The sequence below is a fragment of the Erpetoichthys calabaricus genome, chromosome 4 (genome assembly GCF_900747795.2).
Source record: "Erpetoichthys calabaricus chromosome 4, fErpCal1.3, whole genome shotgun sequence".
NCBI classification, from domain to species: Eukaryota; Metazoa; Chordata; class Cladistia; order Polypteriformes; family Polypteridae; genus Erpetoichthys; species Erpetoichthys calabaricus.
The window spans coordinates 235,398,880-235,532,010 of NC_041397.2; the positions used below are offsets into that span (position 1 = coordinate 235,398,880).

Sequence of the window (133,131 nt, forward strand, 5' to 3'; positions counted from 1 at the left end):
CCAGATTTTCATTTATGTATTGTTTAAATGTTTAATTCTAATATTCGTTTTTATGTCTCATAGTTATTTCTATTTTAGGTTTTTTTTTTTGGCATTTTTATTAGCCGAAAGAAGAAGAAGAAGACTGACCATTACGGTAACGGGCTGAACAATAGTATTCGTTCAAAATCAAGCTACTAACGTTTCGTATCGTGTTGCAGGCGTAATCTATTCAACCTCCAAAAGATAGATGGCAGTATTACGATGTAGTTGACCCGGAAAGATTTGTAGGCGTGTATTAGTTTATTTATCCGGTCGAGGGCAGCGGCAATTGGTGTTTGCTGCGGTTTATCTTTTTTATGCGAGTTCCTCTCTTGCTTGTTTGTAGAAAAGCAGCACGTTTACGGAGTGATCTATCAGTATTGTTTATTTCCCAAACTACTAGAATGGCGGACGAAGATGATGATGGAGGAGTGAGTAGGCACTAATTATTACCGAGTCGATTTGCTTTATTTTTTGTCTGTTCGATAATGCGTTGCTGATTCCGTTTTGATTGAAGAACTGTAGTTATGTCTAGCGGGCAAGTTTCAGCGAGTGTGTTTTGATCAGGCAAAAATAAACGGTTAAAAATCAAACGCTAAGAAAAAGACTATTGTCTTGAAAAGTGGAAGACTTAATACTTTTCATTTCAAACATGATGCAATCTTCTAACTAATCTCACGAATTTATGTTGAAAAATTACCGTATCATGGCTGCAGTTTTGTGTCTTGCGTCTTTTACATCCAAATGCTAGTTCTTCGGAAACCAAATGTTTCTGTTAGTTTCCAAAATGTGTTAATAGTGGGTTTAAATATTATATATGTGTGCGTCAGAAAACACACTGTACACACACGCTTTCATTTGCTAGTATGTGAGTGTGTTCAGTTATAAGCAGGTCCTAAGCTACCAAGTGAAACTCCTGTGCATAAAGTATTGGCGAAGAAAACTGATTCTGATTCACATTAGTACCATACAGGTTCTTTCTCGGCGTTAAGAAGCAAAAAAGGTGGGAATTGCTTACATCCAATAATGTTTTTTTAACATTATTATGTTGACGAAGCGGATGATGTTTAGTTTCAAAATACATAAAACATGTATCGGTATCAGTCATGGCTGTCATGCACACTACCAGTCAAAACTTTTAGAGCACCTCAGTTTTTCTTCAAATTTAAACAGTTAAAATGCGATGAATGACCAAAAATGGTGAAAAGGTAAGCAATAAACTGCCATAGGGTTAAATGTAAAGTTTAATTAAGCAAAAATGGAAAAAAGGGAATTTTAGAATATTATAAATGGAATAGCTAATGGGTTACAACCTACAAATGTTCTGCAGCAAATAAAGTAAATTAAGCCTTGCAAGTTGAAGCAGAAAATGTGCACAGGTGTCCCAACTTCTGTTGATTACTTAAAAACCCGTGTCAGGAACAGGCTGCCTTACTACACCATCTGAAGTACTACTTGGACAATATTCCAGTGATAATGGCACAAAAACGGCAGTTAACAAATTAAATGAGACAAAGCGTTATTATCCTTAGAAGTGTTGGCCTTTCATTAAGAGAAATTGCAAAAAAAAAAAAATCAAACTGTCAGTGAGTACAATATTTTACACAATCTAAATGGCAGTTGGAAACTAGAAGAAGCTGTGACAGGAAGAGATCTGGCAGATCCAAAGTCACAACCCAATCAGCAGACAAGTTTCTGAGGGTCACCAGCTTGTGTGATAGGAGCCTCGCAGCACAACAGCTTCAAGCACAGCTTAACAGTGGTCAAAAAAAACAAGTCTCAGTTTCTACTGTGCAGAGGAGACTTTGTGTGGCAAGTTTGAAAGTGTGAGTGGCAGGAAGAAAGCCATTCCTTAAAGGACAAGATAGGGTCTTGAAATACCATCTGTGGACTACTGCAGACTGGAAGAAAGTCTTATGGATCAAAATATGAAATTTTTGGTTCATCACACAGGGTGCTTGTATGCCATTGAGTTGGTGAAAGGATGGTTCCTCTGTGTGTAACACCAGCTGTCAAACATGGAGGAGGAAGTGTGATGATCTGGGGCTTCTTTGTTGGAGGCAGAGTTGGTGACTTGCACAGAGTGATTAATTCTGAATCAAAAGGGTTACCACAGTTTGACTGTTATATCAGCAAAAGGTGGCAACTTTGATGAATGAAACATTTGAATACAATTCTGCACACTTTAATATACGACATAAGGCTTCTATGTATCTGGTTATGGAGGAGCATAGGGCAAAAAAGTTATTTAAAGGGATAAACAGGAGGGAAAAAAATTGGTTTCAGAATCAGCCGATCAAGTAACATGAAATCGATGATCAGTATTTGACTTAAAAAACTAGATTGGAGCATCCCTAACACTTTTCCCTTGTCTTGCTTAGTCTTTATAATCAAGTGGATTAGATCTTGGTGTCAAAAATGTAATGCACAATTTGGTTGGAGATCGTGTAGGAAAGACTTTATTTTTTTGGTTCTTGCTATTCATATGTTCTAGATGATGTCAGATGAATAATTCAACTGTTGTAAACATTCACTTTTGTCAGTTTTGTTAAACCTGTTATACGGCTTTCACTGCATCTCTGGACCCAAAATTAACTTGAATAAAACAGAGATTACTTTTCTCAGTGAGTTGGCTTCGATGACAGACTACTCAAAATAATTGTTCACTGACTGCCTTGCAACTGTTTCAATATCAAACATTTAAAATTACAAGAAACCTTAATGATCTGTCAGAATTTAATGTTTGCAATTTGAAGGAAGCAACAAACAAAATGTTAAAACATATCCTTATCTCCCTTTAGCTAAGAAAATTATTGTAATTAGTTTTAATATTTAATTTTAATATTAAATATTTAATTTTAATATTGTCAAAATAAATAACTTTCCAAATTACCTGTTTCTTTTTCAGAGTACAGTGATCCCTCGCTATATCGCGCTTCGCCTTTCGCGGCTTCACTCCATCGCGGATTTTATATGTAAGCATATTTAAATATATATCGCGGATTTTTTGCTGGTTCGCGGATTTCTGCGGACAATGGGTCTTTTAATTTCTGGTACATGCTTCTTCAGTTGGTTTGCCCAGTTGATTTCATACAAGGGACGCTATTGGCAGATGGCTGAGAAGCTAGATTGCTTACTTTTCTCTGTCTCTCTTGCGCTGACTTTCTCTGATCCTGACGTATGGGGATTGAGCAGGGGTGCTGTTCGCACACCTAGACGATACGGACGCTCGTCTAAAAATGCTGAAAGATTATCTTCACGTTGCTATCTTTTGTGCAGCTGCTTCCTGAAACGACATGCTGCACGGTGCTTCGCATACTTAAAAGCTCGAAGGGCACGTATTGATTTTTGACTGAAAAACAAACTCTGTCTCTCTCTCTCTCTCTCTCTCTCTCTCCCTGCTCCTGACAGAGGGGGTGTGAGCTGCCGCCTTCAACAGCTTTGTGCCGCGGTGCTTCGCATACTTAAAAGCCAAACAGCCCTATTGATTTGTTTGCTAGAGATTGTTTTCTCTATCTATGTGACATTCTGTGCTCCTGACACGCACTCCTTTGAAGAGGAAGATATGTTTGCATTCTTTTAATTGTGAGACAGAACTGTCATCTCTGTCTTGTCATGGAGCACAGTTTAAACTTTTGAAAAAGAGACAAATGTTTGTTTGCAGTGTTTGAATAACGTTCCTGTCTCTCTACAACCTCCTGTGTTTCTGCGCAAATCTGTGACCCAAGCATGACAATATAAAAATAACCATATAAACATATGGTTTCTACTTCGCGGATTTTCTTATTCCGCGGGTGGCTCTGGAACGCAACCCCCGCGATGGAGGAGGGATTACTGTACTTCTTTATATACATCAACAAATACTTTTATTTATTCATTTTTTTATTTTCCTTTAAAAAATTAGGTACAATGCAATGCAGATGTATTCATCTGTAACAAAAAAGGGCCACATATTTAGTTGATAACTCTGCATAGATCTAAAACAGTCGATAATATGACATTACCCAACTTCTAGTTTTACTACTATTTTCACATTTTAAAACCCTAAAAGAATCAGAGGTCAATTAAATCACACTTGACTAGTTACCTATGGAAATTAAATGTTACACTCTTCTCTCTATGCTTTGCTGTGAACTCCAGTAATCACTATCACTAAATTAGTATTTATTAGGTGGTGCATCATTAGCTCAGGGCGGCACTGCTGCTTTGCAGTAAGGAGACAGGGGTTCATGTCCCCAGGTTTTCCCTATTTAGATTTTGCATGTTCTTGTCTTGCCTATGTAGATTTTCCTCCCTTAATCCAAAGATGTGCAGGTTAAGTGAGTTAGTTTTGCTAATTTGGCTCAGTCCAGGTGTTGTTCCTGCCTTTCTCCTTACAATTGTCAGGATAGGTCCCAGCTGTTCCATGACCCTGCCCTGGATAAACAGATTATGAAGATGAATCGATTGTTAGCTAAAAATATTGGTACTAATGTTGAAAATAGTGTAAGGCTGAGATACTATTATTTAAGGAATACTCCATCCAAAAATGATATTTTTTTATATGTTCCTTACCACATGTGGTTCTTGGTGAAGCAGAAGTTTTTAATCTCATGTTTTAACTGAGAATGGACATAACAATATTTCTGATAGAATTGTAGCCTCTGGAAACCAATACTGAATAGCAAACAATATCAAAAATGTCCATGAAAGAACTTCTGTTTACTCATGTCATACAATCCACATTTCAGGTCATCCAGTTATATGCTAACAACATGCAAAACACATATATTTGCTAAAATATTGTTAAATACTTAAGGAAAATCAGTGTACAGTGATCCCTCGCTATATCGCGCTTCGCCTTTCGCGGCTTCAGTCCATCGCGGATTTTATATGTAAGCATATTTAAATATATATCGCTGATTTTTTGCTGGTTCGCGGATTTCTGCGGACAATGGGTCTTTTAATTTCTGGTACATGCTTCCTCAGTTGGTTTGCCCAGTTGATTTCATACAAGGGACGCTATTGGCAGATGGCTGAGAAGCTAGATTGCTTACTCTTCTCTCTCTCTCTTGCGCTGACTTTCTCTGATCCTGACGTATGGGGATTGAGCAGGGGGGCTGTTCGCACACCTAGACGATACGGACGCTCGTCTGAAAATGCTGAAAGATTATCTTCACGTTGCTATCTTTTGTGCAGGTGCTTCCTGAAACGACATGCTGCACGGTGCTTCGCATACTTAAAAGCTCGAAGGGCACGTATTGATTTTTGACTGAAAAACAAACTCTGTCTCTCTCTCTCTCTCTCTCTCTCTCTCTCTCTCTCTCTCTCTCTCTCCCTCCCTCCCTGCTCCTGACGGAGGGGGTGTGAGCTGCTGCCTTCAACAGCTTTGTGCCGCGGTGCTTCGCATACTTAAAAGCCAAACAGCCCTATTGATTTGTTTGCTAGAGATTGTTTTCTCTATCTATGTGACATTCTGTGCTCCTGACACGCACTCCTTTGAAGAGGAAGATATGTTTGCATTCTTTTAATTGTGAGACAGAACTGTCATCTCTGTCTTGTCATGGAGCACAGTTTAAACTTTTGAAAAAGAGACAAATGTTTGTTTGCAGTGTTTGAATAACGTTCCTGTCTCTCTACAACCTCCTGTGTTTCTGCGCAAATCTGTGACCCAAGCATGACAATATAAAAATAACCATATAAACATATGGTTTCTACTTTGCGGATTTTCTTATTTCGCGGGTGGCTCTGGAACGCAACACCCGCGATGGAGGAGGGATTACTGTAGTACATGAACAGGAAACACGTTCTAACAGAGTTGGGCATTTGTGACAAAGTTTTATTGGTTCACTCTTGGATCCTTTATTTAATAATAGATTTCGGTTGAAGACCTGAAAATATTCAGTGTCAAATATTTGCAAAAGGAAAGGAAATCAAGAAAGGGGAATATTTTTTTTCATGTCACTGTAATAATAAAGCTTACCAGTGTTTCAGTTACATTTTGTTTTTAAGACAGTGTATTATTTGTATGATTGGTGCTTCTTTTGAAAGGAATATTGTATTTGTATTTATTTTATTTGAGTTATTGTATACGTGCATAAAAACAAAGTTATTTTTTCTACAATCTGCAGTTTGAAGAAGATATTGAAGAGGTGGGAGGTGGCATTGATGGAGGACAAGGAAAAAGAAAACGATTCTTCTCTAAAGAATGTAAGATTGTTTAGGTTGTCACTTTAGAATGAAACAATGGAACTGGGATTAAAAAATTATACAAAGTTTTTTTTTTTTTAAGTTCACTTTTTGTCATACTGCATTCACTAATTTTTAGTAAAGAATGTTATTTGTGTTTCAGGTAACAGTAGTAGTTTAAACAGACAGACTGTGAAACATTATTCACCATAATACCTTTAACCTTTTTTTTACCTGCCCATTGTATGCAGTATAAAATAATCATTGACTGTGTGTTTTTGGTTTTATACTAATCATAAAAAGATTAACAGCAACCATTAATAAAATTAGCTTTCCCTACCAGTAATTATCTCCTGCCACTCACATTCTTTTTCTATACCATAAATACTCCCTACTTATTGTCTCCAGACTCCCTACTCAAAACTTCAGTTCGCCTCACCTTCCCTTTTCTCCTAACTTCTCCTGTCACTCATCTTCTAAGAGGCCTGTCCACCCCTTACTTTCACCCAGTTCTATCACTTACACAGCATTCCACCCTTTCTGCTCCCACAAAGCGCATCACAAGCTACATCACAATATATTAACAAAATATAATACAACAGAATATAAAAAGAAAATTACAATGCAGAGTAACATTAATACAGAATAACATTACCGTCCATGGCTTCCATTTTTGATGCGGTCTCTGAACACCTCAGAATTCATTTGGCTGCTTCTGTCCTGTGTCACATCATCAATAAACACTAGTGTCCCAGTGCCACTGGCAGCCATGCACGCCCAAGCCATCACACTGCCTCCACCATATTTTACACATGATGTGGTATGCTTAGGATAATGAGCTGTTCCACGCCTTCGCCATACTTTTTTCTTGCCATCATTCTGGTGGAGGTTGATCTTGGTTTCATCTGTCCAGAGAATGTTTTTCCAGAACTGTGCTGGCTTTTTTAGATGTTCTTTAGCAAAGTCCAATCTAGCCTTTCTATTCTTGAGGCTTATGAGTGGCTTGCACCTTGCAGTGCACCCTCTGTATTTACTGTCATGCAGTCTTCTCTTTATGGTAGACTTGGATATTGATACGCCTACCCCCTGGAGAGTGTTGTTCACTTGGTTGGCTGTTGTGAAGGGGTTTCTCTTCACCATGGAAATGATTCTGCGATCATCCACCACTGTTGTCTTCCGTGGACGTCCAGGTCTTTTTGCATTGCTGAGTTCACCAGTACTTGGTTTCTTTCTCAGGATCTACCAAACTGTAGATTTTGCCACTCATAATGTTGTAGCAACTTCTCGGATGGGTTTTTTTTCTGTTTTCGCAGCTTAAGGATGGCTTCTTTCACCTGCATGGAGAGCTCCTTTGACTGCATGTTGTCTGTTCACAGCAAAATCTTCCACATGCAAGCACCACACCTCAAATCAACTCCAGGCCTTTTATCTGCTTAATTGATAATGACATAACAACGGACTTGCCCACACCTGCCCATGAAATAGCCTTTGAGTCAATTGTCCAATTACTTTTGAGCCCCTGAAATGAAGGGATTGTGTTAAAAAAATGCTTTAGTTGCCTCACATTTTTATGCAATTGTTTTGTTCACCCCACTGAATTAAAGCTGAAAGTCTGCACTTCAACTGCATCTGAGTTGTTTCATTTAAAATTCATTGTGGTAATGTACAGAACCAAAATTAGAAAAAAGTTGTCTCTGTCCAAATATGTATGGACATAACTGTACCTGGCAAAGCAGAACTTTTAACGTGGCATATCACATTTCATTATTTTTGGATTTCTTACATAAACATGTAATTTGTCCAAAGGTGTATGCATTTTCACCATTGTAGCTTTCAGAAAGACCCATTGAAGTACTGTGATTAGTTTGAAAATTGCAGAAACATTTTGATATTCTGGAGTGGTGATGTGGCAGTGTGGTCAGCTTCATTACCTCACAGGTCCAGGGGCCTCTGCTTACCTTCCAGGTTACAGTCTCTGTGAAACCTGAAAATGTTCACAATAGTCCCTGTGACATGCATGCAAGGTAAGGTAAATGGGCCTGTTATGAGTGAGTATTAGTTTGTAGGTGCAGATCAGATTTTCTCTACTCTGTCCAGTTATGTAATATTGACCTTCTGTCTATTTAGTTTCTATCATACTTATCCATTTTATGGTTATAGAGCCATTCATTCATGCCTCTCAGCTCAGTTTAAATAATGCAGGAATCAAAAATAAACCAAAAGAAAAAATCGGGTAACAAAACAATTTTCTGAAAATTGACCAGGCAAACATACTGTATATATGTTTAAGCTGAGTGACATGACTTATAATGTACAATAAATGTACCCCACTTGTAAAAATACATGTAAAATATTCATAAATTAGTGAAAAATTCTTGTTTATACTCCCTACAGTGCGGTGTATGATGTATGGTTTTGGTGATGATCAAAACCCCTACACGGAATCTGTGGATATTCTGGAGGACCTTGTAATAGAATTTATCACAGAGATGGTAAGTTTGCTTAATTGCAGCAGGTTATTGTAATGTTAACAAGTTAAGTTGTCACATTTAATTGATAAATGCCTCTTTAAGATTTCATGTCTAATGATCAGTAGATATTAAATTTTGCATTATGATACAGTGCAGAATTTGATTTACGTAGTCATTTCCAGTGTGCTTACATGTTGCTTGCTGTATGCTGTGTGTATAATATTTTCTATCATTTATTCTGATATTTTTTACCAAATGTGCATTGACTGTTCTTCCTATTTTAGATATACTGTACTTAGTTAGTTCCTTACAGCATAAGTGAAGATTTTTTAATCTGTCTAACCATTCATGTCCTGAACTGGCTTAATCCAGTTATAAGTTTTTTATAAATGGTTTGTGCTGAGAGTATTTGTTTGGTTTTGCTTTTTTTTTTTGCTAATTATATTAGAAATAATGTGTAAAAGCAAAAGAACAGGTGGAGGATTGCTCAATAATAAGATAGATAGATAGATAGATCTTTATTGTCATTGTCACTTTTACAAAGGAACAACGAAATTGAAGAAATTGCGTGTCAAAATGGTATATCCTGGCTTCTTCAAAAATACATTAGAGAATCTGATCCATATTACTAAACGAGACTGGAAAACTGGATATGGACGCAGGGACCTGCCCGTGGACGCAGGAGACATAGTGCGCAGGCGCCACACAAAGCCCCCCTCCCCAGAGTGAAACGGGAGAGACTACGAACCGTCTGACATGCCGCAAGCAGGATAAAGTGAGGTCAGAAATAAAAGACAGAGTAGGAAACAAAGTAAAACGTCATTAAGAGGTTAAAGAACGGGGCCAAACACATGGAGAGCAGGTTACAAATGATGAAAACTGGAATGCAACTGCTTCAAAAAAACCTAGGCACGAAACACATGCACAGCGAGGGACAGAATATAAAGGCGGAAATGACGACAGTTAAACGTCCACACCACACAGCGGAGGAAGACCCGGAAGGTGCAGGCGCCTACATCGCGCGTCGGAAGGCGCGGGAAAGTACGAAAGGCAAAGGCGCCTACATAGCATGGTGAAACCCGACATAATACGGAAGGCGCAGGCGTTGCCGCCATATTGTGAGTGGCACTAATGCGTAGTGAGGGCGCAGGCGTCACCGCCATATTGTGCGTGGCTCTACTGCTGAGTGAAGTTAGGAATAATGTGCTGCTTGGTGTGCCACACAAACCCCCCCACAGACTACGGAGTCCATGGAGACTACGAATGACATAACCACACAAACAACAGGAGTCAGCACCTAACCCCAGAGTAAAACGGGACAGAATACTGAGTCGAGAAAGGTTCACAAATCAAACCCGACATAATACGCCACCCCAGAGTAAAACGGGACAGACTACAAAGTCCAGAAAGGGTCACAAATCAATTGGAGTACGGAAAGCGCAAGATAGTATGCAAACACACTACACAGCTTGATCCACGCACCTCTAATGACCCGCAAGCAATAACACGATATACTACAGAAACCCAACAAATACGGACTCTACAACATATTTGAATCACATTACAGTGATACAATCACACAAACAATGGGAGTCAACGCCCCACCCCAGAGTAGAACGGGACAGAATACGCAGTCGAGAAAGGTTCACAAATCAAACCCGACATGATACGCCACCCCAGAGTAAAACGGGACAGACTACGGAGTCCAGAAAGGGTCACAAATCAATTGGAGTACGGAAAGCGCCAGATAGTATGCAAACACACTACACAGCTTGATCCACGCACCTCTAATAACCTGCAAGCAAAAACACGATATAGTACAGAAACCCCACAAATACGGACTCCACAACATATTTGAATCACATTACAGTGATACAATATTAACAGTGCAACCACACAAGACACAGGCACAACACCTGATAGGTAATAAGAATAAACGGACACTCCGTATTAAAGGTTCGTCATCCTCACACGTGAAGACTATACAGCATAAGTGAATCATCACATTACAGTCATACATTATTAACAATTCAACCACAGAAAACGCTACGTATTAACAGTAAGTGCAATCCATTATCCATATTACTAACGCTAAACAAGGAAGAACTAATAGAGTTGTGCTCACGGCTCCAAAACAATAGACCAGATACCACTGTTAACGCGACGGGCTATATTATGTCCAAAGAATATTGATGTTGATCACATAAATAACCAAGTCATTGCATTACTTCCTGGAGAAAGCCGCCTCTTTCTAAGTACTGACAAAGTTGATTCTGAAGACAAGATTGAACATCTTAACTTCCCCTTACAATATCTGAACACTGTTAACCCAGGTGGATTACCACAACACAATCTTAACCTTAAAATCGGAACAATTGTCATGCTATTAGGAAACCTTAATACTAAACAGGATTTATGCAACGGTACACGTTTAGTCATCAACGCCATGACAAACAATGTTATTGAAGCAAAAATACTAACAGGATCACATACTGACAATACTGTTTTAATTCCTAGAATTGACCTTACAAGTTCTGCCCTTCAATTGCCATTTACACTTGGGCGACGCCAATTTCCCAGTAAACCTGCATTTGCCTTGACAATCAACAAATCCCAAGCACAGGCCATGGACAAAGTTGGCATATACCTCTCTGAGCGCGTATTTGGACATGGACAACTTTATGTAGCCTTCTCATGAGTTCGGCGTTCATCTGACATTAAAGTTACAGTTATAAATACTCCAATACCAAGGAAAACTCATTCAAGGACAACAAACCATCTTTACTACAAATATTGTATATAAAGAGATATTCCAATAAATCTTTGTGATTTACCATACAATATGTTCTTTATTTCCTATCCACCGTCTGAAACTGCGGAGGCAAAGCAGGCACGGGTTCAAACCGAACGAGCTCAACTGACGGTTATACGCCTACAATGCGCGTCTCAAACCGCAGAAGCAGGGCAAGCATGGGTTCAAAACAACGCAAGCTCCTACAACGCGCGTCTGAAACTACGGCTGCCCAGCGGGCACGGGTTCAAAACGCCGGGGGTAGGCGAGCGAAGCGAGCAGGGGGCGGAGCCCCCTTGTGATCTATAAAGGAGCCTATATAACTGGATTTTGTTTTTCACTGAATGTTTTCAGGTCTTCCAACAGTTTATATATAGTGTTTTATGTAATTAATTGAATGAACCATTATAAAATACCTGCTTAAAAATCGAATTACCTCTTAAACTTTAGTAAATTGTGTATTACCTTTAGTGTTAATGACTGCAACCAAATGCTTTCCTTAATTCAGTTGTAGGCTTTTCACATTGTTGTAATGAAATTGTGATTTAAGTCAGGGGTATTGGAAGATTTTTTGAGCATGAACAGCTGATTTTGGTTCCAGCCATAACCTGTAATTGGGATTAGGTTCTGGACTTTAATTTTTCATCTTTTTAGTCATTCTGATGTGATTTTTTTTGGGGGGGTCATTATCTTACTTCATGACCCCACTGTGCTTTAGCTTCAGCTCATTCCCGATTAATGGATATTTTCCTTAAGAATTTTCTGATACAGAGCAAACTTCAAGATCCCTTCAATTATGACAAGTCACCTAGGCAGCAAAATATCCTCATACCATCACATTACCATCACCTTCTTTTACTACTGCTGTATGCCATTCCTGCTGTGGAAAGTATTTGCTTCATGCTGGACACAGTAGGACAAAAAAGTTCCATTTGTATCTATTCTGTCTATAGAAAAACTCATAAAAGACTTGAGAATGGTCCAGGTGCTTCCTGGCAAATGAACGATGAGAATTAGTTCTTTTTGGTTATCAGTGGTTCTTCTGCCATGATATTCTCCAATAGTGTTGATCTGTGAAATTTGCCAAATGCATCTTTCACAGCAAATGTGCTATGTTTAACTATGCTCTTACTTGCTGAATATTTTCCTGGAAATTCTCCTTGGGGTCAGGTTAGACAAATTACTTTTTTCCCCTAGCACCACATGATACTCTGTGAGGCCAGTGTGACAGTACAGAGCTGTAGCAATTTAAATGGGACAGCACCCCACTGATTATATAACACCCCTGAAAATAAAAGGAAAATTTTCAAATTCATTTAAACACAAATTGTGCATGCAAAATGAAAACTGGAAATGGGTTGGCATATTTGTGTCTTAAAGGTAATGTCTTTTTGTAGGGACTTGTATGTGATATGTGTAATACTGAGCCTACCCATTTAATAGTATTATCTAGAGTGCTGTATAGTTGATACAGACATGAAGAAGTGAAAAATCCACTTATTTGTTGTGCATTTGATACCAGTAGCAGTGAATGAGCAAAAGCTTCAGGAGGTAAAAAAAAAAAAACAAAACTTTTTCAGTTTGAGAGTGGTGAGTACCTGCTATCAAATCTGTGGTGGACAAGCCTTAGTGAATTAATGCTTTGTGTCTGCAAGTAATTTTACTGTTCTAACATTTATTTCTATTCATTTTATCTCAGGGAGGCAAGGTGGAGAGCACTGCTGCTTCTCAGCTCAGGTCACATTTTTGGCCACAAAGATGGGCCCAGCATAGTTTGCAGATGTTTCCCCAGCCATCTGGGACACTTAAAAAGACAATTCCAAAGTTATCCACTCAAAAACAAGTTTAGTTTATACTTCGCCAATTACTTCAATACATTTCGCTGTGTTCGGCAAAATTCCCGAACATTTCCATGATTTCGACAAACTTGAGATTAGGCAAATTCAGCAGGTTTTGCTCATTACTACTCTCCAATGAAGTTTATTCTTGCCCATTGTCTCGCTTGTTGTGTAGTCATGAACACGGTCTGTTACTGAGGCAAGTGAAGCCTACAATTTTTAAAACTTTTTTGTTTTTTTGGATGATGAATGATTTTTGCTTCTCCCCTGCAATAACTTGGGCAGGCCAGCCAATATGAAGATGTTGTTTCAAGTGTTTTCCATTTAGAGATTATGGCTGTACTTGTGGTTCACTGGAGTCCCAGAGTATTACAAATAGCCTCTGTCAGATTGATAGATATTAACCACTTCTTTATGATATTTTCAGAAATTTCCTTTGATGGGTAGCATTCTGTGATGAAGCTACACACTTCAGAGGTAATCTGCAAAACTGGATCTCAAGTTGGTTAACTGGCAAGAGACAAAGAGAAGAGATAAGAGGAGAATGGTCCATGTGGAATGAGATCATCAGTGGAGGGCGCCAGGGTTCTGTCCTTGAACCATTACTTTTTCTGATTTATATTAATGACATAACTTGTGAAATTTGCAGAGACACTAAAACTGAAGGAATGGCAGACACTGAAGGAGCAGCAAAAATAATTCAAAATGAACTAACTGGCCAAGCTTTAAAACTGGGTGAACACTTTAAAAATTCAGTCTAATGTAGAAAAAAGCAAAGTACTATATGTGGGCAACAGGTATGTCAAGTATAAATATCAGAATATAGACACTGTTGTAAATTAATCAAGCTCTGAAACGGATTTGTGTCTAATTTAACCCATTTTCATTATCTAACCAATGTGTAGAAGCAATTAAAAGGGCAAATAAAATGCCAGGTTATATCATAAAATCTGCTGTGCAAAAAAAAGATATATATAGCAGCACTTAAAGCTGTGCAGAGAAGAGCAATCAGGTTAAAGTCTAGCATTTTAGGATATGTTGTACTCTGACAGACTTGGAGAATTAAACCTGTTTATTCTTGAGCAGATAAGGGTGGGGACCTAATCTAGGTCTTCAAAATTCTCAAAGGCATTGTAGATCCAGCAGAATTCTTGCAGCTTAAGGAAGAATCATATACTCGATGTGCATTTAAGACTGAAGCCAGGAAACACTCCGTTGCCCAAAGAGTTGTTGGACTCTTTAACAAACGGCTGAGACGTGTAGTTAAGGTAGAAACCTTGACAACCTTTAAGAAGAATTTGGACGAGATACTGGGACAGCTTAGCTATTAGCTGAAAAAATGAGCTTGATGGACTGTATGGTCTCCTCTCACTTGTCAATTTTTTATGTTCTTATGCTTGTTGAATCTTTGTGCTTGCAAATTGGTGCTGATTGTAAGAGCCAAAATATGTTATGATTTATATTGTGCAGTGCTAGCTGCATGGCTGTAATGAAGTCGGTCTGTTTTCACTCAGTTGACCTGTAAATTGGGGTGACTTAAATAGGTCCAATTGCATTTTCACACCGTCCTAGTTGTTTATTTGATAAATTCATTAGAAAATATTAATAATTTTAGTCCTACTTCTGTCCCACAAACAAATTATAGAAAAACTAATAGAAATAAAATAAGACTGTTTATCTATATATATAATTCACTAAGCCGACAGGGCAAGCAAGACAACCATGGGATATGCACGACATAGCCATGCCCACCAACGCTAAGACCATGAGATACAATGACAACTCGCAGAGCCACGCCCACCAACTCTAAGAATTCACTAAGTCCATGGCAAGCAAGACGCACGCAAGACAGAGCCCCGCCCACCAACACTTCGAGCGAAAGCATTTGCCAAGAATGTTTTCATTAATCAAAAACGAAAGTCGAAGGTTCGAAGATGATCACATATCGTAGTACCGACCATAAACGATGACTGGCAATCCGGCGGCGTTATTCACATGACCCGCCGGGCAGCCGACCGGGTAACCAAAGTCTTTGGGTTCCGGGGGGTGAATGGTTGCAAAGCTGAAACTTAAAGGAATTGACGTAAGGGCACCACCAGGCGTGGAGCTTTTCGCTTCATTTGCCTTCTCCATTCTGTGGATGGTGGTGCATGGCCGTTCTTAGTTGGTGGAGCAATATGTCTGGTTAATTCCGATAATGAACAAAACTCCCTCTTGCTAAATAGTTATGCGAACCCCCGAGCAGTCGGCGTCCCAACTTCTTAGAGGGACAAGTGGCGAGGAATTCCCAGGAAGTGCAGGTCATACGCTTGCACTGATTAAGTCCCTGCCCTTTGTACACACACCCTCCGTCGCTACTACCATGGTCGGGTGACTTGGTCGATTTATATATAGAAACACAGCCGGAACCGCAAAGAACACTGAAACGTCAACGTGGCTCAGAGGTGCATGTGGACTGTAGCAGAGACGAAAGCAACTGAGGCGGTGTTTGGAAAATGAAACGTCAACGTGACTCACTGGTGCATGTGGACTGTACACAGACGAAAGTGACTCAGGAGAGGAGTTGGGGGCGGGCACATGAGCATGCAGTGCGTACTGAACAATGACTAAGAAATCAGCAGACTAGAATGGCGGAGGGGGCGGAATGGACGTCCTTACCCTCTCCCCCCATTCCGCCTGAGCGCCATCCTGCCCTGTCCCTCGCTCTGGGAGGTGGAGGCGCAACGGCAGTCCTCCAGTTTTCAGTCACGGACAATTGTATGTTGCCCTCTCCAGAGTTCCATCTTTTCATTCACCTACAGTCGTATCCTCAAACCCACCCCATTTGGACAACTGTGTCATTCAGGAAGTGTTCACCCATCAATACATAATTATGCGGCGTATGCTACGCCGCGAGTTGGCTAGTATGAAAATAAAATACTAAGTAGCAGTCATCGTGGGTTCCGAAGAGGAAGATCTTAGCAAATCAGCTTGTTAAACTTTTCATTTGGGAACTTCAATTAGTTGACAAAAGCAAAGCATAGGACATCATTTACCCAAAGTTTCACAAAATCTTTCAAACAGTACACCACCAAAAATCATTTTGAAACTAGAAGTGTTGAGATCAGTACTAAAGTAGATGTTGGTTGGGTATGACAGTGATTCTGATATAGTTAGTAAACTTAGGAAATTGAAGTAAAATGAAATTGGAGGAATATCAGATCTTGATAAGACAGCAGTTGAACAACTGAAAAGACATGGACAATCTTCAAAATTGGGTAAACACTGCTTTATTAGGTAAACAAAATTTAGCTTAATGTAGAAAAACACAATGTTTTTTGACATTGACTTCAGTTTCTCATTATGAAGGCAGTTAGCAGAGTCAATTAAAAACAAATATAATGTTAGATTATATTGTTAAAACTGTTGAATGTAAATCAAGCAATGTTATAGTTGGACTTTATGCAGTTCTGGTTACCACATTACAAAAGGGACATGGTAGCACTTGAAGTTTTACAGAGAAGAGCAACCTGAAACAACCAGAGGATGTATCCTGGAATTAAATAATGTGTCCTATTATGGGTTAAAGGAGTTAAATTTCTTCAGTCTTGACCAGTGAGAGGTTTTTGGCAACCTAATTCCAGGTCTTCATAATCTTCAATGGCATTGATAAAGTTGACTCCGCAGTATTCTTTTCATTAAATAGTAAATCACATACTCCGGTTGAAACTAAGGGGAAGTACATGTAAGAGTGAAGCTGGAAAGCGCTTTTTTTTTTTTTTTTTTTTTACACAAACAGGCATGCAGTCATAGAGCAAACTGCCGTGCCATGTTGTTGATTTGGAAACCTAGACTATTTTTTTTAAAAGTATATTGGAACAACTTAGCCTTGTTTTGTCTTGATAGGGTCTTAGGTAACCTTATTTTCCCCTTTATACTCTTTATTGGGTAGACCTTAACAAAATGTCTTAAATCCCAAACTGTTACCACTTTTGTCAGGTACTGCAGTTTAGCATTTTTTCCCCCTTCCCTTCCATATCTATAACTTCAGGCAATTAGACAGAGTGAAAGAACAGGCAGAAGATGGGGCTACACATTTAATTATATATTTTAGATTATACAGTATGTCCAAATTGTAAGTGAAGTAACATGAGTGTGACAAAAATAGCATTCTAGCCAAAGTAGCAGTGCATCTGTAGATAGCTCTCAGTCTTCTGACTGACTTGCTTTTTGCTAGCACATGGCCTTTAAATGGAGTACTGAAACAAAAAGCTTGCCTGTCTTGATAAACTTTTCTTCATCATGGAGAAATGGCAAAAGGAGAGAGGTGGTCTTCTCTTCATGGCAAAAGAGTGAGCCAAGGTGACCAACTTATACCATTCCTATCACAAAATGATAGACCAATGGGTGCAGGCAACTCCCTTGGTTCCTTCAATCATGTTTCAGCATGAGTGGACCAATGGGGTACAGAATGACCAATTATAAACAGTCATATTTCAGTTCTCCAGAACCTGTTTCATATGGTGTTCCTGCTGAGGATGGCGTATAGGCTTATGTAATGTCTGAACAGAGTCACCCTTGCCAAACCTTTTCGATGCAAGCTGTCATCCCCCCTGTCATAAATTTCACATCCTGAGTTAATACTTAACACTTCCTCCTAAAGACTTGTGGGTACCTTAGGTAAGAAACAAAGCACAGCTGTTCTTATCAATAAAGCAAAACATGCCTTCTGAAACAATATCTAATACAAACTTAAACCTATTCTTATAAGACATAATAATATATACAATAACAATGCAAGATATCACAAATACATAACAACAAAAGAATATTAAAAAGTGCATTTTGTGCAGTCCTTAAATCAGTTTGTTTATGTTCAGTTTATATTAATTTCTGAGCATTTCTAATCCCTATTACAGCTATCAACCAACCAACCATGAGCTTCTTCTGTTTTTAAGTGAATGCAATCAACATTCTGTTCTTGTGCATCTAGTAAAACAGTGGGTAGAGTTAAATATTCATAGAGGTAAAAAATTTCACAGAACCAGCAATGTTGATAAGCAAATCTGCTGTCAGTTGCATCCATTAGCAGACAATATGATTATGTGTAAGTGCATATACAAAAAATTAATTCCTATTTGTTCCTGCTGACTCTACACTAATCAGGGTGTAATTAAAGTATGGATTTCAAAACATCCAAATGTGTAAATTGTAAAGTAGCTGTGAAAAGTAAAACAATGTAAAATTACTAATCAAGTCTTTTTTTTTTTTTCTTTTTTGACAGACTCACAAAGCAATGTCAATTGGACGACAGGGACGTGTCCAAGTTGAAGACATAGTGTTTCTAATCAGAAAAGACCCTAGAAAGTTTGCTAGAGTTAAGGATCTTTTAACCATGAATGAAGAACTGAAAAGGGCACGTAAAGCTTTTGATGAAGCCAATTATGGATCTTAGTATTCAAACTACCCTATTGATTATTCTCATGTATAAAACTGAAACCTATTTTACAATTTCAAATCAGTTTTTTAAATCCTGGCAATCGTGATCTTTTTTGCATGTTTTTCATTTATTTTGTGTTGTAAATATGCCATGCTGAATTTTCTTTTGACATTTTGAAATATGAAATTAAAATAGATTTACAAAACATGTTCTACTTTATTTTTTTCCCATATATTATTTTTATTGTCACCATTTGAGTATCAGAATAGACTTGTAAACTAACTCTTTACCTGGAGATATTCTTTACGTACAGGTGTGGTAAATGTAATAAAAATGCACTATAGATATAAATAGAGTGATATGACCACTTTTGCATAGCTCAAACCCCCATCCAACTGGCACTGTCAAATTCAACAGAAGTCTGTTTTATGGGTTTAGCGGTTTCTGTATTAAGGTAGCTAGTACAGTATGTATAGTGGAGGATGCACTAACTGCAGCATCACAGAAAAGTAATTGCAGTGTAAATTATTTTGTGAAGCCAAGCATTACTGGGAGAACAAGGACATGCTGATGATGCTAACTGAGCAGTTAATTTTACTCTGCAGGAAGAAGTGGTGATGTTTTTAGTAGACAAGATTGAGATGTACCCCATGGAAGAGAACATTTAAAAACAGAGGCCTTATTCAAGAAAATTTTTTCAGGAGATTGTGAGACTGACCAGTGCAGTGATGTTGTATAGGTGTTATACTTGGCTATGGTTGTGCATCCTGAACTAAAAGGGACTAAATCCCGGAACAGACTCATTTGTCATTTGGTGTACATCCTCATCATCTATTCTCATGACCTGTGTGTAATGATTGGAAAGGTCGGCAAAAGAGATCTTACTGCTGCTTTGGATTGACAGGAGCAGATTGAGCTGATTTAAGCATCTAAAGTGAGGTTGCCAATGGTTCCAACTATATAGGGTGCATCATGTATCACCCACTTGGACATCGTGGTGGGATTATATGTCTGAGGTAATTTATGGGGAAAATATTCTGGTGGAGATAAAGGAGGTCTAGTCAGACCTGTTTACTGTGATGTCATACAAACATTTCCAGTTCAAATGAATTGAAAATAAGATGAAGTTTGCAAGCAGCTTTGACTATTTTAAATATACCATTTTTATTGCAGAAAACTGTGTTGGTAGAATTTTACCTAAAAACATAATAAACATTGAGTTAAGCAATATATTTTAAATATTTTTATTTACACAGTTCTATTAGAAAAGGCATATGTTGAAGTACAATTTTTGTATGATTTTTTTTATTGTGTAGGTAATAATGTATAATTTGTATACATTAGAATGTGTTCTAATTTTTTTCTAGTTCTTATAAAAAGGCAAAGAGTATTAGCCTACTGCAGTCATGAGCATGTTGATTCCTCCCCAGGATGAGAGCAAACACTGCCAGTAACTTCCCCTACTTTCCATCCACTGTTTTGAGAGGTAAAGTAAGGATGACATGTTCCACTACTTTTACCCTGTTTCAGGGACTCCACCCTTCCAGGAAAGGTCCTATAAATTCTGGCCACTCACAGGAAGTGGCATTCAGTTTTGAACCTTCAGCCAATGGAAACAGAACTCCAGTGATGTATCCAAAAGACATGGCACCAATATAACCATGGCAAAGGCCATTTATTTATGTTCTCTTATTTTTTTTTTCTTGTTCTATATTAAAATAGATCACCAAGGAGGTACCACAACTCTTGAATCTTCATTGCTCTCATCATTTCCAATGTTCATACAGTAAAAATTTACTAAGCTTTAAAATTAGTTAAACTTTATACAATGTTTTCATAAAGCACCATAATTAGTCGTAAAAATTATGAACAGAATCAGTGACAAAGGGCAGCACTGCTGGAGCCCCATACCCACTAGGAACAAGTCTGACTTAGTGCTGATAATGAGGACTAAGCTTTCACTCTGGTTCTACAGGGACTGAATAGCCCGAAACAGCAGAACTGTTACTCAAGCGATGCAGTCATGTACCTTTTCCATGTCCACAAAACATTTGCAGGCTGATTGGGCGTACTCCCATGAACCTTGCAGAATTCTTCAGAGGGTAAAAAACTGGTCCAGTGTTCCACGAATGGGGTGAATCTACATTGTTCCTCCTGAATTTAAGGCTTAATCAACAGCTGGATCCTCCTTTCAAGAACCTTAGCATTGGCTTTCCCAGAGAGGCTGAGGAATGTGATCCTCCTAAAGTTGGAACACACCCTCTGATCCCTTAAAAACGGCAACCAACATCCTAGTTTGCCAGTTCAGAGGCACTGTCCCCAACATCCATGAAATGTTGAATAGATATGCTGGCAGTGTGGTGTGGTGTATTGGTTAAAGCTTTGGACTTCAAAACCTGACAATGAGCGTTCAAATCTTGCTGCTGACACTGTGTGATCGTGACCAAGTCACTTCATCAGCCTGTGCTCAAATTGGAAAAACAAAAAAATGTAACCAATTGCATTGCAAATGTTGTAGATTGCCCTAGATAAAGGTGTCTGACATATAAATGTGTCAGCCAAGACAACCCAACAACATCCAGAGCCTTTAAGAACCTGAGACAAATATCAACCACCAAGTAGTTTTTTTAACTACTTAAGCTCTAGAAACGGGTGAGTCATCCTTCGAGTATGCTTCCTAAAGTGAAGGTGTATTGGTCAGATGTGATGGCCTCAGGATTGCATCTCTGCTTTTTGAAGATGATGTGGTCATGCTGGCTGCATCGCATTGTGACCTTAACATGCACTGGGGTAGTTTGCAACCAAGTGTGAAATGGCCTTGATTAGGATTACGACCTCCAAGTCTGAGGTCATGGTTCTAAGCCGGAAAAGGGTGTATTACTCTCTCCAGGTTGGGGATGAGGTGCTGCCTCAAGTAGAGGAATTTGGGTATTTTGGGGTCTTGTTCACAAGTGAATGAAGAACAGAGTGGGAGATAGACAGGTGGAGCAGGGCAACATCCACAGTCATGCCATGCGGATATCGTACTGGCCAGTCATGCTGAAGAGGGAGCTGAGCCAAAAGGTGAAGCTCCCAATTTACAGGTCGATCTGCATTCCTACCTCACCTATAGTTCCAAGCTTTGAATAGCTACTACAACAACTAGACTGTGAATATTAGTGGCAGCAGCAATTTTCCTTCGCAGGGTGTCTGGGCTCAGCCTTGAGAGAAAGGGTGCAGAGGTCATAAATTCAGATGGAGCAAATAGTACTACTGCTCCTATGCATCGAAAAAGGACCCTGTTGAAGTGGTTTGGCATCTGATTAGGATGTCTGCTAGACACTTCCCTGGGGAGGTGTTTTGGAAATGTCCATCTGGGAGGACACCTCGGGGCATACCCAGAACAGGCTGGAGAGATGCCTAGTAACGCCTTTGTATTACAATGGAGAAGTTGGAGGAAGTGGTGGAGAAAAGGGACATCTGGGTATTATTATTTAGACAATCGTGGTAGAAAATGGATGGATGGGATAGGACTTGAATTCATTTCAGTTATTTATGTCTGCAGCATCCTGACTCACCAGTACAAGAAAACCGTCACATATGGTATACCATTCAACTGGTCTTGATGTCTAGTTATGCGAAACATTCAAGCGTTTTTGAGTTCCTCCTATTTTTGGCATTCTAGACCTGAAAAACCTTTATTCTTAGGCCATTTTTGGAAATACTTTGTACAGGAAATTACGTCCTCATTATAAACAGTAAACCAGTAGGTGTCTTCAGCAAATATGATCAGAGGTTTCTTCAAGAAGATTTGAAGTTGTGTATATGTACATCAACCGACCTGAGGGGTTCACCCCTAATGGGATATGAACGGTCAAACTTAATTCATTTCATAATACTATTAAAAATGTGGATCAGTAATACAGGCATGTGGAGGGCCATTTATTATAATACATTTTATTTATATAGTGCCTGTCCCATGTTCAAGGTGTTTTAAGATAAATATTTTATGCATAGAACAATAAACAAATGAAGGATATACAAAGCATTAAATAGAAGAAAGAATAAACCAGAGTATAATACTAAATTCAAAACTAAATTAAATGCCTGAACAGCTCACATAATTTGTGAAATAACACACACACAAATTATGCTGAGCATCTGGACAGAGACAGCATCCCTGAACGGCTGAAGAAGAAGTCCTACAGGACCCTTTTGTCCTGTGGGACTCTGGAGGCAGCCGATAGGTACCGGCAGGCCAAGCGGAATTCGGCTTTGGTGGTTGCCGAGGCAAAAACTCGGGGGTGGGAGGAGTTTGGGGAGGCCATGGAGAACGACTTTCGGACGGCTTCGAGAAGATTCTGGTCCACCATCCAGCGTCTCAGGAGGAGGAAGCAGTGCAGTGTCAACACTGTATATGGTGGGGATGGTGCGCTGCTGACCTCGACTCGGGACGTTGTGGGTCGGTGGGGGGAGTACTTCGAAGACCTCCTCAATCCCACTAACATGCCTTCTGTGGAAGAAAGAATTGTTGACCCGTAAAATGGAAGGAGTCAGAGTCTCACACCAGAAGAAATGTTCATAAGCTTTCTTTTATTGTTGCATACCTAGACTGGAGTGTCAGTAGCATTTCCATTCCACACTTCCAATGAGGATGCAGAGCCTGGGGACTTGGAGGTGGGCTCCCCCATCTCTGGGACTGAGGTCACCGTGGTGGTCAAAAAACTCCTTGGTGGCAGGGCCCCGGGGGTGGATGAGATACGCCCGGAGTTCCTCAAGGCTCTGGATGTTGTAGGACTGTCTTGGTTGACACGCCTCTGCAACATCGCATGGACATCAGGGACAGTGCCTCTGGATTGGCAGATCAGGGTGGTGGTCCCCCTCTTTAAGAAAGGGGACCGGAGGGTGTGTTCCAACTAGAGGGATCACACTCCTCAACCTCCCTGGAAAAGTCTATTCAGGGGTCCTGGAGAGGAGGGTCCTTCGGATAGTCGAACCTCGGATTCAGGAGGAATAGGGTGGTTTTCATCCTGGTCGCAGAACAGTGGACCAGCTCTACACCTTTAGCAAGGTCCTGGAGGGTGCATGGGAGTTTGCCCAATCAGTCTACATGTGTTTTGTGGACTTGGAAAAGGCATTCGACCGTGTCCCTCGGGGAATCCTGTGGGGGGTACTCCGAGAGTATGGGGTACTGGACCCCCTGATAAGGGCTGTTCGTTCCCTGTATGATCGGTGTCAGAGCTTGGTCCGCATTGCTGGCAGTAAGTCGAACCCGTTTCCAGAGAAAGTTGGACTCCGCCAGGGCTGCCCTTAGTCACCGATTCTGTTCATAACTTTTATGGACAGAATTTCTAGGCGCAGCCAGGACGTTAAGGGGGTCTGGTTTGGTGGACTCAGGATTGGGTCACTGCTTTTTGCAGATGATGTTGTCCTGTTTGCTTCATCAGGCCGTAATCTTCAGCTCTCTCTGAATCGGTTCGCAGCCGAGTGTAAAGCGGCTGGGATGGGATTCAGCACCTCCAAATCCGAGACCATGGTCCTCAGCCGGAAAAGGGTGGAGTGCCCTCTCAGGGTTCGCAGCGAGATCCTGCCCCAAGTGGAAGAGTTCAAGTATCTTGGGATCTTGTTCACGAGTGAGGGAAGAATGGAGCGCAAGATTGACAGGCGGATCGGTGCGGCATTCGCAGTGATGCAGGCTCTGCATCGATCTGTCGTGGTGAAAAAGGAGCTGAGCCACAAGGCAAAGCTCTCAGTTTACCAGTCGATCTATGTTCCTACCCTCACCTATGGTCATGAGCTATGGGTAGTGACCGAAAGAACGAGATTGCGAATACAAGCGGCTGAAATGAGTTTCCTCCGCAGGGTGTGAAGCTCAGTCATCCGGGAAGGGCTCAGAATAGAGCCACTGCTCCTCCGCATCGAGAGGAGTAAGATGAGGTGGCTCGGGCATCTGATCAGGATGCCTCCTGGACGCCTCCCTGGTGAGGTGTTCCAGGCACTTCTAACTGGAAGGAGGCCCCGGGGAAGACCCAGGACATGCTGGAGGGACTATGTCTCTCAGCTGGCCTGGGAACACCTTGGGATTCCCCCGGAAGAGCTAGAAGAAGTGGCCGGGGAGAGGGAAGTCTGGGTATCTCTGCTCAAGCTGCTGCCCCCGCGACCCGACCTTGGATATGCTGCCCCCGCAACCCGACCAAGGATAAGCGGAAGAGGATGGATGGATGGATGGATCTGGACAGAGAGGTTACCTGAAAAAATGGGTAGAATGTTAGGTTAAGTTAAAAGCCTTCCTGAACAGATGAGTTTTAAGCTGTATTTTTTTAAGGAATAGTCAGCTGATCTAATTAATTATGGGAGGTCATTCCAAAGTCTGGGCCCTATACAGCTGAAGGTACATAGAGTGTAGGTTAGTGTGGGGCACAACATCAGAATCAGAGGACCTTAGCGGGCAAACAATATTGCTACTTTGAGGTTGCTGATCACGAATATAACAATACAGTGTACTTGTGATATTTGACCCATTACCGTGGGTCTTCGCCATATAAGAGCCACTCTCAGAAGGTTTAAAATGTCACATTTCAGACATAAACACGTATCGTTTTAAACTATCATTTCAAGGTCAAGGTTTTTCTATTACAATCGAGATTATTTTAACTTTAAACATATGCATTAAATAATATGTTTTAATATTTCAAATATCTGAATCAACTATTCTTGTTTATTATGTACTTCTACCCCATTAAATAGATAGATAGATAGATAGATAGATAGATAGATAGATAGATAGATAGATACTTTATTAATCCCAATGGGAAATTAATAATTAATAATTAAAAATTAATAATTCACAAATAATAAATAAATAAATCATCATGGTTCCTATGAACATCCCAATTTAGGGTGGGTTACTCTAATTCAGATTTTTTTTTTTTTTTGCTGTAGTATACATGTATATCTAATTTTAAATATCTACACCTAAATGAACGAGATGTGCACTAACATGAATACAAATTAATGTGTCTGTGTGGATGTCCTCTTTTAAACTCCGGTTTTTCATGTCCTCCCAAAAGATATGCAGTTTAAGCTAACTTGCGACTCCAAATTGACCCTGTATGTGCGATTGATGACAGGGATGGTTCATGTTTTGCCGCCAGTGCTTGCAAGGCTGGCTCAGCCCCCCACAAGCCGTTAATTTAAAGGGCAGAGCCAGAAAGTGAATGAATGTATCGACAGAATTAAATTTGCTTTAAGAAACAGGTTTGCTATATACTGTACACAGATGTAAAATGACCCCTCAAAAAAAATAAAAAACGTCTCTGCCTGATAATTAATTTTGTCCTGTATGTCTTAATGATAGTCCATCATACTACAGAGTAAAAATGTGAATAGAACGTGAAAATATTTTTATTAGCAACGTACTTTAAATATCAGCATACTTGAAAAATGTGTGGCGCAGTTAACCTGAAACAGACTACAAGTAACGGACACGCACAGTCGTATTTCCCCCACAAAGCTTACCAACGTTAAGTAAATACTGCCTGAACAAAGAAACCGAGCAAGCAGGCTCGATATGAGAAGAATCTTGAATTGCGTAAACTGCTGTCCAGCCCAATGGCCGTGCAGTGGCGCTCTGACCCGCGATAGCGATGACAGCGCATGACTAAACGCGGCTTCGCTTTCATTTCCAATCTTGAGGTGTCCCGCTCGTGTACGGCTGCAGACTTCCGCTTCACGCGCTCGAGCTTACAGCGCCACAGATGCGCGCTCCTCTTTTTTTCTGCGCGCTGCCCGAGCGACTACGTATAGAGCATGCGCCATAGAGCACCGCCAGCGGTCACCGGCCCGAAAACGCAATAGGAAACAAAACGCAATTAAACAAACAGGTCAGCACTGAAATATATTCATTTTCTTGTAACCGATATGTGAGCCACCGTCAGCTGAGGGTGGTAATCGTACCCTGTTAACAATACCGAAACGGGCAGTGTGTGGAGAAACGTTTGGACGGTGTAGGTCCGGCGGCACGGCGTACCTCGCTGTTCAGAGTAGGGGCTGCGAGGGTAGGTCGCGAATGAAGAGTAGGAAGGAACTGGAAAGGACGCCCAGCGGACTCCCGGTTAAAGTTCCGTTGTCCCAGATTCTCCCTTGCGACTGGACCGTCTCGTATCGTACTGTCACGCGGGTCCAAGAGCACATTATTCACACGAGTCCAGTTCGAAAACGTTTTTTGGAAGGAGGCGGGTGCGCATGGATAGCGTCCGCGGGGTGGGGGCGGGATGGTGAGCCCACAAACCGGGTTCAAATCGGTGCGGCCAGGTGTGCTTTACGTTAACCGTGTGCTTCAACTTCCTGTTAGGAAGAGAAACGTGTACTTGGAGAAAATCGCCTGCAAATCAGTGATGTGTGTTTAGATTGTACCATGTGAAGGCAGATGTGGGTGGGGCTGGCTTATAATGATAGGTGAAGACCTGTGGCATCTACAATGTGTCGGTAAAAATGGAACCTACACTTATCCTGTAGGTTTAAATATATTCATATTACATCAGACTAATTATATGAATTAATTAACGATTGGTGCCAAATTAAACTCATAGTTTAAGAGCGTTAGCTTTAAGCTTTTGTAAGTTCTGAAATACGAAAGGTGTTAAATACTGTACTATCCTGTACTGTACTGTACTATCCTCCCCTCCCCCCTTTTATTAGAATGATCAGTGTAGCCTCAGTCACTTTGTGGCTCTTGGGCATGGAGGAAACACAATGCAAAACTGCCTTTCAACCAAGGTTGTTCCACCTTCTGTTATTGTTATTGTTATATTTAGCTTACGCCCTTACTTAAGGCAGTCTATGTGATTAGGATACATTACAGTAGTTTACATAATATATTTTTATAATCGGGCTCACAAGCAGATATGGCTTGCTCAGTTTAACACAGTCAGAGGCAGGGATTAAACAAGCTGTCTTGTGGTTTCATTCATCAAGTTGTTTGAATTGCTGACACATTTTAAAAATATTTTTGATGAACAGCAGTTAATTTGGTGTTTATTGATTCATAATTTAAAAAGTTTGCATTTTCAGAATATTGAGATACTTTTGAAGTAAATAACAGTATGGCTACATTAAAAAACATGCTTTTGTGTACCTTACACTCTTACCATTTAATGTAACTATATTATGTGTTTTGGAAACCTTAAAGTTCTTTGCTAGAGTAGAGTGCTCTGTAGAGTAGCAGATTGTTATGTGTTATAAAGTTTATGCCATAAATCGCCAGTAATAAATGCATATAATTGTTCAAATACCTGGTCCCAGATGAACACTGTTCTTCCAGTTTTTCATTTCATCCCATTCCTTACTCATGGAATAATTCGTCCCATTAAAATGTGACATGGTGTGATGGAGACATTGACTATTTTTTATTATGCACTCATTAGTTGCATGTGAGGTGCTAGATATGCTTGGGAGTTTCACCTTAATAGTACTGTGGAATTGGTGGGCAGAGGTATATGAAGATATGGGTATATTATTAACATTGTGGTGCATTTCATTTGACTTTAGACCAGCTCCAACTCCTGCTTGTCCCCAACGTTTTGCTGAGGTTTTTTTTTTTTTTTTGGCATATAGTTCAGTAATAAAACTGCATCTTCCTGTACAAATACCTGTTATCACAAGCAAATAGTACTTTTTATTTTGACCTATGCTTCATCATCAGATGTTTGTGATTTTATTTTTCCCATGGTGAGTGCTCATACCGACCACAATTAAGTCCACAGTCAGTCTCCTTCGGTTTCATGCTTTTATCTGTAATTGCAGATGACCAACTAGTTAAAGATAACTGCAGCACTGATTATAGTCTTTGCCATTATGTCTTTCTAGGTGCGTAAATCAATGTGACTGGTATGACCTAATTTATTCCTTTGCAAGAAATTGTTTTTTTTTGTTTTCTTACTATAAATTATCAAAAATGTGTTAACTCTACATATACTCTTTATTTCCTAGTCACAATTAGTTTCCCATTTATTCTTTTTCTAAATGCACTTAATTGAGATTGAAAGTGCGGAGAGCAAGAGTCTCTCTCTGGGTAAGGCAGATGTCACATTATGTGACTTATAGTCATTGGGTATGCCAGACTTGCTGACCGAGTTGCCCATCTTGTTGCCGGACCAAGTCAGTTTACATGACTGAAACTCACTGGGTGTGACAGCTTTAGCGACTGCGTGCTGACCTTCTGGCACAGTTGTACTCGCCCCCTTTTATGACAGCCAATAACATGCTGCCTGACAGAGCAGGTGCTGTATGAAGGGTTAACTGGTATGGTGAGTTCAGCTGCAATTGTGGCCCAGTTTTTCTTTAAAACGCAAGACCTCAAGACAGAAAAGCTTATTCCTTGTTTGGTGCATTATATGCATTATACTTCTGGATGAGCATTCATGCACACAGAGCCCACCCCTACGATTAAAGACGTAGTCAAACTTGTCTGATTTTATAAGGACAAGTCGTGGACTAGTTAGAGCAAGTCACTGGGCATGTTGCATTGTGCTACAGGCAGCCACAGGAGCATGCCACCGACTGTCTCCAACTAACTAAGACAATTTAATTGAATACTACGACTAAAAATATCTCAAAACATTGTTTAATATGGAATGGCCTTTACACTGGACAGAAAGCAGGAGCCAAACTGGTATGATTACGAATCTATTACAGTCAATATGCAGTCCTTAATTTGTTTATATAGGGCCGTTTTAGAGTTACCAGTTAACCTATTACCCCTGTCTTTGGGATTTAGGAAGAAAACCCAAATAGCCATGGGAAAACGTGAAAAATGCACACAACGACACATGCACCAGTGTTAGAAATTAACCCCCTTGAGATGTGAAATATCAGCACAGATCACAGTCATATAGAGCATTCTCTAAATGTTTATATATGATTGCAGACTAAAGAAATGGTTTATAGTGAAACTGGTTGTTTATAGAGAATTCCTAATGTTCCTAATTTTAATAGTTGAGAAAGTTAAGAAAGTTAAGTATTTTGTGCTGATAACAACAAGCAGTTGTCCAATTCTGTTAATAGTTGTTACAGGTTGATTCTAATTTACAAAGTAATTCAGGCAGTAATCATGAGTTGGTAGTATGGCTTCTCAACACTGAGATTGAGAACTGTTGTTGTTCCCTACCTGGGTCTTTGAGCACCACCACTGTTGGGAATATTGTGAATGTCTTGTGCCAGCGTTAACATACAAAATGTCTGGCCAAGACAAGATTATGGTGGTTATCTGGCAGGCTGTAGGTTGCCAGGGACAAAGACACCAGCAGGACAGAGAGAGAGAGAGAGGAAGAAATTAAACTGACAGTGTGGAAGCAGTACAGCACATTGTTAAGAACAGAGTTGTTTGGATGGAAGACTGATGCTGAAGAAGCAAAATCTTCAGGTGAGACAGACAAAAAAATGGAGAGATTGCAGCTTGGGGTTAATCTAGTAGTGTAAGGGAACCAAGTCCCCTACCCTCAGGAAGGTGGCAGGAAGATGATAACAAAATTATTTAACTAGAAGGATCAAGAGAGTGTTGGTCTTGTATATTAGACAATTTATTCATATTGCCAGATTCAGTATGTGAATTTTATATTGATGGGGAGAGGGAGTCTTTGTGTAAAAACTGGTTGTGAGATGTGGGGAATATTAGGTTATGTGGTTTAGAAAAAAAGATGTATGATGCTGTTTTTTTTTCTGAACATGTGCATATGCTGGAATGTTGCATGAGTTGTTATATTAGTATTAAAGTAGTCTGCCTTGTGTGTCCATTTTAAAACCGCATTAAGAGCTGAGCCACGCAGCTGTATGGCTAGGATGAACATTTTGAAACAGTGATTTGTAAATTTTATTTTGAGATGAACATGTTATATATAGAGCAGCTCATTTCATCACAAATGCAGGCTAGCCACCTGTACAAATACAGCCATTTAGTTGGAAATTTGTCTTGATTCTTTTCTTGCCAAAACAATGAAACAGTTTTATTCAGAATGTGAATGGAAACACTCTGTCTCCATATTTAAGATATACATTGTAATTGGATAGAATTTTAAAAAATGATGACCTTTTATTTTAAAATGTTCTATCTAAAAGAGCAGCAGGATTTTCCCAACTATCAAGTTAAACTTTAACAGAATTTTTATTTTAAAGTGTGCATTGAAATTCAACCCAGAGATTCTTGGGAATACTGTATATTTATTTCTTTGCGTATATGTTTACCGTTTCATACTTTGGGGGGGTGTTCTTGGTAAACCTAACTGAAAAACAGAAAAGATTAATTTTTGGCTAAATATTTAAGATAAACGTTAGACTTTGCACAATAATGTTGTGTATAAAAACACTACTAATAATGAGAACAGCTTAATTTTAGTCAAAACTATTTACTTACGTTTCATACATTGCACATCTTTCTAGCTTATATCTATCTATTATAAAAAGAAATCCTGTCCTGGAAAGCAAAAGTGGCAATAAGTGATCTTCTCGGAAGACATTTAAAAGACCCGCGAGACGAAAGAGACTTGCCATGGTGCGTCTCACGGGAACATAGACCGAGAGTCTTGCAAGACACGACCTACTTACAAGAAATATCAACAAATAGGGCCACAGACAAAAAAAACACATCAGTAGTGTAAATGTAGTCATGCAGTACACACAGCTCCAGGGCTTTCAGTGCATATAAAGAGTATAAGGTCAATACAGTAGAAATGAATAGGGTAGAAATGAAATGTCGACGACTAAACGAAGAAGAAAGAAAAGCATGGAGAAAAGAGACTCAAATGCGGTGGAGAGAAAAAAATGCTAAAAAGAAAAACAATAATCTAGGTGCAAATTTAGAAAATAAGGAAAGTGATAATCAGCCCGGAACAAGTGGAATTGAAAACAAAGCACATCCAATAGGGCTCAGAATTAAAAGATTAGAACTTCATAAACAGGAGCAGAGTTATACGTCCTGCAAGAAAGAGATTTAACCACGCTGGGCCGGAAATAAAGGACAATTATTGTTTTTACAACGTCACGCGAGATAAGTCAGTGAGCCATCATTTAAAACAAGTCCACAGACATCTAACTAAGCAGGTGTTGGATTGCTTTTGGCAGACACGCATCATGTGCTCCCAGCTCTTAAAACAACGACATGCGACAAGCAGAACAGGCAGCTCACCAGCAGGTTGAAGCCTTTTTTGTTTTAAGTCACTGATAGGTCCGATTGAGGGGGGCGGAGTACAGACGGAAGACTGATAGCGGGGTACTGATTGATGCGGTAAGGGGAAGGCGAGACCCGGGGGAGGAGGGGTTGGAGAGGGTGCTAGACAGTTGTGTTTGGGGTTACGAAGTTGGCGATTGTTAAGTAAAACTTTTGTGACACTTTATTATGTCAGTCGCTACAGTATCAAAAAAAATAAAGATAGTAAAGATCTCATTAGCGCAAACAAAAGGTAATTAATCATCAGAGCCAGATGTAATTGAAAAAATAGCAGGACAAAGCAAGGTCGTCCCACAACAGTTAAAGCAACGACAAGTTTAATTTCAAAGAATACACAATTCGGTCAGGTGTATATTTATGATGACGGAGATGCGATGCAAATTTTAACAGGCGACAAGAAAAGTGATGTATATATTCCGCGAATAACATTAGACACCAAAGGAGATCTTGACATGCCATTCGTATTAAAATGTTTACAGTTTACCGTGAGAATAGCTTTTGCTATGACAATTAACAAATCACAGGGACAACTATTAGAAAACGTCAGATTATTTATTAGAGAAACAGAAACAATATTCACTCACGTGCGATTATACGTTGCATTGTCACAATGAATGTCCAAAAACGGATTCAAAATTCTATGCGATCTTGAAGAAAAGGTAACTCCAAATATTGTTTTTAATAAACTTTTAAAGTAAAAAGTGCAACTAATGAAACTGAAACAATTCCAAAGAAAAAAAAAGCTTTTAAAATTGTATATCCAATTAACCAAACAGCGACACAGTGGCGCAGTGGGTAGCGTTGCTGTCTCGCAGTTAGGAGACCTGGGTTCGCTTCCCTGGTCCTCCCTGCTTGGAGTGTGCATGTTCTCCCCATGTCTGCGTGTCTTTCCTCTGGGTGCTTCTTCCCACATTCCAAAGACATGCAGGTTGGGTGGATTGACGATTCTAAATTGTCCCCAATGTGTGCTTGGTGTGTGTGTGCGAGCCCTGCGATGGGCTAGCGCCCTGCCCGGGGTTTGTTTCCTGCCTTGCGCCTTGTGTTGGCTGGGATTGGCTCCAACAGACCTCAGTGACCCTGTAGTTAGGATATAACAGGTTGGATGATGGATGGATGGATTAACCAAACACAGGGGTTGGCGAGTGAAGCGCCCTAGTTAGTTTATATTATCAAGAAAACAGGCAATCCAGAGTTTCAATAAAGGTTAATTTACACAATTTGTTTCATCTTTTTTTTTTTGTGAACTTTAGGGGTACAACTTTGTTCTACTAGTCTTTGCTCCTAACAGTTTTCATGCTTGCTTTAAATAGGCATCAAAGAACGTTCAGAATAGAAGAGAATCAAGAAAAGTTTTTGTATTTTGCTTACTCCAGATTACAGAATTTTGCCTTTGAAACTAGTGAGTGGTCGGCCCAGTAATCCTTATGTGAAAGCATCCAACCTTGAAGTGAATAAACTTATATTAAATCACAGTGAATTTTCAAAGGGATACACTACACCCAATTTGGTTGTGTCATTTCTTTGTTTATTTTTGTGTGATGCTCCTGTTCATATTATGCCATTCATTGCTTTGATTAGTTGCCAACATATCCCTCCCCTTGCGCTACTTGCAATACTGACTTGGAGTCTGTGGGAAAGTTAAATAGTCTTTTCATTTGTCATGCACTGCAATTCACTTAAGGTGGCAGCTCATGTGACACAGGAGTGATGTGATTTTAGCAACTACTGGCCTTCTATGTGACATGTCTAAAACTTGTTGGAAGTTGTTCAGTACAGCTAAAACAGTAGCTTGAGCACCCACCCCGCCAAGCAAGCAAAACCCAAGGTAGTGTTGAGCAAACATTAAGTTTCACTGCTGGGACAAAGCACAATGCAAATACTTGTGTCATATGAATCATCCAAAACATCACCATGCGGTTATCACATAAAGTGTACTTTGCTGCAGAGTCGTTGATAGTTCCTTGTCTTAAGTCTTATACATTTGAGCATGTTAAAATGATATCTGTTGAAATTATATGATTGCACATGTTGTGAATAGAACATTTTAATATCCATGTAAATGCCTAATTTACATTTTGAAATATTTGAAAAAGTAATACATGCAATTGCAGCATTATGAAATATTTGTAAAAGTAATGCATACAATTGCAGTCATTACTATTAGTAATTGTGACTTCTAAGATATGATTGTATGATTATTAAAAAAAAATCAGTGATCACTAAGAGAGTAAGCTGTGAAAACTTGAACTGAGATGAAGAGAGAGGAACAAAGAGAATGGATAAGGTGCAGTGAACTAGGAGGTATGCAAAGAATGCAATATTTGTAAGATGCATATAAAAGAAAATCTTATGGTGCTGACGATAGAATAATTAAATAAAATACTCAGTTCAGAGGTCTGTGTCTGAGTAAGAAATGGTGATGAAGTGAAAAAAAGTGTTGTCTTAGGCTGCTTGATGAATTATGATTCAAACTTATTGCACTATTATAGATGACAAAATGTGTAAAACTTTTTTGTTCTTGGCTCTAGTGAGTCAGTCACAATAGGACTAAATCTGGTGATATTAATGTATTTCTATTTACAGCTTTTTCTGGATCCTGGGAAGTTAACCTACAAAGATGAGCTCAGGAAAAGACAACTTGCGGCTAAAGAGCTATAAAAACAAGTCTCTAAATGCAGATGAGATGCGGCGTAGAAGAGAAGAGGAAGGCCTGCAACTACGAAAACAAAAAAGAGAAGAGCAGGTATTATTTGAAGTGAAATTTGTGTGTAAACTTTTTCAGAACCTTTAGCACAATCTTCTTAATTGGGCACATTTGTTATTTGTTTGTGTTTATGTTAGAAGCACTGCCAGTGAAACAGCAAAGCATACCCTATGACATTTTTTAACTTGACGCAAACCCAGCTCCCCATGAATACATTTTCATTGATGAGCTAGGACTTAACTAAGTCGAGGAGACATGGAAGGAACATCATTAGTTAATATACTTTGCTAAAAGCCTCTAAGTAGTGTGAGGGAATAACACCACTGCACAGCCTTTAGCCACCAGGGAGTCCTCTGTTGCCATGCTATCACAGGTGACTGTAACACAGAACACATAATAGTATTACTTAATACACTGTAGGCTGCTCTAAGATGTCTAGATAAAGGAGAATATGATAGACCAGAGGCACCTATATATAAGGGAGGACCCAAAAATAACCGGAATTTTGTTGTTGTTAGGTTGGTACTTGTAGTACATGGTTGGGCCGCTAGGGCGATCTAGTTACACTCCTCACAAGTCAGTCTGCCAAGTGCCATCAGTCTGGAAGGTTGTGCTTGTGTTCAGTGAATTTTTTTGTAAAAGTAGTTTTGTGCAAGCGTCGTTTTTTTTCGATGGCCGATTATCGTGAGTAACGCGCGGCATTGAAGTTTTGTTTTCTTCTTGAAAAAAGTGTTACAGAAACTATTGTTATTGAAACGGTATGACAACCCTGAACCGCCCACCCTACTCACCGGATTTAGCTCCGTGTGATTTCTTTTTATTCCCTCGGATGAAAAAAGACTTGAAAGGAAGGCATTTTGCTGACGTCGAAGAGGTAAAACAAGAAACGATCAGAGCATTAATAGGCATTACTTCAGACGAATTTAAAAAATGTTTCGAACAATGGAACAAACGGTTAGATAGGTGTATTTCCGCCAATGGAGAGTACTTTGAAGGAGACTAATTGTAGTTTGTACAGAAAATTAAATTAAACACGTTTTAAAAATATTTCCGGTTATTTTTGGGTCCCCCCTCGTATGTCCTCATCAATGTGCTAAATTTCAGTAGCAACTGCTTTGACTGAAAGTATCGTTCTATATCTTTGCGTCTCCCTCCATATTTCCCATTCTTAATGTTAACATGAGATATAACACAGCAATGTTAGATTTACCATACTTCTGGATGCTGATTTGCAGCATTTTTCATTCTTTTTGTTTTCATTTACTGCATGTGTAAAACATTATTAGAAACTACTGTTTAAATAGTGAGGAACAAGTTAATTCATAGCTAATCAAAGTGTTTAATTTTGCAGCAAAGTGATGTTTTGGTGAGGATCTGTATGATGTTGAATACAATCTATCATTTTAAGCAAGATTACTTCAGTTGTAGTGAAATAGTGAACTGTTTTTAGATTTGTGCTGAAAGATCTGAGAAGACAAGGCATAATTTCAGACAATCTGTGTAAATATTTAAGAAAAACTTTATTAATGAAATTTGTATTTGTGGAAGAGAGAGTTGTAGTGTATACCACTTTTGACTCTAATTGTCTCACTATTTGTCTGGACTTTCACTTGTAAAGATGACAAAGGGGCCAAAATACAAAAACTGCATTTTTATTATCAAAATAAAGTACACTGGGTAAGTTAAAACGAGGGAGATCAGAAAGTGCCAAATATATAAAACAACAAACCAACTGTTCCTGTAGGCCTGCTTATTCTGATCTTGAACTCTCCTTACTAGATCTTGTGGTTTGCAAAGTTGCCCAACTCAATAGTACACCAAAGCAAGCCTCTTTCATATCTCACATTTTTCTCCCTTTTCTTCTGATTTAGAGTCCCTCTTCTTCCTGACATTTAAGCTTTTACCCCCAAAAATCCTTCCACTTCCAGGCTTAAATTGGTTTTGACTATGAGGTAGTTTTAGACTCTATTCCAAGGTCACTTGGTCACATGGTAGCTCTGTTTTTACTCCAGGACACCAGGCAAGAGCTACCTCTAATGGCACCTGATGTTCCTGCTAAATTATGCTTTCAGCTATCTTTAAATGGCTAAGTCTTCCTTCTACCCATTCTGTATACTTTCTTAAAGGCACTGCAGAATCCCTTGATTTCCCCACAGGACCGTGTGCCTTCTGGTAGTCAGGATGTCTTACAACCTCTTGCCTTTTCTTGTACCCTTTAGCCTTTCCTCCCTACCCTGACACACTAAGGAGCGGGTTAAGCGACACCAGCACTGGTTGAGATTGTTTCGCTGTAACATCCTGGAGGGAACAGTATGCGAATTTCTGATGAGGCAGCATCACTCCTTCACTTGTGCTCATGCCCCGTGCTATTCCTCAGGGATTTTGGTCCATATTGACATGCGAGCATCACACAGTTACAAATTTGTTGGCTGCACATCCATGATGCGAATCTCCCGTTCTACCACATTCCAAACGTGCTCTATTGGATTTAGATCTGATTACTGTGGAGGCCTTTAGAGTACAGTGAACTCATTGTCTTGTGTATATGAGCTTTGTGCCATGGTTCGTTATCCTGCTGGACGTAGCCATCAGAAGATGGGTACATTGCAGTCATAAAGGGATGGATGTGGTCAGCAACAGTAAACTGTGGCGTTTAAATAATGCTAGGTAATAATTGGTATTAAGAGACCCAAAGTGTGACAAGAAAATATCCACCACACAATTACACCACCACCACCAGTCTGAACCATTGATATAAGGCAGGATGGATCCATGCTTTCTTATTGTTGATGCCAAATTCTGACCTTACCATCCAAATGTCACAGCAGGAATTGAGACTAATCAGATCAGGCAATGTTTATACAATCTTCTGTTGTCCAGTTTTGGTGACCCCATTCAAATTGTAGCCCCAGTGCTGACAAGAGTGGCACCCAGTGTGGTCTACTCCTGCTGCAGCCCATCTGCTTCAGTGTTTCTAACATGTTGTGTATTCAGAAAGGCTCTTATGCATACCTCAGTTATAACGAGTGGTTATTTGAGTTAGTGTTACCTTTGTATCAGCTTGAACCAGTCTGCCCATTCTCCTCTGACCTCTTGCAATCAAAAAAACATTTTCACCCAGAAACTTCCACTAACTGGATATTTTCCCTTTTTCAGACCATTCTCGGTAAACTTTAGAGATGGATTAGATGATTAGATATTTGCATTAGCAAGTAGTTGAACAGGTGTATCTAATAAAGTAGCCGGTAAGTGTAGTAATTGGTGGTGTAGGTAGGGTGTGCGGCTTTGAATCTGCTCACTTACATTTCAGAATAGTTAAATGCATTTGATGCTACATGTCCTTCAATAAGCATTGCTGGCGAAAATATCAAATGCTCACTCGAGTTTTTGCCAGACTATCTCCAAAAGGTAGCATACAATGCTATTTATTATATTGTCACTTAAATGTTTACTCCCGAAAATGTTTTGAGTAATGCACTTCTACTACGCTGGTTTTAGAGCTGCAACAACTAATCGACAATAATTGATTATTAAAAACGCTGGCAACAATCACCTTCATTGAGTAGTTGATTACATCATTAGGCTTAATGCGTTGTGGCTTGTAATTGCATCACTACTCTCAACTGTGAATGCATTTGAAAAAAGGCAAATGGTAAGCAGGTGGCGGAATATGACTTTCAAGGTTTGGGAACACTTTAATCTGAATGCAGAAAAAAAGGTTGTGAGTTGCAAAATGTATAGGTCTGACTTTGTATGACATGAGAGCACATCACAGGTGCACAAACATTTGAACAGAAAACATACTGTTACAGGCTCTGAGGAGGAGTAAGACTTGCCATCATCCCAGTAACTTGAATGTCACTTCAGTATTATGTGATGCAGTTATGTGAACACAATGTTTGTTAGGCTAAGCATAGTGACATGACTTTCAATTTGAAATGAGTAATAATTTGACTCCTGTTCTCTACAAGCACATGCAAAAGAGTTTTATGATGGGTGACTAAAAAGTATGTGCCATTAGCCTCTAACTAGTACATGTTCAGATTTTCACTTGCCATATTTTCTGAATTATGTTGCTGCATTACAAGCTTGCATTCACATACAACATTAGTGTATGTGTGCTTACAAAAAATGGGCGTGATGAAACTTACGTACCAGTCCAAGCAGAAAACTTTTTTTTTCAGTGTCATATGCAAAGGAAATCAAAAACTCGGCAACTGTGCAGCAGTGAATCCAACAGCACATCAACTGCTACTGAAAGGCGTATCTCTCATTCCATGTGAAAAGGTAGGAGAGGGGTGTAAAAGAGAAAGTTCCAGACTAGTTGGCTATCAGATCATCTGGCTTTTATACAGTCTGGAGGAAGACTTGATAATGTGCAAGTGCTGCTGCAGTAAACCCAACTTAGCCGGTAAAACAGATTTTGTGGCAGGATCACACAGTTTCAAAAGTGAAAATTTAACAGCACACTCCTGATAGCAAATGATACGCATGCAACAGGCTGCGACAGTGTGTTGGCTGAAAGCAAATGTGCCAAAGAATCTTCTGTGGTAAAAGGTTATCAGGCACAAAAACAACGAATGGTGATGCAAAAAGAAATGAACTTTCAGATAAAATGAACTTAGCATATTATGTAGCTAATTTCAAAAATTACTGCAGATTTAAAAAAAAAATAATAATTTAGTCATGATGGTGCAAAACATTCTTCAGTGGTGGTCGGATATTTAAATAATGTTATTCCAGTAAAACTTCTCTATCACAGAAACTGAAAAGAAAAAAAAATTAATAACTTAAATTACATGTTTAATTTTGAAGTGTGTGTTTAGTGTGATTCTGAATTCATAAGCCGAATTGTGAGTTTAGTTAATTTATTGAAAACTGTTGTGTTTTATGGAATGTGTGTGTGTGTGTGTGCATGTGTGCACATTGCACAACCAGAGCCAGGAGTGCTACTAAGTGTTTTATTTCTATTTATTACTGTTTATTTTCAATGTGTTATTATTTAAATGTTGTATAAAAAACTATATTTTGTTTAAAATACCTACAGGTAGGCCATTTTTAAAAAATACATTTCTGAAAATTTTATACAAATCTGTTTATTTGATGAAAAGTTCCATTTCATGATCTTTGTGTTTAATTTCAAATGAATTTTTTAAAAACAATTCAGCTAATCGATTGATTACTCAACAAAATAATCACCAGATTATTGATTATCAAAATAATTATTACTTGCAGCCCTAGTTGGTTTCATTAAAAGTTTGTCACATGGTCAGTGATTTATAAATTTGAAAGTTAAAAAAAAATGGTAAGAATTGCACATACCACAGTAATTGGTTTTATAAGCAGATATAAGGCAGGGGTGATTGAACATATGAAATACAGTGCATCCGGAAAGTATTCACAGCGCATCACTTTTTCCACATTTTGTTATGTTACAGCCTTATTCCACAATGAATTAAATTCATTTTTTTCCTCAGAATTCTACACACAACACCCCATAAGGACAATGTGAAAAAAGTTTACTTGAGGTTTTTGCAAATTTATTAAAAATAAAAAAACTGAGAAATCACATGTACATAAGTATTCAAAGCCTTTGCTCAAGACTTTGTCGATGCACCTTTGGCAGCAATTACAGCCTCAAGTCTTTTTGAATATGATGCCACAAGCTTGGCACACCTATCCTTGGCCAGTTTCACCCATTCCTCTTTGCAGCACCTCTCAAGCTCCATCAGGTTGGATAGGAAGCATCGGTGCACAGCCATTTTAAGATCTGTCCAGAGATGTTCAATCGGATTCAAGGCTGGGCCACTCAAGGACATTCACAGAGTTGTCCTGAAGCCACTCCTTTGATATCTTGGCTGTGTGCTTAGGGTCGTTGTCCTGCTGAAAGATGAACCGTCGCCCCAGTCTGAGGTCAAGAGTGCTCTGGAGCAGGTTTTCATCCAGGATGTCTCTGTAGTTTGCTGCAGTCATCTTTCCCTTTATCCAGACTAGTCTCCCAGTCCCTGCCGCTGAAAAACACCCCCACAGCATGATGCTGCCACCACCATGCTTCACTGTGGGGATGATATTGGCCTGGTGATGAGCGGTGCCTGGTTTCCTCCAAACGTGACACCTGGCATTCACACCAAAGAGTTCAATCTTTGTCTCATCAGACCAGAGAATTTTCTTTCTCATGGTTTGAGAGTCCTTCAGGTGCCTTTTGGCAAACTCCAGGCGGGCTGCCATGTGCCTTTTACTAAGGAATGGCTTCCGTCTGGCCACTCTACCATACAGGCCTGATTGGTGGATTGCTGCAGAGATGGTTGTCCTTCTGGAAGGTTCTCCTCTCTCCACAGAGGACCTCTGGAGCTCTGACAAGAGTGACCATTGGGTTCTTGGTCACCTTCCTGACTAAGGCCCTTCTCCCCCGATCGCTCAGTTTAGATGGCCGGCCAGCTCTAGGAAGAGTCCTGGTGGTTTCGAACTTCTTCCACTTACGGATGATGGAGGCCACTGTGCTCATTGGGACCTTCAAAGCAGCAGAAATTTTTCTGTAACCTTCCCCAGATTTGTGCCTTGAGACAATCCTGTCTCGGAGGTCTACAAACAATTCTTTGACTTCATGCTTGGTTTGTGCTCTGACATGAACTGTCAGCTGTGGGACCTTATATAGACAGGTGTGTGCCTTTCCAAATCATGTCCAATCAACTGAATTTACCACAGGTGGACTCCAATTAAGCTGCAGAAACATCTCAAAGATGATCAGGGGAAACAGGATGCACCTGAGCTCAATTTTGAGCTTCATGGCAAAGGCTGTGAATACTTATGTACATGTGCTTTCTCAAGTTTATTTTTAATAAATTTGCAAAAACTTCAAGTAACTTCACGTTGTCATTATGGGGTGTTGTGTGTAGAATTCTGAGGAAAAAAATGAATTGAATCCATTTTGGAATAAGGCTGTAACATAACAAAATGTGGAAAAAGTGAAGCGCTGTGAATACTTTCCGGATCCACTGTATGTTAAATTTCATAAATGATCATAATTTATAAAATGCTTAGGTGATTTTTCAGTAAAGAAGCCTGATGCATTAGCTAGTGTAGTACTAATTAGGGTTATGACTTCTTTTAATTGTACAGAGACTTTAACTCATAGCTACCATTCACTTTTTGGGATTTGGTTTACTTATTCTTGTGCAGCTTGTGTTGTTTTGGTACCTTTGACAGCTTATAAACTTATAATTCTGACAATCTTCCCACTTTGTGACTTTTTTCTTAGAATTTATAATTTTAAAACTTGTTGAATACCAAAACATCTGAATTCCTCTAAATCATTGAAGATTTTTTAAGGCAAACATAAATTTGAATAAACATTGAGATCCTTTTGCAAGAAAAATTGAGTATCAACAATCTGTACTAAAATTTGCTTCTCAGGACCATTTCTTGTGCTGTATAAGCTGTCAGTTATTTATTTCACCGTGGATGGGCTGAGAATGGAAAGGTCATAGGTTTGCATCCTTATCCTTCTGGCTGGTGCAGGCTGTATTACCTAAATTTGCAGAAATTGTGTACTTTAAAGGAATACTGCACTCACAAATTATAAATTTTGTATTTGATTCTCATGCCGTGTTGTTTGTAAAAAAATATTTTAATCTCACATTTTCATGGAAAACACAGAGATAGCAAAGCTCTTGCTTAAAATAAAAAGTTGAAAGGAGACTGATTAAACAATAGCAATTTTTATACTTCTCGTACTACATAAATTTAAATGTCAGATATCCATTCATATGCTCACAATATTCCAGACATGTGTATTTTTGCCAAAACATTGTTAAACAAACCCATTTCCAAAAAAATCGCCTTATTTAAAACAGGGCTGAGGAATCAATACACAAAACATTCAACTCCAATCCTCAATTTATGGTACTACCAACTTTGACTCCATGCATTGTACCGGTCAAAAGTTTGAGGTCAATCAGAAATTTTCATGTTTTTGATAGAAATTGTTGCCTTTTTTATCAAGATACCATTAAATTAATTTTAAAATAAAGACAAGGCCTTACAAGTGTGCATAATGGCTATTTCTGCATGAAATGACTGATTTTTAGTTTATGGTTGCCAGGCCCCATTTTCAGCAACGATTTTGTCATTGTCCTAATAGTAGACTCCTATAGCTAATCCTTAATTAGTCAAGTGGTTATCCTGATTGGTTATTAGAGAAACCTTTCTAACTATTTTAGCACTACTGAAACTTGTTATCATGTTTGTGTTACAAGATACTTATATTCCTAAAGTTCAGTTCTATGTGTTTATTGTGTATTTACTATTTTATCACTACCAACATGAATCATCAGGCTACTATTTAGCACACTAACCTGTTAAAGTCTGGGTCTAAAGGCTGTAGCAATGCCGATGTAGCTTTTTTATATAATTTACTAAAGTAGTTACAAACATTGAGTAACATTAAACAAAATACAAAACTTAGAAAATTAAAAGAAGTTTACATTTTTACAAAAAGCTAAAAGAAAAAAGTTTTATTTGTAATAGTATATGCAGATTGGAAATTTTAACACGTACAATTTACACGTAGTAGGAGTCGGTACATTTTTACCGACCCCAACTCCAGTAATTCAATAATTGCTTATGACTCTAGCCCTGTGCATCATAGTAAAGCCCACAGAAGTTGTGGAAATGAAGCCCCACTTCTCCCTCATTCATTGATCAGGAGCCCTGATTACTCATTGGTGACCCAGGCACTTCACATGTTTTTTTTGGTTTGAATATTCCTCTGAAGTATAGCAGCCAATGCTAAAAATCTTAAGATGGGTCCTCTGCTCCTTCAAAGGACAGTTGTAATTCATCTATGGAAAATTGAACAACAGGACAGTTTTGCTTTTATATGATTCTCATGAGGCGGCACGGTGGCGCAGTGGGTAGTGCTGCTGCCTCGCAGTTGGGAGACCTCGGGACCTGGGTTCGCTTCCCGGGTCCTCCCTGCGTGGAATTTGCATGTTCTCCCCGTGTCTGCGTGGGTTTCCTCCGGGTGCTACGGTTTCCTCCCACAGACCAAAGACATGCAGGTTAGGTGGATTGGTGATTCTAAATTGGCCCTAGTGTGTGCTTGGTGTGTGGGTGTGTTTGTGTGTGTGCTGCGGTGGGTTGGCACCCTGCCCAGGATTGTTTCCTGCCTTGTGCCCTGTGTTGGCTGGGATTGGCTCCAGCAGACCCCCGTGACCCTGTGTTCGGATTCAGCGGGTTGGAAAATGGATGGATGGATGGATGATTCTCATGACTAATATGGTTAACATGTAGTATACATTTACTTAAGCAGAAAGAGATGCCCCTAAGTGTTAAATTTTGCTGACAATGTTATCATCTTGGTGAGATTTTCCAAAAATCTGATAAGACCAGCGTGTCAGTGCTTCTAACAAAACTTGTGCTAATGAAAAGTGGAATTTAGCTTAATACTGTAACAGATTTGGTTATGAAACTACTACACATATGTACCTTCTGTAGTTTTATGTGTTTTATCATGAAAGGTGTATAATCTATTTTTGTTGGTATATTAATTTCACCAAAAGCACCAAATAGTATTAACTATTTATTTAAAACTAGTTTATTAAAATCACATATGTGACATTTACTTGATAATCACAATTTTAACAATAGACACTGCCCCAATTTCATCATGTACTAATATGTCCTGGGGCTCTGTGAAGTGTAAGTAGTCTTAGTCAGATATACTGTAAGTAGCTATGGTTGCATTGTAAGTAGGCACTGTAAAGTGAAATATCTCGGACAATTATTAGCTGAATAATTTCATGTAATTTTAGAAAAAAATGTTTCATGGTCTTACAGTTTTTTTTTCTTATTTCAGCTGTTTAAAAGGCGAAACGTTGCTACTGCAGGAGTTTCTGGTGTTGGAGATGAAGAAATGTCAGATATGGGCTCCCAGGATGTTCAGATCAATAACTTGGATATGACCTCTGTAAGCTGCATAAATCACAGTACATCATTGTTTTTTAACTGCAGAATTAATTTTATTCTCTGAAAAAAGACATACAGTTTGTATTGTACATTTTACAGTAATTGGACATGATTATCTATCTGTAGTCATGGGATAAAGAAAGTACACTCTTCTTCAATTCTGTGAATTTGTTACTCTGTGTGTAAATCACAATTCTATCATCATCGTTAACTTATATGGTATAAATGGAGAAATCTAACCTCTGGTGACTGGATATAAGAGTACAAGGTATTTTTTTTTTCCTTACAGTTTCAGTAGTACCGAGAAAGTCTGTACTGCACTCATGCGTGATTGCAAGTTGACAAACTACTCTGGAAAGCACAATAATTACATGACAAAAACTGATCAAAATTGCATTTAAAAATGGTTAACTCTGGTGATGATACAGCACAGCATAAACTCATGTTCAAAAGGGAAAGCAGCAGAGGTCAAGTCTGAAAGTGCTTTTGTCTTCACCCAGTGGAATTTCAGCCGGAGAGTGCAGGAATTGTACTTGTTATTTTTTTAAAAAAAAAAAAAGCAAAACACACACACAAAATCTTGCGTTATTACCACTTTTATCCCATTATAGAGTTATTTCAAAATCAAATTTCTGCATGCTTTGTCAGCAAAATTACTTTATCGATCAAAAGACATGTAACTGTTTAACTTGTATTGTCATGCATTTGTAACAGGTGATGAAAAGATAAATGGATTAAGCACTTTTAAATAGTATCCCAAGCATCTGTCTGTTTTTAATTGGTGTATACAGTTCAGTGTCAGGCTGGAGTGCAACTTAGATGCATTCACGTTTGTGGGAAGACTGGCAGCAAAAACAACAGTTGTAGCAAGTTAACATCACCACAAGATTCAAACAAGGTGGCTGTTTGGCTTGTTTGCACCGGCAATAACATGAGTTGCTCCATTTGATAGTACCAAAATACAATACAGTGTTTCAGTGCTTAAAAGGGAAAGGCACATCCCCCTGTTAATAGAGCATGTACTGTATTAACAGAGATGCATAATTGCTAAAACATGCAGTTAGCAGAATAATCTAAACCGCATACTGTATGTCATTGCTAAATATGAATCTGCAAACATTCAATATGTGTCATTAGTTTGGCTTTTGAAGACAAACCAGTATTCATTACTATAATACATAAGGAAAATCACATGTCATATATTTGAGTGGTACATTGAAGAATGTAATACTGTCTCATAGTTACAAACTTAATTGAGTACAGGTAATGGCAGCCAAAGAAATTTTCTAATTCTGGATTTGTAAACAGGCTTAAGAAATAACAAAGTTTGGATAAGGCTGCTTAACAGTTCTGAAATAAAGGATTTATGTAAAACTGACAAGTTTGATTTCACACAGGAAGTTTTAAAGATGGGACAAATGTAGAAAGAAGGGACACATTTCAAAAAAATTACAGAAATAGGCAAAGTATTGTTAACATCAATAAATAAGGATACTTTAATAAAAAGCCATTGAATGAGATTTCTGTTTTTGCTATGGTATAGAAAGATGTCAAGTATCCTAAAATTTCACTGTTATTGTTATCAAATACAAAAATTCTGGTATTGTGACATCCCTACAGGTGACAGAGGAAACATTACAGATTTCAGCAGGGCTGTGGAGTCGGAGACAATTTTGGGTACCTGGAGTTGGGGTCAGAGTCAGCAAAAATGTACCAACTCCTAATAAATTTAAATTGTAATAGAAAAAAAATACAGCAAGTTGAAATGTCCCATTTCACAAACAATAGTCATAATTAAGTACTGCTCTGATGTAAGAATAAAGCCCAGTGCATAGTTGTGTTACTACTAGTGTGAAGTTCAGATGAGCTATTATACAACCTAACATTCACATATTGTAATCTGGATTATGATACATTACAAAAAGTGTTTTCATTTTATTTTAGATACAGTGGTGTGAAAAACTATTTGCCCCCTTCCTGATTTCTTATTCTTTTGCATGTTTGTCACACAAAATGTTTCTGATCATCAAACACATTTAACCATTAGTCAAATATAACACAAGTAAACACAAAATGCAGTTTTTAAATGATGGTTTTTATTATTTAGGGAGAAAAAAAATCCAAACCTACATGGCCCTGTGTGAAAAAGTAATTGCCCCCTTGTTAAAAAATAACCTAACTGTGGTGTATCACACCTGAGTTCAATTTCCGTAGCCACCCCCAGGCCTGATTACTGCCACACCTGTTTCAATCAAGAAATCACTTAAATAGGAGCTGCCTGACACAGAGAAGTAGACCAAAAGCACCTCAAAAGCTAGACATCATGCCAAGATCCAAAGAAATTCAGGAACAAATGAGAACAGAAGTAATTGAGATCTATCAGTCTGGTAAAGGTTATAAAGCCATTTCTAAAGCTTTGGGACTCCAGCGAACCACAGTGAGAGCCATTATCCACAAATGGCAAAAACATGGAACAGTGGTGAACCTTCCCAGGAGTGGCCGGCCGACCAAAATTACCCCAAGAGCGCAGAGACGACTCATCCGAGAGGTCACAAAAGACCCCAGGACAACGGCTAAAGAACTGCAGGCCTCACTTGCCTCAATTAAGGTCAGTGTTCACGACTCCACCATAAGAAAGAGACTGGGCAAAAACGGCCTGCATGGCAGATGTCCAAGACGCAAACCACTGTTAAGCAAAAAGAACATTAGGGCTCGTCTCAATTTTGCTAAGAAACATCTCAATGATTGCCAAGACTTTTGGGAAAATACCTTGTGGACTGATGAGACAAAAGTTGAACTTTTTGGAAGGCAAATGTCCCGTTACATCTGGCGTAAAAGGAACACAGCATTTCAGAAAAAGAACATCATACCAACAGTAAAATATGGTGGTGGTAGTGTGATGGTCTGGGGTTGTTTTGCTGCTTCAGGACCTGGAAGGCTTGCTGTGATAGATGGAACCATGAATTCTACTGTCTACCAAAAAATCCTGAAGGAGAATGTCCGGCCATCTGTTCGTCAACTCAAGCTGAAGCGATCTTGGGTGCTGCAACAGGACAATGACCCAAAACACACCAGCAAATCCACCTCTGAATGGCTGAAGAAAAACAAAATGAAGACTTTGGAGTGGCCTAGTCAAAGTCCTGACCTGAATCCAATTGAGATGCTATGGCATGACCTTAAAAAGGCGGTTCATGCTAGAAAACCCTCAAATAAAGCTGAATTACAACAATTTTGCAAAGATGAGTGGGCCAAAATTCCTCCAGAGCGCTGTAAAAGACTCATTGCAAGTTATCGCAAACGCTTGATTGCAGTTATTGCTGCTAAGGGTGGCCCAACCAGTTATTAGGTTCAGGGGGCAATTACTTTTTCACACAGGGCCATGTAGGTTTGGATTTTTTTTTCTCCCTAAATAATCAAAACCACCATTTACAAACTGCATTTTGTGTTTACTTGTGTTATATTTGACTAATGGTTAAATGTGTTTGATGATCAGAAACATTTTGTGTGACAAACATGCAAAAGAATAAGAAATCAGGAAGGGGGCAAATAGTTTTTCACACCACTGTATAATGTGTTTAACAAGTTAATTTGAGTGTAAGCAAGTGTAATGATGTAGGTGTAGGTGTGTGCTATTGCCTGATGTTTGTTCAGGGGTTCTTGTCTTTTGTTTAAAGTGGCCAATAAGGTAGAGAGTCAGCTTCCTAGCCAGCAGTTCTGTGATTAAATTATGTGAATGTTACCTTCCTTTAATCAACATGGAAAATACAATAGCATATTAAATACAGAGGAGTCAGAGTCGGGGAGTCGGAGTCAGAAGTACCAGAAACTAAGGAGTCGGAGTCGAAGGATTTATCTATCGACTCCACAGCCCTGGATTTCAGTATGTGGTAATTTTTCAAAAATGATGTAAGATACTGATAAATTCCTACAGTCAAATGTTTATTTCAAAATATTGCTACCAAAGTTCATTATAAATTATAAAATGTACTTATTTTTTCCACATGGTTTCTGAATGTTTGCTTTACTTTTGGAAAAAATAACAACATATTGAAATCTGTTTTATTTGCCACCTGAAGTTATACATCTGTTTGTATAGAAGTTAGTGATGAAAACACAATTGTGATTCAGACTCTGATTATTAAAATAACAGAACTGAAGGTGGATGTGCTTTTTTCTTACTTTAAATTAACATCCATCCATCTAACCCTTCCTTGCCTATAAGACAGGTTGGAAAAAATCTGCAGTGCTACAATCTATATAACTGAGTACTCGTTTGTATTCTTAGGCAGGTATCATCACACTTGAAATGACACAAATGATTTTCTCTGATGATCCAGAGCAACAGTTACGTGGCACTCAGAAATTCAGAAAACTACTTTCTAAAGGTAAGAATATACTTTGTTTTCTGTCTGTTTTGGTTGCATGGTAGGTATCATTAACATCAGTTTTCTTTTTTCTGTATACACTGCTTTAAACAAATGATATGTTCTTTTAATGGAATGGTAACTGTGGTGTGATAAACTTACAGAAAGAATGATGGTTGGCATTAAGTATTATAAAAGTTCTGGGACATTTTATAAATTAATGTATTTGTTCCAGTGTTAATAATAAATCATTTTCGAAAATATTTCAAAATATTCTGTCTATAACGTATTAGAGGTGAAGACATTTCTTAAGTTACAGCTTGCTTTCTACAAAGTATTGTCTTCAGAAGCACATTATATTAATAAATCTAGTGTTTGTATTTTAAGAAAGCAGTGTGAAAATGTACAGTTGTAATTGCACTCTGTAGTAATGACAACATTTTTACAACTGTGTAATAGCATATACATCTCACTATATCTGTATTTACTGTGTTTGCAGCATTTTTAATATAATTGTATTTTTATAGAGCCTAATCCTCCTATCGATGAGGTTATTTCTGCTCCGGGTGTTGTTGACAGATTTGTAGAGTTCCTTAGAAGGAGAGAGAACTGCACCCTTCAGGTACTTTTGCATTTCTACCACTGTTTTCTCAAAGTAACTCAATGAACTTGTTAAAGAAAATTATTAAAGCATTGTCAAAACTGTATCTTTTGTTTGAATTAGATAAAATATAATAATGTAATGTGGGAGGACTAGATTTAGTATTTTCCTTCAACTTTAGAAGATACTGTAGTTTTGTCAAGAAGAACAGCGTTGTTCCACATGGGTTAAAATTACAGTCAATATGATTTAACAATGTTATCTTCCTGAAAGGTGAAATGGGTCATGCATTTTCAATCTTAAATTAACACTTTCCAAGACTCCAAATACAGTGTTTCCCCGAAAATAAGATGGTCTTATATTAATTTTTGCTCCAAAAGATGCACTAGGGCTTATTTTCAAGAGATGTCTTATATTTATTCATATACAACAATATATATTTATCCAAATACAGTCATGTCATATCATCATAACTCTCCACATTCAAACCTTGAATTCCAGCCTGATTTTCTTGCTACTCCAGCCGCTTTTAGGATCCTCCAGGATCGATGTGTGTGCTTCGATGTTTGATAAATGGTTCGATGTGGTGAAGCAAAATGCCAACATACAAATGCATTTGTGGTGCTTTTATATTCAAGCGTCGCATATTCCCAATCATAATGACACGATACATTTTAAAAGTCTCACATGCCATCTTCTGTGCAGTCTTTTTTTTACCTTCACAATAGCATCAGAATGTACAGTGGCGTATTTGAGCCACAGAGAAAAAAAGTTAAGGACATGGTGAAATTGTCTGTTTTGTGATTAAAGTGGAAAGTTCCGCTTTAACCTCGAAATGTCCACTTTAACCTCGTAGTTTTTATTTTATCATTAAAGCAGACCGTCATAAATGTCCTCTTAAAACCAACCCAGTTGTTAAACACTATGTGTTTCTGGGGCTTCCTCCTAAGCTGACAGCAGCAATCGCCACACAGAACACATTATATTTCTGATATTCCAACACTCTGTACATTTAGAATCCTTAGATTTATACTTGATACCACTTTCATGACGAAATGCATTAAATTTATATATGTTACATTTTACAGATAAATCGTTAACCTTGTTTAAATAATGAATACTGTTAATAGTTAGACATGTGGGGACGACATGGTGGCAGAGCGGTAGCGCTGCTGTCTCGCAGGGAGTCACGTTCTTATGGAGTTTGCATGTTTCCCTGGTGGGTTTCCACAGTGTGCTCCATTTTCCATCCAAAGACATGAAGGTTTGGGGATTTGGTGACGCTAAAATGACATTAGTATGTGTGAGTGCTTGTATTCACCTTGCGATGAGCTGATGCCCCATCAAGGGATTGTTTCTGTCTCGCGCCCACTGCTGCTGGAATGGACATATCCCTGGATTGATGGATGTAATCATTAAACATCCTTTTCAGAAATATTGTGGCAAGGTGTCCTCAGAATTTAATTGATGTTTCGGGCATGCGTGTTATATTGCGTGAAGTATCAACCCAGCCTTAGGCGCCTTGCTTTTCAGCTGACGATCTTGACTAGGGCTTATTTTTGGGGTAGGGCTTATATTACAGAGCAGCCTGAAAATCATACTAGGGCTAATTTTCGGAGTAGGTCTTATATTTTGGGGAAACACGGTAATAATGGTGCTGAGCTTCTTAAATTTTAATGTAAAGTCAGAGAGACTTGCATTTCGTTTGCTTTCAACCTGATTTTGTAATAGGTAGCAATTTTTTTAAAAGTTAGTGTGAGAGGATACATATTAATTTGTAAATGAAGGTATTTAACAAATGTATTTTTTTCCCTCTATGCAGGTCTCTATATGATATATTCTTTTTGTCTATTTCCAGTTTGAAGCTGCTTGGGTCCTCACTAATATCGCCTCTGGTAACTCTCACCAGACAAAAGTTGTCATTCAGACAGGGGCTGTACCAATATTCATTGAGCTGCTGTCCTCAGAGTTTGAGGATGTACAGGAGCAGGTAAGAGGCACCTTCTGAGGTGATAATTTTGGCTTATTGCAGAGACATATAGGCTGAAGGTGAAGTTTTATAAACCTGAAATAATTTGCATGATTTGTTGTTTGCTGCTTTGTTTAATCCAACATGACATAAAATACCTGAAACTGAAGTGCTATTACTAAATACCTTAACTAGTTTAAAATATTTTTTGTCAGTGTTAAACATGGGTGTTACATATGTCCAGTCATTTTTGAAGAGAATAAATCCATTTTTTTGTGTCTGAGAGGTGGGGTCTGTCCTGGTAGCAACGTGAGAGAGATGGGAGCCAGACCACAGGTCACTTGCATGCATACTGACAAAATCCCCATATTACGTACCAATTACATTGTGTTTATAGGAGGTAATAGTAGACATTAATTATATGTGCATTTAGAGTCATGTCATTGTAAAACCTATCATGGTGAATTAGGAAATTCAAATAAAAAAGTATATGTGTAATGATAGCTAGGTTTGTTGAGGAACAGTCAGCTTTTATTGCTGGTTCGGACTAGATGTACAAGGTATGTGTAGAATAGAATGAATTGTGTGGAGGAATGAGACATTATTCGATAAATTAATTGAACTACACTTACCATGAATTTTAGAAACATAAATGAGAGGCAGACTACACTTTGTCATTTCAAAGATGCTGGCTATACATTTGCTGCCCATTTAATCCATTACAGCCACATTTTCTGATGTGGTAAGCACTTTCATTTGTACATGGGTTTGCATTGTGAGTCTTCTCTGCTTGTAAGCAATTTGAATAGTGAGAAAAGCACTATATACATATAAAGAATTTATTATTATTATTATTAGGTGCTGTTCCCACTTCCAAGCCTCATTAAAGAGGTGCACACCCACAATATCCAGTGCTTTTATCATTTTGTGTTGGATTTCCTCTATTCATTCAGCCTTGCCACTACAGATTTTTTTTTTATCACAAGGATCCTGAAACCCAGAGGTGTTCTTTAGTGTGTGCCTAGTGACTGGGTGACCCACAGCCTAGTAACTGGGTGACCCACAGAGTTAAGTTGGGCTGAGCCCAGAAAGGCTATTTGTAGCTGCTATATGATCTCCCTACAGACAAGGCAAAATAATGAGAGTCAGGTGCACTACCATTCAGCTGGTACAGGCACAGACATACAACTTCTTTTTTTCAAGAAGATCTCTTGCTCTCTCCTATTTTGAAGTTTCTGTGCAGGAAAGGGCTGCCAGACAGGTGTTGTATTAACCACAATCTCCCACCTCAATGTTATACAATTGGTGCTTGTTCCAGTGGACACGAGGGTTGCCACAATTAGATTTTAGGTTGCAGAGAGGACTCTCTGACTGTTGTTTGCATGTATTCCTGAGAAGGCATTCAGAATATTAGGATTGTTTTTAGAGACATTGGATTTGGTGCTTGAATCTACTGACCTTTAATGATAAACAGGGAACTGCAAGAGATACCTAGAGAGATATGGTTGGGAGGAATAGCCTGCCTGATGTGAATTGGTGCAGAGACTTATTAACTGGGTTTCTGAGTATGAATTGCCAATAATGAACATGTTCAAACACAAGGTTCCAGAATATTTTTGACGAAAGGTCTATGACCGATCTCATTTGAAACTGGGTATTCTGGACACTTGCGTGAAAAGAGTTTCTGAGATGTTAAATCATCACCACTTGGTGTCAAACTGGCTCAGACAGATGGAATACCTGCTGGACAGACATGGAAGGCCCAAATGAGTAGGGAGAGTGTGCTAGGAACAATTAGCTATTGTCTCTATTTAGAACAAGTTTTCCTTTAACGTCCAGAAGAGCGTCTCCTAAATCATTTGAGAAATTGGGGATATAGAGTCCAAGTGGAACCTATTCAAGGCCTTAATAGTGGAAGAAGAGGATGGAGCTGTTGCCAATAGGTTGTCAGTACCCATCATGGCAGCAATCCCAGGAACTGTTGGTCGACGCCAACAGTAAGGAAATCTGTTAAACTGAAGTAAGTGGCCTTCCTTGCAGTGTTAGCAGGATGATCTCCCTGATGGTGCTCTAAGCGCTCAAATAATTCTCAAATGAAATGACAATTGCAGTATTCATACAATGAGCTACAGTAAATCATTGCATCCTTTGGGCTGAATTTGCTACAGAGGGAGAAAGGCAATGAGGAGAAGAGTACAGCTGGACTTCTATGGAAGTGGCGGAATCTCACAATTTTTTCTATTTCTATAAACAATTTGAATATGCAGTAGTGAATCACAGCTGAGTAAATCTAATTTTATAAAAGATCAGACAACATTCAGTAGTGAGAAAAGTTCCATATAAATGTAAAGAATTATTATTGTTATACATCAAGTCTCAAACGGTGAAAAGCTCATTACCATTAGATAGCTGAGATTCAGAGTATTCTAATGATGTATAGTTGTCTATGATTGGTTATTTATACTACATATTACAGCTGTGAACAAAAAGCAAAAAAAAAAAAAAAATGGGTGTACAACAGCTCATCTTTACACCGTGTTACACACAAGCCTTCATGAAAGTGCATGGGGATTGTTTGGTTGACGTGTGATAAGACTTGAAGTTCATCCTAGGGAAATATAGTTGAGGAAGTCCTAGAAAAGTTACAAAATGTTAATTTGTAGGGAATATGACGACCTTGAGTCACATTCTGATCATAGTTTTGACTGTATTGAGAATGACACATTTGCTGAAGGATTCAATGTTCCATTTGATTTGTAAGTACTGCTTATATCATACATTTGAAGTTATACAGTTCAGGCATCAAGGGTTCAATTACCATACCTGAACGCTGTCTGCTTCATATTCTCCCTGTGTTAGTTTTCTGAGCAGTGCTCTTTCAATTTCAACTTACAGTACAGGCAACATTTCTCCACATAATGAGTACTGTTAACACTGTGTCCATGCTGCTTGAAGTTTCACGTGAAAACAACGTACCTCCCACCCACAGGAGAATGTCATTAAGTCATGAGCACATGAGAGGAGAGAAAAAAAATTCAACTCATGTCTTGTTCATGATATAAACCGCCCCCACCAACCCAGAGTGCTGTGGTATTTTTTTATCCTGTTTCTAAATGTGCTGGCTTCACCTCCCCCCTACTTTCCCCACCTTTCTTCAGTTGAATACTAATGTAACACCATAGAAATAGAGCCAGCAGTAATGCGGCTCTACTTCAAGAATTGTTTCTAAGTATGCCAGTTTTGTTCCTGCATGCCAAACATGTGCTGTTTAGTTTGATTGGACACTCTATTGGCCCCAGTGTGAATGGTTTAGGTCATTTACTCACATCCTTTATGGTCTTGAGACCTGCTTTACCTAGTAAAGCTCACTGGTGACCCACATACAGGAACAAGTGTGATTATAAACCAGGAATACAGTTGTATGAATTCTTTGGATTTTTGTTTATCATTGACTGAGCTTTCAAAGAAGCAACTTCCTTTTAATGTATGACATGCCTTATGGCAGGGCTATTCAATTACAAATTCAGTTGGGCCAGATTGTCAAACCAAGAAGGTTAGCTGGGCCAGTCATTTTAGTGGCAAAGCAGCTCGTAATGACAAATTTTAAAACCAACACAAACAAATGTATTGAAAAACATAAGGTTTATTCGTTGTTTCTCTTTTAACTTTGGTCAGTTTGCAGAGCAAAAGGTGCATACAAAAAGAGCTGAATTAACAGAATCTGAGGTAGCCCCTATTTTTTCCACTTACAAAAGAAAAAAAACTGACCTAGGCTACATATCTGACCTATCTGATCACAAAGTGCATAAAACAAAATAGTGCACAGTAGTAGGCTATTAGAAATAACATTGTTTCCTTTTGAAACAAAATAAACAACTTGCACACATTTGACCCAGGAACATCTCAAAGTGCATAAAATAAAAAGTGCACAGTATTCACAACTATAACAACACTGAGGGAACATATTTTAAATCACCATGTGTGATTAGGCATGCCTCTGTTACGCATCCCACATTACATTGATGTATTGTAGGCTACAGTTACCCTGCTGACTTAGTGGGAGAAGTGACATTTTTTGTTTTGAACGAGAGCAGTGACTTTAGGCTCGTAAGTTGTCAATGCAATTCGAAGGCATTGTGAAAAACTTGACTCACATGTATATGTTGATCCAAACATACTGAGCATGACGATCGCTACTTTCTTAATGTTAGGGAACTGATGTGCGTTGACATCAGTCCAAAACATTGCAGGCCCGTTAGTGGAAAGCTCCTGTGCCATGGTTACAGATGACTGCATGTGAACAAGTTCGAGTGTGAATTTCCCCTCGTCAATAGAAGGGACCAGTTTCTTAGCATCTCCCGGATAAGTCCCCTTCTATTGCAACAGTGAACGGGTCTCTGACAAAAACGGCCAACTCTGTGGGCAGATCAAGTCCACCCAATCGACCAGCAAAGTTATTTTTCAACATCGCAATGAAATCTGTCATCACATCTGTGATTTGTGCGGAGGATGAAATGCATTTGCGGAGTGTCGGAAAATGCAGCACTCGGCCTGTACTCAAATCATTTGCGAAAAGGTCCAGTTTAACTTGGAATGCGCGCATCTGTTCCACAAGGTCGATGACAGTTTTGTCTCTGCCTTGTAGTCCCAAATTGAGATCGTTCAGGTGTTTGAATATGTCGCTCAGAAAGCAGGCATCGGCCATGAAGTTGTCATCCAGTATGCGACTTAAGTGCGTTTCTGCCTTTTTTTGCTTGCTGCCGCGGAGGAAAGTTATGATCTCTTCTCTGAGACCGCAGAAACGCTCCAGTGCTTTGCCTTTGGACAGCCACCTCACATCATTATGCAAAAGAAGGTCGTGGTGCTCAGCAGACATTTCTGACAGCAGCATGCGGTATAAGCGTTGTTGGAGGCTTGATGTGGGGCGAATAAAATTAATTATAGCCATAACGCTGTCCATTGTCGTTTTGAGCGCCCCGCTTAGTTTTGCGCACAACACCGCCTGATGCACAATGCAGTGTAAGGAGATCAACTGAGGTGCAACAGCGGACCAACGTGCTGCCAAACCATTCACTTTCCCTGTCATGGACGGAGCCCCATCTGTCACAAGCATGCACACACGCTTCATATCCAGACCACTGTCTTTAAAAAAGGCGGAAATTTTCCCAAAGACTATATCGCCAGTTGTGTGTCCTTCTAACGGCAGTAGGCCGAGCAGCTCCTCTTGGAAGCATTTGCCATCAAAAAAACGGACATATATGCACAACTGAGCAGTATCAGTTTTGTCTGTGGACTCATCTACTGCTATAGACATAGTATCAGCTTTCATCAGCTCTCCTAACAGCGTTTCATACACATCTGCAGCAAGAATTTCAACCCTACGAATGTTTGAAGTATCTGACAGGGGTACGTTTTTTATAGCAGATACCACGCTCATTTTAATTTTATCGTCATTTATCACCTCATCCACGACAGCCAGCATACAGTCCTTCACGGTTTCAGAGTCTGTGAATGGCCTTTTCTTTTTTGCCAGTATCCAGGAAACACGAAGGGATGCTGCAGTAGCTCTCTCTTGGGCTGTGAATGACCGCACCATGGTAGTACTGCTCCGGTTGTAAGATGCAATCAAACTCTGCACTTTTGCAGCCCTCTCTTGAGATCCCTCTGGAAAATTGGTGCGAAAAGTGTGGTGTTTCTCAACATGATGCCTCCGCACATTGTAATCTTTAAATACTCCAACGCACTCATTACAAATTAAACACATCGGTTTGGCGTTTGGATGTGGCAGTAAAATAAACAAGTATTTGTCAGTCCAGGCAGGGTTAAACTTACGGTTTTCATTGGCAATTTTACGTTTCAGTGTTGAGAAAGACATATTGATAGTAATCTAAGCTACTACCGGCACGCTCTGCATTGTTTGCGCGTTGCAGGCTACGTAATTTATGTAGGAATGCGCGTTTTTGGCGGGACCATAGACATAATAAATACTTTATATTTATATTAATATACTATATATATTTATATTAATATAATATATATCCATCCATCCATTTTCCAACCCGCTGAATCCGAACACAGGGTCACGGGGGTCTGCTGGAGCCAATCCCAGCCAACACAGGGCACAAGGCAGGAACCAATCCCGGGCAGGGTGCCAACCCACCGCAATATAATATATATATATATATATATATATATATATATATATATATATATATTTATATTAAATAACAATTTATGAATAATATATATTAATTTATTATCTATGGGCGGAACCACGGGCTGGGCCACTCGGAGGTTGATTCTGGGCCGCATGTGGCCCGCGGGCCGCCAATTGAATAGCCCTGCCTTATGGAAACAGTAGTATTTCAGCAGTGACATTAAGTTTATTGGATTAACAGAAAATATGCAATGCATCATAACAAAACTAGACAGGTGCATAAATTTGGGCACCCCAACAGAGATATGACATCAATATTTAGTTGAGCCTCCTTTTGCAAATGTAACAGCCTCTAGACGCCTCCTATAGCCTTTGATGAGTGTCTGGATTCTGGATGGAGGTATTTTTGACCATTCTTCTATACAAAATCTCTGCAGTTCAGTTAAATTTGATGGTTGCTTAGCATGGACAGCCTGCTTCAAATCATCCCATAGATTTTCGATGATATTCAAGTCAGGGGACTGTGACGGCCATTCTAGAATATTGTACTTCTCCATCTGCATGAATGCCTTTGTAAATTTCGAACTGTGTTTTTGGTCATTGTCTTGCTGGAATATCCAACCCCTGCGTAACTTCAACTTTGTGACTGATGCTTGAACATTACCCTGAAGAATTTTTTGATATTGGGCTGAATTCATCTGACCCTCGACTTTAACAAGGGCCCCAGTCCCTGAACTAGCCACACAGCCCCACAGCATGATGGAACCTCCACCGAATTTGACAGTAGGTAGCAGGCGTTTTTCTTAGAATGCAGTGTTCTTCTTCCGCCATGCAAAGCGCTTTTTGCTATGACCAAATAACTCAATTTTTGTCTCATCAGTCCAAAGCACTTTGTTCCAAAATGAATCTGGCTTGTCTAAATGAGCATTTGCATACAACAAGTGATTCTGTTTGTGGCGTGAGTCCAGAAAGGGCTTCTTTCTCATCACCCTGCCATACAGATGTTCTTTGCGCAAATTGTGCTGAATTGTAGAACGATGTACAGATACACCATCTGCAGCAAGATGTTCTTGCAGGTCTTTGGAGGTGATCTGTGGGTTGTCTGTAACCTCATAATCCTGCACATATGCCGCTCCTGTATTTTTCTTGACTTGCCAGACCTGGGTTTAACAGCAACTGTGCAAGTGGCCTTCCATTTCCTGATTACATTCCTTACAGTTGAAACTGACAGTATAAACCTCTGAGATAGCTTTTTGTAGCCTTCTCCTAAACCATGATACTGAACAATCTTTGTTTTCAGATCTTTTGAGAGATGCTTTGAGGTAGTGATGGGCCGCTCGATACTGAGGTTTCGACACTGTGTCGAGCTTTCGAAGCACTGGAGCTCGAAGCGCCGCTTCGAGGCTTGTTTCAAATGTGCCCGTCACATGATTTTGAGGCACGCTAGCATAATGACGTCATTGATATCTGCACAGTCAGCAGTCGATTTGGTCATTCACTAGTCTGCTAAAGTGCTTTGGCTCAAAGCGTAAAAGCAGTTGTCCGTGCTACAGCGATAAGGTGCGCTAACCTGAGTTCAGATCCTAATTGGGGCTCGCATATGTTGAAATAAGGATTTTGTATAAAACAGTTAAGTAGTACTTGTCTGTAAGTTAACAAATACTGTATATTTTGGAGACATTATGAACGATTTACATGGGGCACCTTTTTCCTTGGTGTGGAATCGTGTCCACCTAGAATGTGTAACAAATTAAGGAGCATATTTTGCGTAAGGTAGCACGTATTATAACAATCCAGAATCTATTCTACCCCATGTCGATCATATCAGAGAGGCTAAGAAACGCTTCACTAAAGCCGACGTGGTCATTACACCAGTATATGCGTAAGACACTCCTCATTAAACGTTTTTACTATTCAGTGATTCCCACATCTGTAGCTGATTTGTATTATTGATTTCCAAAAAGCAATGTGAGTAAAAGCGTGTGCTGCATAACAAATCACAACTGTCTTTAAAACAGAATCAGCCCCATCAACAGTGTCTTCTGCAATTTTAGGAAAGCCTCAGGATTTCTGCGTTAATGAGACAAAAAAGTGTAAAGAAACTTTGTGAATTCATCCAGAGGTGAACATAAAGATCACTCAAGTACTGACAAGAAGGAGCAGCTGGATAAGCACATCTGGAGCCAAACTTTCAAAAAAGCACCTGACTTTGTCAGCAACATCCTTTCCTTCTGAATGCATCTTATCAAAGGCTGCGCTGGGGGGTAAATAAGTAATCTTCTGAACTGCAGCACAACAGAGTAAATCATTGATGTAAATAGAATTATTGAAAGACTAAGCTTTTGTCGTTTCTGTATTCTTAAACCATCTTCCAGTTACACAATCCCCCGCAGTCACTGTCACATTTAACGTTCCCTGCTCCTTAACCTGTCTTGTTACCCAGAGCATCAACACTCAGTTTCATTCAGGGCTTTACCATCCTACCTTTCATAGACATAAAATAAGACACACATTTCCTCTGCATACGTGTCCAATAATAATAGTAAACTTGCAAAAACGAGAAAAAGCACAAGGTGGGAATATTCATTACAAGAGCCTCAGCATCAGGGTGAGAACGTACCTTGTCACCCATTACGTGAGCTCGTCTGCCACCCTTCAGTTGCACTGGCACACATTACACTCTGGGGCAAATGCAATGGAGAATACCGACAATGTACACCTTCAGAAGTGTTAATAAATCGACTTTATAAGTAGAACATTTCAGATAAACTATCCATCCATCCATTGTCCGACCTGCTGAATCCGAACACAGGGTCACGGGGGTCTGCTGGAGCCAATCCCAGCCAACACAGGGCACAAGGCAGGAACCAATCCCGGGCAGGGTGCCAACCCACCGCAGGATACACAAACACACCCACACACCAAGCACACACTAGGGCCAATTTAGAATCGCCAATCCACCTAACCAGCATGTCTTTGGACTGTGGGAGGAAACCGGAGCGCTCGGAGGAAACCCACACAGACACGGGGAGAACATGCAAACTCCACGCAGGGATGACCCGGGAAGCGAATCCAGGTCCCCAGGTCTCCCAACTGCGAGGCAGCAGCGCTACCCACTGCGCCACCGTGCCGCCCAGATAAACTACGAATTTTGTTAATCATAAACAATGCAACATAACTATTATGTGTTGTTACTTTTTATTTATTCTCACCAAACGTTACATACAGTGCATCCGGAAAGTATTCACAGTGCATCACTTTTTCCACATTTTGTTATGTTACAGCCTTATTCCAAAATGGATTAAATTCATTTTTTTCCTCAGAATTCTACACACAACACCCCATAATGACAACGTAAAAAAAGTTTACTTGAGGTTTTTGCAAATTTATTAAAAATAAAAAAACTGAGAAATCACATGTAAATAAGTATTCACAGCCTTTGCTCAATACTTTGTCGATGCACCTTTGGCAGCAATTACAGCCTCAAGTCTTTTTGAATATGATGCCACAAGCTTGGCACACCTATCCTGGGTCAGTTTTGCCCATTCCTCTTTGCAGCACCTCTCAAGCTCCATCAGGTTGGATGGGAAGTGTTGGTGCACAGCCATTTTAAGATCTCTCCAGAGATGTTCAATCGGCTTCAAGTCTGGGCTCTGGCTGGGCCACTCAAGGACATTCACAGAGTTGTCCCGAAGCCACTCCTTTGATATCTTGGCTGTGTGCTTAGGGTCGTTGTCCTGCTGAAAGATGAACCGTCGCCCCAGTCTGAGGTCAAGAGCGCTCTGGAGCAGGTTTTCATCCAGGATGTCTCGGTACATTGCTGCAGTCATCTTTCCCTTTATCCTGACTAGTCTCCCAGTACCTGCCGCTGAAAAACATCCCCACAGCATGATGCTTCCACCACCATGCTTCACTGTAGGGATGGTATTGGCCTGGTGATGAGCGGTGCCTGGTTCCCTCCAAACGTGAAGCCTGGCATTCACACCAAAGAGTTCAATCTTTGTCTCATCAAACCAGAGAATTTTCTTTCTCATGGTCTGAGAGTCCTTCAGGTGCCTTTTGGCAAACTCCAGGCGGGCTGCCATGTGCCTTTTACTAAGGAGTGGCTTCCGTCTGGCCACTCTACCATACAGGCCTGATTGGTGGATTGCTGCAGATATGGTTGTCCTTCTGGAAGGTTCTCCTCTCTCCACAGAGGACCTCTGGAGCTCTGACAGAGTGACCATCGGGTTCTTGGTCACCTCCCTGACTTAGGCCCTTCTCCCCCGATCGCTCAGTTTAGATGGCCGGCCAGCTCTAGGAAGAGTCCTGGTGGTTTCGAACTTCTTCCACTTACGGATGATGGAGGCCACTGTGCTCATTGGGACCTTCAAAGCAGGAGAAATTTTTCTGTAACCTTCCCCAGATTTTTGCCTCGAGACAATCCTGTCTCGGATGTCTGCAGACAATTCCTTTGACTTCATGCTTGGTTTGTGCTCTGACATGAACTGTCAACTGTGGGACCTTATATAGACATATCATGTCCAATCAACCGAATTTACCACAGGTGGACTCCAATTAAGCTGCAGAAATATCTCAAGGATGATCAGGGGAAACAGGATGCACCTGAGCTCAATTTTGAGCTTCAAGGCAAAGGCTGTGAATACTTATGTACATGTGCTTTCTCAATTTTTTTATTTTTAACTAGCTGTACCAGGCCACGCGTTGCTGTGGCTTAGTCTGGTTAAATGGAAAAGAAAGAAAAGAGAAAGCACACGTTTCTAATATGTTTAATTTCACAATGCTTGTGGGTATAGAATATTTTTTGTTGTTCCATTGTCTGTGCAGATATAGAGATTGTCTGGTTTGCCGACTCTAGAACACGCAACATATAATTGTCCATGTGAGAAGCAATCCGTGCTTAGATCTAAACCGCACAGTTGTATAGGATTGGCCCTGAGCTTTGTTGATGGTGATTGCAAACCAAATCGAATTGCAATCTCTTAAATTGAAATGGCATATCCGTTGGAATCATAGGAATGCGAGGAATGAGGACATCTTCAGCTTTGAAAGGTCCTGTCAAGATTGTTGCTTCTACGACGTTGCTCATTAATTTTTTTACTGCAAGCCATGTGCCGTTGCAAAGCTTTGGCTGGTTGATATTTCGCAACATGATAATTGGCACGCCGATTTTTAATTGCAGTACGTGCGGTGGCATCCCTGGCAGATCGAGTGAATTCAAAAATTCTGTTAGATAATTAACCGCTTCATCTGCTTCCACAACAGTGTCGATGGACTTGTATGTGACTGCCTCACTTTGAATGTTAGACTGAATAATATTGTTAAGTTTATAGACATCTTTGTTCTTGGCCGCAAGAATTGCTCGTTCACTCAGCCAATCGTGATTCTTATAATTGGTTTGAATATTGGGAAATACATTTTCAACCAATTCTTCTTTTGACGTCACTAAATTGCAGAAGTTATGAGGCATTGAAATTCGTCCTGAGGTCAGATCAACTGGCACCTTTCCATTCCCAATTTCCAGCAATTGATGTGAGAATATCTCAGCTGATCGATCGTTTTGCAGCTGGACACGCATATTTGTAGTTAATTTTAACGTCTTTACGTGTCAGGCAAGCATTTATTTCGTCCGCTGGTGTCGATCGAGGAATTACAGGTAATGTTTGCCTGAAATCTCCTGCAAGCAATATTAATGCGCTCCCAAATGGTCTGATGTTTCCACGCAAATCTTGCAATGATCAATCAAGAGCCTCGAGCGATTTTTTTTGTGCGCCATTGTACATTCATCCCAAACAATAAGTTTGCATTTCTGCAATACTTTTCCTATGCCGGATGCTTTGGAAATGTTGCACATGGGAGTTTCAATGAATTGCATGTTCAATGGTAATTTCAAAGCTGAATGAGCAGTTCTTCCACCTGGTAGCAATGTCGCAGCTATTCTGGACGATGCAAGAGCTAAGACTATGTCATTTTGGGATCGAATTGCTGCCAGAATCAATCTGATTAGGAACGTTTTACCAGTTCCTCCTGGCGCATCTAAGAAGAAGATTTCTCCAACCCCGTTATTGACAGTTTGCATTATTTGATCGTAAATGTCTTTTTGCTCAAGCGTTAGCTTAGGAATAATTGATTGCACATATGACAAAAGATCACCCGTGTTGTAATTTTGTTCACGACGCAATTCTACATCGAACGAAACAGCAGCAGATCAATTCGGTGATGGCATTCCCAGTTGATTGAGAACTTTGTTCGCGATATCTAAGCACAAATCTTCAATCATTATCAACGCTTTGTTGTAGATTTCTGCTGTGAAATCCATATTCATATTTGAATTTTCCTTGCGTATTAGACGGAAAATATCTTCAGCCATGTGCGATTTATATTTCTCCCATAACTGTGTTGGTGATGAAGGAGAGCAGGCGGTCAGTATGATTGCAAACAATGCATGAATTTGATTTGGATGTGACGTGTTGCACGCGTCATTAATGCATACATCCCAGTGTCGGTCATTCTGTAATAAATTCAGAGCTTGACATGCACTGCGGAAAGTGGCATGTGTAACGCAGTTGACAATTCTCAATTGCTGTAAAGACGTTGGACTGGGCACATTTACCAACAGCATGTGAAGAAAGAAGCATTCATCTTGATTGGGATGCACGGTGTACAGTCTGCCTATCGTAGTTTCTTTGAATATGCCAGGTTGTCTGTCAACTCGCTGTCCTCGTTTGCGTCGTTCAAATGATTTTCTACTTGCATTCCATGTGTAATACGTAGGCACTTCCGAATACAGCAGTGTTTTCGCAAACGCGTCATTCTGACATATCGTGAAGAAAGCAGTTAACGTTGTAGCCGGTGGATTCCGGGCTATTTGTTGCAAATTTGCAGCTGTGAAATAAACTCGTTGTCCATTTTCTAGATGTATTGCTAAGTGAACAACAGCTGGACTTCGTTCATGTATGGGAAATGAAAGAATTCGCCATTCAGCTTCATTGCTGCTTATGTATCTTCCAGCCTGATACTATGCGATTTCATCGATATGTATGACTGCATTCCTATCACTTCTTTTAATATTTAGTATAGCATGTGTTGCTTTTACATCCAACAGATGGTGCTGTTTTTCAAAAAAAGCATGTTTTTACCAGTCACAGGTGTGACATCTATATAATATAGGTATATAAAAACACGCGCGGATTCGAATGCAACGTTGTGTCAAAATTTCAAAGCAATCGGTGAAGAACTTTCGGAGATTTAAGATTTTGAACAAACGAACATTTACATTTTTATTTATATAGATAAATTTGCAAAAATCTCAAACTTTTTTCATGTTGTCATTATGGGGTGTTATGTGTAGAATTCTGAGGAAAAAAATGAATTTAATCCATTTTGGAATAAGGCTGTAACATAACAAAATGTTGAAAACGTGATGCGCTGTGAATACTTTCCAGATGCACTGTATCTACATGGGAAATGAACATGGGTAATATGTTTATAATCATTCTCACTAAAATACACTGTCAAAATATATTAATGAGCAAACTGAGACACATTGGCCTTTAGGAAATATCAAAAAGCATGTGCGCTGTCATTTAGGACAGAATGCATTGTTAACATGACGCACTCTCTACTGACGCGATGTCACGAAAAAAAAGAAACGGCACAGTCCATGCAAACTCATATCCTCCTTGATTTTTGACCTAATGATTAATTGTCAATATCAAATCAATAGTCATTTTAAGAAGATGACAAGTCTGCTATAGTCAGTTCAATTAATACTTCTTTTTAAAAATTTGCTTATACAGAATATAAAACAGAATTTCAATGATACGGGACTCGCGAGTAGTAACAAATAATATGTGACACTGACAAATTATAATTTCTAATGTGACACTGAGAAATTATAATTTCTAATAACGGGAACAAGTGAAAACTACGACTTCCTAAAACGGACACTGTAAATGTAGGCATTTCAATAAATAATTTAGGAGACTTGTGTGTGCATTTCAATATCAATTTAAGAACTACGTAGGCTATCTGTTGTACTATAAACGGTAGCTCAAGCAGCACTTAACAGTAAATAGTCTAACAGGACAATGACTGACTGAAACGAAGATGCTGCGCTGCTACAATAAAGGTTCACACTGTCATTCTGCATGTTTAGAAGGCGCTGATCGGCTAAAACTGTTTATAGCGAATTGTCCCAAGTTGGAAGTGCTGTATAGCAATCAGAAACGAAAAGACACATTTAGGCATGCTGCACAGTAGTTTGTTTTTCTACAGTACAAATTCAGTACGACACCAGGGTCTCCAAACACACAAATATGATATGAAGCTTATTACATTTTACAGTGAAACTCTTTACATACACAATATAATTAGGGACGTGTGCCCCCTGCCCGACTACGGCGGCCCAACCTTCCCTCAATAGCTCGATTCGCTCGCTATCCGTCCAAGCTGAAAATATTGTTAAATGGAGGAATTGAAAAAAAAACCTTTCTTAATAGGAGGATCAACGATGCGAACCCCTGGTGTTTTTACTGAGAGACAGTTGTAATACCATTGAGCCACCTAATCGGGATAATTAACGAGCTCCGCACAACTGAACTACTACTACTGTTCTTACTGTGGCAGATGTAGAAATATGTTGTTTGACATATACACGTTAAATTGGTTTAATTGACACAAGAGTATCATTGTTGTATTCTCCTAATGAAGATGAAAAAATTATATTTATTAGTGTATAATATATGATGTATGGTTTTGAACAAAATTAAGCGTTCCATAAAAAGGTTGCACGATTTACCTAATCTTTTTTTATATATATATGTGTGTGTGTATATATATATATATATATATATATATATATATATGTATATGTATATGTGTATATGTATATGTGTATATGTGTATATGTATATGTATATATGTATATATGTATATGTATATATGTATATGTATATATATATATATGTATATATGTATGTATATATATATATATATGTATATATATATATATATATGTATATATATATATATATATATATATATATATATATATATATATATATATATATAATATAAGTTGATATATGACAATATATCTTTGACACTATGTATCAGACAAAGGAAATCACAGCAATCCACAAGAACAATAATTCATTCTCAACAACTACCTGAATTGTAGTTTAACTATATCAATTGAAGTATGTAATGTCAATACGAATTACAAAATATAACTAGAGAGTTAAGTGTCAGATAGACTCTCAAAATATAGAGGTCAATGCCTTTGAGTGTGCTGAGGCTTCACAAAGATTTAGTAACCAGTGACCATGTCTGCTCAAGACTTCGAAGCCCTGTCATGATCCAATCTCAGTACTACGCATGTCTGAGGCTTCAGAGCCCTGTCATGATCTCAGTACTACGCAGGTCTGAGGCTTCGGAGCCCCGTCATGATCTCAGTACTACGCAGGTCTGAGGCTTCGAAGCCCCGTTCGACACCCGTCATGATGCAATATCAGTACTATGCATGTCTGAGGCTTCAGAGCCCCGTCATGATCTCAGTACTACGCATGTCTGAGGCTTCGAAGCCCCGTCATGACGCAATCTCAGTACTATGCATATCTGCTCGAGGCTTCAAAGCTTCTGTTAACCCAGTGCGCATGTTCGAGGCTTCGAATCTGCTCGAGGCTTCGAAGCCTCAGTTAACCCAGTGCGCATGTCCGAGGCTTCAAAGCCTCTGTTAACCCAGTGCGCATGTTCAAGCTTCGAAGCCCCGTCATGATGCAATCTCAGTACTACGCATGTCTGCTCGAGGCTTCAAAGCCCTGTCATGATGCAATCTCAGTACGCATGTCTGCTCAGTGCTTCTAACCAAGCTTGACGATTCCGGTGTGCATGTCTGCTTAGTGCTTCGAATCATTATTCATGGAGCTCCTGTTTGAAGTACATATGGCAGTTCAAAAACTCGACAGAATTCCCATTGAAATGAATGTTTGTGGATGATCCATACATGTTAAATGATTGTGCCCGATAATACTTTGTGGCAAAAAGTAAAATTATACATCATACAAATGCCGACTTGTAGAATACATAATGCTGCAAAGAAGAGCTTTAGTAATACGGGTGACAACACATCTCTCACTATAATACTCTCATAAATATCCATTCTTCGCCTCATTCAACGTTTTCATGCAACACTGGACGTATGTCATATAGTATACATCTATATATAATTGTTTTCGTCTTCATTACATACATAAAAAACATACATTATATACATCCACCCTGCTGAAAACAGTAGTGGTGCAGCGGTAGCGTTGCCGCTCCATAATAAGGCTTGGTGGGTTCGGGTTCCACGTCCACCCATTGTGAATTGTGACCCAAAAGAGTCTGTTTTTCTTATTTATTTTTTTTTTCATTTAACAGCAAATTCCACCGTGAACCGAGAGCGAGCAAGGCGAGAACATTAGTAAAGATATATCAAATGGAAATGGGCATCTTGTTTTATGTCTATAACAAAAAAAAATATTTGAGTGACGATTTCAACTGTTACTGTAGTTGTTGATGGCGGGTTTAGTGGTTTAAATTTTTAAATATTAAATTAATAAGGTGGAAAGTGTTCTTACTTTGAGTGTTGGGTGTGGGGAGGGAGAGCTACGCGGTAAATGTGTTAGTAACTGGGATTGCGCCTCTATAACTGGAAGATTGCTTAGGAATGATACAGACTGGATAACTATATGTTTTAGGAAAAACATAGGAAATGTTTTATTATTGCACTGTGCTGTGACTAAGACAACTTTTTACTGATCTCCTGTCCGGACCTTGAAGATGTGTTCACAAGGGAGGGATGCTGCTGTTAAAAGCAAATGCTTTTTCGACAGCAGGTCCAGATGTGTTTATCCCGCTGCTTTTTGTTGCCTCAGCACTCAAGAGGATCTTTAATGCCGACCTTGATACATGCAATGCTCACCTTGGAGTGTCCCATGTGTGTCGGTGTGCCGGTGACTGATCTGCACCGTGTATCTCACCCTCTCTGATGTGCTCCGGATTGACACCTTTGAATGTTTGGTGCAGCAGAGCAAATTCAACCTGATCTGCCACAGTGGTTTTGCTATCATCTTATTCAATGGAGGGGTTCATGGACGTCAAATGGCAATGAATAGAAGATGAATTAATGTAAATACGTGAGCTGCCTTACGCAATTGGTCATCGCATTTTGATGGCGATTCTAAGTGGGGATGATTCCCGAACAGATCTCTTATGCAGTCCTTCCACAGTAGGTCTCAAAATTATTTAGTTCAAATTGGTAATAAAGATTTCACTCCAGATTATTTTTTTAAGTATTATTAATTATGATGAGTCATTAATTCAGATCGAACTCGGGCTAGCACTACGCTCACAATGTGAAAAGCAACCACCTTAGTTAGTTGAGCCACTGATGGCGTCTTTGCTTCGTACCGAACTCGTTCCTTTTGTGCTCCACAAAATATTGTAAAGTATTAATAAATGAAATATTTCAATACTTGATTGAATAATAACATCTGTGATTTAAGGATTTCACCCTTTCTTTCTCAAATGTGCTTACCTATATCATGGCAAAGTACAGGGATAAACCTTTATTTTCTGTCTACTCCGTTTTAATTAAGTCAGACCAAAGAAAACATTTAAGGCTATTAAATGTGATCTCAAGAAAAGATGAGGGTTAATTATAATACTGATAACAGGAGCAATTATAATGATACAGTGCAAAATGAGCCGGGGATCCATGAGTGACGCGTCTTATTTTGTTTAACTCTTGCTATCGTATAGTGCATTCTGTCTGTCGGCGTTAGTTATATATATTTACATTTTTTAGACATCAGACACTAGAAGCTGCTGATGAACCCTTCTCTTCGTTGTCAGTCTGTAGCAGTGAAAAAATAAAAGCAATAAGAGTTGTAACCGACGTCATTGAAGTGGATCATGAGTTTGTGTAACATTAATGAAAATGGCCAGGAGGTGTCACTAGAGAGGTGAGTGTCAAATGCGTCGAAGCTTCGATACGATTTCCGACACAATTGCTTCAAACGTTTTGATGCTTTGTGAGGCTTCACTCCGCCCATCACTACTTTGAGGATCCCATGCGGTCACTCTTCAGAGAAGAGTCAAATGGAAGCACAACTTGCAATTGACCACCTTAAATACTTTTTCTCATGATTGGACACACCTGTCTATGAAGTTCAAGGCTTAACGAGCTAATCCAACCAATTTGGTGTTGCAAGTAATCAGTATTGAGCAGTTACATGCATTCAAATCGGCAAAATTACAAGGGGACCCAAATTTTTGCACAGCCAGTTTTTCACATTTGATTTAATTTTATACAACTAAATACTGCTTCACTAAAAATCGTTGTTTGGAAAACACCCCAGTACTCAGATGTTCCTAGGAAATGAAAGACATACCACTGTTATATTTTGTGTTGAAAGTAGAGTAAATTATTATGCAGGCTGTAAAATTGAAGAGTGGCCTTGGTGGGTGAGTGAGGGTGAAGCGAGGTATGATACAAACACAATAAAAATCTTTTTCAGCATTGTTGATCCTTTTTCATTTTTATATTGTGATCAAGTCTAATGGGCTTGCGACCCAGTGACGGCCACCTGCAACCCAAAAGTGCCAAACAGTATAACTTTACAGTGGTATGGGATATGACATCTGAACTTGGCACAATTATAGTTGACAGATTGGGGCACAAAAAAAAAGATTCCAGAGGTGTGCATCGTACAATGTATTGGATATGCACTGTAAAATGCAGTTTTCATAGAAATCCATAAAGCACTATTTTTTGTGTTTTATTTAGTTGATATTGGTGTAAACAAATGTTTTTAATCATATAAATACTTTCTTTTAAAGATCTGAAGTTTATACTCGCTAATCTTCAGCTATATACAGCTCCTTTATGACATAAGCAGAATAATAGCCCTTCATTCTTGGGTATGCAAATGTGTATAAGAGGTTAAACTGCAAGAACAGCCAGAGAGTTTTTAAAAGTTTACAAAAAATGCTTTACTTAAGAACACAATTTTCCATGGCAAATTAGTGAATACTATGATTGTGTAAAAATAATTGCACAAAATTATTAAACATGCCAGCAGCATAAGCAGAAAACTGGGATGGAAACATTTTTTAAACCTGTAACCATATATCTGTTTTGTTTTCTGGTGGTTTATTTGACGTACAGGTGCTGTGTGAAATCTGTTGTGTTGTTTCACATAGGGTGAATTTATATGGTAAACCATCTAAATTGCAGCAGGGAGAATGTGTTAGAACTTCCCATTTGAAAGTTATACAAGTACAAATGGGCATATTTACTTAGAATTGGGAGGAATGTGGATAATGTCTTTTGGAATATAATGAAAAAATATTTTTTAGACAGTCCTTTAAACTATACATTTCCTTCTATAACAATTTACATGGATGAATGAAGATGGTAATGCTAGTTTCTGTAATTACACATGATGTTTATTTCCATATTTTATAATGCAGGCAGTTTGGGCTTTAGGCAACATTGCAGGAGACAGCACTGTGTGCAGAGACTATGTCTTGGAGTGCAACATCCTCTCACCTTTATTACAGTAAGTACCAGTGGAGAACAAACACTTGACTTGTAGCTTTTAAGTGAGATGAGCAGTTGCCTCTCTGAAGACTACCAAATAGAATTTTCATCTTTTTATGATATGGCTGAAAATATTAACAAAGTTGCAACAATACATTTAAAAACAAAAATAATAATGATAAGGTTATCCTCAAAGTACACCATTAAACTCTTAACAGATTGTTAAATACCTCTAAGAATGCTACAATTGATCATACTGTTTAGTTGTTTTAAAGCTGCTTTTGCTTATCTTTTGTCAGGCTACTGTCAAAACAAAGCCGCTTAACGATGATGAGGAATGCTGTATGGGCTCTTTCCAATCTGTGCCGAGGTAAAAGCCCACCACCTGACTTCTCCAAGGTAAAATGCTTCAAAATTCTTTGTCTTTTTACTAAAATATAAGAGGCAACCTTTCAGAAGTTTCTTCCATGAGATCTAGTTTCCTGTTACAGTCCAAAGACATATTGTCAGATTTGATGGACATCAACTTGGTAAATGTAAGACTGTGTGCATTTCATAGCATTGAATTGTGATCAATTGTCAATCCATCCTTCTATTTTCTGGATGTGCATTGTTCATTATTGGGTTGTAGATGCCTATCCTGACAGTTCTGAGTACAAGACTAGAAGAAACAGTAGACTGGATGCAAGTTAATCATTGTGTACACTTGCACATTTCAGCCTAATTAAGAGTTACCGGTTAACCTCAATTGCACATTTCTGGCATGTGAAAAAATTGGAGTACTTGAGAAATGTCTGTAGACACAAGGAGAATGTACAGTTCCACTAAGAGTGCATTGGAAATTGACCCCAGGTTCTTAGAGCTATGAGGCAACAGTTTTAATCACTGTGCTGCCCCAATAAAGTGTTTATTCATGGGAGCAAATGCTTCTCAAGACAGCATTGACCTTAAGACAAGAACCCCCTCTGGATGGAACCCTAGTCCTTTGTTTGGCACACCCACACTTACTCATATGGGGCCAATCTAGAGTCAACAGTCAGTCTATTGTGCACATTTATGAGATGTATATGGAAACCAGTGTAACTGGAGAAAATGAAAGCCAACACTTCAAACACATACTCACCAAGCTGGGAATCTTACCTAGGTCTTTGCGAAGTAGCAGCTAAAACCACTCTACTGCCCCCTTGATTATACATATTTGACTAGAAAAATGTTTCTTGGACATACGAAAAGTCAGCTTTACGATTTTGAGATTGAGTAATATTAGAAATTGGTGAGACATTTTAAGTAAGAATCTATATTCGTAGATACCTTTTTCAAAGTGCAGATCCTAAGTAGAAAAAACACAAATGCTAAAGAGCAGCTATATTTATTCTTTGTATCAGTTTTTCTTTATATTTTAATAGTATTGCTTTAAGCAAGCACTAGCTGAAAGTGTACTATTTAACAATAAAGACATTTCAGGTTAAAGCAAATAGGTTTCAAATACATTCCTATAAATTATGGCAGGAAAAACAAGGGGAAAGTATGTTAAAAGGATGTCCATAGAAAAATTGGAGGTGATTGGACTCCAGTTGTAGAATCACAAATATTAGTTGACAAGGTGGTTCTTCAGCCTGCCTTTAAAATGTTGAGAACAAAGAAGGTTAATAGATTTGATGCTGAAGAAGGGTTCTAGAACAAGGGAACATGTAAAGTTAAAGAACATTATGGTAAAGAAGCATGGGGTTGGTTCTACAATTGTAAGAAACTTAGCCAGAATTACAAGTAAATTTCTATGAGGCAGTAATCACCTCTTGCATTGAATGTTATCATATACAAATACTGTGTACAAATAATAGGTCCTGCTGAAATAGCCTTTGTTACTATTTGTACCACATTTAAGCTGTAGTAACCACTACCTCCCTGTAAGTGTTACTCAGCCTCTCATTTCATTATCTCATTCCTGTACTGAAAACAGCAACATTAAAGAATTTCCTAACATGGGATTTCTTCATTCAGGTCCTGCCACAAGTTTTTTATGGGTTGTAGCCAATGACGTTTACTCGAATATTCCACACAATTTAATTAATTAATCTTGTAGATTTTTGTTTTTATTTAACTGCATGACTAATTTATCTTTCACCCTCTGCTTATGCAGGTGTGTGTCAAAGTTCTCCTTTAATATTTCTTGATCCATGGATGGAAAGTCATTCTGATTCATACTTACACAATACCACTGTCACTATCATGCTAAATAATGTCTTTTTTCCATAAACATCACTAGGATTATGTTGCCTTAAAAGTTCAATTTCTGATATAGAAAATTTTTCCAAAAGCAAAAAACAACCACAAGCTTTGCATTGAGCATCAGGTTACTAATGATATCTGTCATCTTGTTACTCTTCAATGGTTACATTTTTATAGTGTCCCTTGTCGTCGTCCCCCCATCCACTTTCATACTGGAGATTTACCTGAGGTGAGAAAGTCCAACGCTGCTTTCGATTTTTTTTAATACATTTATGCATCCGTCTTATTTGTGATTTTTGGCAGAACTACAACGTTTGGGTGATTTCACAAACAGCCCAAAATTTCTACATTTCAGGACTTATCTCCAATCTGCAGATCATGACGCATCTCTAGAATTTCTGGAGAAAAATGCACAGGAATGATAAAATCTGAGGACACTTAATGAATATAATGTATTGCTGGCTCACATAAGTCCTGATAACTAAGTCTAGCTATATTAAGCTGGATAGACCAATTAAGGTTGTGCAGCTCAGTTCAAAAGAGATCAATACTTACACTGTGTTTATTACACTGGGATTTGAATGTTTATCAGATAACTGAAATATCAGAATTTGGTGTTCTTCAGATAAGTAAGTAGTCATTGTCTTTTTTATTAGCATTTTGGTGCAGTTGTAGTAACATTCAATGCCAGAAACATGCATACAAAATTCAGTGTCTAATTTTGGAGTGTTCCAATGGGATCTTGAGGACCAGGGAGAAATTGCATTTTAACACTCTGAAGAACTATACATGCATGTGTTTGATATAGTAGCAAGCTTTTGTATAAGGTTTATTCATAAATATTCTTTAGAAAAGTAACTAGAAAAGAGAATAGCATGAATCCAATACGGATTCTTCTAAAATGTAGAGGAAGACCAGACTCTGGGGAATTATTTCATACAGTAAATTCGTTTGGAGAAGTTGATAGTGATTTGTTAAATTTTATTAGAGACAATGGAGTTATATAAAGTAAAGGAAGTTGCATTGTCTAAACAGGAATATATAGCAGAATGCAGCTGGAAGACAGCAGGATAAGAAGAAAAAACACTTTATTGACATAACTGTATTTTTCTGTTATTTGTTTTGCAGGTTTCTCCATGTCTTGGCGTTTTGTCCTGGCTATTGTTTGTTAATGATACAGATGTCCTTGCTGATGCTTGCTGGGCTTTGTCATACTTGTCGGATGGACCCAATGACAAGATCCAGACAGTGATTGATGCTGGTGTGTGTCGGAGATTAGTGGAACTTCTTATGTAAGTAGTTTAATCAATTATTAGGGATTTATTAAAGCCAAAGCAATAATAAAGGAATAAAATACAGTGAGCAATAGCAGCTAAAAATATAAATCGCTCTGATGTTCTTTTGTGCCCCTTAGGTCCCTTTCTACTTAATACAGGTCAAATCTTGTTAAATTTTACTTTTACAAGAATACTTTTTGTTGGCCTGAACAAATATTCATACAATATCATGTTAAACGAATTGTGTTTAAATGAATTGTAAATTTCAGTATAATTAACCTTTTTTTTCCCGACCAAAAATGGCCACCGAAGATAATAATGTGATGCAAAAAAATGCTTAATGCCATGCCTACATTTTTTGCCAAGTCTCGTTAACCCTACAACAGGCTGTCTCTCTCTTGTTAGACCAAAATAAAGTGACAATCTGTTGCAAAATTTCTGGTATTGGGGAGGCTTGGCGAGAGTGTAGGTGCAACATCAGTTTCGAATTCTGAGGCAGTGCGCCATCTAGCATCTGCGTGGGTAGTTGTGTCGTGTGTGAATACTGCACTGTTCGAGTTTCATAGCAGTTCTTAAAGTTTCTTTGAGATAAAAAAAACAAGTGAGAAACTGCATCAGTTTATGATGAAAGAAGAATTAACAATCCTGGAGAAACTTGATTCCAGAATGAAGAAAAATTACGTGGTGAAAGGATTCAGAATCACACTTTCATCTTTATCTAACGTTTCGTTTTCATTCTGTGTTCATACCTGTATTTCTAGCTACAAAAGTTACATCTAACGTCTCATTTTTATTCTGTATTCATAGTTGTATTTCTATTAAAAATGTTACTTCTAAACATCTAATGTCTTATTTTCAAATAAAACATTTTTTGCAGTTTAAGAAGCATTTTTTTATACAGGTATTGTTGTGCTTGGGTCAAAGAGTTGCATGAGAGATGGGAAGGTGAGTCTGGGTTTTCAAGGAAAATCCAGGTACTTTATTACTATATAGAGAAGGCAGATACAGTCTCAAGACTTAGTTCAAAATAGGAGCGCTCAAGCACATGAAATGTGAGCTGCGACATAGCCAAGCATCCTGCTTTAGCTCCCATCTTCAAATTAAAAGAGCACTAGCAGCTCGGAATCACCTCTGTGGCAAATGTGGTCTGGAGACGAGAAATCAGGAAAGTGTAAGGAAGAGCAGAACAAAGTCTGGTATTAAATGTTCTAAACAGTATGTGACAAGCATGTTACTCAGTAAGCTTGATCTGCAGACAACAACCAATTACTTTGCCCTTGGTTTACTGTTTACCAGACACAGTACAGTAGCTACGGAGCTGTCCTTGCACCACTGCCATTAGAGATAGCGAATTGCCGGCAACCCCGGTCACAATAGTATATGTATTTTTCACAAATTCATTATAACAAAATATTAGTTTTTTTACAACAGAGTTCCACCTGTATTGGTCTGTTTTTAAAATTGTTACAATTACTTTTTTTTAAGTGTTGTCTATATGTATGTTTATACATGTGTAAATAGATATTTATTTCTAAACTGTATTTGTAAAGTTTTGCTTGATAATGTGTATATCAGTCTTCAATAGCTCAGTATGTTTTATTTCTAATAGCACAATTACAGACACAATCTCAGCAGTGTGGAGTTTATAGAGGGTAGAAGTTATTGCTGTAAATTAATTTGTTTGTTTGTTTTCTAAACTTGCTTAAAACTTGCACCATGACAGGGAGCTGGAAGCAATTTCAGTAGCTTAATATGAAAAGGAGGAACAGTTACTATCTTATATATGGCCAAATGAAGCTTCAAATAAATTTAATATTTGTCTTTTGGATTTGGGAAAATTCCATACTTTACAGAAAAGTGCACTAGCATGGAAAGAACGTGAATAGCTACATACACAAGTGCTCAGGGTGCTGCTGGAGCTGTGAGGCAGCATTGGTAAAGAATATGCTGCTATGTCATCTTTGCTATACTTTGTATAAAAGATTATGCTGAAAATTGTATCAGACCTATCAAAAATATAAAATAAGTTCATCTTTGCATTGTGATTAAGAAACATACTGTATGCTGTTTTATTGATAATGTATATTTAGTGCTGTTCCTGATCAATATATCTGCCCAATGCAAGTATATTTTTAAAATATACTTTCTTCCCAAACCAGAACATTCTACATTCTGTCTGAAGTGACTACTGTTTCTGTTGTTTGTTACTCAAAATTAAATTTTCCCATTTGTATCAACAGGCACAATGACTATAAAGTGGTTTCCCCTGCATTAAGAGCTGTAGGAAACATTGTGACAGGAGATGATATTCAGACACAGGTAAATCTTTGCTGTACTAATCTCACAGTTTACACAAGATATTAAGTGCTAAATTAGATTTTCTGCATTAAAAAGAAAATTTTTAATGTCTCTCTTTGTAATGTGAATTCAAATAATTTTCAAATTTGTAACATTTTCTGTGGTTTAGTTTAAAACGTGGTATTTTTTTAAAGAAGTTTAATATAATGTAATATCTCTAAATATTACATTACATTTAAAATGGTACATGCTTAAACCTGGAGTGATAGTCTTATTATATATGTAAAAGAGTATGTTTATTTTAGGACTGTCAGATAGAATGTCACCATTTTAATATAATTGATATAAGTTTTTTAACATCTAATTTGAGAGTAAAAACTGAAATTAGGGTAATAAAGAACATGTCTCTGTTTTACCTTGATTAGCTTGTGTCTTGTGGTTGGGAATCCCAGGCATAGCAAAATGGTGTGAATCCTTCAAATGCTCCACAAAATGCTTCACTGGCTTTTCAGGCCAAAAAGAGATTTTAGCATCAAAAATAAATGTAATTTTTTAAAAACAGTCCAAGAGCCCCATAGGAATAAGAATGACCCTAAGACTTCAGCTTGTATGAAAAAGGCAAAACAAAGAATCTCTATAAATAAATTATATTTTTCAAAAATAGAAAGGTACAAGGCAAATCTCTTCAGAACAAAAGAGACACACAAGCAGTTGCCTAAAAGGCAATCCTAAGCAAACAGGTCTCATTGCAGAGGCCAAAAGATTTTCTAACTCGCTTAGTCCTGAATGGGGGTCACATGTGCTGAAATCTAGTAACAGAGCAGAAAAAATACAAAATGCAGAGAAAAAGCAATACTTACTACAATAAGACTCAAAACAACTATGATACATGACTTTTGGGTTTCACTTCTGACTGGAATAAATAATTAGTTTTTCTCTAAAAGGTCAATTTATATTAAATATAATTTGTAGACACTGTTCTGTTCACATTGCAGAATCAGCTTTTTAAACATAATTTTTTGAAAATGTTTGTTACTAGTTGCCCTAAATTTAAAGTTGGTGAAAAATTGGTCTAAAGTAAAATATAAAAAGATGTAGTGTGAGGGCCAGATGGACATTTCATTGAACAATTGCCTTCCAAGTTTTTTTGACCACAGGCTGACATCCAGTCTCTTCCAGCCTGGTTTTGTTTTGGAACATTTCTTGTTTTTAGTTGGGTCCATTTTTTTTAAATCATCACATTTCTGTTATTTTAATTACTTTTCCCTAAAGTATAAAGTATTGTAAAGCATTGTACAAAATAATATCCATCCATCCATCCATTTTCCAACCCGCTGAATCCGAACACAGGGTCACGGGGGTCTGCTGGAGCCAATCCCAGCCAACACAGGGCACAAGGCAGGGAACCAATCCCGGGCAGGGTGCCAACCCACCGCAGGACACACACAAACACACCCACACACCAAGCATTCATTATTGTAAAAAAATATAAATTTTTTTAATTTAAATATAAGTATTGCATTTCTCAGTTTAGTAAATAAACTTTTAAATTAAAGCAAATTTGTACCACATACAGTATACCTAAAATGAATTTAAAAGAGATGATTAAAAATTATCAAAACTGTCAGCTTTGTTTTGTTTGTTAATTGAATGTTTCTATCTTGACAGGTTATTCTAAATTGCTCAGCCCTGCAGAATTTATTACATTTACTTAGCAGCCCAAAAGAGTCCATCAAGAAAGAGGCCTGCTGGACCCTATCAAACATAACTGCTGGGAACAGAGCTCAGATTCAGGTAGGTTTCATGACGCACATCAGTGCAATATTTATGTGTTCTCCAAGGAAACAATCAGTTTTAAAATGATTTATCCCAGAGAACACTACAAAAACATAACTGCTCCAAAATGATGTAGAACATAACACTGACTTTGAAGAAGGACATGTAATCTAGTAATGGATCAACATGAAATTAGCTACTTTCACAGAACCAGATGTCTAATACACATCAGAAGAAAACCATGAGTGAATTTGGCTTAAATGTGAGTGGGAACAATTAGACTGTTCACTAATGTGACATTTCTAAACCAATCCAGTGCCTCATGAAGGGGGAGCTCAAAATAGGGATGGTGAACTTGTTAATGTCACTTGACTGCCAGTAAACCTGTTGGCTATGATGCATAAACCTTCTATTGCTGAAAACTCTCCTAAAATGATCCATACAAACTTATGTTCTCTACACACACTATATACATTAATATGTTAAAAATACACATAACCTGTTGCAAGGGAAAAAACCTTTTTCCGCATGCAAAGACATCACTGGACTAGTGAATGATTCAGTGCCATCTACCATATGTAGTCTCAGTCTCTTATGATGCTTTGGAGACGGTATAGATTCAAAGATTTGACAGCTTATGTTTGTGAAAATATGAACAGTAAAGTATGTGTTTGAATTAAATGTTGTGCCATCCCTCCCAGTTTACTGAACTCGCATTAAGATTGGCATAGGAGATGCAGATATTGGTACTCGGTATGCCCAAAAGAGTAAATCTGCCTAATGACTGACACCATTCCAGCAGAATTATATACCACAATTGAGACTGCGCAGCATCCATCATTTGTCAATATGTCTAAATGAATAACTTAAAAAGTAAATTGAAATTACTATCTAGTTAAAAATTTTAAAAATGCCATACTAAAATATATTTGCAGCGTTTTAAAACATAGTATATTATATAGACCACCACATTCTCTATAATATTTACTGTTTATATGCCATATAGTGATATAAAAGTCAAAGTAACAGCAATATACATTGGCTTACAAAAGTTTGGGCACCCTTACTTAAAATGTCTGTTACTGTGAATAATTAAGTGAGCAGAATATGAACTGATCACCAAAAGGCTTAAAGTTAAGGATGACACATTTCTTTTAATATTTTAAGCTAGATTACATTTTTATTTCCATCATCCACAGGTACAGGATACTAAAAAAAATGAAAAGGGCCTAAAGCAAAAGTTTGGGCACCTGACATGGTCAGTACTTATTAACACCCTCTTTGGCAAGTATCACAGCTTATATAAACTTTTTGTTCTCAGTTAAGAATCTTTCAGTTCTTACTTGAAGTATTTTCATCCATTCGTGACCTAATTCTTTTCACCAAATTCTGCAAGAATCTTGGGCTGTCTTGCATGCACTGCTCTTTTAATATCTATCCACAGATTTTCAATGATGTTTAGGTTGGGGGACTGTGAGGGCCATAGCAGAACTGACAGCTTGCACATCATAAGGTATTCCATTGTAATTTTTGAGGTGTGTTTCACATTAATATTTTGTTGTAGGATCCTTCCTCTTTTTAACTTCAACTTTTTTGCAGATGGTGTGATGTTTGCTTCTAGAATTTGCTGGAATTTATTTGCATCCATTCTTCCTTCTACCAATGATATGTTCCCCGTGCCATTGGGTATAACACAAACCTGAAGCATGATTGATCCACCCCCACAGTTAATAGTTGGAGAGGTGTTCATTTTCCTGGAATTTGACTCTCTTTTTCTCCAAACAATACTGTACCTTTGGACATTGCGGCCAAAAAATTATATTCTGACTTTATCAGTCCATAAGACTTGCCTCCAAAATAAATCAGGTTTGTTTAGAATGAGCTGAATTTTGTGGCTAGGATGCATGAAAGGTTTTTTCTGCTGACTCTACCATGAAAGTCACATTTGTTCGCTACACAGTAGAAAAGTGCACCACCACTCCACAGTCTGCAAAATCTTCCTGAAGGTCTTTTGCAGTCAAACAGGGTTTTTTTTTTACTTTCTAGCAATGCAACAAGCCGTTCTTTCAGAAAGTTTTCTTGGTCTTCCAGACTTCAACTTGACTTCCACCGTTCCTGTTAACTGCCATTGCTTAATAACATTATAAACTGAGTAAAGAGATACAGTCATATGAAAAAGTTTGGGAACCCCTCTCAGCCTGCATAATAATTTACTCTACTTTCAACAAAAAAATGTAACAGTGGTATGTCTTTCATTTCCTAGGAACATCTGAGTACTGGGGTGTTTTCCGAGCAAAAATGTTTAGGGAAGCAGTATTTAGTTATATGAAATTAAATCAAATGTGAAAAAACTGGCTGTGCAAAAATTTGGGTCCCCTTGTAATTTTGCTGATTTGAATGCATGTAACTGCTCAATACTGATTACTTGCAACACCAAATTGGTTGGATTAGCTCGTTAAGCCTTGAACTTCATAGACCAGTGTGTCCAGTCATGAGAAAAGATTTTTAAGGTGGTCAATTGCAAGTTGTGCTTCCCTTTGACTCTCCTCTGAAGAGTGACAGCATGGGAACCTCAAAGCAACTCTCAAAAGATCTGAAAACAAAGATTGTTCAGTATCATGGTTTAGGGGAAACTGTTAGTTTCAACTGTAAGGAGTGTAATCAGGAAATTGAAGGCCACGGGCACAGTTGCTGTTAAACCCAGGTCTGGCAGGCCAAGAAAAATACAGGAGCAGCATATGCGCAGCATTGTGAGAATGGTTACAGACAACCCACATATCACCTCCAAAGACCTGCAAGAACATCTTGCTGCAGATGGTGTATCTGTACATCGTTCTACAATTCAGCGCAATTTGCACAAAGAACATCTGTATGGCAGGATGAAGCCCTTTCTGCACTCACGCCACAAGCAGAGTCGCTTGTTGTATGCAAATGCTCATTTAGACAAGCCAGATTCATTTTGGAACAAAGTGCTTTGGACTGATGAGACAAAAATTGAGTTATTTGGTCATAATAAAAAGCACTTTGCATGGCGGAAGAACACCGCATTCCAAGAAAAACACCTGCTACCTACTGTCAAATTTGGTGGAGGTTCCATCATGCTGTGTGGCTAGTTCAGGGACTGGGGCCCTTGTTAAAGTCGAGGGTCAGATGAATTCAACCCAATATCAACAAATTCTTCAGGATAATGTTCAAGCATCAGTCACAAAGTTGAAGTTACGCAGGGGTTGGATATTCCAACAAGACAATGACCCAAAACACAGTTTGAAATCTACAAAGGTAGTCATGCAGAGGGAGAAGTACAATGTTCTGGAATGGCCGTCACAGTCCCCTGACTTGAATATCATCGAAAATCTATGGGATGATTTGAAGCAGGCTGTCCATGCTCGGCAGTCATCAAATTTAACTGAACTGCAGAGATTTTGTATGGAAGAATGGTCAAAAATACCTCTATCCAGAATCCAGACACTCATCAAAGGCTATAGGAGGCGTCTAGAGGCTGTTACATTTGCAAAAGGAGGCTCAACTAAGTATTGATGTAATATCTCTGTTGGGGTGCCCAAAGTTATGCACCTGTCTAATTTTGTTATGATGCATATTGCATATTTTCTGTTAATCCAATAAACTTAATGTCACTGCTGAAATACTACTGTTTCCATAAGGCATGTCATATGTTACAAGGAAATTGCTACTTTGAAAGCTCAGCCAGTGATAAACAAAAATCCAAAGAATTATGAGGGGTTCCCAAACTTTATCATATGACTGTACCTGAAAACACTTGCTATTTTCTTGTAGCCTTCTCCTGCTTTGTAAGCAACAATTATTTTATTTATCAGAGTGCTAGGCAGCTGATTAGAAGAGCCCTTTGCTGCTGATTGTTGGGACAAGTTTTGAGGAGTCAGAGAATTTATACAGCTTTGCAATTTGCATCACCTGGGGTTTCCTAACTGTTAACAAGCCATAGCCCTAACGTGATAGTTCTGATACCTTGGTAAAAGTAATCTGAGACATCAAATATATTGGGGTGGCCACATTTTTGCATAATGCTCCTTTCCTTTTTTCACTGCACAATAGTACAAAACGACAATGCAGTAATCTTGCATAAAATTCTGAAAAGAAATGTGTCATCTTTAACTGTATGCCTTTTGGTGTTCAATTTATCTTCTGCTCTCTTAACTATTCATATTAACAAATATTTTAAGCAAGGGTACCCAAATTTTTGCATGCCAGTGTGTGTGTATGTATTTATATGTATATATTTATTTATTTATCTCAATCATGCTTTTTTCAGTTACACTGTGCCACCGAGTTCTTAATTGGATAACAGCAATTTCAGCTTTTAATTTTCTCTCAGGATTAAGTGTTGTTTAGTTTCTTTTGCTCTTTCTCTGTTCTACATTTCCATAATATATGCGTTGATATTGGACACTGTTACTCTTGTTGTATAAACTGCACAAACTAAAGGAAATTGGGGGCTGATTCTTAGGAAGAAACGCTGTGAGTATAGCATTTCAGTGGCAGATTTCACCGCTATTCACTACAAATTGTTTAGAGAGTTATCCCAAGGCATCTATCTCATCCAGAGAATCACATCTGACTCTGCAAGACTAGGGATTAGCAAGGTTCTCGTCTCATGAAAGGAACAGTAAAAATATTGGGAATGTAGTCATACTTCTTTATGAAATTAAATTTGTTTTGTAGGATGAAAAGGTAATAGTAAGAAATTGTTTGCACAGGTACTCCAGGGTAAGTGTTGAGTTTAATCAAGGGTAGAATTAGGATCTTTATACCTTGGAAACACTACATTTATAATTTCTGTATATAAAGAATTATAAGGGGTGTAAACTGAACCTAAGTTACAATGGTATAATATGTGGTTTGCAATTTAAATTCCAGATCTAGTGATTCCCCTCAGTTAATGTGGAAATTATTCTTAAAAAGCCAAGACTGTTCCCAGAAACATTGCACACACTTATATAGACTATGCTATTCATTTCAGTTTGGGGCTTTGTAGTATTTGGATGAATTCAGCCCTTCATAGGCTAACACCTTTACATAATCTTGGTAAGAGGCAAAACAATTTTAAATTCTCAAGTTTTCTTTTAGTTTGACCTTCTCAAGTATAGAATTACAAGTTACAAGTTTTTTTTCAGCACCAACTAATGTGCAGCATTACATTACTCTGGATTCATATTGGTGACTTGATGCTGCAAATCTAAATTTTGATGTCTTCTTTCCCCTTCTGTCTGTAACCCAGTTGGTATTACAAGAATAAGAGGTGCCCCGAGGCAGAATCAGATGTTTCTGAATGATCTAAGACCAGTTGAATTTACAGTGTGTCCTCAAGCTGTTGTGGACCTGTCTTATCCTACAGTTTGCCTATCTTTTTTTAACCGGCTATAAATTAACTAAGGAATTTTTTGAATGAAGCACTATCTGTAGAAGAAGCTAATCTGAACATACTGCTGGAAGTACAAATAGAAATCAGGGAAGGACTACATAAAGTGCATGTTGTTTTCAACCTGGAATAAGTACACTTTAGTACAGTTACATGACACTGAAATAAATGTGGATTTTATAACAACTGAATGTGAAATATGGGAGTCACAAAGCTGCATGATACCTCTCCCTCAGGAATCTGTTTCATGGCACAATTTTTATGTTTTCATTTAGAAATTAGAATTTGTTTTAGTTTAAATATTCTATCTACATTAGAGTTTTCACATCATGTATGAAAGTGTGTCCACCACCACTAAAACAACCAAAAATGCATATGACACAGACATTTCTCTGCACTGGCCATGTGTGCATCAGCTGAAAAATCCTTGAGGGGATGGTCATGGCCACAAGAGTTATCGCAAAACTGTAGCAACCAGTAAATTATTTGTGTTTTACAAATGTATCCAATATTCAAACTGCACAAAATGCAATTCAGATGCATACAGGAAAACAATACAATAAGCGCCATTTAAAGCAACTGTTCTCTGCCGGCTGTGCTAGAATATGGTTTTCTCCTTTGAAGGGTGACCAGTCAAGGAATGAGACGTTGTAATGAGCAGGATACAATCAAGAAAGAGCTATGTAACAAGAACAAACAACTCAGAGCATGATTAGCATCTGCGGTTTCAATATTCTGTCCTTACCCAACTGCATTGCAACACCGAGCTGGAGTTTTACAGAAGTATCAGGCTCTGGAAAGTGTTTTCAAAAGTCTTTGTTTTCAGGGGTTAAAATACAGTGTTGTTGTGGATGAAAGGCAAAACTGGAGACTAATTTTTTCTTGTTTAAAAGAATGAAAGGAGTGTGGATGTTGTTTTAGACACTTAGCTTTGAGGTGCTCTTCTTTCCAGTGCTTATGGAAAATTCAGGATGCTACAATGAGCTGAAATAGAGTGTAATCACATGTGTTGTGAAGGATCTCTATACCTTAAACAGCTAAGCCAGTGAATTACTGTTAAAAGCATACAACATAATGCATCTTTCAGTTTAATGTAAACATAATTCTAATGTATATGAATCCTAATTAAAAACAGCATTGCTGCAAAACTGATTATGATGTTATGTTCTGCTGATGTTGATTCAAATTTCAGTATTTCAAAGTGCAGTACAGTAATCCCTCGCTATATCGCTCTTCGACTTTCGCGGCTTCACTCTATCGCGGATTTTATATGTAAGCATATTCGCAGATTTCTGCGGACAATGGGTCTTTTAATTTCTGGTACAAGCTTCCTCAGTTGGTTTGCCCAGTTGATTTCATACAAGGGACGCTATTGGCAGATGGCTGAGAAGCTACCCAACCACAGCGGTATTATGTATTAAATAAAACTCCTCAAATATATTGTGAGCACAGGGGCTGTTCGCACCCCTAGAGGACACGGCTGCTCCTCAAAAAACGCTGAAAGATTACCTTCATAGTGCTCCCTTCTTTGCTGGGCTTACATGTGGCTGTTTTGCAAGCGATATGCTTCTCACACGGTGCTTCGCATACTTAAAAGATCAAACAGCACGTATTGATTTTTGATTGTTTGCTCGTGCTCTCTCTCTCTCTCTCTCTCTCTCTCTCTCTCTCTCTCTCTCTCTCTCTCTCTCTGCTCCTGACAGAGGGGGTGTGAGCAGAGGGGCTGTTCGCATACTGGCCTAGAGGATACGGACGCTCTTCTAAAAAATGCTTGCTCCCTTCCTTGCAGCTACTTTGCTCGACGAACAGCCCTATTGATTTTTGACTGTTTGCTTTTTTTTTTCTCTCTCTCTCTCTCTGATGCGCACTCCTTTGAAGAGGAAGATATGTTTGCATTCTTTTAATTGTGAGACGGAACTGTCATCTCTGTCTTGTCATGGAGCACAGTTTAAACTTTTGAAAAAGAGACAAATGTTTGTTTACAGTGTTTGAATAAAGTTCCTGTCTCTCTACAACCTCCTGTGTTTCTGTGACCCAAGCATGACAATATAAAAATAACCATATAAACATATGGTTTCTACTTCGTGGATTTTCACCTTTCGCGGGGGGGGTCTGGAACGCAACCCCTGCGATGGAGGAGGGATTACTGTACTTAATTTTAGTTAAGTAATTATTGCAGAAACTTTGTACCCCTTGAAATAAGGAGTCATTTTTCCATTTACATGAGGGCCACGTAAACAACACTACATTTGCAGAGTAGTCTGATTCACAGTTTTCTGTGGAAAGCTTATTAAATCAAATACATTATCAAAGAAAAGGGTTTTTTCATTAAATATATTTTTTACAAGTCTTTAAAATGTATTCTTTTTCTATTCAAATTTGAAGACCTTTGTTAAACTGACCTTCTAGCTGTGTAAGTAGTTAAACCAGAACATAACTATAACATTGGCCAGAAATGTTAAAATATGATTTGTAATTTGTCCTTTTACAGAAAATAACTTCTATTTTTCCACTTTTAATTTATAAAAAGAGAAGTCCTGGGCACTGAACTATATTTTTTAAACTGTATTTTTCAGGCTGTAATTGATGCAAATATTTTCCCATCCCTCATACACATTCTGCAATCTGCAGAATTTAGAACAAGGAAAGAGGCTGCATGGGCTATCACGAATGCCACATCAGGTGGCTCATCAGAGCAAATGAGGTGAGTGCCAGTTGTAAGAGAAGAAGGGCATATCTGTTAACATTTTTCAGAGCTTATAGAGCACCACTTCCTGACATTTTTCTCCTGCCTCAATATGATCTGGAAATGCTTTTGTAATTGTTTTCCTATCACGTTTGATTTACGACCAGGTTGCTTTATCTCTAGTTTCATAACTGTTTTGTAAAGTTCATCTGTAAATTGATTTTAATGAAAATTAAACCATTTTAATCAGTGTATAACTAGTTTGGAAAGTAGATGGCTAGATAGATTTTGTAGTTTCAAACGAGTGTACAAGTATTATATTTCATGAAACAACCAAAGCATTGAAAAGCAGATATACAGTGGTTTTAATGTAACATTTAGTTTGTGCCACTAATAAGTATGATTTGTGTTCTGTCTAAAGATATCTGGTGGAGTTGGGTTGTATCAAACCCCTTTGCGATCTACTAACCCTCATGGATTCCAAGATTGTGCAAGTCGCTTTGAATGGCTTGGAGAACATCCTGCGGTTTGGGGAGCAAGAGGCTAAGAGAAGTGGAAGCGGCATTAATCCCTATTGTGCACTCATAGAAGAAGCATATGGTGAGTCACATAGGTAATAAAATTGTAATGATCATATAAATATTTGAAATGACATGTATGAGGAGATGAAATGTCCTTCAGACCAACCCGACTAGAAATACAAGTTCTGAGGGCTTTTGCAGTTTTGTTGAGCACATATAGAGTCAACTACCCTAAAATACTTTTGTTCCTTTGACGTTTTTGGTGATCGTTTATGTTGAATAATAGTCACAAATATTCCCGCGACAAGGCACCACTTTTTTATAACATCTACACAACTTCAGAAATATTCAGTTGTCAAACCTCTTAGTTCCTTTTAACATTTCTTGTTGACTGTAAGTGAAATTGTAACTGTCAAATGCTCTCTAAAACCATATCCTTAAGGCTTATTCCATCCTGTAATATTGATTTGCAGTACCTTATGCAGGATACACAATATTATGGAATTTCAGTGGGTTACATAGTGAAATATAGCGGAGCCCTGTCTGTCTTCATTTTTGTGACTTTCTGTGTGCTATTTAAATATTCACTGCTTGAGTGTATTAGAGCATCATCAACTGTTACAGTTTAATGTGTCTGAAGAGTTTTATAAATCCTTAGTGTGATCCATCTGCAGAAGTGTCTATCTTGACTGACTTTTATTTTATTTAAAAAAAAATCAGCTTAGTGTATATTTCTTCATACTAGAATGTCTAAATGTCTTTATCCTGGAAGCAATTGGCACAGGCTAAGAACCAACCAGGACAGAGCACCATTCAGTCAAACATGTTCAAATGACAACTTATGTTCAAATGGCAATGTGTTTTCAAATAGTGACGTTTTTACGTATGTATGTGTGTGCGTGCGCGAGAGAGGCAGAGACAGATTCAATCTAATTCAAGTGGTTACTGGAATATAAAGGTAAAGTGAAACAAGTGTGCTTTTATTCAAGAATAACACTGAATAACAAAAAAATCAAGTGACAACAAGATACCAAGAAGACATGATTCACCAGCATGTGTGTGCAATATCTTTTACAGGTAGCAAAACTTTACACCAGCTGTTACAGGCTGAAATAAAAGGCTTCTTTGTTTTTGGACACATCTACCATCAGCACGGCACTGCCAGATCTAAATACTAGTGTGGTGAATTGCTCATGTACTGAAGTGACTTTAGCTGTAGGTGGAAGTCCCATTTTATTTATAGTGCCAAGCAGGGTTGTGACACGGTGCAGCAGTCCTTTAGCCAGCAAAATTGCTGTGAAGAAGCTGTCTGTTGTTACGGTTCTGCCTTTGTCCAGAAATGACTCCATAAGCTTTATGACCACAGACTCGGAAAGTCTTTGCCCTGAGTTGTAACTCACAGTGCATCCAGAAAGTTTTCACAGCGCATCACTTTTTCCACATTTTGTTATGTTACAGCCTTATTCCTAAATGGATTAAATTCATTTTTTTCCTCAGAATTCTGCACACAACACCCCATAATGACAAGTGAAAAAAGTTTACTTGAGGTTTTTGCAAATTTATTAAAAATAAAAAAACTGAGAAATCACATATACATAAGTATTCACAGCCTTTGCTCAATACTTTGTCGATGCACCTTTGGCACCAATTACAGCCTCAAGTCTTTTTGAATATGATGCCACAAGCTTGGCACACCTATCCTTGGCCAGTTTCGCCCATTCCTCTTTGCAGCACCTCTCAAGCTCCATCAGGTTGGATGGGAAGCGTCGATGCACAGCCATTTTAAGATCTCTCCAGAGATGTTCAATCGGATTCAAGTCTGGGCTTTGGCTGGGCCACTCAAGGACATTCACAGAGTTGTCCTGAAGCCACTCCTTTGATATCTTGGCTGTGTGCTTAGGGTCGTTGTCCTGCTGAAAGATGAACCGTCGCCCCAGTCTGAGGTCAAGAGCGCTCTGGAGCAGGTTTTCATCCAGGATGTCTCTGTACATTGCTGCAGTCCTCTTTCCCTTTATCCTGACTAGTCTCCCAGTTCCTGCCGCTGAAAAACATCCCCACAGCATGATGCTGCCACCACCATGCTTCACTGTAGGGATGGTATTGGCCTGATGATGAGCGGTGCCTGGTTTCCTCCAAACGTGACGCCTGGCATTCACACCAAAGAGTTCAATCTTTGTCTCATCAGACCAGAGAATTTTCTTTCTCATGGTCTGAGAGTCCTTCAGGTGCCTTTTGGCAAACTCCAGGCGGGCTGCCATGTGCCTTTTACTAAGGAGTGGCTTCCGTCTGGCCACTCTACCATACAGGCCTGATTGGTGGATTGCTGCAGAGATGGTTATCTTTCTGGAAGGTTCTCCTCTCTCCACAGAGGACCTCTGGAGCTCTGACAGAGTGACCATCGGGTTCTTGGTCACCTCCCTGACTTAGGCCCTTCTCCCCCGATCGCTCAGTTTAGATGGCCGGCCAGCTCTAGGAAGAGTCCTGGTGGTTTCGAACTTCTTCCACTTACGGATGATGGAGGCCACTGTGCTCATTGGGACCTTTAAAGCAGGAGAAAGTTTTCTGTAACCTTCCCCAGATTTGTGCCTCAAGACAATCCTGTCTCGGAGGTCTACAGACAATTCCTTTGACTTCATGCTTGGTTTGTGCTCTGACATGAACTGTCAACTGTGGGACCTTATATAGACAGGTGTGTGCCTTTCAAAATCATGTCCAACCAACTGAATTTACCACAGGTGGACTCCAATTAAGCTGCAGACACATCTCAAGGATGATCAGGGGAAACAGGATGCACCTGAGCTCAATTTCGAGCTTCATGGCAAAGGCTGTGAATACTTATGTACAAGTGCTTTCTCAATTTTTTTATTTTGAATAAATTTGCAAAAATCTCAAGTAAACTTTTTTCACGTTGTCATTATGGGATGTTGTGTGTAGAATTCTGAGGAAAAGAATGAATTTAATCCATTTTGGAATAAGGCTGTAACATAACAAAATGTGGAAAAAGTGATGTGCTGTGAATACTTTCCGGATGCACTGTAGTTCTCAAGAAAATGTTGCCAGATGTCCCGAGATTGCAGCAAATCCGTCATTTTTCACTTGTTCTACACAGGTGTCTTTGATGTCAAACTGCAAATGCCGCATAGTAGTTTGATAGCGGTCACGGGACATTGTATCTTTGATTACCGGTACAACAAATAGTTCTGAGCAGGCTTCAAGCACAGCTCCGACTATGGTCATTGCTGTTTTTCTAAAAAAAAAATGGGGATAAATGCCATCAACTCAGAGAGGGATAGGCAAGTTCGTTGTACCATGTAAACGTTATTGACAGAATAAAACTGAATAATTAAAAAACAAGCGCTAACTTTTACAAGTAGCCAAAATTTACACCGGGTGTTACAGACTCAAATCAAATGAATGTTTTTATTATAGTAATAATAATAGCAGCTCACTACTCAAATGGCAGAATCACCGTCCTCAAACACGTAACTTTTGGGTTATATGGCAGGAATTATCACCTCTATGCCATTCAATAATACAAATCAACTTCCTGTCAATTGATATTTGAGCTTGAGTTTTTAACTCATTGACAGCAACAGGGAAATTTAATGATTTTTTTTTCTTTGGTTACATTCTTGAATAAAAGCACACGTTTATTTGATATTTGGACTAAAGTCTTCACTTCACGTCATTATTAATAACATGGAAAACGTTTCTTCTTTAGCTATGTGTTCAGCAGTTCCTGCCATCCTACACTTGTACAGATCGTTGTAGACATGGACTGCACCTGAAATGTGTGTATTCCAAATAACGATACATTATTTACCCTATACAACTCCAGGCACCTCACTGCCAGATAAAGAGACCTGAGCTCTGAGAATTTTGCGATGGACTCAGCTTCGGCGGTGGGGGGGATAGGATAGCAGGCTGCTTTCTGCTTGTGCTGATCAACACATTTACAGAACAAAAGATGCTGATGGAGAGGTGTGAAGTAATTTAGGATGGCCCGGGATTACGACTTTTTTCGTAGGCTTCAGGGATTCTAGTGTTAATTGGGTTACTGTTAAGGATTTGTAGTTGGCGTAGGTCCATTGCACTCTATCAGTCTGCACATGTGTTTGTTTCAAACACACTTTTACTGGGTGTAAAGCAAGAAGCACACATTCCGGGTTCTTAACAGGGCTAAATCTCAGAGCCAAGCAAAAAAGAGTGTGTTGTGTGCTATCCTTTAACTGAAATCTATAAATAAAGCATCAATTTAACTAAACATATTTATAAAACAGATGAAAATGATAACAGGTGTCATGCTTATTTTCATATTCTCTATGCTCAATGATGACCTTTAACTACATTTTCCGCACTTTAATGACGTTGGAGATCTCCAGAAGATTACTTGCCCATGTGGATTTTTAAGAAACCAGGTTTCTGCCTCCACTGGGTTATTCATCTTAGCCCAGATATGTGTGTGAATGTAAATGCACTGACTATAAAGCCACTTTATTAACTTTTTGTATCTTTGTGTTTGGCTCCAGGAATGTTGTTGTATTTTGTTTTATGTTTTTTGTAAAAAACATATTGGTAATTTTCGAGATGTTTTGTATTTTGGTATTGAATAAAGCACACATTTTGGCTTCGTAACCATCTTTGGTTTCTGCCTTGCACCTGATATTCTTAGGATAGACTCGGATTATGCAGATGCCTAAACCTGGATTAAGAGTGGTCAGTGAAAGGAATATTACATCCTTTTGCAACCCCAAGTATTTAAGAACATCTACATTGAAAAATGCACAAAACAATAAAAAAACATCCATCATGCAGCTGAAATTCCACCAAACAGAAGTGAAATTCAATTGAATGTAACATTTTAAAATACTACTTTTTAAAAGTAATAACTTCTGTGTTGGAGTTTTTGTTTGAAAATCACTGCTAGTTACTTATTTTTATTTATTTATTTATTTTTCCCTTTTCTTTTTTCTCTTTTTAAGGCCTTGATAAAATTGAATTCCTACAAGGTCACGAGAATCAGGAAATTTACCAGAAGGCTTTTGACCTTATTGAGCATTACTTTAGCACAGAGGATGAAGATGCCAGCAGTGTACCACAGGTGGACCTTGCGCAACAGCAGTACATCTTCCAGCAGTGTGAAGCTCCCATGGATGGCTTCCAGCTATAAGGACAGGCATTAACTTCTACCATCAATTAACATATCCAGTGCTAATTTTCAGTTTCTAATTTCCTGAAGGACACCTTGTTCTTGAGCATTGTTCTAGTGCTTCTCCAAAGAAACTATTTTTCTAAAGTCTTGACTGAAGGAGCAGATGTTGGCCACATCTCCCATTTGTGTGCACTTATATTATAACCGCAAATCACTGCAAAGTTTTGAAACTGCGGAACGTCAGGATGTCCACTTTTACAAATACCTGAAATTTTGTTTGACACCAATGCCAAACAGGTTTCTGATACTTTGACGCTCCAAATTTCATATCCTACTGAATGATTAAACGAACTGCTTATTCGTCAGAGCCAATTAACATGCATCCATGCAGTGCGTCTTCTTAGGGTGGTGGCCTGTCCTTGTCTGTAAGTTGATTTGCTGTGTTTCCCTTAAGTGAACATTGGAACTGCAACAATTCAAGCAGGGGAATGGATCCTAATTTTATTTTACTGTTTGAGAGAACCAGGCGAGATGAAGAAACAAACTCATGCTCTGAAAAAGTTTGATCTGAATGTTTATTTTGGTTTTAAAAAGTTCTATGTGGAGACTCTGTGATGTCTAGTTTTATTTTAGCTGTCTTCCCTTGATGGCTAATATAATGACACAGTAACCCTTGTTCTATGTATGCCATTGAGGCTCTAAATTTAAGGCATTTTGGCCTTGGACACTTATTGGACACAAACCTGATATATTTGTGGTATGTCTGAAATGAAGAAAAAAAGTCTTTCCTTCCATGATGGAATCATTCTAATTGTAGTTGTCATTGAAACAGAAATATTCCTTTTGAGGGTTGAAAAACAAAAAAGGGTTCAAAGAGTAGATTATCTGGGGGTTCTTGTAAATTGTACAGATGGTCATAAAGTAGTATGCATTGTTGTATTTTATTTTTTATTGGGTGGTTAATCAGGCTTTATACTGATCTTTTTGTTTGGTTTTCAATGTTCTGTTTATTGAAGAAAGGTTCTCTGTAAGTGGCAGTATCTGAATTGTAAGAATAATTTCAGTGGATACTCGGATATCTCTGTGCTTCCTGGGGCAGGAGCATTAGTGTAAACGTAGGTAAAAATCAACAAGATAATGACAATTTACCTAGTTAGCAAATTCATTTTGAACTGTCTGGTCACTACACGTAAGTCTGTATTCCATCTGAACTGACCAGTCACTACAAGTATGGCTGTATTCCATCTGATTTTACCTGTGACTGCTGGTACTGTCTGAATTCTTGCTAACCAGACGTGCCAGTGCTGTCACAGCCAAACAAGTAAAATGACTGAAACCTCCCTGTGTGTGTTTTGTTTAAAAATCTTTGTCCTATGCTTAAGAATCTTTTTCCTCTGTAAATTTTTCTTCTTATGCGTTATGAAATGGGCACAATTAATGTTAAATCTTTTTGACCTGCAGCCTACTAATTAGAGCTGCACCCATCATGATTGATTTTTAAAACCATTGCTTTGTCAATATGAATTTGCTTGCCAGAAATTTCCAGAAACACCATACTCTATTCTAAATGACTTTTTACATCTTTGAATCATATTTTAGGTGTAGAAATTAAGACATCGTACAGCATTAGATGGCTTCTCACCTGTTTGGCAGAGCATCATTGCACAACGGCTGCTCATCTGAGGCAAGAAATGCATTCCTACTGTGATGTATTCAACACAAGGGGTTCTGCATCTAAAGGGCGAAAGATCATGCAAGGGACCCTGCACTCCTACGATGCAAATGCACATTTCTGTATAAAGAACTTTCTGTAGTAACTACCAAGCATTACAGCAGACTGGTAGTGCTCTGTGCTAACTTTACACTAGCTGAGCTATTCATGGGAAGGCCTCAGTGGTCTTAACTTACTCCCCACTTAACCAGTCCGTCCATTAAAGCCAATGATTACTTTGAAGATGTGATCAAACTGTCCAATCCATTCTCCATGCTGTGCCAAGGATTGTTTCCTGACCACCTGCATACCATTGTGCATCTTTTAATGGTCATCAGACAGGGAACTTGAGAATTCTTTTTTTCACAAAACATGATGGTATTCAAAAAATAGTACATGCAAGATTAACATAAAATCAGCAAGAAACTGGACAGCTGTGCATTAAAAATGAAAACTGAATTAAAAAAGGTCTCATTTTCAGAATAACACCCAAATACTACTATACTATACTTAGCCATATAAAAATTGACGTTGCACCAGTCAAATAGACGGCAATCAGAATTGGACAATTTTCACTTTTAATGCAAAGTCAGCCAATTTGTGTATTAGTGGCTGAAAGTCTGTTGATTTTACATATGTAAGCACAATTAGAATGTTGTCTTGGCAAAAACAATCTCATTTAACTCCATAATACTTCCTGAAGAAAGATCTGGCAGTTCTATTCACAGTCGGTGTCCCAGGAGCTGCAAGGTGATAATCATGTCTGCAAAGGAACGCTTAGCAGAGTAAGAACTGCAGGATTGTGGGTAATGCTTCAGTCCCTAAACGTGGCGTAGATAATAGCAATGCAGAATGTCCCCTGACATAGGCAGGCAACTTTAGAAAATGGGTGAAAATAACCCCAGACCCTTCAGCTTCATTTATGATGCCAATTACATAAAACGGGGGTACAAAGATGATGAAACTGGACTCACACACCAACCCACAAACCACTTTTATCATGCTTTATTCATAAATTTAGATCTATATAATTTTTTTCTGGTCAGACTCTAGTGTTTGCAAAGGGAAAGAGCAAAGGTCATGAATGCATTCATCATTATTGTGGATAATGTGCAGAACACCCACCTGTTACACAACATTGGCTTGCAAGTACCTCACGTATTCCATACACTAGCCAAGCAGTTTCTGTAGCCACCCATACTTTCAGCCTCTCATTGGGATTAATATAATGCTTGGGAGATGAATGTTATACAGTACTAATATATTTTATTTTACTACTATTTAACAAATCCTGCTTATTTAACTGAGAGAAGAGAACACAACAGATGTTTTGTCTATTATGCTTGAATTCTTCTTTTGTTTGGGGGGTTTTGAGCAGTAGTCTCATGCCACTGTAATGCCCAGCCAACACAAGCTACCTAGTTTCTCTACGTCTGCTCCCATGCTCCATCCTGCCTGCACACTCTGAAAGCATATTTCATGGTTTGACTCTCTTCCAACAATGGGCCTTGCAATCAAGTATTCCCTGCATCACTGCTTACTCATGTGCTCTCCTGGTTGCAACCTCGATGACGATGATGATGATGATTCTGTGACTTCAATGTTTACGACAGGCGTATCTAGGATGTAGATAAACAACTGCTCCTCAGACTCCTCTGTCTGTGCAAGCTGTTTAAATGCCTGAATTCCTACTTCGTTCCAATTCCACTACCACCGAGATGCATCATCACACCTAAAACTTTGTAAACTCAAGGGAAATTGTGGACCTGATAATGCCATATAAACCATATGCTTGAAAACAGATGGCTTCCAGTGTGTTGGGTAAAGGCCAATTTAAGAACTTGATCAATGCAACAAAGTTCACAATCCTCGGTCTATAAAATATCCTAACATAGTCCATCACTTCGAGCTACATCACTCCAAAAGGTAACCCTAATAGTAGCCCAAGAAGAACGTAAACCAAAAAAAAACCCAGGAGATGAAGTCATCCTAATAGTTTTGTCATTTGTTTCTTAACTGATAGTCAGGATGTGTGGTTTTATCAAAGGTTTTAGCGACTAAAACCAATCTGGTGTCATGAAAACCTGTAATTTTTGGGCCAGAAAATGGTTGGGATGATGCGGAGAGGACAGATTACACTGTGATTGCCCTAAAGGTGATGTTCTACATTAAATAAACATTGATCCCAGATGGGTATTGTGGAAGAGAGTGCAGGCAGGGGCGAGTGTCAGGAGTGATTTGTGACAGACGGATATCAGCAAGAGTGAAAGGAAAGGTCTACAGGACGGTAGTGAGACCAGCTATGTTATATGGGTTGGAGACGGTGGCACTAAGCAGAAAGCGGGAGACAGAGCTGGAGGTAGCAGAGTTAAAGATGTTAAGAACTGCATTGGGTGTGATGAGGATGGATAGGATTAGAAATGAGTACATTAGGAGGGTCAGCTCAAGTTGGACAGTTCGAAGACAAAGTCAGAGAGGCGAGATTGTGTTGGTTTGGACAAGGGCAGAGGAGAGATACTGGGTATATTCAGAGAAGGATGCTAAGGATAGAGCTGCCAGGCAAGAGGAAGGCCTAAGAGAAGGTTTATGGATGTGGTGAGAGAGGACATGCTGGTGATCGGTGTAACAGAACAAGATGCAGAGGACAGAAAGATATGGAAGAAGATGATCAGCTGTGGCAACCCCTAACGGAAGAAGCCAAAAGAAGAAGACCCCACAGCTGCCAAGAAAGCAAGTACATATCTTGCATTTTTCAGGACTTCTTGCATCATGTCCTGGAGACGATTATAATCATCTGGCAGCAAATCTTACTTTGGAGTAGCTTGGTTTCTTTGGAGCAGCTGCATTTTGGCATTCTTTGCATTGACCGACTCGCACGTCACCTTACCAGTTTTCCCTACCCGGCTCCAGATGTTCAGCTTTAAAGGGGTGAACCTGACAAAGACCCCTTCTCATCCAAATGAGTGAGTGAACTGTGCTCAGACCCATTTCAACGAACAGTTTTACCATTCTGTGTCATTGTCCCCCGACTGCGCTCGAGATTCGCACTTGTGTGTCTTAAGAAACCTGAGAGACGGAGGGTTTTCAAAAAGCAAGGCACAGAACTGCTGCTTTATTTGTGAACAGTACAACAGCATTCTGTTTACATCACTTACACACCACTCTCCATCTTTCTTAACCTGCCAACATCTTGAAAAAAAGGCACTTCAACGTTACATTAAAAATGCTTGGTGAAATAGCCAGGAATGATCCACAGTAGAAAATGGCGGCCTTCTCCAGCCACAGGCTCCCATATCAATCAGGCCGTGTGTCTTCATTTCTACTGCCTGTACGATTTCATGTCAGTGCCCCCATCACTCTCTACATTTTCTCATGATTATGCTCACCATTCGTTTCACTGAAACATTGGAATGGTGCATTTAATCTATTCTAGCAGAAAGAGTTCTAAATAATGTAAAGAAAATAAAGGTGAAGAAAGCAGGGACTGGCATCAAAACCCAATCTGAGACCCTAATACTGGATACTACCATTTCTCTGACAATCTATGACCACTAGGTTTAGTAAATGAAACCATACACTGGCTTTTTTACAATAATTTATAAAGAATAAATTAAGAGATTATTCACAACTGGCTGATGTATCTCTTTAAAAAATACTGAAAATGTTTACCTCTGTTGCCTCGGGGTGATTATCTTATCTTCCTGTGCGTAGTTTCTTTTAAAATTCTAAATACTCTATTAAACAATCTGAAATGAACACATTTTGACTGATTTCAGCTTTAGTGGGTTTTACTAACTGCAGGAGAGTCTTGCGGTTTCTCTGCCTCTTCTCTCCAGCGGGCCTTTTTTCCCATGTTCAGAGCAGACAAGGATTCATGTCTATCAACAGCCTTAGAACAAAAAAATATATATATAATCATTATTCAGCAGATGTCTTTAACCAAGATGTACAAGGTATAAAAAAGTAATCAAATAAATAGTATTAAAAGTGCAGCTATTAAAAAGCCACTGATGAGCAAAAAACCCCATTGACTGCTTGGTCTCAGGATCTCAATAGGGTTGAGGTCAAGGGATGATGGTGGCCACACCATAGCAAACAAGGAGTCGATGGTGTTTTTTGCAGCATGGGATGGTGCGCTGTCTTGCACTGAAAATAATTTAGTTGCAGAAGGCATGGTTCTTCTTTTTATAGAATGGCAGGAAACGGTTGGTTAGGAACACCACAATGAACCCATCAGGGACCCTAAAAGGAGCTACCATCTTACTTCCCAATATTCCAGCCCAAAACATCACTCTGCCACCTCCTTGCTGATATCACAGTCATGTTGGAACAGGGTGGTCATTCACCAACCATCCAGAACTCCGTCCATCGGGACCAGCCAGTATTCACCAGTGGATAAAACTGAAGTTTGGTCTCCGTGTGTTTCTGAGCCTACAGCAAATGTTTCTCTTTGGGAGTGTTGGTTAGGGGTGACCGAAGTGCAGCTTTATGCACAACTTGAAAGCCTTGGAAGGATCCTGCATTGAGAGGTTCTTGGGACTCCAGAGACACCAGCAGCTTGAAATACCTGTGGCTTTTTTAATAGCTGCTCTTTAAATCCGATTTAATTGCCCGAGAGAAACTTTCCTTTATCTGACCAAATTTGTCTGCGCTATGAAGCACACACTAATGTTTCCACAGTTTGATGATCTTTCTTTCTCCTCATATTGCAAGAGAACTCTGACTTGCTTAATAATTTGGAACAACCTCCTTAAGTAGGTTTCCCTTTAATTAAGATGGCAAACTAATTTTCGAACCTGTCTGAGATTGATCCCAGTTACCTAAAAAGACACGAGACACAAAACATGCAAAAACTTTCATTGAAAAACTAAAAATGGTTATTTAACTGAAATCTTACCGTTATGTCACTTGCCTAATACAGTAAAACCTTGGATTGCGAGTAACTTGGTCTGCAAGTGTTTTGCAAGACGAGCAATAATTTTTAATAAATTTTAACTTGATAAACGAGCGAAGTCTTGCAATGCGTATTGTGAACACGGCCCCAAGGGGACCCTCTTAAACAGTGAAACACAGCTTTTCATCTCCTATTTGCGGGATCAGCTGCTAGCCTACCGTTTGCTACCGTGTCGCATGATCTGCATCTCACGCGGGGCTTCAAACATTTAAAAGACCGCACCGCGACTGTCCTAGTGTCTCACTGCCTTGTCTCTCTTCACCCAGACATCCTCCCGAGCCACCGCACCCCTTTGAGGAGGAAGATTTTGTGTTCTTCTAATCAAGAGGCAGAGCTGTGGTGACCACTTTTGACAGTGCACCCAGATCGCTCCTGAAAGAGACTTGTGTTTGTTCCGCCTGTATTCGAATAAAGTTTCTGTCTCTTAAAAACCCTGAGTGAACTTGTGCAACTTTATGACCCAAGCGTGACAGTATACGTTCTGTCTGCCGAGCGTTACGTGATCACAACCGAGCACAACTTCTTCTCTCTCGCTGCAGGATTGTGGGTAATCGTCTCCTATGCTTGGCCTCAGTCGGCATGCCTCACTCATATAGTCAACATCTGTACGAGTGTACAGTAATCCCTCCTCCATCGCGGGGGTTGCGTTCCAGAGCCACCCGCAAAATAGGAAAATCCGCGAAGTAGAAACCATATGTTTATATGGTTATTTTTATATTGTCATGCTTGGGTCACAGATTTGCGCAGAAACACAGGAGGTTGTAGAGAGACAGGAACGTTATTCAAACACTGCAAACAAACATTTGTCTCTTTTTCAAAAGTTTAAACTGTGCTCCATGACAAGACAGAGATGACAGTTCTGTCTCACAATTAAAAGAATGCAAACATATCTTCCTTTTCAAAGGAGTGCAAAGCAAGCAGTCAAAAAAAAATCAATAGGGTTTTTTGGCTTTTACGTATGCGAAGCACCGCCGGTACAAAGCTGTTGAAGGCGGCAGCTCACACCCCCTCTGTCAGGAGCAGGAAGAGAGAGACAGATAAAAAAAATCAATACGTGCCCTTTGAGCTTTTAAGTATGCGAAGCACCGTGCAGCATGTCCTTCAGGAAGCAGCTGCACACAGCCCCCCTGCTCACACCCCCCTACGTCAGCGCAAGAGAGAGAGAGAGAGAGAGAGAGAAAGTAAGCTGGATAGCTTCTCAGCCATCTGCCAATAGCGTCCCTTGTATGAAATCAACTGGGCAAACCAACTGAGGAAGCATGCACCAGAAATTAAAAGACCTATTGTCCGCAGAAACCCGCGAAGCAGCGAAAAATCCGCGATATATATTTAAATATGCTTACATATAAAATCCGCGATGGAGTGAAGCCGCGAAAGGCGAAGCGCGATATAGCGAGGGATCACTGTATACTGTACCTGTATACTAAAGCATTGTGACCATGTGCGTGTGTGTAACGATTCTTTTCAAAGGTAAAGTGCAGGTTAATTTGCTTTATGTATTTTTACTTTATATTTTTTATTAATCGTTTTTATATGAATATTTTTTGGGTTGTGGATCAAATCATCTGAGTGTCCATTATTTCTTATGGGGAAATTCGCTTTGATATACGAGTGCTTTGAATTACAAGCACATTTCCGAAACTAATTACGCTCGCAAACCAAGGCACCACTGTAATTTGGAACGCAGTGTAGCTGTGCTACCCATTTAAGCCAGGCTTTAGGTGTACTCACAATAGGCACATTTGTTCCGTATTGTCCCCCGCTCCCTTATGAAGCCGCTGGCCTGCACTCACACTGCGCTTAACGTTCTGGGCCCGGACACACTTTTGTCATGACCATGAGACTTCACGTGAACAAGATCTGAACACAGAATGACTGTATTCAATACAAAAAGTTTGTTTCTATGTTTGGTTGTGACATGTTTGTCATTTGGGACAACTGCATAAAAAGCTCTGGCAATTGCCCTGAAAGTTTGAGGCTCAACTCCAGACGGATGGATGATGTTGTCGTCGTCACCGCCTGTTTCACAGAGTGCCTTCCACATTACCAAATTTGATGACCTCCACCTCTTGGTTTCCCCCTCCAAGACCAGGCGTTGTCAACAGCTTCATTCGAATAATTATTTGCAGTGTAAGCTAACATTAAACAAGGTTAACTGTATTTATCTTACACGACTTATTTAGCATCACCGCTGTATCACTAGGGAGGGGTATCGTCATTTATGTTATAGCTGCACAGATTTGAGGTAAGTAACATGCCACAATCACTAACTAAACTCCTTCCCAGGAAGCAAGCGCACACTGCTGGAGACATTATATGGCTCTGCAGTTGGATGCTTCTTGAAAGCAGAGAGAGACAGAGAGAGAGGTTGGGAGCATGCACTGATACAGTGCATTGCCGCACACACCACACGACAAACCACCTCACGATTCCAATTTTGGAACCAAGCATAGAAATATTTTTTTTGGCAGCATGATCTTCTTTCTTCCACTAGATGGCAGCAGAATACTGTCCCGAGAGTTATTCGGGCTTAACACTGTAAAGTGGATCATTACACATCACCACGGGTCTGACTCGGGTTTCACCATAACTGCACAGAATTCCAAACCCGACTCATGCCTGTGGAGTACCAAGGAGGTTAAAGCTTTCACAGTTCAGATACAGATCAGGTTATAGTCTAAATGCCAACCTTTCTGATTCGGAGGGGTTTAATATTGTAGCATTTGAGCTTGACTAACAGCACATGATCAAAATGAACAATCGGCCAATAGGAGTACTCACCTGCTTTCCTAATATGGTCATTCCTATACACGACATAATCGTCAGGAAGATCATGATATAGCAGCCCTTTATCCTTACACGATTTCTTGCTGCATTTATCATTTCGAAGCTAAAAATGGAAAAAAAAAACAAAAAAAACAAACAAACCAAACACTTCAGTACATTTGATTAAATGGACATGCTTGAAATGGCTAACTAAATAAAGATACCCTTCTCAAATAATGCTAGCAACTAATAAAGCAAATATTCCACTTCTTGAGGATAATGACCTGTAAAATGAATGTATTATGAAGGTAATGAGGAGGAGAAAGCTGGCATGGATGCCAACACGAGGAAATACATCCATTCTACTTTCTTTTTTTTTGAGTAACTATTTCACACAACACTTTTTTTAATAAATAAATGAATGTGTTCTGTACAGCCTCAGGCTTGTACTGCCATATCTCGTCAATTCTATACAAGATATAACAAGATCACTTACACTATTTCAACAAGTGAAAATATTTTTTTTTATTTTATTTTAAGGCCCTTACTTAAAAAAAATAATCCAATATATAATCCTCTTATAATGCAAGACCTACAGTAAACAAAATACTCACGAAATCATCTCAGGAACATCTGATTTGCTTTTGAATCGGCCAGCCCACACCAAGATTCTTTTGTCCATTTCTGTAGGTTTATGCCCAGGCACCTTAAATAACGACTGATCTGATGATATAAAATAAACACGTTGCTTGTAAAACCTCAAGTTTTTTTTTTGTTTACCCTTTTAGGCCCACGTGCTTTTCAAACTCTGTCAGCAGTTTTCTACCATTACAGATCTTTAGATATATCAGAGTATGGGGAAGGGGGGTAGATAACAACCAAGATTTGTGCCTTAACATTCATTATGGGTCTCTTATAAATCAATTCAGTGTCCAAAATCCCTCATCACCCCTAGAATGTTTCATTCGCCGGGTACTTTTACAACATGTCATATTATAACCCCTAACCAGTGTAGTTAGGATGTTGTCATCACTGCCAATAGAATATCAACTATTATTAAACAGCACAGATATTATTTTATAGTCTTTTTTGGCCAACACATAATACAAATATATTAGGGTTTTTGGCTTTATTCACATTTATCTAACATGGACCCAATACAGGTAGTCGTCAACTTATAATATATTTATCTTACATTCGACTTACGACTGCTACCACGTCTCACGGGCAAACAACAGTGTTCGCCATGCTATTCCGTATGTCGCGACTCATTCATTTCGATCTTGGTTTAATTACCTGCAGTGGTTTCGACTACATTCAGTCACATGTGTCTTAAATAACAGGAAAAAAAGGCAATTGATCTCAACATAAAAATGAAGGTGATCATGCAGTATTGAAGGAGGAAAGAAAGCGAATGTGATCGCATGTGACTTTAAGTTATCCCGTTGTAACCAGTGTTCACCGCACGTGTTGTACTGCTACTCTCTGGCTTTGAATCCAGTTAATTGCCAAAGCTTCTGTGTTGTGACTCACAATGTGCCGCTTTGTACGAACTGCCACAAAGGGGTAATGAAACCACACTGAACTTCTTTATCTGTTAACGTTTACTATTAACAGGCTGACACATTAAAACAGAAGACATATGAATGCTCAAACTCTGCTGGTACAATTACTCCTCTCACAGTTAATGCTGTGAACACTGGGAGAGGCTCACACTGATGACGTAACATAACCCAGACAAAAAAAGGATTCGTGAAGCTGTTAAAGGTGCAGCACCCATGCAAGCAACAGTAATAACGTAACAAAATAATAAAATAAAAGAATAATTTACAAAAACAAATGATAGAAAATCTACACAATTGCTAAGAATGATGATAAAAAAAGGATATAAAACAATACGACTTAAGAGACTTATTATACCGTACTATACATACGGTCAGGTTTTAATACATTTACCAATCCGTCTTACATCCAAAATGACATACAACGGTCTGTCGGAACTCAACGACTACTTGCATATTTAAAAATTGTCACTTAAAGTATACAGCATATAGTATGAGTTGCATCTTACAAAGCCACTTTGGAGATCAAAGCACCAAAGCAACCAATCAAAAGTGTAAATCCTAACAAAGCATTTATTTCCAAGTTATGAAACTGTCAATTCACTTATTCCACTTTGGTTGATCCCTGAAATATGGCCAAAAAATACCTTCCAAAAAACCTGGGAGGGCTGCCAAGCTCAAAATAGAACTTCAATATTCCACTTTGGTGCAGTGGTAGCACTGTTATCTTGCAGTAAGGAGAACATGGGTTCGCATCCCGGGTCCTCTCTGCGTGGAGTCGGCAAAAAGCTTTGAGTATTGAGAAAAACAACGTGTAAAGATTTATTATTATTAATAATCTTGTCGCTTGCAAAAATGGCTACTGGGACTGCAAGAGCCTGACTAATGTAGGCTAAAGTCACTCATATAACCCTCCATAGGAGAAAACCCAATACTGGCAGTGACAGAACATCAGATGGGAAAGCTTCAGAGGTACCATTTTAAGAGAGAACATTGCACCCCGGGTGGAAACATGCAGTGCTCTCCCACACAGATGGAGGAATCCAACCCAGCAGATTCCTGGCAAGCTTAATCCTCTGCTAAAAGAAAAGCTAGCAAAAAGGCTGTAAGATCTCCTCGTCAACTGCGGTGGGTTGGCACCCTGCCCGGGATTGGTTCCTGCCTTGTGCCCTGTGTTGGCTGGGATTGGCTCCAGCGGACCCCCGTGACCCTGTGTTCGGATTCAGCGGGTTGGAAAATGGATGGATGGATGGATCTCCTCGTCAAACAATTGGCAAAACATGGTCCATAGCCAGTGAAGCTGTCTTTTTAAGAGTGAGACCACAGGGAGGACTGTCACAGGTGAAATAAACTTCTTAAATACAGCTGCAAGCACCCAATTCTGACTCGGATGAGTGGCAGTAAGTAGTGCTTTTAAAATACAGGGAGCTGCTTTAACAACCAAAATGTACTAATCTACTGAGGGGTCTGGGGAATGGAAAACGTGGAACACGGCCTACAAGCCTGGCATCCTTGTGGGCAAGGCAGGGCAGAATATTACCTTAGATGTTACATCTAAAACTGGGTTTACAATAGCCTCGTACAAGAAGAACTGTGCCTAAGTTTCTGATCTGAAAATGAGTTGGGGTGAAGTCACATGCACCACCATCATGAAAGAAACTGGGAAGGAAAGAAAGAGGGAATATAATTTTAGAGTTACCAGAGTAGTAAGCAAGTAATCAAAATCCTCTTTCCAGCAAACAGAGGCTCAAAACCTTTGGTAGCCAGGCCTACTAGGCCAGCTAGGGTTTGGCTTTACTTTACTGGCGTTAAAATATATAAACTCTTGGCATTATTCCGGAATGCCAGGAAGAAGCTATGCTCGTCAATTAAATTGGATTTTCTTAATTAGATAATTTCACATTTTACCACAACTCTTGTTCGGAGACCTCATAAAACACATCTATCAACTTGTTTTTTAGCAAACCCGATATATTATAACACTACTTTCTTGCCCTCAGCATTAAGCAAAGTATTTCCTTTGAACTACAGGTGAGCATTCCACTCTTACCAGTGCAGGTGCAAACCCTCAGTGCTGCTTTACCTGAAGACTGCATCTCTTATTGAAAACCTGGTCTGGGGACACTGAGATGGGGGTTGTATTTAAATTACACCAAACTTCCAAAGAGCTGAACATAAAAAAGACTAACTATGTAAATAAATTCAAACTGTAACTACACATTCTTCCATTTCGAGACAATTCAATCGGAAACTTTTTTCTCCCTTTCAGAAGTGGCCCCATCCCTTTTCTTTCACTAATATACGATTTAAAACTAAATCTGAACTTCAAGCATTCGACATCTCTGCAACTCAGGTCAGGGTGGGAGTTGATTTTTTTATGAAATAATGGAAGGAGTAAACTTATAGTAGCAATAAAAAAAACTTTCACTCCTCTTCCCATCCACAGGAATTTATGATAATGTATTATGTTACAGAATTGAACCATGATGCCTTTTATTGAAACAAAGTAATCTAAAATGGCAAACTAAAAAAAATACAAAATTTACTGTCAACACTATCGAGCGTGCAGAAACAGAAATACCACATCTGCTAAAAAAACAAATAATTCCACTTGAATAATAAAAGAGCAAGGAAGAGAGATCCATGTGTCTTAAAGGAATACTCCACCCAAATATTTCCACCTTAATAAAAGGATAAGTGTCTGTGTGTCTATCTGTGCATCCATCTGGTTGCTATGTCTCTTTTATTCTAATAGATGGTGCATTACATACATTAACATTGCTTTTACAGATCTCATAACAAATGTCATAACAGAAACATATGCAGTGCATTTTTCATTCCAACAGATGGTGCATTGCAAACATATGCAAGAATGAAATGCATTGCAAATGTCATTCCAACACTGTTATGCACCACAACTTGCATTGTAGTGCATCCAAAAACATTACCATTGCTTTTCATGTTCCATACCAAATGGCATATAACAGACATATCAGTAATAAAATGAAATACCACAAATGTTTGTGATGCACCATCTGTTGGAATGACAGATGCAATACATTTTAATACTGCAAACATTACAAAATACTTTCCAATAGATGGTGCACTGCAAAGTTTAATGCTGCAGTCTATATTGATTACTTAGATTTTAACCTCTCTTAGATGGGTAGCACAACTTTTTTTTTTTTTTTTTTAAACTAGGGAGCTTCGCTCACCAGCCACTTTGCATCTGCCGCTCGCATATAAGGATTTCACTTTCACCAAACAACAAATCTGTTAATTCTCGCGGATACGCCTCTTCATGGAGAAGACACACTACTTTCCCTGATGGCAACACAAATTAGACGATCTACAAGTCTCCGACTTAAAGTTTAAATCCGAACAATATACTCAATCTCTTTTCACTGTTCCATTGTTTCACCAAATAATAATTTCCTTTTTGTTTGCGCTAATACCGTCTCTACTATAATTTTTTTTTTAAATTTCGAATTTTCGTACCTTCATTACCTCTAACCTGCTCTGCATGTGCATCGCGCCAACATTTTTGAATTCTTTACGACGTTCTACTTTGTCATCTACTCTTTGTCTTTTATTTCCAGCCCCGGACGTGTTTAAATCTCTTGGCACAAAGTCTCGTCTCGCAGGACGTGAAAGTGTCTCTCTGAAAAAGTCACGTCTCGTCCCAGGATTTTTTTATTATAACAGAGAGATATGTTACTTACCCCATGTAGTTTGTAGTGGCAGCCTAAAAGAAAATAAATGTCATGTTTTCGTGTAGGATAGAGAGAAAGAAATTTGAGATAACAGAAGGAAATAGTGCCCAATGTTGTTTAACAGTAAACAACATGAAAAATATTCATGGAAAAAGAAAAAAAAAAAAACATCACACTACCCGTGACACTTAATCCAAATATCAGTCATCCAGTCATATGCTCAAACTGTGCAAAATGCATGGTTTTTTTTTCTAAAACATTGGTAAACAGATACTTCCAGAACAATCATAACCTACAATAACAAAAAACAAAAGGCCAATCCCACGAAGCTTTAGATTCCTGTCATGATAAGTGATGATTATTCTGGAAGTATCTGTTTAACAATGTGTTACTGACAAAGCACACAACTGGATAATGGACATATGGACTATTGGATACGAGTAACACAAGATGTTTTTCACAACGTGTGCTGTTGTAGAGCACTGGTCACTACTGGCTTATATTATTTCACACAGTTTTTTCTCCTTTCTGCATGAAAACATTAGATCAAAAGTTTTTCCCTACCATCACTACAAAATACATGGGGTAAGTAAAATATAAAAAGAAATGTTTTGGAGTGGGGAATTCCTTTAAACAAGTATATATTTTACAGCTGAAGTACACTTTAAACTGCTAAAGTACAATAAATGTAGTTCAATTCAATATATTAAAAGGTTTTTCTCTCAGTATCACACTTTTTAAAACGTGCAAACTCAGCAGTTATTCACTCCTAATTCATTTAAGGCTTGCGTGGAGCTGAAGCCTAACCCCTGCGGTGGGTTGGCACCCTGCCCAGGATTGTTTCCTGCCTTGTGCCCTGTGTTGGCTGGGATTGGCTCCAGCAGACCCCCGTGACCCTGTGTTCGGATTCAGCGGGTTGGAAAATGAATGGATGGATGAAGCCTAACCCGGCAGCATTGGGCACAATTCAAGAAGCAAAGCATTAGTCCATCACTGAGCAGACTCACAGACACACACACACACACCAATTTAGAATCACATATTAATGTAAGTTTCAGGTTCTTGAGATGCGAGGAAAAAAAAAAAAAAAACACAAAACACACACATACCCGAAAACATGCAAACTCCACACAGAGAATGACCAGATGAGGGATATGAAAACAGGACGCTGGATCTGTAAGGCAGCACTCTATTTTAAACATGTGTCATTACAAACAACATACACAATTCAAACAGATACACGGCATATTTACACGCCATTACCGAAAACCAAAACAATTACACCAGTGTCAGAGGCCCCTATACAAGTTCTTTAACACATCTGAACAGATGAAAACAGGCCATACAGACCAACAGAACTTGCCAGTCCTATCCAGTGAATTCTTCCAAAGTAACGTCAAGTTAAATTTTGAAGGTCCCTAAAGTTTTATTGTCTACCACACCTCTTGTCAAATTATTCCACGTGTCTATGGTTCTCTGTGTGAAGAAAAGCCTCCTAATGTTTGTGCCAAATTTACCCTTAACAAGTTTCCAACTGTGTCCACGTGTTTTTGATGAACTCAGTTTAAAAAATAACAGCCTCGATCCACTGTACTAATTCCCTTCATAACCTTAAACACTTCAATCATGTCTCCTCTTAATCTTCTTTTGCTTAAACTAAAAAGCTCCACTCTTTTAATCTTTCCTCATAACTCATCCACTGTAGCCCTGGAATCAGCCTATTCGCTATTCTTCTTTGCTGGCTAATTCTAACATAACGGGAAACATGCATTTGATTTTTTTTATTGGATGCTGTCGTTTAAAATTAGAGTCTTTACTTTATGAGGCTTAAAAAAAAAGATAATTATATGGAAAAAAGTCAGGCTAATTAATATGAGTTTCTAACTATTAATCATACAGTGTTAAAGAGAAGTAGGGCATAACAATCATATCAAATATTCAAACATACAACATTACTGGACCAGGTCCAGAATTTTATTAACAGATTTCCTTTCCATGATGAGCAGTATCACGAAATGCTTTACAATGCAACTGTTGTTACAGCCCTTCCCAAGAAGACAAACAAAAGAAAATGCCCAGAAAGGAACAAGCACAACCTGCATGGTAATGCTTTCAAACATTATGGGATTTTCTTTTTTTCTTCCCCCCAAAGGTTCAACAAGGTGCTACATTTACATTTTACCATCTGTCATCCCGATTGTTTCTATACATGCATCAACAGTGTTACCACAGGAGAATTAGTCAGACACCGCTTTAAACAACAATCATCAAGCAGAGCTCGAGTCAGTCTGGTTTTGTAATAAATTAAATCAGCCTGCCAGACCAATTACTCCTGAGCCCCACTTAAACTTCACAGTTCACTTGAAACCACCACAGTAAACAGCATGGCGCCATGCACACAAGAACTCAAAACAAGTCCTCTTAACACACAATCTCTGATTACCTACCTAAAATCCCATGGCCATTCTTCACAGTCTGAGACTTGGGTTTATGTCCCAAGTTTGGATCGTCTGCCTTAGAACAAAATCCCTTCTGAAAAGAATGTTTAGAAGCACCACTTCTAAATGTTACAGTGTGATATGGATTCAAATGGCCTGAAAGAAAACACAGATTAAATAAAGTGGCATAAGAACATTCATTTTGGATTTCTGAATGACACTGAGAAAAAAAAAAAGAAGTATTATTAAATTAGTCAAGTGTATTATCAAGATGAATCTGAAATGTTTTCATTTCATTCTGGGAAGAGATAACCTGAAGGAGAATAACTGATGCCTGAAAAAAGATTTGGATGAAGCACAATGAGTGTGCACAAAAACCAAAGGAATCTGTCAGTGCCAATACTGAAACGAAAGACCAAAACTTAAACCACACAATCACCAACTGCAAAGCTTGGAGAACCGCCTGCTAGTCAACAAATAACAAATTGATAAACGCCACTCATATCAACACCCAAATATACTGTAGCAGAGCAACCTTGTGAACTAATGTATTTGACACGTATGTGTTTTTTTTTTTTACTTTAAGATAAGTACCATCATGTGAAAAAACTTAAGGCCAAGTGTCATTTTTTATTTTATATAGTGCCTTTATTAAGAGCACACTGGCAGACTGTATACTAATATGCAATTCTAAAGTTTAGACTGCAGTGGCTATTTCCTGGCTTGACAACTTGCAAAAGTTATCTAACAAGGTAGACACTTTTTAATGGAGAGGCATACAAACTAGTAAAATGTACTCTTTGTTATAGTAATGTAGTGATGATAAAAAGGTCCACATTTCGAAATGTAGCAATCGTCATTATATTTGCAGTATTTGTAATAAGAAAGTTTAAATCTTGACACTTTTTTGACAAGGCAATACGTAGTGACAAGTTTGATGTGACCTTCTCAGCAAGCAATACTGCAAATCAAAGCACACGTAACAAATCGGTCCTGCTGGTTTTAATGTAGTTCGGAAGGAATCAGAGATCAAATACTGGGACAATGAATAAATAAAAATCACAGTGTCAGAAAAGAATGTCGCAGCCGAGCTCCACAATGACAACCAGGACAAACACGCGAGACGTACACGAGGACTTCGTGGCTTGAATCTTTAGACTCCATCAAGTTACCATGCCACATGTTGTCAACGTTTTAACACTGCTGATTTGCAAAGAAAACAACATTTCACATGCAGCAATAGAGCCGTTCTTCGAATTTCAGTAAATCGGCCTTTTTGCATTTCTGACGTACCCCAATGAGAAAACGCATTGAGCTTCTTCCTCAAGTAGCCCAGCATTCTGGTGATATTCCCCGAAGATCTGGAATTCCCGTGATGACAAGAGACGATTTCAGCAACACACACACACACGTACGTACGTAAGCACGCGCGCGCACCGCTTTTCACTTATGCTTAATGTTTGTCTGCTGAAATTGTCCAGCCTAGGTTTTTTTTCCCCCACACAAATTCCCCGCCCCCTCAACGGAGACCTGCAAGGTACATTCGCTAATCCTGGTCCAACCCACATTCGGAAATGGGGCGGCTTGTGGGCGTGACGCATGCAAATAAGGACCTATCAAAGAAGCAGAGCGTGCCGAAATTCTTTATGTACTTCACTATGAGTTCAACAAAAACACAAAAGTGTTGTTTACATGTATCTTTTATTTTATACTTTTTTCTTACATTATGTGTATATTTTTAGAAGGTTGTTTATATTATTAAGACTGATTTCATTTTAATATGCATGCCTACATGTGTTTAGTTCTTTTTAAAATAATTTTAATAAATCTTGCTTCCTGATAATCCACTTGTGAGTGACGGCGAAATGAAGTGGCAATGTCAGTGTCGGTGAGTTTATGGTTCAATTTTATTTCAATACCTACATTCAGCATTTTTAGTTACCATAGGCAGTGCTTAATAGTTTGCCAGTAACCAGGTCCATCAAGATAAGAGAGCAAAGAGGTAGATTTTGCATTTTGTATTGCACACATTTCATTTTACAGTATGATTCCACCATGAAAGTGTGATCTTACACTATAAGACATTCATATGGAGACACCTCAAGTTAAATCTGTTTTGTTAGGTAAAAGATTTCTATGTGAAGTATGAGAGTGCAAGGCCAGTCTGTGCTTTGTATGCGAGTAAAACAGTTTCAAAATCTATTGTAAAAAATACTGGTAGCCAATGAAATTCACGCAAAAGTGGTGATCTGATTTTTTTTTTTTAACTTTTATATATGCTCTAGCCCAGCATTTTATTCATGTACTGTACTGTATTTGGCACCCTCATGCCATACTAATCTTTTAACTATTTATACTCCTCCTCGTTCTCTAAGATCCCTCGATTCTAAGGCTCTGCACATACACAAAGGTAACAAGAAACAGGGTGTCAGGGGGCAGCATTTAGTCAGCTGTCAAGTCAAGTCAAGTCAAGTCAAGTCAACTTTATTTATAAAGCACTTTACATACAACAGCCGCTGACCAAAGTGCTGAACATAGGCTAAAATAAATTTTAAACAAAAACAAAATAATAAATAAGTAAAATAAAATACAATAAATGAAACTAATTAAAACATAGTAAACACAACTAAACAGAGTTAAAACAGAGTAAAATCAACTGCTCACACAGGATCAAACACCAAACCAAAGAGGTAAGTCTTAAGAGCAGACTTAAAAATGGGCAGTGAGGAGGCCTGTTTAATGTTGTGCACCAAAACTAAGGAATATGCTACTAGTAACAATTAGAGACGCCAGGTCAGGTCCTTGTTTTGAAAAGCTTTTTGGATATTTTTTTACTATTGCTTTATCTGAGTCTCTCTTAGTTTATTTTACATAAATGCCTTTTAACTGTATCTCTTATTGCCTACTGTGTATGCTGCAGTTTTCTTTCTTTTTTGATTTTATTCTATTTATAAAGTACTTTGAGCTGCTTTTCATATATGAAAGGTACTTTATTAAAGAAGAAGTTTATCTTGAAAGTTAAGAAGAAACTGTCTTGACCCCTTGATAAAACAGAACAGCAGCCGCTATTCAAATTGACAAGGACATTTCGGGAAAAGGGCAGGGACACATTCCAAGCCATATCAGCTACCTATATCTAAATATCAACAGGGGATGAGACTTGAAGAACAGTGGCCTTCCCAGTTGATGAGGAGCACAAGGAGTCCAAGTAATTCCTCGGTTTTCTATTTCAATAAAATGGGATAGTCTGTGGGCCCTGCCTGATAATTGTTACTGTATTACAAGTGAAATGATCATCAGAACAATGACCAATTAAAGGGGGCAAGAATGTAGGATGGGTAAATTATCCGCCTTAACAAAAGGATACATGTCTGTCCATCTGATTGCTATATCTCTGTCATTCCAAAAGATGCGCATCACAAACATTTTTACTAATAAATTGTGTTGCATTTGTCATTCCAACAGATGGCACATTGCACACATTAACACTGCTTTTACAAATCTCATACCAAATGACACATAATTGAGACACATGCATTGCACGGTGCACTGCAAATGTTAACACTGAAGTCATGTGGTATAGCAAGTAACTTTCATGGCATTGCACAATTTAAAATACATAAATAAAGCAGTGCTCTGGCATCAGAAGGTTGTAGTTATACGTGGCAAAGCAGCTCCAGAGTGTTAATGGCATAATCGACTGGTTGCACATTTACGTGCAGACATGTGCAGTTTTGTCGATTGTCTCGTTAGTGCTCTGGGGTATGTAATCAGCGGCAGCACCTCTACACCCCAAATAGTATAAAAGGAGTGTATGCAGAAAATAGGTAAGAACAGAGATTGGGGAAAAAATGAAGAGAAGCATGGAGATGGAGATGGACATGGACATGAAGTAATGGAAGCAGGTGATCAGGAACAGCCCTGAGGGGAGCACGTGCCTGGCACTTGAGGGACACATGTCCGTCCTGCTGAGCATACCAGGGAGCAGGAGCAACATAGCATTTGGGACATCTCTCTGCTGAAGGCTGAAGATTGGTGCCATGAGATGGGAGCAAGGCTGAGCACAGTGCTTCACTGACACAGGGCCTCAAGCTAGGATTAAAGTGTAAACTGCACCTGCTGGCAGATATTTCCTTGTTTTGAAGAGACCTCACTGGGTAAGCAGGGGAGGTCTTGATTTTTAGATGGAGGCACTATGGCTTAGGATTGTTTTTAAAGGACACATTCTGCCTGTGGGAGTTTAACCTCCTTTTATTGGATCTAGGTATAGTTTTAAACCTCCATCTACCACCTTTTTTATTGGTGAATTTCTTTGTACAGCTGGCACTATGTTCCTTTTGCTTTAAAATAAAAGCACCGAAGCACTTTTGCACCAACTCTTGCCTGTAAGTCACGGGTGTTGAATTCCGGTCATGGAGGGCCGCAGTGTCTGCATGTTTTCATTCTAACCATCTTCTTTATTAGTGATCAGTTTTTTCTGCTAATTAACTTTTGATTAACTTGACTCAGGTCCCTTAGTTGTTTCTTTTTCCTTAATTGGCAGCTAAACAATAATGAGACACAAAACAAGCCGCCACATGACCAGCTCACCTGTGCCCATCACACAATATCTGAAAATAAAGAAAGGTGATGGTCTTGGTAAGGTTCATCTCTCAGGTCATCAAAACATTTTGATGATGTTCTTAGAAAAAACAGAAAAATCAACAGTTTTGGAAATGTCTGCTGTGGCAGAATGAGAGCAGCAACAAGCCATAGAATTAAATAACGGGGTTAATTAACAGCAAGAATCGGCTTCTCATTAAGAGACTGGTTGGAGTTTGAAATGCCAATTTAGCTGGTCATCTGTTGGCTCGTTTCACATCTCATTTCTGTTTGACTGTCATTTAATGAAGAAAAGAATAAATTCAGAGGACTGAATCCTTAAAAACAAGGCTATTAAAATGAAGGGAAAAGAAATGAATTAGCGATGAAAACTGGTCACTGATTAGGAAAAGGGTTAGAATGAAAACCTGTAGCCACTGCGGCCCTCCAGGCTGGAGTTAGGCACCCTTGCTTTAAGTCCTCATTGTCCAGTTCAAGAATGTTGTGGCAGCTGAAGCCAACCCGGGTCGTCTTCGTTGATTGCTTAGATTTCAACCCATCTTGGAAGGGTAGTACAGCTGGTAATGAGACAAACGGTTAATCAGAGACAAAGCCTTGCTCTTTGTGGGACTGATGTATAGACCATCGTCATGTGGCCTAAGAAAGATCTGTAGCCAGTTGCATTGTGGAAATTGGACTAACGGCAGTGAGTGTCTGCAGGTCAGTGAGGACATCCATCAGTTTCAAGATAAGAGTCTTAGCTTCAATTATATGGTAGGGTTTATTTATTTTTATCTTTTTAAAATGTCAATTTTTTATGTTTTTAATGTCTATTTTTAAAAGGTTTTGACATTTGGGGTATTTGTTGATTGTAAATTTTTCATTTGTGACATTTTTCTTTTGCTTCTATCACTAAGTCTGTTTTTTCTTGATTTGTCCATGTATGTTGATTCACAGTTATGTCTGGTGTGTATTTATTTTGTTTCACAAGTTGTTTTACCATGACTTCACTGTTTTTATTTGGTGTATTTCTGATACAGGTTATGTGTAAAGCAAACTAACTTGATGACTTAGAGCTTTAAAATTTGCATTTTATGTTGAATATAATAAATGATTGTGTGACTCATTTAAAGACATGAATATTTTAAACTACATGCCATCTGCTACTTATGCAAACTTTAAGAGGTAGTTAATTTGCTACATCCATAATGAGGATCCTTTCATAGTAAACCCTAAGAAAAGGTACAATTCATTTAAGGTAAAGTGACCCCTTTGCCATTTTACATTTGTAGCAGTAGAAGTATTTATCGACCTCTTGAACCCTCAGGTACCACGCCAAACACCCGGTAACTGTACAATTATTATTTATTGTATAATAATAATGTACACTAAGCACCCTCCACTCCACACTACTCATATAATCAATAAACACTCTACAAATACCAATCCTCCTCTCCCAGACACTTCGCCACCCTACCTCCCAGCTCAGCTCAGTGTCTGGGCTTTCCCAGAGTCCTTTTATACCCCCTGACCCGGAGGTGTTCCTGCCCAACAGTCCACAAGTCCTTATTACTTCCGGGTCAGGGTAAAAGTCCTTTTCTTCAACCTGGAAATACGTCATTTCTCCTGTTCATGTGACCAGGACATACTTCCAGGTTATAGGGCACATAAGAGTCCATGAGCCTCCCTACAGCGACTCCCGGTGGTCCCCAAGGTATCCAGCAGGGCTGTGCATAAAAACTACAAAGTCCATGAGGCCCTGCTGGAATTCGGGGCACGTCCATGCTGTCAGGAGAGCTCCTCCTGGCGGCCTGGGGGTGAGGACCGGAATAGGTAGCCGGCCATCCATCACAATTTCCCCCCCTTAGCGAAGACGACTGGGGCGGAGCGTCCAGCCCCGCGAGGGACGTCCTCCTCCAGGAGGACGCGTCAGTCAGGCCTCGGCCATGTTGTCTAGGCCCCCCAGAGAACCTAGGGGGAATGGTGTATCAGCTGTTCCTCCGTTCCCCTGTCCTCCGAGGACAACTTCGCCAAACGTGGCCCGGCTGATGACAGTTGTGACAAAGTCGTTGTCCTCCCGGTTGTCTTTCTTCCCGAGACCGGAAACATCTTGGGAATTCTGTCAATTCTGCCCTTTCTTCCGCTAAGGAAGGTTCTACGGCCGCTTTGCTGCTCTCAGCCCGTTTCTCCATCTTGTCAGGAGACCCGCGTTTTATTTTGGGGATCTCCTGCTTACTCTGGGGCTTGTGCACAGCTGGGGACTCTCTACTGGAAAAAGAGAGCCCCTTTGCTGTCTGCATGCCTGTTGTCCTACACTTCTTAGGAGGCGGCGTCATCAGTACCGCATCGCTCCGGGTAACAGCACTTTTCAGCTGCACCGGTTTGATCGGCGCTTCCCCCACCATCCAAATTACCGGCGACAATTCCTTCATAACGCGGGTCGGGGTCTTGAGGTCCGCATCACTCCGGGAAGCCGTCTCGTACCGCTGTCCCGGTTCGATCGGTCCTTCCCCCGACCACTCAGTTACCATTCCACGCTCTACTGTCAGGCACACAGTGCTTTGGCACCCGCTACTTATTAACCGCGGGGCCGGCTCACACTGTGTCCCTTTATAATGTACAATACAGTTCGGACTCACCTGTATTCCCGCATCGATCATCTCCGGAGCTTCTCGACCCAGTCGCCGTAGGAATTCTATTAGGCCTTTCAGCGGCGCCTCGGCCGTTGCTCCCAGCTCTTCCACTTGGTTCTTTAGCTCCTTTAAGCCCTGAAAGAAACTGTATACGGGCTCGAGGTACTTCTCGAGATCCCGCATGTCCACAAAGTTATTTAATTTGGCCGGAGGTAAGTTTGCTTCCGCTTTCTCCTTACCTGCCGGCCGGGAGCCAATAAGCACGTCCTCTCCGGGCATGTGTTCTGCTGGGTCGCGAAAAGGCTCCTGGGACTTGGAGTCTTCCGAGGGTCGGATGGCTACTATGAGCCGACTGTGATCTGCCTTTTTTACTTTAACGGCAGACCATTCAGTCACATCCCGCCCCTCTTTGTCTTTATTTATGTTCGGCGTTGCTTTGCTCGCCTCCCCCTTCCCTTTCTGGAAGCTCGGATCCGTCGGGAACATTCGACCTCACCGAAGGACCCAAAGTGACCTTCTCCGTCCCGGCATCCATCGCGCAAGGTCACGTGGTTGTTTTCCTCGTATGGGCTTCTCCGCTGCAGACTCCTAGACCGGTCCGATTTCTCTGTATTGCGGCAATCTTGCCTAGGTATGAGGCAGGTGTCCGATTCCTCGTCTGCTTTGTGTAGACAGGCCTCTGCAAAACATGAGTAAAATGTCCCCGGCGCTTCGGGCGTTTTTTCAGCATATACCTCGGAACGTAAACAATCCAGTTTCAGTTCATTATAGTAATCTTTTGGAGTCACCATCTTACAGCGTTCTGGTTGCCGCCCTGCTTGGGTTTGCTCGACTTTAAACCGCACCCGGTCTTCCTCACTGCCTGTTAGGTAAGTCCATACCTTCTCGGCCTCCATTAGGGCCTGAACTTTTTGGGTATGCCCATTCTTTTTCGCTGATTTCTTCCCATTCGTGGTCCAAAGTAGAATAAGGCTCACAGTCACAGCGTTCTTTGTAGAGGGTAGCGTTTTCACCTCCGTGCGTTCGAGCGGGACCTTCTTAGGGTCGTCTGCATACACAATATTTGTTTAAAATGCAGGTCCCCTGCCAACAGATGGCCAGAGAATCCTGCCGGCTACGTCAGTGTAGCAGTAGAGGTATTTATCGACCTCTTGAACTCTCAGGTACCACACCAAACACCCGGTAACTGTACAATTATTAGTTATTGTATAATAATAATGTGCACTAAGCACCCTCCACTCCACACTACTCATACAATCAATACACTCTTTACAAATACCAATCCTCCTCTCCCAGACACTTCGCCACCCTATCTCCCAGCTCAGCTCAGTGTCTGGGCTTTCCCAGAGTCCTTTTATACCCCCTGACCCAGAGGTGTTCCTGCCCAACAGTCCACAAGTCCTTATTACTTCCGGGTCAGGGTAAAAGTCCTTTTCTTCAACCTGGAGGTACGTCATTTCTCCTGTTCACGTGACCAGGACGTACTTCCAGGTTATAGGGCACATAAGAGTCCATGAGCCTCCCTACAGTGACTCCCAGTGGTCCCCAAGGTATCCAGCAGGGCTGTACATAAAAACTACAAAGTCCATGAGGCCCTGCTGGAATTCGGGGCACGTCCATGCTGTCGGGAGAGCTCCTCCTGGCGGCCTGGGGGTGAGGACCAGAATATGTAGCCGGACATTCATCACACATTGTTGAAATTAATACTGACATCCATTCTTTTGGCAGGAGCTTCTATTCTAAGCCACTTACCGTACATATGAAAAACACCAATAAGCTAATGACCTTTAAGTCCGGGGCTCCCAAGTTCTGTCTTGGAGAACTTTTGTTGCTGCAGGATTTCATACAGAAGTTTACTTTTAATTGAACTAACATAATCAGACAAAACAGGATTTCTGCATTTTTATTAATCATTTATGTATATTATATGGGGATGCTTTGGGTTTTTCTCTTTTATTTTTAAGATTTTCATCATCCTTATTTTCATTCCAGTTTCCAAGGGGCCTGGCTGTTACGTCTGATACTTAAGTAGCTGCAGCCTTTCACCATACTTTGTTGTCTGTCCCGGTGTCTACTGTCATTTAATTTCGTGTCATTATTAGAATGTCATTAAGGGAGAAATAGGTAAATTAAAAGTAAAATGAAAAAAGAGAGAAGTGTTAGGTCAAATATTCAAATGTTTCTAAAAACATTATAAATGTAAATCTCGTACTACTGTGATTTTTTTTTTCAATGCACAATAAATAAAAATAGAAAGACTAGTGTGGAAGAAATTAATTTTGGACAAACATTTAAAGAAATTTGTCATCAATTAGGACCTCTTTAAGTATTTAAATACTAAGCAGACCAAAGAACCAGGCCAGGGGAAGCTTGTCCATTGCGTCATCAATTATCTCTTCATGAAGAGGGAGCATTCTGTACAGCAATCTACTAAGGCAGTGTTTCCCAAACTCAGTCCTGGGGACCCTCTGTGGCTGTAGGCTTTTGCTTCAACCAACTTCTGTTTTTAATTGGACTCCTAGCCCAACTAATTATGCTGTTATTTCTGTGTTTTAGAGACAATGGGGAAATAACAAAACTAACCCTAACCCTACCCCTAACTTTTTACTAATTTTCAGCCTGATTTTCATTCTGCTTTTCCAGTGTTCTGATTGTTTAATTTATTATCTAATAATCAGTGGGTCTGATGCTAAAGTTATTGCAGCCTTTTATCGTTCAGTGTTGTTTTCCTGGCTGTCAGTTCTGTTTGCTTTAATTATCATTATTAGGATGCAATGAAGGGTGCAAACTAAACAAAAAATAGCAGAACAACAACAAAAGAGAGGCAATCATTTAAAGCATCTTGCCTGAAGAAGAGGCCTGAGTTGCCTCGAAAGCTTGCATATTGTAATCTTTTTAGTTAGCCAATAAAAGGTGTCATTTTACTTGGCTTTTCTCTACAAAGCAAAAACTAGAAATATTTCTAAATGTCTTATAAATGTAAAAATCATACTGCTGTGCTTTTCTAAAGGCAGAATTAGAGAAGGGGAAAAAAGAAAATCTTAATAGATGAGATCAATTATTATCACTAATTGTGAGTTTAGCTGGAATAAAAACCTGCAGCCACAGTGGATCCTCAGGACCGAGTTTGGGAACCACTGTACTAAGGGATGGGTGCTGAGCAGAGGTTGCCACAGAATGCTCAAAGAATAAGAGCAGAAGTCTATCTGTATAATAAATTTAATTTACATAATCGTGCTCAACACATCACCTGACATTTTACTCAGATTGGTTCATTGGCTTACACACCCATCATCTGATTGTTTCATTAGCTTACGTATCAAAATAAAATATCTAAATAAAAGTCTCATTTCTACTAAATTCTTGGTCCTTACAATACTTTTGAGTACTTCTTGAGTTCCTGTATGTGTGATATCTGTCAAGTCTTACTGGGCACATGATTGTCAGCCAACTACTTGAACCATTACACCGGACCTTTTTGTTCTTTATTGCTCACTTGGACTTGATCTGGTTTCCTGAATCTGCTTGAACAAGTTTCTAAAATTTATTAACCCTTTCACACTACTTCTAAGATAGATTCTATATTTAATGTGGAGAGCATTACAAAAAAAAATATGCAGAATAACTATATTACCCCTAAATGACTATGTGACCCATAAGTCTCCATTTTTCTTCCACACTTATTTAATTTAATCTTGTTTCCTGGTAAAATAACTGTCTGATTGTAAAACTGGTAGGGACAGAACCTGCAGCCCCAGTGGTTCTTCGGGACTGAAATTAGGAACCACTGCTTTAAGTAACCAAACTCTGGCTACACTTAATGGCTCAGAATCCAGTAGCTGACCAGATACAGCGCAACTGTAAAATTCTTGAGAAAAGAAAAATCCAGAAATAGTATGGAATGAGAAGTTTCAAAAGCAGTCTTGTGTCAGACGGTATTTACGATCATGGATTATAACCACTATAGTTCTATAGTAAATTGGTAATCTGTACTAGAATTAATAAATAAAACACAGATGTAAAGTCAACAAATAAGATTAGATAATCAAACAACTCCCAGTAACTTCAACATATCCACTATTTTATCTTTTTTACAGGCACTGATGAATATAAACAAGTGAAAATATGCTTAGACAGATCTCATAAGTAGATAAAACAGCCTAAAAACACAAAAAGTAATACCCAGCCGCAATCATCCATTAATGAAGCGTTAAATACTTTAATGCTACAATTCTCCTCTGTTATCTTATTTACAGGCACTGAAGGATGCAAACAAGTAAAAGGATTCCATTAAAAAGACTTAATGAATAGATTTAACAGCCTAATTACATAAAAAGGAATTGCCTGCAATTCTCTGTTAATGAAGTATTCAAAATGTGAATGCTACTGCATTAAATTAAAATTTAAGGTTCATTAACAAAGTAATTTGACTTGTTGCCTTCTATATAAAACAATAAACAATAATGAAAAAAAAACAGTCTTTAAAAGTATTGTCTATTTGAAATGGTTAGGAATAACACTACCCTCCTATATTCCATCTCATCACCATACCTGATACTTCCCACTATTTCACAGTCATCAGTGAATTTCAGGAGATGGCAGCCCTCTGTGTTGTAGACAGAATCTGTGGTGTTCAAGGTGAAAAGCAACTATGACAAAACTGTCCCTTGTGGAGCACCAGTGCTGCACAGCAGTGACAGACACGCAGCCCTGTAGCCTTCCAGTCAGATAGTCCATGATCCACGAAACTAAGGGAGCAATCACCTGCATTGCCGATAACTAACTACCCAGTCTCGCTGGTCGGATGGTGTTAAAAGCACATGAGAAATCCAAGAACATATGACTGTAGGCATGGTGCAGCAGGTAGATGATGGCATCTTCAACCCCAATCCTCTCCTGGTAGGCAGATTGGGGAGGGAATCCAATGCAGACCTAACCAGGAGGTGAAGTAGTTCCAGGATCAGTATCTCAAAAACTTTCCTGATGTGTGCGGTGAGTGCCTGATGGGGTACTTGGATGTGCCTTCTTTGGTAAAGAATTTTTTCCACAATGCTGCCAGCTTTTGAATACTCAGGCTCATGCTGAAAATCCTTAGCAATACTCCATAGAGCTGTGAGGCGCAGCTCTTAAACACCCGTGGGCTGAGGCCATCAGGGCCCATCACCTTGGCAGAATGAAATCTACATAGTGCTCTCATGACTAGGGCTTCAATAATAGTAATGGATGGTCTGCTTGTGTCAGCATTGTTTTAGGAAGTCCTTGGGACCTTTTCTGTTTTTGTTGTTTGCTGGACTCCAAAAATCCTGTAAGCAGGGAGAAGAGAACAAGACCTGGGTCATTATGTTTTTATCTGTTCTTTTGTTCTAGTGTTTATCTTTTTATTTTTATATTTGCTTTTTTACGTACATAAAATGTGTATTTTTAATGGACTTACCAGTGTGCTTTTTCACTTCACTGAATAACTTCATCTTTTAATAAATTGATATTTTCACTTTATGAATTGTCAATTTTTTTTGTATCATCTTCTCTGTGTCTCTCTTGGACTGTACATCATAAAGAAATGCAAGTCTTTTGATGTATGCCTAGCAAGCTGCTGGAAATGTTTTACCAGTCCATAGTAAGCCAGTGTATTGTACAGTACTATGCTGTAGATTCTTGGGGGAAAAAACTTGAGATCCAAAATACCTGAACAAACCTATCAGGAAAGGCTGCTCCATCAGAGGGTGAACCCTGGACATGATGTTAAGAGAGTTTACCCCAGTGTAGGTTCTTTTCTCCTTTCAAGTAAGAATAAGAAATCTTAAGAGGATGCACTCCAAAAGGTCGCCAAATGACCAAGAGAGTATAACATGATTGCAAAGTTGCATCTTCTGGTGAGATGTCACTGGGAACATGTAAAGGAGAGACAAAACCAGAGAAGGGTAATTCACTTCTGGTAAACGCCACTGAAGGGACTGTGCCACATGAGGGATCCAATACCTGGAAACTATGGACTGGAAGCTGAACCTCCTCCAACAGGGCTTGTGACAGGAAACACTCTGGATGACACACCAGTCCACATTAGAAAAGCACTCACTCTCTCATACCTCACAGAGTTAAAGAGCGAGCAATTAACTGAACACGCATATCTTCAGGATGTTGGAGAAAACCACAAAAGCACAAAAGATCACTTTCAACGTCTATGTCGAAAAAGAACCTTGGTCTTCACTAAGAAAAAAATCTAATTAGGCAGTAAATATGAATTGCAAAGCACTTAAGGATAATATGCAATTGTTACAATCAGAAAACTGTTGCAGATTAAACGTAAAAATCAGGAGTGGTCTCCCCTAGACTTTCTCATATACTCAGATAGGGGGACGGATATTTGAGGAGTAAACCGCAATACAATGATTATATTTTTATATTATGTACATTAAAGAACCATCAACAACAAATCAAATTATGAATATATTGAACAATTATTATAAAAGTAAAGTTGAATAAATCGGTCTCTGCAACTGCATGAATAAAAAAGTACCATTTCCAGATGGCGGAAATAGCTCAAAAGTGGATAGAAAGTTACGTTTTGTACCTAATATTTGTATGCAAAATTTGGTTGACCTAAGTGAATGTGTAATCAAGTTATCGTGTTTCCATACACACACTGTGACAAGAATTGACACAAGAAATCAGAAAGGTATGGGGCAGGCACCCGTATAATATACCCTGGCTGCAAAATGGGTATGATTCGTTGAGTTGAGTTCAGGTTCAAGTCCAAAACAGAACTGATTCAAGTATGTAAAGATGGCAGATTTAAAGGCCAAGACAGGAAATTACATCATTGTGACCAAAAGTAACGTTATTGTGGGCACCAGAACCAGTAGTGACGTCTTCAAGGGTGCCAGAACCGGAAGTTACATCATCGTAGCCGGAAGTGACATCATCTTGGGTGCCGGAAACCAGAAGTAACATCTTCATGGGCACCAGAACCCTGTGGGATTTCCTGTGAATGGTCTGCAGAGGATTGAGAGAGAAAGTCAGTGTACCTCGCCACCCCATAGATGGGTGTGGAATTGTCATTATTCAGGCTTTTTAGCTGCCTCCCATTCGCACACGTGTGACAGCACATACAGACAAACACACAGACTTAATTCCAAAAATTGTATTTTCGGACTCATCGAGATTCATCAAAATCTTGAAATCGAATTTTTGGACGATTCCAATATTTTACAAGAAAGTAAATCAGACTCGGAGGTCTAAAATGTTGAGATTCATCAAAACATCAAGGTCTCATTTTTGGATGATTACAATACTTTCCTTGTACTTCGTATACGAGAAAGTAAAAGTGATCATTATCTAAATTTAGACGACAATTGGTGTTTCTTCAGTACAGATTTCAAATATAAGCACATAAATGGGTAGAGCCACACAATGCACTAATCTGAAGAAAGTTTAATACAAAATTTCCACAACAAATGACCCTTGCCTGTTTTGGTGATGAATCATACCTGTTAGGCAGCATTTACAGAAAAGGACAACAAAAATCATTAATACAAACAAAAAAAAAAGTCCATCCATCCATTCTCTTCCGCTTATCCGAGGTCGGGTCGCGGGGGCAGCAGCTTGAGCAGAGATGCCCAGACTTCCCTCTCCCCGGCCACTTCTTCTAGCTCTTCCGGGAGAATCCCGAGGCGTTTCCAGGCCAGCCGGGAGACATAGTCCCTCCAGCATGTCCTGGGTCTTCCTCAGGGCCTCCTCCTGGTTAGACGTGCCCGGAACACCTCACCAGGGAGGCGTCCAGGAGGCATCCTGATCAGATGCCCGAGCTACCTCATCTGACTCCTCTCGATGCGGAGGAGCAACGGCTCTACTCTGAGCCCCTCCCGGATGACTGAGCTTCTCACCCTATCTTTAAGGGAGAGCCCAGACACCCTGCGGAGGAAACTCATTTCCGCTTGTATTCGCGATCTCGTTCTTTCGGTCATTGCCCATAGCTCATGACCATAGGTGAGGGTAGGAACATAGATCGACTGGTAAATTGAGAGCTTTGCCTTACGGCTCAGCTCCATTTTCACCACAACAGACCGATGCAGAGCCCGCATCACTGCGAACGCCGCACCGATCCACCTGTCGATCTCACGCTCCATTCTTCCCTCACTCGTGAACAAGACCCCGAGATACTTGAACTCCTCCACTTGGGGCAGGATCTCGCTACCAACCCTGAGAGGGCAGTCCACCCTTTTCCGGCTGAGGACCATGGTCTCGGATTTGGAGGTGCTGATTCTCATCCCAGCCGCTTCACACTCAGCTGCAAACCGATCCAGAGAGAGCTGAAGATCATGGCCTGATGAAGCAAACAGGACAACATCATCTGCAAAAAGCAGTGACCCAATCCTGAGTCCACCAAACCGGAACCCCTCAACACCCTGGCTGCGCCTAGAAATTCTGTCCATAAAAGTTATGAACAGAATCGGTGACAAAGGGCAGCCCTGGCGGAGTCCAACTCTCACTGGAAACGGGTTCGACTTACTGCCGGCAATGCGGACCAAGGTCTGACACCGGTTGTACAGTGACCGAACAGCCCTTATCAGGGGGTCCGGTACCCCATACTCCCGGAGCACCCCCCACAGGATTCCCCGAGGGACACGGTCAAACGCCTTTTCCAAGGCCACAAAACACATGTAGACTGGTTGGGCGAACTCCCATGCACCCTCCAGGACTCTGCTAAGGGTGTAAAAAAAAAAGTTGAATTTGTAAATGGCTCAGGAAATTGGATACCCTTCACAAGTATGAAATGGCATGATTTCTTGAAAGTCCATAGCCATGAAAACTATTGTATTTTGCCAAGAAAAGAGATAAAATTAATACTAAAAATAGACAACTCAAATTAAAACTTTTCATTTTACAAAGATGTTGAAGCTTCATGTTACAGTTTTGTCCACAGGTTTAATTTAAATTATAAGTCATTTTTCCTCTCTTGATTAGCAAAATTCTTGCAAAATAAAAATGAATTTTCTCTCATTTTGTAATTAAATTAAAATTATACACACATAAAATAATTTTTGGCATGGCGAAAAGTTAAATGTAAAACTGTCTATGAAAATGTTACAAATGCATTTATCATTAGATAGATAGATAGATAGATAGATAGATAGATAGATAGATAGATAGATAGATAGATAGATAGATAGATAGATAGATAGATAGATAGATACTTTATTAATCCCAGGGGGAAATTATAACAGCATGTGTACGATTTTTGATATTATGCTTCCATCTTGTGGTCAGATAAATAATTCCATCGTTTCGAAGTATTTTTTGCAGTGAATTTGCTGTGTTCACTGAATTTTTCCCTGGAAAATGTGCCATGCAGTGGGCTTTGCCAAAATGTATTTTTTCCTAGTGCCCCATGATGCTTTGAGAAACCAGCGTGACATGACAGAGCTGTAGCAGCTAATGTTGGATGGGATAGCCACCCTAAATACATAACACGGCTATCCCTTGCTCACAGTGACTTAGTGAGGCAGAGGCATCGATTAAACCTTCTACCTTGAGGTTTGACACACACATGGATCCATTGCATCACAGGCTCAGAGTCTGCCAGTGGAACCCAGGCCCTAAATGCAGAACAGAGAGCAGAAGGTCCCACCCAGAGGCAGCCATTGTGCAGCTTCTGCTCTTCCATGCTCCTTATACTTCAGGGTATGTACTTTTCAATTAACCAGGAAATATCATGAGTGTGGCTTGGGAGATGAATTGTGCTGATTGTTTGACAACAAGCACTGGCATCATCTAACAAATCTGTTAATAGTTTGGACTTTGGAAAATTATTGATGAAGATGGAGCACCGCATCACTCTTCATAGTCGCTTCTCTAGCGCACTGTGCTATGCACTGCATCAGAGCAATAATTTTCCTGGTGAAGTCACAGCTCTTTTGAATCAATTAGCTGCGGATCCTTGAACACTCCTGATCGCACTGCCACATCGTAACCTGACTTTTGAATGTTCCTAAAAATAGTATGCCTTATTGGACTGATGGTCATTAAGGGTTGGTTTCTGCCTTTAGCCTATTGCTGCCTGGCTGCTTCTATTATTATATAACATTACATAACTATACTGTCATAACAACAGCTTTTGTATGGGATTTGGCTTGGTGAAGCCGAAACCAATCCAATTTAAAAGCACACATACAACATGAGACAACAGCAATGACTGATCCACAACAGCCCCCAAAGGAACAATTTAACAAAACATATTTATGATATGATAAAAAAATTTGTGGGGTAGTTAAGGCACTGGAATTTAAACCACAAGGTTGCTGTTTTAATTGCTGCCTCTGCCTCACTAAGTCACTGTGAACAAGTTGTTTAACCTTCCTGTAATCCAATTGTAAAACAAAATAATTGTGAACATTTAAAACACATCTTCATCAGGTAAGGTGTCAGCTAATTATATATGATTATACACAATATTAACTGTGCTACCTGTCTAAGATAGGTTGAAATCTAAATAATACATATAGACCTCAGTGTTAACTTTTGGAGTGCCCCATCTATTGGAATATATTTTGTAATTCATGTAGTAATAAAATGCACTGAATTTGTCATTCCAACAGATGGCACATAACAGACATTTGTAGTAATCAAATACATTGCATTTATCACTCTGACAGATGGTACATCATAAGCTTTTGCAGTAATAAAATGCATTGTATTTGTATTTCCAACTGATGGCACATCACAAACATTTGCAGCAATATAATGCACTGTATTTTTCATTCCAACAACAACAACAATATTTATTTATATAGCACATTTTCATTCAAATGATATAGCTCAAAATGCTTTACAGGATGACAAAAGAGAAAAAAGACAAAATATACTTAAAAAGATAATAAAATTAGGAAATACTAATTAACATAGAATAAAAATAAGGTCCGATGGCCAGGGAGGACAAAAAAAAAACAATAAAAAAAAAATCTCCAGATGGCTGGAGAAAAAAAAATAAAATCTGCAGGGGTTCCGAGGCCACAAGACCACTCAGCCCCCTCTAGGCATTCTACCTAACATAAATGACCTCAATCAGTTCTCATGGTATTCAGGGTTCACATGGAGGAACTTGATGATGATGGTCATGTAGACTTCAGATGGTGCATCACAAACATTTCTAGTAATAAAGTGCATTGAATTTGTCACTCCAACAGGTGGTGTATCACAAGCATTTGTAGTAATAAAAAGTATTGCATTTGTCATTCCAATAGATGGCACATCAGAAACATTAGCACTGCTTTTACAAATCCCATAATAAATGGCATATGCCAGAGGCATAGCAACTAGATGGAAAAACAGATACACAGGCACTTCTCCTTTTATTGTTTATAAAAATAATTATAAATGTATTTGTAATCTACGTTTTTTTCTTTTTAGCATTTTAAAATGGCACAGCATAAAGTACTAAGAACGGTATTTGAGTATGAGGACCTGGGCAGGACAATTTCCATAGACTTGTGGCATCGGCCCAGGATTAATAAAGTTACTTTAATAAAGTAATTGGCATTCAGCAGCTTTTCAGGTTTCACCAACTCTGACACTCCTATAAAATATATTTAATCTAAATTCCAAATGATAATGATGCATGTAATGAGATTATTATTTAGTAAAGGTGGAGCCTACTGCTGCATGGTCCATGTCAAGTGATGTTAATTGTAATGTATTATAATTTTTCTGATGTGATTTTTAGTCAGCAACACTTATGAGGATGTCCGTGAACTCGGCAGCTATGATGGTGTCCAGTGTGTCGCTGTTTGTCCAAAAGCTTACATCGGAGTTGCTTTGCGTACTTATGCATACTTCTTTTTTTTTTGTATTTGTATTTTACATTTACATTTACTAATATTACTGCTCTTGGAAGGTCAAAATAACACAAAAATGTGAGTAGTTATATGTGTTTGTTTACATTGCATAATGTCTTCTGCTTTATTGAATGCTGTCAGGAAAGTCTTTGGTTCTCAGCAACCATATTCTATAATTAGAGTAAATAGGTTTATACAATGAATGTTAATGTTTTTAGTTTTTATGTCAGTCTTTATTGTTTCTGTTGGTGGCATTTTTTAAATACATTTTTATTTTTGCTTCTTTTTTGTATTGTTTCATGCCATTTGTAATCTTATCCTATGTGTCAGCATTACTAGAAGTATCCATAACAATGACTGTGTATTTCTATCTATAGTGACTTATTAGTCACTCATTGAGGCGTAACTGTACGTTTTGGGTGTGCCATGCTGCCTGGCATGTCTGGCAACTGCAATTCTTACATGTTTGATCTGAGCCTCATGGAATGGGTGATGGACAAAGGCAGCACACTGTACATATCAGTTTGGTCTGTTTTGTGGACCCCTTTTACTCTCTTTTTGTATGCATATCATTTATTTTTACTGTTTTTAAATTATTTTATCATCATTCTGGTGAAAATATTTGGTGTTCTCATTTTTATAGGGTGATTGTCATTGTCAGTAGAGCCTAGCTGCAGCCCTCTGGAGCTCTGCTACATTGAGCTCCATTGTGGAGCCATGACATTTTGCATTACACAATAGGCCCAGCCATTTGTGTCTTTCTCAATACTGCCATCACACTTTGGTCTCATAAAACATCCCTACTCTGTGGTTAACATTAGAGTTGTGGGAGGGTTATCTGACTTAGGGATAATGAAGCTTTTGAGTAGGCGTGTCTTCCAGTGGGCGTGTCATGTAGTATAACTGTCTCGTGTAAACCATGTGACATAAATGTACAATCCGATTTGGTGTCCAGAGGAGCTCCTGAATCTCTGAGCTGTGGAGGTCTATGAGTCAAAACTAGCCTGGATGGAGCCTTCCTCCCACCTGTCAGAAAATACAGGAAACTATAATAACAAAAGATTTATTACTACACTATCTACAAGGCATTTCTTTATTGTTTATGGAAGAAATAAGTGTGAAGCATCTGCACAGATACATGGGAACCAAAAAAGACATTTCACTTGCGCCTGGAGCCGTGACTTCAAACGATGCAAAAAGCCAGTCTCTTCCCCGCTGCCTTTTCGTTGTATGGTCAATTTGTGCCTCAAGATTGGAACTCTGTAAGCACACTTATATTCCTAGTTTTGGCCATTTGTTGTGTTTTGTTTGTGGTCATCGATCAGTTGGCGTCTTTTGTTCTTTGGGGTGGGGTGATACATTGGTTAGCATTGCTACTTCATACCTCTGGTCACATTTTTGGCCATAATGAACAATCCAGCTATCATGATTTTGTTTTATCTTATTATCTCTCCATGGAATTGGGGGGGGGGGGGGGGGCATGACCCTTTTTGAGACAAAGTGTGTTTGAAAATGACTGACTGACATCGCTCGCCAACCCCCCCGGCCTGTGCTATGCTCCGGCCACTTCACGTCTCTGCCGCTCGTGTTGTGAAGAGGGGTGCTGAATGCACCCCAAGGAGATGCAGTCGCTCCTCCGAAACCCCCTCTTAAGCTGTGATGCAATCGGAAACAAATACAGTTTTTTTTACCTCCTCTTTGCTCGATCAGCTGCTGGCTTGCTGCTGCTTCAAACGTTTAAAAGCCTGTACAGCAACTGTCCAAGTCTTTGTGTTTTATTTCCGGCCCCGGGTGTGGTTAAATCTCTTGGCACAAAGTCTCATCTCGCGGGATGTGAGTTTTTTGATATTTTTTAGTTTATAATTTAAAAACGGAATAACAATCTGAAAATCTGATAACATCACATTAAAGTTCGATAAATTCTGAAAAGAATGATACCAAATATATATATGTAGGTTTTAAAATAAGCCCGATTTAAAGCGTGACAAAAAAGAGACATAAAAACTCACATAAAATCGTTACACAAAATCATTGCACTTTTAGGCATAGGATTTTATATATATAGAGAGCAGATAAAACAAGTCAGTTGATCTTTAGTTGTTAATCTGAAAACGCATGGTATACAGCAACATCAGAATGCATTTGTAATATATTTTTATTTTAAACATTTAAATGCTTAGCCAAGTATTTCTAGTTTAACGCATATTTTCTTGAAGTGCCCACTGCAGCTCCATCCAACCATCCATTATCCAACTCGCAGAATCCGAACACAGGGTCACGGGGGTCTGCTGGAGCCAATCCTAGCCAACACAGGGCACAAGGCAGGAACCAATCCCGGGCAGGGTGCCAACCTACCACAGAACACACACAAACACACCCACACACCAAGCACACACTAGGGCCAATTTAGAATCGCCAATCCACCTAACCTGCATGTCTTTGGACTGTGGGAGGAAACCGGAGCGCCCGGAGGAAACCCACACAGACACAGGGAGAACATGCAAACTCCACGCAGGGAGGACCCAGGAAACGAACCCAGGTCTGTGCCACCGTGCCACCCTACTGCAGCTCCTCATTTTCATTTTGTAATAATGCATTTTATTTATTTTACTTTCTAAACACTCAAGGACACTGAACAATAGAAAAAACACAGATTATAAACAAAAATAAAATACAAAGGTTAAAATCAGACAGAGCAATTGTAATCAAAGAGAAAAAGCAGTCTTAAACAAATGAGTTTTAAGTTTAGATTTGAAAAGTGAAAATGATTCAATATTTCTAAGTAAATAAAATTAATCAGACTTCTCTTTTATAGAATATTTTTGTTATTTTCGCAAAAATATAGTAAATAAAAGCATGTGATGCCTCAGCATTGGCGCCATTGATTTTCCTGGGACATCAAAAGTCATGACTGGGATGGCTAGTGAAATGAGGACACACAACAATAAAATGGATGCTATAAAAATGCTTAGTGCGATTTATTCAAGCAGACAGTATCCAAATAAATAAGTGCAGTGCAATTCACTATTCGTCAGTATGCAGTACTCAGTAAAGAAATTAAATTTCCATTGAAAAGAAGTAATAAGTAATCCAATAAAACAAAGGATAAAATCAATGAAGGCCATCATTGTATCCGGGGCACATACCTGACACCAGACTGTCCATTTGACACCCTAGTAGTTCCTAACTGAGATGGGCACAGTGGAGAATGAGAGACAACAACTAGGATCAAATAGCCAAAGGGCATGTTTATTATATGTTGGTCCAAATAATAAAATGCAATGCTTAAATCTACTTAAAATTCAGTGCTCTTGTACAGATTAAGAATGAAAAACAAATACTTTAAAATCACAAAACGAAACGTTAAAAGACTTCAATTGTGCTCCTCAGCAAGTCTATCATAGTTGTCACTATCACATAGATGCACCTAACCAGCCCTCCGTCTTCCCATACAGCTACACCACACTTCCTGGATCCATGGGTGGGGGGGTCAACCCAACTCCCCACTGCCACAAAACAGTTCAGTAGAGACACCACTTGGAGCGACATGAGCTATGCTCCCTTACAAGGGCCAAACCACACTCCCTCCTCTCTCCACTGCACTTAATGGCTATCCTGAAATTATACTTTGCTTCTTGTTGAAAGAATTGGATTGAAATGCTGATAAGTGATACATATTGTCATAAGACACACTGACTTTGTTAAATCTGCTTGCAACTTTCTATTTATTGATATAATTTATCCCTGTCATCTTTGGCTTTACAATAGTATACTCCTGTCCTGCATGATCATCTTCTAGTAAGGGTTATAGCAGGTTGAAGAAAATTGAAAATAAAATCACAGCAGCACAGTACACAAGGATACAACCTTTTATAGTCCAACATGGCACAGAGCAAGGTTTCTTATACTGGTTCAAACTAAAAGTCAAGTTTTTCATTATTTTTTTGTAATGCTATAATCTAAGTTGTCAGTTGTAACTTTTGTAATTATTACAGCTTTTGTAATTATTATTTTTCATTTCTTGATTTTCTAAATCTAATCTTTTGTCTATCTGCCATTTATTCACTTTCACTGTTATTTTGTTCACACTGTTTTCTGTTTGGTTTTCATTGCCATTTTGTGATATTCTTCCATGGCTGTGACCTTATTGCTTACATTCGCTTTCCTTCTTCCCAGTCATGTGACATGGTGTTGATGCACTGTCACATCATGAATTGTATCATTGATTCCCACCTATGTAAGATGGTGGCACACTGAGCTTGGTATCTAAGCCTTTGGATATTCCAAAAAAAATACCTTGAGTGATCTTCAGGAAATATTTTGATTATAATTTTGTTTATTACTTTG

General features: G+C 39.0%; 3 protein-coding genes across 3 annotated transcripts; 2 read left to right on the top strand and 1 right to left on the bottom strand.

Moving 5' to 3' along the window:
* Positions 1-284: 284 nt before the first annotated feature.
* On the top strand, positions 285-18,915 carry taf13 (TATA-box binding protein associated factor 13). Its single transcript, XM_028800445.2, has 4 exons — positions 285-452; positions 6,132-6,210; positions 8,584-8,681; positions 18,553-18,915. The coding sequence occupies exons 1-4, from the start codon at positions 339-341 to the stop codon at positions 18,721-18,723; spliced, it is 462 nt and encodes a 153-aa protein (XP_028656278.1). The 5' UTR covers positions 285-338; the 3' UTR covers positions 18,724-18,915.
* A 7,519-nt stretch (positions 18,916-26,434) lies between these two features.
* kpna1 (karyopherin alpha 1 (importin alpha 5)) lies at positions 26,435-93,935 on the top strand. Its single transcript, XM_028800446.2, has 14 exons — positions 26,435-26,570; positions 34,493-34,652; positions 44,470-44,580; positions 48,865-48,964; positions 49,471-49,565; positions 51,403-51,534; positions 71,189-71,277; positions 71,558-71,657; positions 74,616-74,779; positions 77,005-77,083; positions 78,731-78,856; positions 86,813-86,940; positions 87,344-87,522; positions 92,426-93,935. The coding sequence occupies exons 2-14, from the start codon at positions 34,527-34,529 to the stop codon at positions 92,611-92,613; spliced, it is 1,617 nt and encodes a 538-aa protein (XP_028656279.1). The 5' UTR covers positions 26,435-26,570; positions 34,493-34,526; the 3' UTR covers positions 92,614-93,935.
* A 3,451-nt stretch (positions 93,936-97,386) lies between these two features.
* Positions 97,387-111,200, bottom strand: fam162a (family with sequence similarity 162 member A). The gene is made up of 5 exons (XM_028800447.2): positions 111,033-111,200; positions 109,749-109,895; positions 102,641-102,749; positions 102,042-102,150; positions 97,387-98,195 (listed from the first exon to the last, which is right to left on the bottom strand). Exons 1-5 carry the CDS (start codon positions 111,076-111,078, stop codon positions 98,085-98,087), a joined length of 522 nt encoding a protein of 173 aa, XP_028656280.1. The 5' UTR covers positions 111,079-111,200; the 3' UTR covers positions 97,387-98,084.
* Between the last annotated feature and the right edge of the window lie 21,931 nt (positions 111,201-133,131).

Bases quoted from the DNA above. Each gene is read 5' to 3' on its own strand.
- taf13 (XM_028800445.2), top strand. From the start codon at position 339: ATGCGAGTTCCTCTCTTGCTTGTTTGTAGAAAAGCAGCACGTTTACGG. The intron at 453-6,131 runs GTGAGTAGGCAC...TACAATCTGCAG, and splicing joins ACGAAGATGATGATGGAGGA to TTTGAAGAAGATATTGAAGA. The intron at 6,211-8,583 runs GTAAGATTGTTT...TACTCCCTACAG, and splicing joins ACGATTCTTCTCTAAAGAAT to TGCGGTGTATGATGTATGGT.
- kpna1 (XM_028800446.2), top strand. From the start codon at position 34,527: ATGAGCTCAGGAAAAGACAACTTGCGGCTAAAGAGCTATAAAAACAAG. The intron at 34,653-44,469 runs GTATTATTTGAA...TTCTTATTTCAG, and splicing joins AACAAAAAAGAGAAGAGCAG to CTGTTTAAAAGGCGAAACGT. The intron at 74,780-77,004 runs GTAAGTAGTTTA...TTGTATCAACAG, and splicing joins AGATTAGTGGAACTTCTTAT to GCACAATGACTATAAAGTGG.
- fam162a (XM_028800447.2), bottom strand. From the start codon at position 111,078: ATGCTGGGCTACTTGAGGAAGAAGCTCAATGCGTTTTCTCATTGGG. The intron at 102,750-109,748 runs GTAGGTAATCAG...TTATATCATCAG, and splicing joins GAATGGCCATGGGATTTTAG to ATCAGTCGTTATTTAAGGTG. The intron at 102,151-102,640 runs GTGAGTATTTTG...TTCCATTTTTAG, and splicing joins GATGTTCCTGAGATGATTTC to CTTCGAAATGATAAATGCAG.